This window comes from Panthera tigris, chromosome D2 (assembly GCF_018350195.1).
Source record: "Panthera tigris isolate Pti1 chromosome D2, P.tigris_Pti1_mat1.1, whole genome shotgun sequence".
NCBI classification, from domain to species: Eukaryota; Metazoa; Chordata; class Mammalia; order Carnivora; family Felidae; genus Panthera; species Panthera tigris.
In genome coordinates, this window is record NC_056670.1 from 61,309,049 (window position 1) to 61,453,227 (window position 144,179).

General features: G+C 42.7%; 2 protein-coding genes, 1 long non-coding RNA gene and 1 other non-coding gene across 6 annotated transcripts; 1 reads left to right on the plus strand and 3 right to left on the minus strand.

Annotated features, from left to right (window-relative positions):
* Window positions 1–11,296: 11,296 nt before the first annotated feature.
* Window positions 11,297–23,631, minus strand: LOC122232137. The gene is made up of 3 exons (XR_006209498.1): window positions 23,339–23,631; window positions 13,366–13,516; window positions 11,297–11,375 (listed from the first exon to the last, which is right to left on the minus strand). It is a non-coding gene; the product is annotated as an uncharacterized LOC122232137 (long non-coding RNA).
* A 6,641-nt stretch (window positions 23,632–30,272) lies between these two features.
* Window positions 30,273–86,469, plus strand: SLK (STE20 like kinase). Of its 3 annotated transcripts, XM_042959937.1 has the most exons (20): window positions 34,781–35,020; window positions 36,643–36,738; window positions 49,544–49,708; window positions 51,895–51,943; window positions 52,291–52,440; window positions 57,123–57,195; window positions 57,356–57,550; window positions 58,318–58,399; window positions 59,907–60,035; window positions 60,372–61,745; window positions 63,709–63,839; window positions 64,044–64,167; window positions 66,075–66,254; window positions 68,608–68,700; window positions 75,221–75,350; window positions 76,012–76,136; window positions 76,906–77,094; window positions 77,627–77,752; window positions 78,669–78,782; window positions 82,805–86,469. In XM_042959937.1, exons 3-20 carry the CDS (start codon window positions 49,622–49,624, stop codon window positions 82,949–82,951), a joined length of 3,498 nt encoding a protein of 1,165 aa, XP_042815871.1. In that variant the 5' UTR covers window positions 34,781–35,020; window positions 36,643–36,738; window positions 49,544–49,621; the 3' UTR covers window positions 82,952–86,469. The 3 variants fall into 3 exon arrangements, with proteins under 3 accessions (XP_015392216.1, XP_007080366.1, XP_042815871.1); XM_015536730.2 differs by lacking the exons at window positions 34,781–35,020; window positions 36,643–36,738 and adding an exon at window positions 30,273–30,651; XM_007080304.3 differs by lacking the exons at window positions 34,781–35,020; window positions 36,643–36,738; window positions 68,608–68,700 and adding an exon at window positions 30,276–30,651.
* A 1,943-nt stretch (window positions 86,470–88,412) lies between these two features.
* COL17A1 (collagen type XVII alpha 1 chain) lies at window positions 88,413–139,891 on the minus strand. The gene is given in 58 exon segments (XM_042960682.1): window positions 88,413–89,356; window positions 89,712–89,792; window positions 89,948–90,010; window positions 90,257–90,394; window positions 90,973–91,326; window positions 91,581–91,727; window positions 92,170–92,280; window positions 92,382–92,444; window positions 92,447–92,470; window positions 92,940–93,041; window positions 93,353–93,418; window positions 93,905–94,042; window positions 94,788–94,913; window positions 95,394–95,444; window positions 95,752–95,817; window positions 95,903–95,935; window positions 96,185–96,211; window positions 96,540–96,599; window positions 96,984–97,037; window positions 97,195–97,236; window positions 97,374–97,427; window positions 98,325–98,402; window positions 98,937–98,972; window positions 100,524–100,604; window positions 100,855–100,890; window positions 102,909–102,944; window positions 103,827–103,853; window positions 104,663–104,734; window positions 104,979–105,014; window positions 106,138–106,200; window positions 106,844–106,879; window positions 107,366–107,401; window positions 107,606–107,659; window positions 108,485–108,520; window positions 109,145–109,207; window positions 109,972–110,076; window positions 110,628–110,690; window positions 110,791–110,817; window positions 112,202–112,228; window positions 112,575–112,604; window positions 112,940–113,161; window positions 113,809–114,006; window positions 114,948–114,992; window positions 116,311–116,391; window positions 116,767–116,928; window positions 118,271–118,339; window positions 119,104–119,175; window positions 120,310–120,381; window positions 120,979–121,137; window positions 123,241–123,384; window positions 124,800–124,847; window positions 126,206–126,241; window positions 127,363–127,410; window positions 130,090–130,221; window positions 131,242–131,346; window positions 132,740–132,784; window positions 134,896–134,958; window positions 139,769–139,891. Coding segments are annotated over 57 exon segments (4,485 nt in total). The 5' UTR covers window positions 134,948–134,958; window positions 139,769–139,891; the 3' UTR covers window positions 88,413–89,303.
* A 2,295-nt stretch (window positions 139,892–142,186) lies between these two features.
* Window positions 142,187–142,293, minus strand: LOC122232186. The gene has a single exon (XR_006209532.1). It is a non-coding gene; the product is annotated as a U6 spliceosomal RNA (small nuclear RNA).
* Window positions 142,294–144,179: the final 1,886 nt, after the last annotated feature.

The following is a 144,179-nucleotide window of genomic DNA, read 5'->3' on the forward strand; positions in this document are numbered from 1 at the left end:
GGGTTCTGTGCAGACAGTTCGGAGCCTGGAACCTGCTTCAGATCCTGCGTCTCCCTCTTCCTGCCCCTCCCCTTCTTGCACTCTGTCTCTCTCTTTCTCAAAAATCATTAAACATTAAAACAATTTTTTTTAAGTCGAGAGGAATTAAAAAGTAAAAACTTATTAAATGTATAAGACCTCACATTTTGTGCTATTATCATGTGCAGAAGAAAACAGACCATTTTAAATGTTAATGTAATTCAAGAGATGAGCTATAGCATCATCTTGAATTTTTCCTAATTATTGGATATGTGCCTATAGGCTCTAGCAGCCATGACATTTCATAAGCATTAGCATAAAGCTGGCCATCTGAATAGAATTTTGTTTCTCTTATCATTTTATAATTCTCCCCAGGGCTACTTTCAATCAAGAAAAAATTGAACTCCCCAGTGATGTCAAAGACAGCATATTGCAGTGGTTAATTAACAAGTCACCCAGAGAAGATTGAATAGCCATTGTGCTGACACGTTCAAGGGCTAATCTGTTCTGATGATGTAATTTGCAATAGTGCTTGATGTATATTAGCCCGATGGGTGACAGCTGCTGTGAGCCCTGATGATTAAAGTGTGAAGCATTGGGGGCAGTGGGGGAAGGGGGCTTGCGGTGAGTACTTTCAAATGGAGAGAGACTTTTACAGAGCCAAGTGAATGCAATCTGGTCATGCTGGTTACCTTACCCAGAAAGCCTGCTCATCTCATCTTTATTTATACAGATTTTACCAGGCTTGACATAATCTCAGTTCTGGGCTCGCTTCATCCAAGACCGTTTCAGTCGAATTGACACTCCCTTCACTGGGCTCCTGAGTTCCTTACTGTCACCACTATACATTTTAGCACTTATTTCTTTACTAGTTATTTTGGGAATGTTTATTGTGTTCCCCGAATTTGACGATAAGCTACTTAAGGACATATTTTTTTCTGTATCTTTCACAGCACGGAACATAATGATAGGCACAAAAATTAAATAAAAAATAATGGGGGCAAAATGTTGGTAAGTGTCCGAGCAGAGTGATAGATATAGGTGGGTTTGTTCACTATTCATCTTACTTCTGTAGGTTTGAGAATTCCCTTGATAGCACTGTTGGCAGATTTAGCCAATAAAAATGCAGGATGCCCAGTTAAATTTGCATTTCAGATAAACACTGCATAATTTCTTATTATTCATAATTTCTATTTTATCATAATATCACCTATAATATTCCATACCATTTAATTTAATCATATAACTTATAACAATATTATTCATATATACTATTTATTATAACATTATGTTTATGCTATATTTTTATATTATTGTATATGTCCCCATGACACCTATTTATGCTAAAAAGTTATCGCTTATCTGAAATGCAAATTTAACCAGAAGTCCTGTATTTTACCTGACAACCTGACTTGCTAGAAACTTGAAAACATAGTTGGTGATTAATCAATGGGCTGAAAGAAAGTGGATGGTAGAAATAGTACAGTGTCTCTTAAGTGTGATCTAGTGTCACTTGCATAGAAACCCCCTATGAAGCCCATTAAAAAGGCAGGTCCTTATGGCCAAATCAGCACTTCTGCTGGTAAGATTCTGCATTTGCAATATTAAGAACCCTGGGTGATTCTGGTGCTATCACAGCTGACATGATGACCAGATGTCTATGATGTTTGTAGTTTTTCTGATATGATCTTTTTAAAAACTTGTTTTTCAATGTTTATTTTTTTGAGAGAGAGACAGAGACAGAGTGTGAGCAGAGCAAGGGCAGAGAGAGAGGGAGACAGAATCTGAAGCAGGCTCCAGGCTCTGAGCTGTCAGCACAAAGCCCGACGTGGGTCTCGAACCCGTGAACCATGAGATCATGCCCTGAGCCAAAGTCAGCTGCTTAACTGACTGAGCCACCCAGGCCCCCCTGATATGATCTTTTGTTTCCTTGTAGTGGCCTTATTTGAGCGACTTCAACTCTGTTTTTCTATCAGGGACCTGACATAAGAGATGCTAATATTCCTGTTCCATGATTGGCCCGCTGAAGATTATAAATCAAACACTGTCACAAATATTCTAACAGTTTTGTTGAGTTAAGCCACCCTTGATTATTCATTCAATGGCCCAGCATCTTAACCACCGATGTCTATCCTACAAATATACATTTATTGTTATAGAAAACATTGTAGTTGGCAAATTTGCAGCTTCTGTTAGTATTTTAAGGCCAGGGCTTCTAGGGTAGCCAAATGTCCTGGTTTGCTTAGGACTGGTCCAGTTTTAGCATGGATATTCCCATGTCCTGGGCTATCTCTTACTCCTGGTTGTCTCCAGTCATCCTATCAGAAGCAGATGTCACAGTATACCACCCAGATTCCCACTTCAGAACCAAGACACTTATTCATCAGGTGCTGGTGGTTTTGGCTCAGTCTTGAGACCCTACTCAGGAAACTGCCTCACTCAAAATTATGCCCTGTCCTCAGGAGCAGTAACTCATCGATACAGCCCCAGTCCTCAATTTAGGACACCTCTGGCCAGCCCAGCTCCAGAGCTGCCTGTGGGGTCAGCTGAGGCCTCTGCTCCAACTGCCCCACAAGTCAACCTGTCTTTATACCCAGTCCTGCTTCCCTCTCTTCCTCAGAGAAGCAGCTTCTGAAAGCATCCCTAATACACCCTACAGGCAAATCTCAGAGTCTGAGAGTGGGGAAGATACTGCCTTTCAATTGTTGGTACAGAGGTGGGGTGGTCTGCTTTAGAAGCAGATTCTAAAATAAGACTTTGGAGTTGGGTCACCTGCAGACTGGAGGTGTAATAACTTCTCACTGGTGGTAGGTGGAGTCCCTGATAAGGTAGCAGTATCATTGTAAAACTTTTAGCAGTGGTGAACTGGACTGGAATGCCAGTGGAAGGGAACAGAGGGTGCAGCATCTGAGGCATCCAGAGGTTCAGGGAAAGTAGTGATTTAAGGACATGGAATACGATGGCTGTTACTGGCCACTATCAGTGCATCGAAGAGAGACAAGAAAGGCTGAGAGTGATTAATCACGAATTTAAGAGACCAGACCTTCTGAGACTATGATCCAGAACTTAATTTATAAGGCAGCCGAACTCCAGAGAAAACTGAATTCTTAATCCTAGCAAGTCAGTTGTGCCAAAGTCATGACCTTAATTGAGAAGGAATGGGATCCTGAGATATGGGATGAGGACATATGGGTTGGTGTTCTTGTATCTTGACTCCCCACATTTCCTCTGAATCCTCTGTGCTGCAGAAGGGGTCCACTCTCCAGGTTAAAAATTAGCACTCCTCACTTTTGAAGTTGGTACAGAGATTTTTGCTGTATGGGAAAACACCTTTCTCCCCCTCAAAGGATCTTAACCCACTCCACAAGCCCTGCCCCACACCCCCAAACCAATAACAAGGGTTCAGTCACAACATTAATAATGGGCCTGCAAAAGGAGAAATGAGATGATGCCTCAAAGGATCAGCAGAAGTGGAAGAGTATGTATAGATCCTGAGTGTGCACAGTTAAGGAGGAGAGAACAGAAAGTCGAATAAGGAAGATTTCATTGGTAAGAGAGCATTCTCCTAAGATACAGGAGTTCACCCTGGCAAGGACCCCAGGAAATTGTGCCATCACATTGCTAAGATGACTCTTGGAAGCTTGGAGAAAACATCACCTCAAATTGGTCTGCTATGTCACTGATACCATATTAATCACACTAGGTGATCCAGAGTGCCTAAATTGAAGGCCTTGGTAAGATACTTGTGCTGCAGTTGGTAAAGATCCAGGGCTCTGCCACGTCAGTGAAATGTGTAGGGGTATAGAGGTTGGGCTATACTGAGATGTTCCCTCCAAGGTAAAGGACAGATTGTTGCATTTCATCCCTTCCATTACTAAGAAACAAGCATAGCTCCTGGTAGGCAATTAGTGTTCTGAGCTCTGCGGGCACCATTTTCCACACTCACACGTGCTGCTTCAGCCCTTTTGCTGGTGACTGAGAAGATCTCTAGCTTTGACTGGGTCTTTGGTGCAACTCCAGGATGTGGTGACAGCAGCCCTGCTACTTGGGTCTCGCTAACCAGCAACTCTGTACATCCGAAGTAATTTGCATTGCATGGAACCCCCCCCCCCCCCCCAACACGCCACAATCACTCCTCTGGAGCCTTGAGTGAAGAGATGGCAAGGTTTCATGTCCAGGTTCCTGTGTGACAAAATACAGGTTCCAATAATGGAAGCATAAAGCCCCAGGTAATGGAGAACCTAAATACCCTGAAAATCTTTTAAAAAACCAGGGAAATTGAGCCAGAGATGAAATGGGCAGGAAGGCCCCAGCAGACAAGGGGGTTGCACAACTGATTTATCATTCTACAAATTAGGAAGGTGGAGAGAGGTGGTTAAAATGAACCAAATAGGGGCGCCTGGGTGGCTCAGTCGGTTGAGCGCCGACTTCGGCTCAGGTCACGATCTCGCGGTCCGTGAGTTCGAGCCCTGCATCGGGCCCCTGTGCTGACAGCTCAGAGCCCGGAGCCTGTTTCAGATTCTGTGTCTCCCTCTCTCTGACCCTCCCCCGTTCATGCTCTGTCTCTCTCTGTCTCAAAAATAAATAAACGTTAAAAAAAAAAAAAAGATTTAAAAAAAAATGAACCAAATAAAGGGTGCCTGGGTGACTCAGTCAGTTAAACTTCTGATTCTTGCTTTCATCTCAGGTCATGATCTCACAGTTTCATGAGTTTGAGCCCCACATCCGGCTGTGTGTTGACAGCAGAGAGCCTGCTGGGTATTCTCTCTCTCCCTCTCTCTCTCTGACTCTCCCCCACTCGCTCTGTCTCTCTCAAAATAAATAAATAAATAATTTTTTAAGGGGAGCCTGCGTGGCTCAGTTGGTTGAGCATTCGACCTTGGCTCAGGTCATGATCTCATGGCTAGTGAATTTGAGCCCTGTGTTGGGCTCTGCGCTGACAACTCAGAGCCTGGAACCTGCTTTTGATTCTGTGTCTCCCTCTCTCTCTCTGTCCCTCCCCCACTCACACTCTGTCTCTCTCTCTCTCTCTCAAAAATAAATAAACATTAAACATTTTTTTAAAAAATGAGCCAAATGAGTTTTAAAAGGCACCAAAATATTAGTGCTTTGCACAGTTGTTCTTGAATAATTTGCCTAGAAAATATAGAGGTGCTTGCTAAAGTTTTAAGCCATGTTTCCTGGCTAGCCCAAAAAGGGGATCAAACTGGGATCCCAATATGAAATCGTGTTTCTCTGGCTCTTCCCCCAGATACCAGGTGGCTTTACCATTCTCCTCCTCTGGCTCTGCTCCAGCTCCCCAGGATTCTGTCTGTGTCTGAGGCAGCAGACGATGCCTGGGCCAAAAGTTCCCGATGGGGCTCTCAGCACCCCACAGAGAGCCCAGCCAAACTGCCTTCATGGACTTGACCTCCCTCCATCACAGACTTTCCCCAGGGCAAGAGCTGGGCTGGGGGACACCCTGGGTACCCACACTCACTTGTACTCAGCAGTAGCATATCTAGTGACTTCATACCCAGAGGGGATCATTTTTAAGTATCCTTCTGTATGACAAAATTATTTTCAGTAATAATCATGAAACAGAATGGTGACAATGGCCAGAAGTGAAAATTTCCTTCTTCTGAACTTTTATAATCATGCTGGTAAATAAATAAGAAAAGGGGAAAAGGACAGATTATAGTACAAAAAGAAAAAAATTAGTAATATTTGTTTTTAATTACATGAACATTTCCCCCCAATATTTTATAGTGAGTTTTTTCAAACATATAGCAAAGTTAGTGAATACTTATAGCCCCAGCACCAAGATTTCATCAATACTGTTTTACTGTATTTGCTTTGTCACATAATTACTCATCTATCTGTTCCTCTATCCACCAACTAATCTCATTTTTTAATATTTAAACCCTTTATTTTATTTTATTTTATTTTATTTTATTTTATTTTATTTTATTTTATTTTGTTAAAAGTTTACTAATTTTGGTGTAGGGGGCTGGGGAGAGGAGACAGAGGGAGAGAGAGAAATTCCAAGCAGGCTCCACACTGTTAGCGTGGAACCCAAGTGGGGCTTGAATTCACTAACCGGGAGATCATGACCTGAGCTGAAATCAGGAGTCGGAAGTTTAACGGACTAAGCCACACAGATGCTCCTAAACTTTTTATTTTATTTTATTTTATTTTATTTTACTAAATGTTTTAAACTTTTTTTAAATGTTTATTTATTTTTGAGAGAGAGACAGAGTGTGAGTGGAGGAGGGGAGAGAGAGAGGGAGACGCAGAATCCGAAGCAGGCTCCAGGCTCCGAGCTGTCAGCAGATTCTGATGTGGGGCTCGAACTCACGAACTGTGACATCATGACCTGAGCCAAAGTCAGATGCTTAACCAACTGAGCCACCCAGGTGCCCCCTAAACTTTTTATTTTAAAATAGTGTTAGATTTATAGAACAGTTGCAAAGATAGTACATAATGTTGCCTCATACACTGCACTCAGTTTCCTCTATTACTCCCATCTTAGATTAGTAAATAAATAGAAATTTAAAATCCTTGAAGAATGTAAAATAACTGCAGAGACTAATTGGCAGGGTGAGATCCTTGTATCTCTCTGGATTTAGCATCATCCTAGCTGCTGGGGGTGGGGTGGGGGGGAGACAAGTGACAGCGCAGCAGCATGAAAGGTGGCCGATATCCTGGTGACTTCCCTGTCAGGTAGGGAAATATCTGCGACTGAGGATCAGACACCTATACAAGGAACACAACACATAGGTAAATATGGGTATTTTTGTAAAACTAGATGAGAAAGCATTCTAAGAGTTTGAGGGAAATATTTATATTGAGGATTGGGCCTGGGAGTCATCTTGGACCTCTGACTCCCTCCATCTACATATCTATGAATCACTAGAATCCTATCAATTTAGCCACCAGAAGATATCTCAAATATCTAGACTTCCCTCTCCCAGGTCCATTTCCCAAGCCTCCACCAATCAATGTCCCAGACTGGCCTTCCCTAACCCATTCATGCTAAATTAGAATTCCTGGTCGTCTCTATTCTCTAGTCTCCTTCAGCAGTCCTTATTTTTCTTTTCATAATTCTTATCCATGTATGAGAATAGTTTCTGGTGTTTTTTTTTTTTTTCCTAATTGTCATAGTTGACATACAGTGTTATATTAGTTTCACATGTACAGCATAATGATTCTACAATTCTATGTATTACCCTATGCTCACCATGAACAATATAGTTACCATCTGTGACCATATAGCATGACATTATTACAGTATTATTGATTGTGTTTCCTATGCTGTACCGGTGTGCTTGTTTGATTAATGTCCACTTTCCTAGCTGGACTATATAAACTCTGGGAGGTCAAAGGCCATGTCTATTTTGCCAATCCCCATATCTCCAGTTCAACTATTTCTGTTGGATGAGTGAATGAACTAGATTATGGAACCCATTGGACAAACATAGCTGTATATTTAATGGGAATATTATTTTTTTTAATTTTTTTTTTACATTTATTTATTTCTTTTTGAGAGACAGAGAGAGACAGAGCACAAGCAGGGGAGGGGCAGAGAGAGGAGACACAGAATCCCAAGCAGGCTCCCATGTGCTGAGCTGTCAGCACAGAACATGATGAGGGACTCGAACTCACAAACTGCGAGATCATGACCTGAGCTGAAGTCAGACGCTCAACCGACTGAACCACCCAGACGCCGGTTTAATGGGAATGTTATTAAACTGCACTGAGGAGAATATAAGGAGATAAGTTTCCAGAAACAGCTGCATACTTGGTCATGGTGGGTGTTCTAGAAAACAGGCTAGGTCTTTTTGCTCTCTGACTTCCACAGGAGCCAGGCATTGAGAACTGTCAGTCCAGACGCTCCAAGGAGGCACAGGACTTCAACATTAGTAACTTGAACAATCCTCTTTTCCATTGGGAACTTGTCTCTGGTCTGCTTTTGTGTGGAAGACCAAAGAACTCACTTGAAGACACGAGGTCAAAGAAGACTGTATATATTATTCTAGCAGCTTTTCTCTAACAAGTCTCTGCAGGCTGAGTATGAATCGGGTGGAGTCTGCGGTGAAGTTTTACTTCAGGAATTTCCTGAAATAACTCTCCAGAAAAAATCGGCTCTCGTAACTAAAGATTACATTGACCTCAGGCACTGCTAGCACACAATTAAAAACTTTCTGGGAATCAAAACCATCATGAAGTGATTCAGTGATTGTGTTACCAGGTTATAATGGTCAGGAGCACTTTATACATGCATTTCTTCATGTTCCATTGTGATAATTGTAATGTATTGTAATAATTTGTTTATTATCTGCCTCTTTTAACTTTGGACTGTGCATTTCTCAAGGTCAAGAATATAATGGGAGCTCCATAAATATTTATTAAATAAATATGAATACAGTATCTGGATTTGATTCTTGAAAAAGTTTGTTAGAGACAATTCTGACCAATTCACAACTTACTAGCTCTGTAACCCTAGACAGATTGTTTCATCTTTCTTCATGTTCTTCCTTTTAAAAAATTAAAAAAATGTAAACTTATAAATATGAATAATACAATTCACATCTATCTACCAGCAAGTTTTATAAAATTTTCATACTTTTGTGAAATACAGTGGAGAGAATGCCATGTTTATCAAATTCTATTCCATTTTTTTCTTCTCAGGCACACAAAAGGATTTTGCACTTCCAGCCTCCTTTACAGTCAGATTGGTACCATGAGACTAGTTCTACCAATGGGCTCTAAGCAGACGTGGTGTGTGTTACTTCCAAGGTAAGCAGAGAAGAAGGATGACGATTCTTTGTGCTGTCTTCCCCTGCTGCAGGGACCATGGAAGCCATGCTTTAAAATCAGTATCTGAAGACTGGAGGAGTCTCCATCAATCTATATCCTTCGGTTACTCTGTGGATCAATGTTTGAGAATCTCTCTTGCTCTATATCCTAGTCAACCCTGAGTGCTGTCTGCTTCCAAAGCTTTTTTGCCAGTTTGATGGTGTGGGATCATTGTTTTAATTTGCAATTTGCTGATTATGAATGATGTTGAGCATCTTTCCGAATGCTTGTTTGTCATTGAGTTTTTCTTTTGTGAGTGCCTGTTCTTACCCTCTGCCCACCATGGTCGTAGCGTTCACTATCCTGGTGCTTTGTAGGATTACTTTATACATTTTGGAAATGAATATCTTATCAGTTACATTTCCTGCAATACTTTCTCCAAACCTGTAGCTTATCTTTTTTTCTTTGTTTAAATTATCTTTGTTATATGGAAGTTTAAATTTGTCAGTTTTGTTTTTCTGCTTGGTGTAAAAGTTCTTTCCTATCTCAAGGTCATAATGATATTTTTCTATATTTCCTTTTGAAATATTTAAATTTAAAAAATTTCAATGTTTAGTTATTTTTGAGAGAAGCAGAGACAGAGTGCAAGCGTCGGGGGGGGGGGTGGTGCAGAGAGAGAGGGAGACACAGAATCCGAAGCAGGCTCCAGGCTCTGAGCTGTCAGCACAGAGCCGGATATGGGGCTCAAACTCATTAACTGCAAGATCATGACCTGAACCGAAGTCAGATGCTTAACTGTCTGAGCCACCCAGGCACCCCTCCTTTTGAAAGACTGTTTTTTTTAAAGACTTGCTTTTTACTTTTTAAGTTTTTAATCCACCTGTAATAATGTGTGTGTGTGTCATGTAAGAACATTTTTTTTTTCCGTAAAAATAGCTGATTCCCCAAGACCATTTATTGAGTGGTTCGTCTTTTCCATTCCATTGATGGTAATACAATTTTGCCATGTATCAAGTGTCCATTTATGCAGGGGTCTCATTAACAGGCTCTTTAATCTGTTGCATTGGTTTATTTGTCTGTCCCTGGGTCAAGGCCATACTGTCTTAACTACTATAATGTTATAAGTCTTGATATCTGATAGTGTGAGTATCCCTCCATCTTGATCTTCATTATTATCTTATCTATTGTTATCCCTTTGTATTTCAATATGAACTTTAGGTTGATCTTATCAAATTCTACAAATAACTAAACCGGGATTTTTGGTTGAAATTGCGTTTGCTTATCGTTGTTTTTGTTATTGTGGTTGACAATGAGTTTTTTTACTACTACATTTTCTGGTTAGTACCAATGATGGAGAGAAATACTGTTGATTTTCACATGTTGATTATGTACCCAGAAATGTTCTTGTGCCCTCGTATTGTGTCTGTAGAATCCTTGGAATTTGTAGACAATCTATATAATAAGAACGGCTTTGGTTCTTCCTTTCCAATTCTTACATTGCTCTTACATGGTACTGCATGGAAATAGCTAAGCTTATTCTTAATTTTAGTGAAAATGCCTTTAAACACTCACCATTAGTATTTTGCTGTGTTTTGTTTCTATTTTTTAATGGATACATTTAAGCTAAAGAATTATATTCAATCTTTTTATGTTTTAGTCTCCTCTTTTGTAATATATTGATATCACCATCTGTTTTACCTATTTTGCCAAGCTATTGTGAAGACTAAATGAGATATCATCTTAAAAAAATCTTTGAAAATTGGGGTGCCTGGGTGGTTCAGTCGGTTGAACGTTCGACTTCAGCTCAGGTCATGATCTCACAGTTCGTGAATTCGAGCCCTGCATCGAGCTCTGTGCTGACAGCTCAAAGCCTGGAGCCTGCTTCAGAGTCTGCGTCTCCCTCTCTCTCTCTGCCCCTCCCCCGCTCATGCTCCTCTCTCTCAAAAATAAACATTTAAAAAAATAAATTAAAAAAATTTAAAAATCTTTGAAAACAGTAAAATGATATATTCAAATGTGTGTGTGTGTGTGTGTGTGTGTGTGTGTGTGTTCACTGCTGTGTCCTCAGTACCTAGAATATTTCTGGAACAAAGTTGTTGCTCAATAAATACATGTTGATCTTGAAGAAAGAATATTAATATCAAACATGTTTCCATGTAAAGTAATATTTTCTTACATCTTAGCAGAGATAACAATGAGGCCTGGCCACTGCTGTTCCCTGGGGAGCCCGCCAGTGGCGGCAGTCACTAATGATCTCAGAACTCTCCTTTTGAACTCCGACACTCAACCTCAGAATCCATTTCAACTCAGTATTTTAGGCAGCCATTTCCAATCTGTTGTAATTGGCATCTGAGAAAGAACTTATTTAGCAATAGTGTCTTAAAATATAACCAAACTTCCAGCATTAAATCTTTACTTGATTGGGCATATCATAATGCTATGAAAGAGGAATTTAGGAATCGAAGGTTTCTTGTTTCCAAAGGTAAATACTCAACAGGAGGGCTGCATAACCAACAGCACATGGAAAGGTCATTCTGTTTAATTGGTTTCTTCCACCAATGGTGAAAACGCTATGATATCTGCAAAGTAAAAAAGCTGCATTAGGCCTATACAAATTTCTCTTCTTTATTAGTAAATGCCTTGTTCATAAATTTATCTTTATTATTATATTGCTAGCTGGAAATGAGAACTGTGAGCACAATTTTAGTAATTGGATTAAAGGGCTTAATCTTTAAAAATCCATCCAGCAAAGCATGCTGAATCTTTTATTTCTGATGGCTAGAAATTGAGGTGAATCATAACCAAGTCACCCTTCCACAAACAAGAACAAATGAGCACCAAACTTAGAAAGTAATTGCAAAGTACTTCAGTGTATTTTGTATGCTTATATTGGTTCTTGTATTACATTTGCTATGTTCACATCTTCTCATGTTATTAACCTACAATTTCATGTAAAAAGGGATCTTACTGTTTTTCTTCCCAAACCTTTCCACCTGCCACTTTCCTCCTACCTCCACAAATCCCTGCCAATTTTTGCCTGAGAATGTACAAACTTTGGATATTAAAGATGGAAATGTAAGGCACATGTCATTGGACATATTCATTTACTGAGCACTAGATGATCAATTTAGTATCTTGTATCAAAAAACAAACATCTTATCCCTGGAAAGATTTTTAGTTTCACTGTGGTCCTTGATGCCTGTCACTTCCCACTCTTCAACTCTTTGGAGGAATGGACATGTTCCAACTTTGCACTCCCGCTGTCGGGCTTTTAGGAAATGTGTCATAACATCAAAAAAAATTCAGATGTTATTTTCTCCACAAACCAACTTTGCCAAAATGGAGCCTTGAGGCTCTTATAAAAGATTAAAATTTCAAAGCTAGTGCCTTGCTGTGAAGGGCACACATCATTATTTTGTTCTAATCTGCAAGCACCTGACAGACTCAAGAAGCAATCATGGAGAGGAACCCAAATCTCAAATAATGTAAAGTCATTGTTGCTTTTCAATTTTGATTTAGTCCATTCAAAAGCTATCAAGTAAGCGTATTTGCATGTTGTAAAATTATATGGAAAAGGGAGTTTATAACACTATGATTGATGTATGTGTATATTCATGTATGTGTATACATGACATTAGGCAAGTCAGCTAACATCTCTAAGTCTTAATTTTCTCTTCTGTAAAATGGAAATAATGATAGTATCTATCTCATAGGATTGTGGTGAATGTGAACTGAGATTACCTATGCAAACTACACAGCACAGTGCCTGGGAAGAAAGTGTACAATTGTAAATAGTTCAGGTAGCCTATATATTAATCCTAGTGTTTTGTAATAAGTCTGGATGGATATATACCTAAATCCTAACAGTGGTTATTTTGGTGGTGGTGGGATTATGGGTGATTGCTATTTTCTTTCCTTTGCTTTGGCAAGATTTCTAAATTTTCTCCCATGAGTCTGTATTATTTTTTTTAATTAAAAAAAAAACACGGAAGTTAGTCTCCATTGACTAAAAATATTCAGGTGGTTCTCACTCCCTAGAATAATGGGGGGGTGTATAAATGGGATGAGCAACATTAATGAAGTGTATAGATCTGCCTGTTGGAGGTCATTATAATGGCCCCTCGAGGAATCTCACTTCCTGACATCCATGCCCCTTTGCCATGTGACTTGGCTGCTCTTACCATCAATAAATGGAGTCTAATTTTCTACCACTTGAAACTGGGCTGGCTTTGTGACTTTCTTTGACTAACAGAATGTGACAGAAGCGATGCTGTGTGAATTTCACCACCTAGACCTTAAGAGACCTTGCAGCTTCTGCCTTTACCATCTTGAAATCCTGAGACGCTCTGCGCTGTGCAGAAGCCTGGTTTGGCCTACATGAAGGATGGCCATTGGGCCGCAACAGACAGCTAGCTCCAACTGCCAAACACGGGAGACCATCTTGCTCCAGACAAGGGGTCAGATGACTGCAGCCACATAAGTGACCCCAGCTGAGTCTGAAAAAGAGGACTCCCGATTGTCAACCCATAGGATTGTGAGACATAATATAACATCAATATTTTAAGTTACCATTTTTGGGAATGGTTTGTTACTAGGAATAGATATCTGAAACACTGTTCTTTATAGATGTTCTTCATAGAAGGCAGTTTCTTATGCTGCCCAGCTTTTACTTCGTAGAAGATGCAGAAAGAAGGGATTTGTCTCCAAACATGTTATCATCCTGTTAGTAGAGAGTAAAAAAATACTTTCTTTTATTTTTGCTTTGTGACCTACATTTAACCTCACGCTATTGTAAAACTATACGATTGTCACTTGATAGGTATGGAATTGAGGATTTCCTCATCTGCCTGCCCCAGGAGCACAAATGTTCATTGCTAGGAGTCCCGTATTTGAAACTTTTGAGAATCAACGTCTCACTCTCACTTCCTGTTGTATAACCCCCAATTTCTGGGGGTATGTTGGCTGGGATATCAAAGGATCAAATATTGATTTATTCATTTGTTTGTTAATCCATTCTTTAAATGTTTATTGAGCACATGCTATGTATGAGACTGGGCTAAGCAATGAAGGGGAAATAAAGACTTTAAGACAGTCACTGCTCTCCACAACAGGAAAATAAGATACGCAGATAATGTCAGTAGAAAGTAATCCATGCTCAAGTACTAAGTGAATTTACAGGCAACTCATAAACCATGGAGTTGAGAGGAAGGAGGTTTTATAACTAGAAGGGCCATTATAGGAAACCTCGGGTTTTAGGAAACCTGTCATTTTATTTTAGTCTTAAAGACTGAATTAAGGGGGCACCTGGGTGGCTCAGTCGGTTGAGCATCCCACTTTGGCTCAGATCATGATGTCACAGTTTGTGGGTTCGAGCCCCGCATCAGGTTCTGTGCTGACTGCTTGCTTGGAGCCTGCTTCAGATTCTGTGTCTCCTTCTCTCTCTGCCCATACCCCGCTCACACTTTGTCTCACTGTTTCTCAAAAATAAATAAATGTTAAAAAAAATTTTTTTTTGAAAAAGATTGAATTAAGAATTTAGTGGAGGTAAGATGGTGAGAGGCATTCTGGACAAGGGCATCTCCATGAGCAAAGGCCCCGAAAGAAACAAGACACACTTGAGAGGTGTCTAGGAGACAAATTTAACTGAAAAGGAGGGTTCATTTACTGATTTATTGATCTAACAAATACTTACTGTCTGTTAGGTGTCAGGCACTCTGCTAGTCTCTGCAAATACCAAGATAAATGACAATTGGCCCATCTCTAAGGAATAATAGGGTGCAGGCAGCAAACAAACCATTGTATGAATAGGATGTTTGTAGCTGTCAGCGAAGATAAATATGGAAAAGTAGGTTAAAGCCAAACTATGGAAGACCTTGAAGGCCAGGATTTTCCCCCAACCCCGTGGCTCAGGATAAGTTTCACTTAAAAAAAAAAAAAAAAAAAAAAAAAAGGACACTTGTTTCATATTAAGTTTTATTTGGAATCCCAGTATAAAAGACCTATTAAAGTGGAACTATTCTGGGGTGCCTGGGTGGCTCAGCTGGTTGAACATCTGACACTTGATTTCAGCTCAGGTCATGATCTCATGGTCTGGGGGGATCGAGCCCTGCGTTGGGTGTGGCTCCTTGTTTATAGTGTGGAGCCTACTTAGGATTCTCTCTCTGTCCCTCCCCTGCTCTCTTGCTTGCTCTGTCTCTCTCTCAAGATAAATAAATAAACTTAAAAAAAAAAAAACAAGTGGAACTATTCTGATTGAAGGTTCTAGAAGCCTTCCTGGCCTTAGCTCTCTCACATTCCTTTTCCCTCTGGCAGCCCCTGGGTGCCTCTACACTTCTAAGGAACACTTCCAAAATAACATTATTGTGCTGGCCAAAGGGAATCACCGAAGTTCGTTAGGTTAAATCAGGAGAGTCATATAATGTACGTATGACACTCAGTCAACATAGCTCACAATTGTTGAACACTGATTAATCACCAGGTGCCATATTGAGTGCTTTTCATATACTGTATCATTTAATCTTTACCACAACCCCATCAGGGAGGTACTATTATTGTTAGCCCCATTGTAGAGGTGAGGAGACTTAAGTTTCAGACAGGTAAAGCAAATTGTCCAAGCTGCACAGTTTGTAAGAGGCAGAGCAGAGGCCAGAATATAGTCAATGAGACCTCAGAATGTGTGCCACAGTTTAGGCACAGCTAGTGGGGGGGGGGGTCTCTAGGCTATACTGTCTTCTGAAATGCTCCCCATATACTAGGCACTGGTATCTGTTACCATTATCATTACTTCTAGTACTTTTAAAAGAGGACAAATATCTAGGAATTGCTTCGTACATTTGGATATACAACTGCAGTTGGGGCAGATGAGCTAATGGCCTGGAATGACTAAATGCAAACACAACTTGTTTCAATGCAGTATGTAAAATGCCAAATGATATTATCATGGACTATTCATCTGTGTTATTGGGGTATTACACAGATTCATGAGAATACTGCCTTACTGGATTTTCAGCTACTCAGAACAGCTCTTCATAAAGGAAAAATGAAAAACAAATGACCAATAAAAACACTGAGGGTTGTATGAGCTTGCCTCATAGTTAAAGAAATGCAATTTGAAACAATAAGTTTTCAGGGCTGCATGCACATTTGTTTGGCCTGAGCACTGTGCAAAGATGACTGGACAAGGAGGAGAGTGGGGTGAAAATGAAATTCTGAATGCCAAATTCCATCTTTTGGCATGGCCTCTGTCTACCTAGAAGGTTGTGGGGAGGGGGAAAGGTATTTTTAAAATTCATTCAACCGGTGGACACCTTTTTAAAGTTCACACAAAGGCATCTTATATGTTTATATTACTATGAAGTAATATTTCCTATCTATTGTTATTGGCAAAGATTAAAACATCTTGTTATGCCCACGGCTGATGAGGATGTGAGGAAAGAGGCATTCTTTTGCACTGATTTGAGGAATATTTGAAATTTAAATTGGGGTTGCTTTTTAGGGAAATGATTTGGCATATCTTAAAATTTTTTGTAGTTCTCACAGCATTGGATCTAGGAATTAATTCTACTTCTACACATTTACACTATAGATATACCACATAAATGGGGAGAGATAACATTCAAGGATGTTCCTTGCAAATATTATCTGTGAAAGGGGAAAAACAAAAACTACCTACCTACTCATGCAGGAAAGTTTGTTTAAAAAATAATGGTTTATCTGTATAATATAATACGGAACCACTCTGAAGAAATGTATACTGATACGGTAAGATAAGCAGAATATATTTAAATGAAACCAATCAGGTTGCATAAACCTTACATATTATACTCTCATTCATACAAAAAAGTGACATATATATGACATAGATATGGTTGTAGACTTAGAGGACATTTCTGGAAGGACATACAAGCAACAGTTAACAGTGGTCCTTGTAGGAAACTAAGGGAGTGGGGGGGGGGTGTGGGATTTTAATCTTCCACTTTATATCCCATTTTGTTGTTTATAATTTTAAAATAAGATGAAAATAAATAAAAGGGGTTTTGGCTCCCCTGTTCATTGCAGCATTATTCACAAGAGCCAAGATATGGAAACTACCTAAGTGTCTGTCAATGAATAAATGGATAAAGATGTGGCTATATATATATATATACACACAGACATATATATATATATATATATATATATATACACACACAGACATATATATATATATATATACACACACAGACATATATATATATATATACACACACAGACATATATATATATATACATACATATACATATAGTATATGTATACACATATAGTGTGTGTGGTATATATATGTGTGTATATATATGCAATGGGATATTATTCAGCTGTGAGAAAGAAAAAGATTCTGTGTTTGCAAGAACATGGATGGAACTTGAAGGCTAAGTGAAATAAATCAGAGAGAGACAACTACTGTATGATATCACTTATATGTGGAATCTAAAAGAGCTAAACCCATAGAAACAGACTAGAATGATGGCTACCAGGGGCTGCAGGGTAGGGGAAAAAGGGAGATGTTGGTCAAAGAATACAAGCTCTCGGGGGCACCTGGGTGGCTCAGTCAGTTGAGTGCCCAATTCTTGGTTTTGGCTCAGGTCGTGATCTCCCAGTTTCGTGGGATCGAGCCCCGTGTTGGGCTCTGTGCTGGTGGTGCTTTGGAGCCTGCTTGGGATTCTCTCTCTCTCCCTCTCTCATCCCCTCTCCCACTTGCACTGTCTCTGTCTCTCTCAAAATAAATAAATAAACTTAAAAACAAAACAAAACAATGATTTAAAAAAAAAGAATACAGGCTCCCAGATGAATAAGTCCTGGGGATCTAATGTGCAGCATTGTGATTATAGTTAATAGTACTGCATTATGCACTTGAAAGTTACTAAGAGAGTAGATCTAAAATGTTCTCACCACAAAGAAGAAATGGTAATTATGTGATATGATGGAGGTGTTAGCTAAAGGCTATAATAGCAGTCATTTTGCAGTATATAAGTCAACACGTTGTACCCCTCAAAATCACACAGTGTTATATGTCAGTTATGTCTCACTAAAAGCTGGGGGAGAAAGAGGGTTCTGGGGAAGCCAGCTCAGAGACAGAGATAAGTGTGCTATAAGTTTATTGCTTGGCAAACACTCTTGGGTTCAACATCTGTGGAAGGGAAGGAAGCAGGATCAGGTGGGAAGAAGGTAGACTGTGAAACAGTCTCAACAAAAGCCTCAGCTAAACCCATTGTGATTTCCAGGGTTGGGATGGCCCTTCAGAGCTGTCCTGCTGCGAGGTGGGAGGGCCAGGACTTGTGGCATCTGGCATTAACCAGTCAATGGCTGAGACTATCTCAGGAAGACCTTGTGGGCTGGGGAAAGGAAACTTTTTGGAGGAGTCAATTCTGTAGAGAACTGACCCCCCATTGCCTGAGGAAATAAACCCTTAGACCTGAAAGAGGAAACTGGGTAACACATTCAGTACCACATCTGTAGCAAAGCCTGTTTTTTGCAGGTCCAATGATGCTTCAAATTTGTCAGTAAAACTCCACACTGTTAGCCCTTTCAAAGATAGCTGATACAGCTAAGGATAGCACCTGTCTTTGGCTTTGGTCCTCAACTCTGGCTTCTCATATTAAAATATCGACCAGCATCATTTAACTGTGTGTCCTCTTGCACTCTTAACTCATGTTAAGCAAATTGTAAATGATGAAATGTCTTTTATATCAGAAACATTACTGTCCTTTCTTCTTCCCTTCCTTCCTTCTTTCCTTTCTTTCCTTCCTTCGTTCCTTCCTTCCTTCCTACCTTCTTTCCTTTCTTCCAAACCCTAATTCCATCCTCTCATTGCTTGACACTGTTACTGAAACAGTGTTAAATCCTCTGGTTAATTTACTACCTGCTCTGGTTGAGAGAATAGTGAATTTTTACTTCTGTGTAGCACATAAAGAGTTATGCGTTGACTACGCAGAAGCGCTCATTATTTTATAAAATTGATGTTTCATTGAAGCTGAAGAAGCATATCACCTTACAGTGCTTTTATATTAATAATCCAGCTAGCTTGTTTTGCCAGCTCAATAAAGGGGTGAGTAATTTGAAAATAATTCAGTTGGCCTGGTTTACGGGAGTATACCACGTTGTAAATGAGTTTATCTGGAGAATCTGGATGCTATCAAAACATAATGGAACATAACCTCCCTTTGGGAAAGTAAATCATGAGACTTGAGAGGAAGACAAGGAAAGCACTCTGAAAGAGCTAGTGCTTCTCAGTTTGTGGGTTTAGCTAGATCGGTGGGGCTGGAATTGGATGGCAGTAATACTTAGCTTCAAAGCAGTCTTTATCCTTTAATAATTCCCTAATCCTTGTTGTTATGTGAACCAGCAAACATTTGAAAGGCAAAGCTGTAGAACGGAATTAGGATGGTCTCCTGAGTGAGGCAGAAAGTTTCAATGAGAGCAAAGAACTTGCAGGTTTCCACTTGAAGCCTACATTTTGAGAAATTCAGTGAATACTGATTAGAAGCAAAATGTTCTACAAATCTCAGCATAATTATTGGTGCTAATCACAGGTATAAAAACCACCCAAGTGGCTTCTGTATTATAGGAAGGGTCACAAAAAGGGGGAAGTCTCTCCTAGTGGTGACCCAGAATTGTATGTGGTGATAGGGGGCTTATGGATAGTTTATTTGGAACTGGAGGCTCGAGGACTTACTTCCAAGCTTTATTTACATAGCACTTTATATACCATTCAGAAAAACTGTGTCTATAAAATATGTCCATTTCAAAGAATGGAAGGAATGGTTGTCAATGGGGATATTGGGGGTACCAAAGCCCACTCAGGTCATCCCTCCATTTGTCTTTTCTATGAAAATGGATTTTCAATTTTCAATTAGAGTGAAGGACCATTTCTTTTTTTTTTTTTTTTTTTAATTTTTTTTTTTATTTTTTTTATTTTTGGGACAGAGAGAGACAGAGCATGAACGGGGGAGGGTCAGAGAGAGAGGGAGACACAGAATCGGAAACAGGCTCCAGGCTCTGAGCCATCAGCCCAGAGCCCGACGCAGGGCTCGAACTCACGGACCGCGAGATCGTGACCTGGCTGAAGTCGGACGCTCAACCGACTGCGCCACCCAGGCGCCCCTGAAGGACCATTTCTTAATGTTTCACCTGGGGACTCTGAGTGTAAACTTTAGTTATGTGCATAGCCATAATGTAAACCTGGGTTTTTTATTATTATTAAGACAATATGAGTTGATTTGGAATAAGATACAAAGTCACAATAATTATTAATTGATTATAATTGTAATGATGCCTTGATTAGGTTATTATTTGATTAGATAGCATCATTAAAGTAAGTTTTTCAGTTTCATCAAGGTATAATTGGCACAATACATTGTATGTTTAAACTGTACAATTTGGTAGGTTTTGACATATATCTTCACCTGTGAATCTATCACCATAATCAAAATAAGGCGCATATTTACTGCTCCCCTCCAAGTTTCCATATGACTCTGTAATTTCTCTCTCACCTGCCTCCAGACAACCATCGATATCTATCTTTCATCACTATAGTTTAATTTGTATTCTAGTTTCCATTCACAGTACAAATGGAATGTACCCTTTTGTCACAGCTTCTTTCACTAGTACAATTTTTTCAGATTCATCCATTTCGTTGTATGCATCTAACAGTTCCAAGTAGTGTTATGTGGCATGGCGCCGTGTTAACTTTACGTATAAAGTCAACTGGGCTAAGTGACGCTGAGGTAGCTGGTAAAACCTTATTCCTGGGTGTGTCTGTGAGGGTGTTGTGGAAAGGCCAGCATCTAAATTGGCACAGTGAGCAAAGGAAGTCTGCCCTCGCCAAGGCAGGTGGACATCATTCACCTGCTGAGGGCCTGTATAGAGCAAAAAGGCAGAGGAAGAACGAATTAGCTCTCTGAGCTGGGACATCCATCTTCTCCTGTCCTCGGTGAGGTATTTACAACCTGTTACTATTATTTTAGATTTTTTCTCTGAAAAGAAAATGACCTGATTAAAAAGTGATCATAGTTTTCAACTATTTAAAAAAGTTATAATAGATGTCAGTGGATATAATAGATGTCAATTTTAAAGGATTTGCCTTTAAAATTTTAATTGGGTGTTTGGGCATCTTTAAAATAAGGTTGTTGTAAAAGGGGATGATGTCTGGGTGGGTCAGAAAGAGCTGAAAATTATACTGTAGCAGGGCATTAGATTAGATGACAGCCTGCCAGCCAGAGGGACAGAGCACTGGGTCCATAAGAAGAGGCAAGATAGCAAGCACAGAATACAGAATCATAGAACGTGAGGGCACAGAATTAGAAAGAACAGAATACAGAATCATAGAATGTGAGGGCCCAGAATTAGCAAGAACAGAATACAGAATCATAGAATGTGAGGGCACAGAATGTTTTACAAATCACTCAGTCAAATCTCTAATATTTAGTGGACATGTCTGATATAGTATAGAATGGGACAGAGCCTAAGGTAACAGAAAAGATAGGAAAAGAGAACATCCTGGCTGTTCAAATGACTACACGGAGACCTATGGTAGAAGCCAGCACAAACACTACTTTATAAATTATCTTTGTTAAATCCAGAAAAAGATGTCCTTTTGGGCTGACAGACTCCCAGACACTCAGCCTAGTTAATGAAAGGTAGGCTGGATTTCAGCCTTCTCCTGCCCTTTTGGTAGTGTGCTTCTGTGTGATGCACAAAAGCCAAACAAATGGTCTTTCTACAAGCCAAGGAGAAATCTAGAAACCAGAATTCCTAACTCAGTTGGTTTGGAAGTGAGGTGATTAGTGTCAGCACAATTTGAACGTGAAGGTTCATACAGAAAATAACTTTTCCAGCAATCAGGCATGGATCAGGGTGGTTAAGACTTGGTAGTAAGGCTCTGGGATGGAAAGCAGGGCACTGTAGATCCAGGGTAAGCATGGAATAAAAGACTGAGTGGAGAACTCTACCTCCAGAGGTCAGGCTCCAGCAGAGCATTTGAAAGGTTAAAGGGGAATGATGGCAAGGGGCTCCTGAAAAACTGGTCAGCATCCTAGCCTTCATAATGCTATACTTTAACACTGTTTTTTTTTAAAGTTGCTTATTTATTTATTTTGAGAGAGAGAGAAAGTATGAGCAAGGGAGGGCAAGAGAGAGAGGGGAGAGCAAGAATCCCAAGCAAGCTCCACACTGCCAGCACGGGTCTTGAACTCATGAACCGTGAGGTCATGATCTAAGCTGAAGTTGGACAATGAACTGAGCCACCCAGGTGCCCCTAACATTGTGTTTTTATTCCAAAGTTCCCTCATGCTGAAATGAAATGCCCGAGCTGAGATATGGAGGACATGGGGATTGGTCTTTGAGAAGAAAACAAAAAACACAACCTCCATTTAATTTTGGATGATGACAATGAAGAATAAACTTGAGCTCCACTAGCCATGAGCCAGGATATATTTCCTCAATTTATCCATTTCCATCCAGTGTTACTTTTTAAGGACAAGACAAACAGCCAAATTTCCAAAGGTATATTAGAAGTATGTTGTAGAGTTCAACTTAAGATCAAGTGAGAATTTAAAAAAACATGGAAAGCATTTTATAACATTCAGCATCAAGGTATACATTGCTACTATTATTTTCTAAGTAAAACATAATTCAGTGGCTTTTCTTTTTTAAATTTATGTAGCCATTGATTATGATCTCAGGGACTTTGAAATAACTATTGGTATGTCATCTAATCTTTTAAACTACCATTACAACTTTTCAAATAATTAGATAATTTTTCATTAGGCAAATTTAAGATTATTTCACCTTATTATCAGAATTAACTGCATTACAGATGAATTTTCCAGTTAAACTTATGCTGATATTAACTCTGAATTACGTAGCGTAATTTTCTTAAAATTACGTTAGCGTAGTTTTCTTAAAGTCTGATCCATTGAGCACCAATCCTGCAAGATGATGCCTGAAAATATAGATTCTGGGGTTAAAAATGTTTGAGAAACACTGGCTACTCTTGTACAGAAACACAAAACACATTAGCCCATTAAAAGTTCTACAGTAAGACAGACTTTATTTATTTGAGAGAGACAGTTTAGGCATACACACATGCAAGGGTGGGGCAGAGGGAGAGAGAATCCCAAGCATGGAGCTTGATCCCACGACTCTGGGATCATAACCTGAAGGAAATCAAGAGTCAGATGCTCAACCGACTGAGCCACCTAGGTGCCCCTACAGTAAGAAAGACTTTAAAACTGTATTTAACCAAGAATTTCCCAAAGCTATATGGCTATAGTTCTCCTTTCTAAAGTAAAATTTTGATTTACTTAACATTGTTCCAGTTACAGATTGTTGCTTAACAAACTTCCCTAAAACTTAATGGCTTAAATTAACAGCCATTACTTATTTAGTTCATGAATCTGCAATTTGGGCAAGGCTCAGTGGGGGAGGCTTAGGTTTCTCCACTTGATGTCAGCTGAGGTAGTTTGAGTAGAGGCTGGAAGACCAAGTTCAGGATGGTTTACTCACATTGCTGGCAAGTTGATGCTGGCTGTCAGGTTGAAGGTCAATCAGTTTTGAGGGCCTGGGGGTATCTCCACAAGGGCCTCTCCATGGATTGTTTGGGCTTCTGAGGAGCATGGTGGTTGGTACCCAAGAGTAAGCATCCCAAGTGACAGGAAGTAGAAACTGTCAATCTCCTAAGGTCTGGATCTGGAAGCTGGCACAGACCCTGCTATATTACATTGGTTAAGCAGTCACAGATATAAGGTTACAGGGCAGGGGACATAGACCCCTCACTCTTGTTGGAAAGAGTTTCAAAGAATGTAGTGGCTATACATGTTAAATTATACCTATGGAAAAACACACAAATCATAAAAACAGAGTTTAGTGGATTTTTGCATAATAAATCCACTCATGTAATCAGCATCCAGAAGCCTCCCTCACCTTAGGCCCTCTTCCAGCTACTACTCTCTTAAGGGTATCCAACATTCTGACTTCTAACATTAAAGATTAGTCCCAGGTTTCTCAATCTCAGCTGGATAGTTTTTTATTGGGGGTGGGGTGGAGGGCTGTCCCATACTGCCTATGTAGGATGTTTAGCAGCATTGCTGGCCTCTACTCACCAGATGTTAGCAGCACCCCTTCTCCCCAGTTGTGACAAGCAAAACTGCCCTCAGAAATTGCCAAATTTCTGGGGGGACAGATAAAATCACCCCTAGTTGAGCGCTGGACTAGAAGATAATATCTCTTATTATTACCCATCTACAATATAAATTCCAAGAGGTACAGATTTTTGTTAGTTTTTTTTTTTTTTTTTTTTTTTTTTTAATCTGTTTTGATTCTGATTCCCCAGTCGCTAGGATACTGCCTGGCATATAGCAGAAAATTGACACTGTTTGTTGAGGGAGGGAATGGATAAAAGGTGGCAATTCTAAATAGTTATTTGAAGAGTCAACTTTGGAATACATATTTTGTATTCAGCTGAACACTTAATCACAAATAATTGGTCTGTTTTTGTTAGAAATGGCTGTTTTATGAAGTTCACATGGATAAAAACTTGAGAATAAATATACTTCTAATAGGAGTCTATATTGGTTAATTTCCTCCTGTAGCAACATGCAAAACGAGCCACAGAAATAGAAAAGATTTTGTTTTCCAGACAAATGGCAGTGTCTCATGATTGTGTTAATAATATACTGCAATAAGCCACAAATTGCGGTTTGTAATTGCTGTGACAGCTTTGTGAAACAGGAATGCGTAGTAACAAAGTTTTCATTAAAGACCTGGGTGAGGTGCCAGGTTCTGGAAGATTAGAAGAGGAAATGAGGAAGAGTGGGAGACAGTGGTAAGGAGTTGGGACGTTATTTCTTAAGAGCAAAAACCTGAACATTTCTTCTGGAAGACAGGCGTTGACTTTACTCTGAAAATATCCCTCCCTCCCCTCACAATGCATATAGTGGGCTTTCCTTTCTCACTTGGTAAATTTCTTAAGGGTTATTTCAAGAATAATTTGCAGCGCAAACAGGATTCTCAGTGATTTTTTGATAGACATGCCCTTCTTTTTAAAATTCCAGCTGCATTTATTTACTCTTCAGTCACAATTATATCCTAAAAATGGACACAATTACTAATATATAACACAACTAAAGTTAGGGGCACAATGAAAACAGAATTTTATAGTTACAAGGGCTCTTAGAGATCATAAGATCATTTTAAAGAGGCAAATTACTACAATCTGAGCAGTTATCCTATTTTCTTGGTGATTCTGAATGGTTTCATTTCCCTGAAGCCACCTCTGTTAAAACTGAAACTCGTGCATAAGCCACAAAGTATTGAGGAGTGACTTGCCCATGGAGTCAGTTAATGACAGGACAAATAATTTTGAGCCAGTGCTCAGAAGTGTCACATCCAGCATATGTCTTATGAAACAAAGACAGAAGAAATATAATACATAACAGTATGAAGCAATAGAATAGCACAAAGGCTTTTATCAATCACAGGGGGTTCATTGCCTGGTGCTGTAGCTAGTTAATGTCTAAGTGAAATAAATTCAATATTGACCATCCAAGTCCTTAAAGTTCAAAAGATGTTAGTGTCTATCTGTACAGTTTTCATTTTTTATTTTCTCAAGATTTGAACATATTAAGACTTATCATTACACTGCCAAATGCTTATGATTCATTTCAGCAGAAGTAGCTAGGAATGAAGAGAGGGTGGGAGTGTGAGTGTAACGATTCTGTATGACGCAAAAAGGGAGATGAGGTAGAAAGGAGGATATTTTTAGAGTCCCCTTTTGAGACAAAAACAGCTTAAATCAGGTGATTTGTTTACTTTTAAAATAGGAAAAAAATAACCAAAAATCGGATTTGGAATTTCTGAATGACACACAATCCTATTTTAGGAGAATAATTGCTATAATTGCAGGTTACTTTCTTAAAAATACCTGAAAAAATGCTTCCTGAAAATAGAACTCCACAAGGAGAGAAAAATGTATTTATGCCACAGAGTACTTGTACACCAAAGGAATTTGCTATTTGCATGTAACCTACACAGTAGCATTTAAAGAATGTACTAGTAAATTTGCTGCCTAAATTAGAAATAAGGAAGGGGAAAGAAATTGACATGTGATTTACTTTCAGTAGGTATAAAGTTTTTTTGGTTTCATTCATTATTCAACAAAAATTATGGAATTGGAAGGCATCAGGTTTGATCAGGGGATGTAAGGATGGGCAAGAACCAGTCCCTGTCCTCAAATTGCCCTAGTCTGGAGAAAGAAACATACACATATCCTCATATACATCCCACATATACACATTTTCACATACAAACATACCCACACATACCCATATACACACATATTCACATACATATACGCACACATTCACACAATATATACACACATGATCATACACAAATATACATACACACATATATATTCACATATAAACATTAGACATATACACATATACACACTCACATACATACACGTTTCAGAGCTAACAAAGTGGAGACAATGAGTGGAGTATGATTTCAAGTTAAGAAGGGCAGGAGAAAGAAATCTCAGTGGCAACAATCCCATGAGATAGCTCAGTAAGGCTAAGGAGACAGGGGAGTTGCTAAATGCTAAGGAGTTTGGTTTACCAAGGTCTGGATTTAAGTTCAAATCTGCCATTTTTATCTCTGAGGCCATGACCATGCTATTTAACTGTCTCAGCTTTCCTTGCTTTTACATCAGGGTTACTATAGCGCCCACCTTGTAGGGTTGATGTGAGGTTTAAATGAGATGATGCATATAAACCACTGTGTTAATATGCCTGGCATGTAGGAAGCACTCAATACATATTCAATTTTTAATGATATCCTTATTGTTTTCAGTGAAGGTTAGTTATCTCATAAATTGTGAGGACAATTATCCCCTCACCAACTTTTTTTTTTTTTTTAGTACAAGAGAGAGAGATATCAAGCTGGGTAGCCAAAGAGGAAGAGGGAGAGAGAATCTTAAACAGGCTCCATGCTCAGTGCAGAGCCTGACTCGGGGCTTGATCTGAAGACCCTGAGATGATGACCCGAGCTGAAATCAAGAGTCGGTTGCTTAACCAACTGAACCACCCAGGTACCCCTGTCTTAAATTATTTTTAAGGTGAGTGGAGTCCAAAATGAATGAATGAATGTACTAAGTGAATACATACATGGCCACTGGTTAAACTTCACTTTTAATGGTTGAAAAACTCAAGGAACCCATATTACAATTTGTGAATAACACAGACATCTAGATATCATGGTCATTACTGGGAAAATGTGAATCTGTCAAAATGACATCTCCTCTGGTATTATTAAATAATTTCTGTGGCTATAACCTCATGTAAAAAATGCATAAGCTATAATTAACCCCATGATCATCTCATTAAAATACGTGAGGCTTCATCACTTCATTGATACGATGCTAATAATATCATTTGATATTATTCGTTGATATGATGAGTAAGAAATAAAAGTGGCTAATATACATATGGAAAGGTGTTACACCACTAGTAATCAGATAATTGTAAATTAGAGGTTATGTTGGGCTATCAAATTATTATACTTTTAATATGGGACAATACCTTGGTGCTATTGAAGGTGTGGTGAAATTGGCACTCTCATACATTGTTGGCAGGAGTACACATTGGCACAACCTTTCTAGAGGCCAATTTAGTAAACAAAAATTTTAATATTAATATAGTCTTTGACTCAGCAATTCTACTTGAATTTCGTCATAAGGAAATGTAATCAGAAAAATACAAAGATGCTTGTATATGCATGGTCACTGTAGTTTTGTTTATGATGACAAAAAATTAGAAACTACCTAAATGCCTACCAATAAAGAAATGCTTAATAAACTATGGTAGAGCTGTACACTGGGACTCTATGCACCCACTAAAAAGGATTAGATCTATTTGTGCTGTCATAGAAATATGTCCATGGTCCATATTGGATACCATTTTTATATTTAAAAAGTATATGCATAGAAAAAATATGGTTATATATCTTTATGGGTCTAACTTCTAAAAAGCAGCTTTACTGTGGTTTAATTTATATACCATAAAATTTCCCATTGTAAGTGTACAATCCAGTGATTTTCAGTGAATGTATATTTTCAGTTGTGCAATCATCACCATAATCCAGCTTTAGAATTTTTTTTGTTATCTCCCCCAAATGTTTCCTCATGCTCATAGGCTTAACATTTCACAGTGTATAGGGTGGGGGTAAAGCTGGGAAGGGGGAAAGCAAGAGGAGAGAATGACAGCTTCCTTGTTTATTATTTTTGTATTATTTGAATTAATTTGCAATAAGGATATACTGTCACTTAATTTGAGAAAACAGTAAGGTTTTTCTATTTTGAAAAGAGTCAAAAAAAAAAAAAAAAAAGAAAAGAAAAGAAAAGGAAACAGATTTATATCCTTTGACCCAACTCTACTTCTGGTAATTTATTCCACGGAAATAATCAAACATGTGGGAAAGGATTTGTAAACAAAGGCATTTTTCAGTGTTTTATCTAAAACAGAGAAAAGTTGTAATCTAAATATCTCACGATGGAAGAAAATAATTACTAATCATACTGGAATATGAAAAGTACAGGATGTAAACCTTTATATGCAGTATAATTTTATCCCTGTAAAAAAAGAAGTTAATGCACAGCCAAAAAAATCCTGTTTAGAAATACTGTATGTAAAATCTAACCAATGGTTGTCTCTGGATGGTGGAATTATAGTACTTTTTATTCTTTGTGCATTTCTTCATTTTCCATAATGAGTATGTTACCTTTACATCTAGTGCCACCTACATAAATGAATGGGTTATGGTATTTTCACAGGTGTATACATTTGTCAAAACACATAAAACTGTTGATTTAAAAATATGTACAACTTATTGTATACCAATTATACCTCCATACAACTATTAGAAAAACAAGGGGATCTTGAGAAAAAAAATCATCATAACCTTCTTACTGGAAGAGGGGTTTTGGTATGCCATTTTGGGGCTAGAGGCCCAAACGGTTAGGGAGGGGTATGTGATTATTTTATAGATAGTAACACAACTTTCCTCCAGATAACCTTCCTTCCTTCCTTCAAGGGATCTGCCTTCTCATTATGCGCCAGGAATGTTGCTAGGTTCTTGGATACCAAAACGAGCAACAAATCACTGTCCCGAAACAGCTCTCTTCTGCAGGAGGAGGGGAAGGTAGGTCATCAAGGGCGGATTCCAGCTAACGCCCACATCGCCACACTAGGCAGTCTGTCACTACTGTTGTCCAAGGGGGCCGGAACCAGGTCAGGAAGTGAAGTTCTTAGCTCAGATGGAGTCACGAAGGGTGGCACCAGGGTGGTTACGACTGTGGAAGTGGCCAGAAGGGAGTGTCCGTGGTCATAACTTGAGAAGCGGGTTTAAGCAATTTTTACGTATCTATGCCTCTCTTACCTGTACACTTGTACCAACAGCAAGAACTAAAAGTGAGCCCTTGCCTGTTCATGCAGCATGCCAAGGGCCTACATCTACTGCCTCATTTATTCCTCGCCACAAGTCCTCCAGGTAGAGACTATTAGGGTCTGCATCTCACCATGAAGAAACTAAGGCTCCGAGAGGTTACCTCCCCAAGGTCACAGAGCTGGTAAGCTCTGGCTTCAGAGTTCCCAACCACAACACATAGTGCCCTCTCACAGTACTTTGGGACCCGTTAGAGAGAGAAAAGATCCACTTTCGGGCCCCAAGCGGCAGCTCGGCTTTCACTCTACAAATTTTCCAGATCCAGAATGGGGGCAACATCCGCTAGCACAACCAAAAGGGTCGTGCCCACCGGGGAACTCCACCAGAGCGGTGGGCTGACAAGGATTTGGGGGCTTGCCGGAGCAAACCTAGAGCAACCGTCAAGGAGTGACGAGCACGGGCTCCCGCAACACACCCCACTCCCGGCGCCAGCTAGCCCCTGCCGGCCGCCAGCACACTGAGCTCAACGCGCGTGCGCGGGGCCAGAGGGGACGCCCCCGCGCGAGCGCGCAGTGAGCGGGGCGCGCGGCGGGAGCGCGGGCGCGCTGCGGCGTCGGCGTCTACGCGCGCTCCAGGCCGAGGCTGTGTGGGCTGGGGAGGGAGCCAGGCGGCGGCGGCGCCTCAGAACCGAAGGGACGCGCGGGCCTCGCGCCGCGGGAGCAGACGGCTGTGGAGGAGACCTTGGGCTCGCGTCCGGAGGCGAGAGAGCTCGGCCTGTCGACTGCCCGCTTCAGGGGCCGCCGGCCGCGTCCCTCGCCCGGAGTGGCCGCCGCCCCGGGAGACTCGCCGTGACACGGGCCTAAGCCGCGGCGGCCGCGGACGTCCGGACCTCTCGGACCGGGTCGGGTCGGGGCGAGCGTCCGGGCAGGTGCCGCCCCCTGAGGGCCGGCCGGGCGCGCGGCGCCTACCCGCGCGGCCCGCGGGCCGGGCTCGGCAGAGGGGCCGCCCGCGCAGCACCCCCCGCCCCCACCCCCTCCTGCCCGTGGGCCGGAGCCCGAGTAGCGCGCCCCGCCCTCCCCGGGCACGGCCCGGCCGGAGCGGCGGGAGCCGGGAAAGCCCGCGCCCGGCGCCGCCCGCCGGGCTCGCGCGGCGAGGAGGGAGGAGAAACTTTGCTTTTTATTGTTGCTTTTCGTGCTTAAGTGCGAGGAACTCTGCCGGGAGGAAAAATGTCCTTCTTCAATTTCCGTAAGATCTTCAAGTTGGGGAGCGAGAAGAAGAAGAAGCAGTACGAACATGTGAAGAGGGACCTGAACCCCGAGGAGTTTTGGGAAATTATAGGAGAACTGGGCGACGGAGCCTTTGGGAAAGTGTACAAGGTAAGAGGGAGAAAACGGGAAGTTGCACTTACTTGTAAGACAAAACAGCCACCGGTGCGGAGTGGCACGAGGAGTTCTCGCTCCCCTTGTCCCTTTCCTGCCTCTTGCCCCTTCTTTTTGCCTTCGTCAAGGTGCGTTAGAACTTTATTTGAGTTTATCATCCAAGGAGCAGCTAAGACAGTGGAGCGTAAGGTTGAACAAAATGGGGCCTGCATGTAGCTCAAAGAGAGATTGCTAAAGGGAGGCCGGGTTGCAGAGGCTACTCTGTCAAACTTTAAAGGAAGTGAGGTGTTCTTTAATTTCAAGGAGGGGTCTGCCGATAGCCCTCAAGTATTTTAAAATCAGACGCTCAATGTGCTTTTCGGTGGATTTATGTTTGTTTACGAGCTGTTTGCGTTCGTTTAGGTATGCTTGTGCCGAAGCAGTTCCCTCTTTAGCATCCAGGGCTTTTATCTGGTTTTATCTGTCGCTAGTACGTAACCCATCTTCTGAGATGAGAGCAAAGTGCTCCTTGCAGGCTAGTCTTCAGTTGGTTGCTTGACAACATGCTATAAAATGGAATGGAATTTCTGAATTTTCCAGAAGGAAACCTGCATCTGGTACTGGTTTCTGAACATAATTACAGCAAGCGTGGAGTAGAAGTCACTACCAGCGCTTAAAAAATTTAAAAAATACGTACACACCCATCTTTTAATATATATATATATTTATATATATACTTATATATAAATATATATATATAAATTTTTTATATAATAAATTTATATATAAATTATATATAAATATTTATATATAAATATATAATAAAAATATATTTATTATATATATATTTATTTCAGTAGAACGAGTTTTGATGTTTCAACGTGAAGGCATTGATGTTAACTGTTATTTCATAAGCAGTATATGAATGATGTCACTGGAATATTTTCATCCTGAAGGGTGAGGTTTTTCTGAGACACAGTTCAGGAGGAAGGACCCACAGGGTTGCCTAGAAGTGAAGCCATAAATAACTGACGTTTACACAGGACTTTGTAGTTTTCAAGGCACTTTCTCATAATTCGGCCCCCGCCAAAGGCCTGTGAGGTAGGCAGGTCAGTGGTATGTATCTACATTTCACAGATGCGGACACTGAAACTCAGAAATGTTTCTAAGTCACCCCAGTCAGTCTAGATTTGAACTCCAAATTCTGGCCCTGTGTTTACTGCTGTTTCTCACTTTAATGTCCACTGGTAGAAATGATAGTATTTTTCTCCTTTGTGAGCACCATCATACTTTTGCCTTTGCCCTGCCTCAAACGCATCTCACAGCTCCCAATCCTTCCCATTTTCCACCCAGGCTGAAATAGCCACTCCTCTCTCTGTGCTTTCAAAACACATTGTCACATGGCTGCTGTAGCATTTGTTACATATTATAGTTAATGATAAGAACAGGCCCAAGATGGTGATATACAGTTGGGTTCATCTGTTGCCGTAGCTCATAGTGCATCTCTCTGTATTAATTTGTTGAATTGAAAGAATGTATGTTACCTGCATGTGAGTTCTGTGGAAGCTATCATACTCTGGGAAACTTGGCGAAATAAACGTCCGGGTTTGTGTGGAGGGTAGAATACGGGCTGCAGCAAGAGCTTACAGCACAGTGTAAGATACTTAGAGTACAGTGTAAGAGCTTTTAGTGCTGTGGGAAGATCACTCTTGGGAGTCAGGAATTGGGTTGCAGTGCTGGCTGCCACAAACCAGCTTTGTGGTCTTGCACCTTCCTTTTCTTAGCTGGAGAATCATGGGTATCCCTAGATGTTTGTTTAGCTTCCTTCACTTCGTTAACATTACTGTGAGTATGCAGTTACCTAAGGCAAAAATAAATCCTCAAGGCACCTGGAATGCAGTAGTTAGAAGGTGGTAGGTGATTATGAACAGTATTCATGGTATAAATGTTTTATCAAATAGAAACAGTGTAGTATTAAGACCCTGGCTGTGGAGTTGGGCTGTATCTGGGCTCTGTCAGTAGCAGCCTGTGACCTTGGACAAGTTACTCAACCGTTCCATGTCTCACTTTTCTCATAAGACTTGCTCCTCAGTCTGTTGAGAATTAAAGGACTAAATGTAAGGCATATGGGAAGGGCTCAGCAAGTGGTAGGAATTACTATTATGTTTAGGACTCAGAAGCAAGATACGGTTTGGGACAGGAAAAGAGGCCTATGAAGATACTAAACCATTTTCTTGTTTTCCCAGGGCACAGATTGTGGGGACATACTCATAATGCTCAGTGATTTAATTCTTTAATGACACTTTCTGCAAAATGCAACACATCTTCCTATAATGAAACATCAATTGAAAATTTTCTGAAAAATAAGCAACTTACTCTATATAGTTGAACACTGTAAAATTGTGTCAAAGGTAATATTTGTGGGCTTGATGACTATTTTAGTGTGACATTGGAAGAACGTGAGTTCTTTGCATTTTACTTTTTTCATTTCACAATTCTATGCTTCTGAGGAATGAGCTCTGAGATTTTATTTTAAAAGAAAATTTAAAATTTAAACTTACCTGGCCTGTTGTGCAACTTTTTCCTAAAAACTTTTGTTTTCCAAGATCTCTAGAAATTCTAAATCTATATATTTCCTCTGTGTGGAGGAATAAGCTATCAAAGCTTTATATCATACGTACAGTAGTATGCGGTAGAAAACTTTCAAAAATTGATTCAAACTATCATTTGCTTGTAAAAATTAGTAACTGTCACCAAGATTAAATGGTAAATAGGTAATCATCTTGTGTATATAGTTTATTTGAAACATTTTTTTCTATCATATAGTTGTATTCCTTCCATTCAGTTCAGCACTATATAACTCTGTAGCAGTTACTTTCTTGTCTGAAAAATCGTCACTATTTTAAACTTATTTTTGCTTTTTAATGTGGTATTGACATATAAACAAAGTTATATAATATCACAATTTTTTATGTTTGGATTTTTGTTGCTTTTAACAGAAAAAAAAATGACATAAAGTTACGTATTAAATGGAAGCTGAATTCCTGACCGTGTGCTGGATGAGTGATTCTTTTTATGGCTCTGATGGGCAAGTGCCTTTTTAAAAAAATAGTGAGATACATATGTGCTGTTCATGTTTATCGCTTAGACCTGTAGTTTATTTCCATTCTCAGAAATAGAAGTAGAATTGGGTTATAGAGTAGCATATCTTTAATTTCACTAGTGATACCAAACTATATCAATTTACGTTCCCACTAGGAACGTATAAGAAGTTTCTTTCTTTGTATTTTTGCCTACAGTTGGTGTTGTCAGAATTTTTAATTTTTGACAATCCAATGTTATGTTTTTCATTATTGTTTTAATTCATCTTTCACTGACTATTAATAAGTAATTCTTTTCATAGGTTTATTGGTAATTTGGATTTCTTCTTTTGTGTTCAAGTTTTTTCATGTTCCTATCGGATATCCTTTTATTGTTTATTTGTAGTATATTCTGGATTTTAACCATTTGCTGGTTATGGTTATGGCAGATACATTCTTATTCTCTGGCTTGTCTTTTCAGTTTCTTTATGGTATCTTTTTATGAACAGGAAGTTCTTGATTTTAGTGTGGTGTAATTTGTCAATTTTTTTCTTTTCAGTTAATACTTTTTGTATTATGTTTAAGAAATTATTTCCTAACCTGAGATCATGAAGATAACCACTTGTATTATCTTCAAAAGGTTTGTAGTTTTGCCTTTGACAGTTAGGTATACAACCCACCTAGAATAGGTTTTTGTAAATGGTTTGAGGTAGGGGTCCAATTTCATTTTTTTCCTCATCTGAATACCTAGTTATCCCACAACCCATTATTGGGGGTAAACTATCTTCTTACTGCTCTACAAGGTCCTGTCTATTATATAATGTATCTGTCTCTATGATCTTGATTGTCTCCATTGATGTGTTTCTGTTCCCATACCAATATCTCACCATCTTAAGTAGGAAAGCATTAAAATAGATTTATGCTAGAGTACAGCTTCCTCATGTTCTTCATCAACAGTATCTAGTATATTGGCTCTTGGTGCTTGTATGGATATTGTAGACTTAGCTTAAGTTCCACAAAATTCTACTGTGGGTTTTTTTTTTTTTTTTTGAGGGATGATTTTGAAATCAATTTTGAAAAAATGAACATCTCTATGATATTGAGGCTTCCTATCTGTGCATATGTTTTCTCTCTAGGTCTTCTTCAGTATCTCTCAATAATAGGTTATAAATTTTCTCCCTAGAAGTCTTGGGAGCTCAAACTACTTCAAGAGTGTCTTAAATGTTTTATTTTTCCTATTGGAGTTTCCTCCTTGATTTGGTTGTATACAATCATCAGTAAGTCGTCTGAGAAAGGATCCACAAAAGGTACATTTTTTAAAATGTTGGATGTTTGAATATATCTTTATTATAATGTCATACTTGATGTATAGTTTGGTTATAGAATTCTAGTTCAAAAATAAGGGTTTTTTAGAATTTTAAGGACTTTTTCCATTCATTCCCGTTTATCTTCAAGCGCTGATGTTAAAAGTCCCATACCATTTTGTTTAGTGATTCTTTGCGATCTTTTTCTTTTCATCGTTTTTAAGATTCTCTTTTTATTCTGTTTATGGTGATGTACTTTGATATAGGTTCTTTTCCCCCTTTCATCTTGCTGGCCTCTTGGTTAGTTCTTTCAATCCAAAAACCTGTATTCTTTGATCCTGTGACTTTTTTTTTAATGTTTATTTTTGAGAGAGAGAGACAGACAGACAGACAGAACACAAATGGGGGAGGGGCAGAGAGAGAGGGAGACACAGAATCCAAAGCAGGCTCCAGGCTCCAAGCTGTCAGCACAGAGCCGAACGCGGAGCTTGAACTCATGGACTGTGAGATCATGACTTGAGCTGAAGTCAGAGGCTTAACTGACTGAGCCACCCAAGCGCCCTGAGTCCTGTGACATTTTTATGTGTAATTTATTTGAACCACCCCTCTAGGTAGTGGTTCTTGCTATGGTCTCAGGATTTCCGTTGTTTCTAAATTCATTAGGTACTTATATCATACTTGTATTCTCAGGGGCATTTGAGACACTTGACCAATTCTTTAAAAACCTCAACTTTTGGTTTTTAGATCACCATATTCTTGATATTTTTCCCACTTGTGTCTCTACTCCTCAGACGCTTTTGCTGGCTCTTCTTTCTCTTTCTGACTTTTAAGTGTTGGGATTTCACAGGACTTGGGTGTAGGTCCCCTTCTCTTTTTCTTTTCCTATGAGAATCCATCTTCTCCTATGGCTTCAATTACCATCTAAATGCAATTTATGTCTCTACCCCAAGGCCTCCCTTTTGAACTCCTGACCCATGCAGCCAAGTATCTGTTAGAGATTTCCGCTTAGATATCTCATAGTTTTCTTAAACAACAAGTCCAAAACATGAACTAATTGAACTCGTGATGTCAGCTCTGTATTTGCTTCTTTTATGTTTTCCATTCAGTAATTGGCATCTCTACCAGTTGCACAGACCAGAGACCTGAGGTCATTCTTAACACCTCCTTCTTCCTTACCTACCAAACCCAATTAATCACCAAGGCTTGTTAATTCTATCTATTAAATATTTCTTGGGGCGCCTGGGTGGCTCAGTCACTTGATGTGACTGACTCTTGTGTCTGACTCTTAATATTTGCTTAGGTCATGATTTCATGGTTATGAGATTGAGCCCCATGTCAGGCTAGTGCCTAGCATGGAACTGCTTGGAGTTCTCCCCCTCTCTCTGTACCCTAGCTGGCACGTGCTCTCTCTCTCAAAATAAATAAAATGAAAAAAATATTTTAAAATATTTCTTGAATCTGTCTCCTTTCTTCACTGTCATAATACTAGTCAAAACTGCCACTACCTAGACTTTTGCAAGTTATTGGTTTGTTTCAGGCTTCATATATATGTAATCATATATGTGTTCTCTTGTGTCTGGCTTCTTTTGCTCCACAGTTTCATTTTTTTTTTTTTTTTTGTATAGGTACCCATTTGTACCAGCACCATTTACTGAAAAGACCATCCTTTCCTTACTGCTTTGTGGTGCCTGCATCATATATCAAATGTTCATATATACATAGTATGTATTTCCATGATGTTTATTATTTCTTTAGGACAAATTCATAGAAGAATTGCTAGGGCAAAATAAATGATCATTTATCAATGGTTACTGTGAAATTATCCTAGAAAGGTTGTGCAAATTTATTTTTCAATTAATTTTTAATCACACAAAGAATTTCTATTTATTGTAAAAATTAACTTATTAGAAATAAAGTTAGTTTTCTTTGACCATTACTCCAATTATTGTTCCTTCTATTATCTCCCTAGTTGTACCTGTTATTATCTGTTTCATGTACATGTTTCCATATTTTTTTATGTACTTATGTATATGTACATAGGTTCTACCTACTTAGACAACCCAACAGTTGGTCTTTTTCTGTGCCTTTGTTCCTTAACTTGAATTCATTGTTAGCCCTTATCCTTTAAAAAAAAAGTATTTACTTTTTCAGTAGGCAAAAGAGTATCAGTTTATTTCATTTTCCAATTTTTTTTTATTTTACACATTTTTAAAATCTATCCATATTCTAATAGAGTTTGTTGATTTGTAAATATTTTTTATGTATTATGGAAATGAACACTTTATCATAGATGCTGCAGTGTATAGTTACCTTAGTTTATGGTACTTTTAAAAAAATTTTTTATATTTATTTATTTTTGAGAGTGCACGAGTGGGGAAAGGACACAGAGAGACAGACAGACTCAAGCAGGCTCCAAGCTCTGAGCTGTCAGAGCAGCACCCCATGCAGGGCTCAAACTCATGAACCATGAGATTATGACCTGAGCCAAAGTCAGATGCTAAACCAACTGATCCACCCAGGCACCCCTTTTTGATATAAAGACGTATTCTTTTCCTTATTCTACAAAACCTGTCAATATGATACTTTTTTTTCTTTTTGCTTTCATGCTTAGAAAAACCTTCCCTACCCAGAAATTAGATAAATGTTTATCTATATATTCTTCTAGACTTCTTGATAGTTCAGTTATAAGGAATTTTACTTTTTGGTTATCTGAAATTAATTTTCTCTGTGGATTGATATGAGGCTGTCTTTCTACCCAAAAAACTAATAATGTAATCATTTCCAGAAATTTAAATGCTATTATTTTGAAAATATAGCAAAGTATAAAAAATACATAAAAATAATTCTACCATCCAGATAACTTTTGTTAGCGATTTTTTAAAAACTCAAGAGGGCATTAATATGGTTAGATTTTTGAGCACTATAAAAAATGATAAAATTGAACAATAAAAGACTTCCCACCAGTTCTTTTTCCCAAATGCGAAAGAATTGTCAAATGGGTTTGTTACTGGTAGTTATATTCATATCATAATTCTGGAACTACTTTTGTATATATCATAGGAATATTATAGGATAGAGCAAATGAGTTATGTTGATTGTTTTGAAAATATTTATTTATTTTTGAAAGAGAGAGTGCAAGCAGGGGAGGAGCAGAGAGAAACAGAGGGGCAGAGAATCTGAGGCAGGCTTCAGGCCCTGAGCTCTGAAGCAGGCTCTGAGCTGTTAGTGCATGTGGGGCTTGAACTCATGAACCGTGAGATCATGACCTGAGCTGAAGTCAGATGCTTAACTGATCAAATCACCCACGTGCCCCAGTATATTGATGTTTTAGAAATTAGGGTTGAAATTCTGGGAAAAAGGAGTTAGAAACTTGGAAAGGAGAAAAGATAAGAAAGAACCCTGTGATATTGATTTTTGAATTGGAAGTTTCAGTTTGAACTTGAGATAGTACACACACACACACACACACACACACACACACACACACACACATTCCTGTTTTCCCTGAAATGGCCTAGAAATAATTATATTATAACTAGCATTCCCAGCTCTTGGCTTCTAAATACCATTCCACAGTAAGAAGAACCAGGGCTCATTGAAATGACTAATCCAGGTCTGGGGTAGGGAAGTACAGAAATAATTGAAAAGTGAAAGCTTTCCCACTAGTCCTTTTTTCCCAAAGGAGCCTGGAATATCTTATACCAGAAAGCATGGACATGCTCAAAAATTAACGGAGACATGCCAAATGTTCAGGGTAGTTTGAACAAATCTATCAATGATAAAATAACAACTTAATAGAATAATGGTAGTTAATATATAAAGATTGATAAGATTGGAAAAACCACTATTTTGCAACCATACTATAATAATTTAGGCAAAGATTATTGACAGATGCTAAGATCATTGTGTGAAAAGTTTTGGAGAGCAGGATTTATATACATGGTTTGAAATTATCACCCTTTAAAGGTACTTTTTACAGTAGAGAGATGTGATGGATACTGTCTTAAGTGATCACATCTAAGGTTAATCACCAGTAATAGGACAAAGTGTCATTACGTGTCTTCTAATGTAATTTGATGAGAAATATATAATCACCTAATGCAGTATTCTTGTCAAAAATAGTTAACTTGAATCTAATATGAAGAATAATCAGACAAATCCAGATAGTGGGACACTCTACAAATAAATGGTTTGGGTTTTTTAAATGTAAGCAATGAAAGATTTTTCAAAGACATTTGAGGAAATTTAAATATGGAGTATATATTAGGTATATCTATTAAATTCTTTTGGCATGATAATTGTAGTTATGTTGGAAAACGTCTTTGTTCTTGGTGGACACATGCTGAAGTTTTGGGAAGTGGAATGTAGCTTACTTCCAGATGGTGTAAGTAAAAAAGGAATGCCTGTATGTGTGTGCTTGTGTGTACATATCTATATGTAAAATGTATGTGTATGTATGCTTTGTGTGAGAATGAGAGTACCAAATGTGACAAAATGTTAACAATTGGTGACTCTTGGTGAGGTGTATAGGTATATGAATGTTTACTGTTCAGTTCATTCATTTTCTCTGTAGGTTTGAATTTTTTAAAATAAAGTGAGAGGTCATATTTTATCGTTTAAAAATTTTTAATTGACATACAACATTATATTAGTTTCAGGTGTACAACACAATCACTCTATATGTGTATATGTTGAAAGTAATCACAGTAAGTCTAGTTAAGATTTGTCACCTTACAGAGTTACAAAAAAAATTTCTTGTGATGAGAACTTTAAAAATATTTTTGTCATGTTTATTTGTTTTTTTAGAGAGAGAAAGGGAGGGAGGGAGGGCGGGCAAAGAGAGAGAATCCCAACCAGGCTTGTGCTGTCAGTGAGGAGCCAATGCAGGGCTCAAATCCACAAACCATGAGATCATGACCCAAGCTGAAATCAAGAGTCAGACGTTCAACCAGCTGAGCCACCCAGGTGCCCCAATGGTGTATTACATGTTTAAAAGTTGTTCTGTGCTGACAGCTCAGAGCCTGAAACCTGCTTCACATTGTGTGTCTCCCTCTCTCTCTCTCTGCCCCTCCCCCTCCCTCCCTCCCTCCCTCCCTCTCCCTCTCTCTCTCTCTCTCTCTCTCTCTCTCCCCCCCCCTTCAAAAAAATTTAATAAAAATGTTAAAAGTTGCTAAGAGACTAGATCTTAAAAGTTATCATCACAGGGGTGCCTGGGTGGCTCAGTTTGTTGAGCATCCCGACTCTTGGTTTCGGCTCGTGTCACAATGTCATGGTTTATGAGTTTGATCCCCGTGTCTTCTCTTTGTTGACAGCACGAGCCTGCTTGGGATCTCTCTCTCTCTCTCTCTCTCTCTCTCTCTCTCTCCCTCCCTCTCCCTCTCCCCCTCTCCCCCTCTCTCTCTCCCCCTCTCTCTCTCCCCCTCTCTCTCTCCCCCTCTCTCTCCCCCTCTCTCTCTCCCCCTCTCTCTCTCTCTCTCTCCCCCCCTTCCCCACTGAATGTTCACTCTTTCTGTCTCTCTGAAAATAAATAAGTAAACTTACAATACAGCATTGTTAATTCTAGTCACCATGCTGTACATTATATCCATGTAACTTATTATTTTATAACTGGTAATTTGGTACTTTTGACCTCCTTCCCCCATTTCTCCTACCCTTACCCCCTGCCTCTGGCAACCACCTGTCTGTTGTCTGTATCTGTGAGCTTGGTTTTTTGTTTGTGTTTTTAGATTCCACATATCAGTGAGATCATATGGTATTTGTCTTTATCTGACTTTTTTCACTTAGCGTAATGCCTTCAAGTTCCAACCATGTTGTTACAAATGGACCCACATAACCTGGGTCATACTTTTAAATACTCTTCTGCACCATTACTTTATTTCACTTAACAGTTTCCCTTTTCACATTTTTTTCTCCCTCCATATATTCATTTTTTCTCTCTCTTTTTCTATGAAAGGAGAAAGAAAGTCTCCTTTCAGTCAAGTAATTATTTTATGCTGTTAAAGTTATTTGGCATTTATTAAATATTATGCTTTCTACTCAATACCACATGAAGTCTAAATTCCTAGCACATAGACATTTATGTTTTAAAGAGGTAACTGAGACTTAGGATTGTAAAAATAACTTTAACATGCTGGCTTTTCTTTTTTCTTTCCTTGTAAAATTCATGGTGAGTTCCTTACCTTAACACCATGCATTTTAGTCCTTTATAATTTTAGATTTCAGAATATTTGTGTGGAAATTATCATCCCTAATATATAAAAACCTTTATTTTTCTTGAAATAAGTGAGAAGACTGTGTGATCTGAGAAGTGGTGAAACATTTTGGAAAGTACAGGTTTAGCCAATGTTATCTTATTATTGACATCATTTTGTTGGTGGTTATCTTGACCGATCAATGACTAAGTTTTGAATAAATAACCAGAACATGGGATGCTTGAGTGGCTCAGTCGGTTAAGCATCTGATTCTTGATTTCAGCTCAGGTCATGATCTCAAAGTTTGTGAGTTGGAGCCCCACATGGGGCTCTGTGCTGACACTGTGGAGTATCCTTGGTATCTCTCTCCCTTTCTCTCTGCCCCTCTCCTGCTTGCATGCATTTGCTTGCTCTCTCTCAAAATAAATGAATTAACTTTAAACAAAAATAACCAGAACAATATAAATAAAATGGTGTTTTGGAATATAAAGAGAATATAAGGTATATTCCTTTCACTTTTGCAGAATTGAGAAAATGACATTAAAATGGTTTTTTGAGAAAGGATTTCTGTAATATTTTACAGAAATTATGGAAAGCGCATGTACAGTCAGTACTCATTATTTGCAGATTCTCTATTTGTGAATTTGTCTGTTATTAAAATATATTTGTAGCCCCAAAGTCTGTACTCAGTGCTTTCAGTCATTTGCATGTATGTGCAGAGCTGCAGAGAGTGAGTGTGCACATTCCCAGCTGAGATGTAACAGAGTGACACTCTACCTTCTTGTTTCAGCTCTCACACAGCTTTGACCGGAAGATGAGAGACAGTAGAGGGCAGTGCAGTGTAGTGTAAGAAGTCTGGTTTTGGTCCCATTTGGATGGGATTTGAATTGTAACTGTACACCTATTTTGGGGCTGCCTCAAGCAAGGCACTTCTGAATCTTGTTTTCTCCTTTGTAAAATAAAGAGGATGGAATCTCCCAGGATGAATTATTTTTAGGATATAAGGTTATAATCTATATAGGATATGTTTGTTTGTGTACATATTTCTCCTAGGAGCAATGGGTCAGTATTTGCTAACAGTGTTCATGCCCATAACTACTTTACGTCTATAGCGACTTTAGAGAACATAACTACCACAAATAATGGAAATCAACTGGATGTCTTTACTAAGTGATGTTGAATAATTTTACTTATTTGACCCTTGTTCCTATCAAAATCTTACCAGGACTCTGAAGAGATCACTAGAAGTAGCATATAATCGAAACAGGTAGGAAACAGGTAGCAGTAGTATCAAGAGTCAAACCGTATGTTTTCTTCAGTGCTGTTTCCTCCCTTCTCACTTAACAGTTCTTTGGAACTCTAGATATTTATTACCTAGATACTTCATACTACTCTGTTCCTTCATTCTCTCGTCTGTCACCCTGATCATTTTAGAAGGATTATGCCAACTATTAAATTATTGTTTTTCAGCTCCAAACACACCCTTCTCTGCCCTGCTTTGTAATACTATTGTGAGATTCTGCAGAACTCATTTCTACCTTGCCAGATGCTCACTTTTAGGTTTCACAAGTACGGGGTGCTAGGGGGAGGCTGCAAGGTGGAGGAGGAAGAAGGGACTCGCGCCTTTCTCTCTGTTTCTTGAGGGCTCCCTGTCTGCTTTTCTGTTAGTGTGACCACCATTCTGGTGGACTTCATCCTAGCAACAGCAGTTTCTCTAGATAGCAGCAGTTGAATCCAGTTAATAGTTTTTCCGGTACTCAAGAGCTGGCCTCATCATAACCCTTCATAACACCAGCTGCAGTTGGCTAGCCCCCCTTCCTCAAAAGGTACCCCAGTCCCATAGGACCCCTCTTCCAAAATCAGAGAGGTTGACACCAGCTGAGCAGCACTCTCCTCAGGGATCTGAGTTTCAGCTGTTTAGAACCTTCCCTGCAAGCCTCTGGATTTTAATCATTCCAGTCTCTTACCTTGACTCTCTAGTCCTGTGGGTGGTAGCTTTTCCCTGTAGTTGTTACATCCCTCATTTTTCTCATTCTTTATCTTTTTAGTTGTCTACATATCAACATAATTAATAATGACATTGTCTCTATTAAAATATATTGATTTCTTCCTGTGGTGGGGCCTTTTCTGATACAAAGATTAAATAAGTTAATAAGTGGAGAGTGCAGAGAGCAATGTTTGGTGCAAGGTAACTACTCAGGGAATAATATCATCTAAAACTTAATGGATATTATTATATAGACTATCATACTTGGAAGAATTTGAGATATTTATAACCTGTTTCTTTGCAAAACACTAAAATTTCCAGTTTAACTACATAGCTCAAAAAACATAATCATTGAATTTATTAATCTTGATATGCTTGTCATCTTCTCGTGAGGTCTAACTTAACTACCCTATTTAAATTGTAACTTCTTCCCTGTGTACCTGCCCACTCAGCCATCTCCTCATCTTTCTTATTACCTTATTTTTTTCCATAGTATAATTACTAATATATTCTTTATTTACCTATTGACTATCCTCTCCCCACAGTTATAAGTATCTTGAGGGCAGAGAGATTTTTGTATATTCTTTATATTGTCCGTATCTGGAACAGTACCTGACACATGGAAGGCATTCAATAAGTATTTATTGAAAGAATGAATTGATTTTAGCAGATCAACTCTTGAGTACACTTTCAGTAGATCTTTATACTGTGTTTCTTTCCTACAACCGATGTTTGTGGAGTGTTTGTGTTTCTACAGCTCTGACTAGTGTCTTGTATGTAGTTGATGTTTATGAACTATAATTTTGATTGTTTGGTTTTTGTATTTTGTTGTGGTTGTGTATCTTTATACACTGGACAGTTAGGGTCTTACCTCTTGGTAGGAGGAGGAATAAATACCTTTGAACTCTCAGCCTTTAGATAAATCATCTAAATCAGTAAATCACTCTCAGTGATTATTGAAGTGATTGAATTAATTTCTCTCTCTTTTTATTTTTTGTCTTTTAGATTCTTTTTAATTAATTTGTTCATTTTTATTTTTTGGTCTTCCCCTTTTGATTGACTAACACTTTTGTGTTACTAAAAAAGTCATCTATATTTTCTGTGCTGGTGTTTCAGTTGCCAGCTGAGAATTGTATTGAAATATATTTCTCATTATATAAGTATGAAAGAGCTTTAGAAAATGTAGGAATATAGAAAGAAAATAAATGAAGGTTTAAAAATCACTTATATTCTTACCACCCAGGAAATAACCACTGTTAAAACAAGTATAATATAAGAGGATATAGTTTTTACCCTGCTTCTTTTAGAACATGCAACCAGTTCAGGAAACTCATTGTTTTCCCTGTAGTCACTTACTTGTTTATATAATGTAGCCAGGCTTTATTCATGATCCATGAAAATAAAAACATACTGATTTTTAAGTGATCATGACTGATCTTTGAAAACTTTTTATCAGAAGTTATATCTTATTTATCTGTTTATGAGAGAGGGGAGAGGGAGAGAGAGAGAGAGAGAGAGAGAGCGAGCCAGGGAGGGGCACAGAGAGAAGGAGAAAGAATCTCAAGGAGGATGTGGGGCTCGAACCCACGAACTGTGAGATCATGACCTGAGCTGAAATCAAGAGTTGGACACTTAACTGACCAAGCCACCCAGGCACCCCAGTTATATCTTCTTTAAATTAATATCTGGGTATTCGTTATTCCATTATTAACATTTGTTTAGTTATTACATTAAATCTTTATATGAAGAATTTTTGTGCTTTTAGTTAGGTGAAGCTGTTTCTTTTTTTAACATTTTATTTGTTCAAAGTATAGTTTCACACATTTACCAGTATTTATTTCAATTTTGATTTTCCGAGTTCTCTAGAATCAGATCCTGATGAGTAATCAAGTTATTTCCAAGCAATAATGTAAGAGACACTATATTTTCTTAAGTTTATTTATTTTGAGGGTGGGGGAGGGGCAGGGAGAGAGGGAGAGAGAACCCCAAGCAGGCTTGGCACTGACAATGCCCCACTGTGGGGCTCAAACTCAGGAACCATGAGATCATGACCCGAGCTGAAGTCAAACTCTTAACTGACTGAGCCACCGCAGGCACCCTGACACGCTTTATTTTCTAATGTTACTTTTATTTATTATTTATAGTAAACCAAGTGGTACCATTGTTGGCTTAATTTTATCCACAGGAATGGAATAATGAAATTTGTTACTATAAAGAAGTTTAGAGAGGCTCCTGGCTGGCTTAGTTGGAAGAACATGTGACCCTTGATCTTAGGATTGTGATTTCAAGCCCCAGGTTAGGTATAGAGGTTACTTAAAACTTTAAAAAATGTTATTTCTTAAAATAACTTTAAAGGTTATCTAGTGTTAATTATTTTTTCCATTCCACTTACAAGGCACATCTTTAAAATCTTAAAGGACATCAGTAGAAGCGTGCAGAAGCAGGATGACTTTTAACCCCACATGGTCTCCTAAGGGCTCATATATTATAGTGTTGCTGTTCAAGGACAGCTCCTCTGGTCTTTTTCCTCCCAAAGTATTACAGTAAAATAGTGAGAGAACGGCTTACCTCTCACTGGCTTGTTTCCTCTGGCTCAGAAGATGATGAATTCTAATTATCATTGGCTCCAGTGTAGTCTCTTTCTTTGAGAGACAGACTTGATACCATGTTTCGCTAGTTATGACAGACTTTTTTACTTTTTGACATCTTTGGAAGGGATATGTCTTTTATCCAAAGATGCCTTCATATTTTTGTTGGCCAAGGTGGAAGTCGTGCTCTCTTTGTCATTGCCTGTGCATTGTGAACTTAGTTGTATCCCTAGTGTCATGTAGTTGCAGCCCCTTGATGTTTCAATCAGTAAACTATTTAAGGGCCTTTGGAAGAAAGAATGTGAGGACTGATTGTTATCTAAAAATCTTGTAGCACCTGTGTTAAGATCAAGACAGTATCAGTATTATAATTGGAAAACGGGAGTCTATGGTTTCAAAGAAAATTTTGGTGACAGTAGTAGGGGAGCACTCTTTTAAGAAATGCTGCATCACCAAAGCTTTTAATGGCCAGAGAATGATGTCCTGTGGAAAAACACAGACATTAGATAACTGAGTGACAAAGTGTTTCAGAAGTGTTCAACTTAAATACCAAAAGGCGTTTAATTTCTTAAGTATGCACAAGGAGAATGGATACATATTAACCATCTTTGAATGTGTCCAAAAGAGCTCTTTAAAAAGGTATAAGAATTCAAAATGATAAAATCTTGTCATAGTTTAATTGGCAGATTTTCTTCCTTAGTGGAACATAAGATAGTGGTGCATCTTAAAAGGCATCCTAGATTTGACAAAATGTGGTAGATCAGACTTTTCTTCTAGAGTGGTAGTGATGACCAGTATAAAGTTCTTTTTTTATCCAAAACATATTTTCTGAACCCTGAGCCTTAGGGTTATTTAATTACTTAAGTAGTAATTAGTATTACTTTTTACTTTTGTTTTTTCTTAAGTAAAACATAGCAACAATCTACTTAGGAAAATTACCATATACAGGCTGATACCTGCTTTATCTTTTCATCATCATTTCCAAGGTTAGATAATAGATCCCTAAGAAATCTCCCATATACTGATACAATTTTTGGTACTTTATTGCATCTGTAAAAATAATCCATTCATTTAAAAAATTCAAACAGTATGAAAAATACAAAAAAAGTAAAAAATACTTGAAACTCCACCATTCTCACTGATGATGTCTCTCCAGATACTTCTTATGCAGCTATTTGTATGTGAAAGTGGATGTATACTTTCTGTAAAATTGCTTACCTCTCATGTTTAGCAAGTTGCCTTTGTTCCATTCAGTGTTATATTACAGCTATTGTTACATCTGAAATATTGATTGATTAGTTATTGATTTTAATGGCTGCATAATTTTCCATTGTAGAACTGTGCTGAATTATTTAAGCAGGTTCCTGTTAATGGACATTTATGGTCATTCAGTTTTCTTTAAATAGTGTGTTGATGAATATTTTTGTGTATGCATATTTTTTATTTTATAAAATTATCTCCTTATGATAAATTCTTAAAAGTAGGATTTGGACATTATATATTGAAATTTTTATTAGTAGCTTTTAAAAGTTTGGTATTTTTTTAAAGGGTAATAGATGCAGTTTTGCTGAAGCAGTGATAATATATAATATTGAAATGTCTTTTAAAAACCTACTTAGTATTTTAAGATCTGATTCCTAATTTTTAAACAAATGATCTTGGCTCCTGTAGCATACTTGGAAACCTTTCATTTATAATAAATGGAAGTGAAAAGTTACTCAACCAAAGAAAGAAAATGGAAGAGTTAAAGTACTAAGTACAAAGAAAAATATAGAAAATGGAAAGAAAGAAAGAAAGAAAGAAAAAATGGAAAAGTTAACGTACTAAGTATAAAGAAAAATAAACTGATGGAAAGATAGGAAAACTGGAAAGGGTAATAGAATGATTCAGATAAAGAAAGGGCTTTGGAAACAGACCTAGATTTGAATCCTGATTTTGCCTCTTACTGCATGACCTTGGGGAAGCTTTTTGATTTCTCCAAGTTTGTATGTCCCCCTCTAAGGATAATAACATACCACATAGTTGGTGTGAGGATTAAATAATAGGAATAATTATAGCTAACATTATTGAATTCTTACTATCTGTGGCAGGCATTTTATTAAATGTTTATATGTATTTTTTCACTTGGCTAATACTTATCTTAATTTTCACAAACTTGTGCGATGTTAATATGTTTTACTGATAAGGAAACTAAAACAGAGAGATTTTTTAAGTTGCCTCAGGCAACATAGTAAGTGGCAGAATCAGAATTTGAACTTTGTCTGACCAGTAGAGCCTGCAGTGTAAAACACTATTCTATGTGTATACAAAACACTTAGCACAGTGCATAGCATATGTGAGTTAATATACATGTTGAGGCTATCTTTTAAAAATAAGCATGTCAAGAGAATGAGAAGACAAGCCACTGACTGGGAGAAAATATTTGCAAAAACATATCTGATAAAGGATTATTACTCAAAATATATAAATAACTCTTAAAACTGAGCAATTAGAAAACCAACAATTTCATTAAAAACTGAGCCAAATATGGGGTCCCTGGGTGGCTCAGTCGGTTAAGTGTCCGACTTTGGCTCAGGTCATGATCTCATAGTTCATGAGTTTGAGCCCCGCATCATGCTACGTGCTGACAGCTAACACCTGGAGCCTGCTTCAGATTCTGTGTCTTCCTGTCTCTCTGTCCCTCCTTGCTCGCTCGCTCTCTCTCTCTCTCTCAAAAATAAATATTAAAAAAAATATTTTTTAAAAATGAGCCAAGTATCTGGACAGACACCTCACTAGAGAAGGTGGCCAGTAAGCATATGAAAGGATGCTTATATTATTATATATTAGGAAATTGCAAATTAAAAAAGGAGAAACCACTGCATACCTTTAGAATGACAAAAAATTCATACTGACAACACCAAGTGCAGGCGAGCATGTGTGGAGCAACAGGAACTCTTGTTCATTGCTGGTGGGAATGCAAAATGGTACAGTTTGGCAATTTCTTATAAAACTAAACAGAGTCTTACCATATGATCTAGAAATTGTGTTCCTTGGTGTTTACCCAAAGAAGTTGAAAACTTAGGTCCACACAAAAACCTGCACATGGATGTTTATAGCAGCTTTATTCATAATTGCTAACACTTGGAAATATCCAAGATGCTTTCAGTGGATGAATGGATAAACAAACTGGCACATCTATATGTAATGGACTATTTAGTCCTAAAAAGAAATGAACTATTAAACCATGATAAGACATGAAGGAAATTTAAATGCATGTTACTAAGTGAAGGAAGCCAATCTGAAAAGGCTACATACTGTATGATTCCAGTTATGTGATAATTCTAGAAAAGCTAAACTGTGGGTGCAGTGAAATGATCACTGGTTGATAGTGGTTAGGAAAAAGGGAGGGATGAATAACCTGAGCATAGAGGTTAGAGCAGTGAAACCATTCTGTATGATATAATGGTAGATACATATCATACATTTGTCAAAACCCATAGAGTACACACTAAGAGTGAATCCTAATGTAAACGTGGTCTTTGGGGATGATGTGTCAATGAAGGTTCATCAGTTGTAACAAATGTACTACTGTGGGGCAGGATGTTGATAATGGGAGAGGCTGTGCATTTGTAGGGGCTGGGACTACATGAGAACACTCCAACTTTGCTGTGAACCCGAAACTACTCTAAAAAGATAAAGTTTATTTTAAAAAGAAAATAAAATTTAAAAAGTCAAGTGTACATTGTAAGTGTGACACTTGTGATGCTTTCATTTTTAGGCTCAGAATAAAGAGACCAATGTTTTAGCTGCTGCAAAGGTGATTGACACGAAATCTGAAGAAGAACTTGAAGATTACATGGTTGAGATTGATATATTAGCATCTTGTGATCATCCAAATATAGTCAAACTTCTAGATGCCTTCTATTATGAGAACAATCTTTGGGTAACTATTTTCTATTGATATTATTATAAGAGCCAAAATGAGTTAATTGTCTGAAAGAGATTTCTAAGTTGTGGTAGTCTATTTTATGTATTATCTCTTCTGTTTTATTACTTATGTTACTTGAATGGGAGTTGATCTGATGAGAGGGTCATTAACAACATAATTATCCTAGCTTCAGCAGATGTTCAGATGAATATTTCAAATGTTTGTTTATTTCTGAGAGAGACAGAGAGACAGAGCACGATCAGGGGAGGGGCAGGAGAAAGGGAGACACAGAATCCTAAGCAGGCTCCAGGCTCTGAGCTATCAGCACAGAGCCTGACGTGGGGCTGGAACCCACGAACTGTGAGATCATGACCTGAGCCGAAGTTGGACGCTTAACCAGCTGAACCACCCAGGCGCCCCTCAAATGAATATTTCAGATTGTACAGTATTTCATGATTGTTTGACATTGGACCCAAACGGAGAAACTTGGTTAAGAATATTAAATTTTCTAAATTATGAAATTAAATGAGTTCTCTTGTTTGTAATTTAAATTTAGGCATTTAGGGGCACCTGGGTGGCTCAGTCGGTTAAGCGTCCGACTTCCGCTCAGGTCGCGATCTCGCAGTCTGTGAGTTCGAGCCCCGCGTCGGGCTCTGGGCTGATGGCTCAGAGCCTGGAGCCTGCTTCCGATTCTGTGTCTCCCTTTCTCTCTGCTCCTGCCCCGTTCATGCTCTGTCTCTCTCTGTCTCAAAAATAAATAAGACGTTAAAAAATAAATAAATAAATTTAGGCATTTAAATTTTTTGGAAATTTGTTTTCTTAGAAATTGTTTTAAATTTCTTATCCTAAACTTTTTGTAAATCATGTAATAAATTACAGAATACTTATTAGAAATATTAAATATTTATTTTCTATTCACCAGACTCACCTTTGAATAGTAGTAGCTAAGGCTGAATATATAAATTTTGTTCATTTTTAGAAAACATTAGGCACAAGTGCATATAGAAATAAAATATTTATTATAATAGCTGGTCAACCATTTGCTCCAAACTGACACTCATTTAATCAAGATGGCTTTCTGAAATGGAGTTTCTTTTCTCCTTGAAGGAAAGTGTTATGAGAGAAATGCTAGGAGTATGTAGTAGAAGTAATATCTGATTGGAAATCAAAAGCCCTATATTTTTTGATCCTGGTGTTGCTATGTTGAATAAGTCAGTTAACCTTTGAGTGTATTTACTCATCTATAAGATGAGTAATGCCCTATTTTTCAAATGATATAATGAATTTGAAAACCATCTGTAACTGGCAAACACCTGTAAAAAAATAAGAGTATTATTATACAAAGGGGAAAAAGCAGGAAGCTACACAGTTTGACAAGCTAAGTAATTAAAAAAACTATCTTATAATTATCATCAATGTGGTGTCCTCTAATATAGTTGTTCAGGGCTCTAGCAGAATGTTCCCGGAGATTCTAATGAAAATGAATTCCTAGATAATAACCAGATAAGATCTTTACTTGAGATTGTTGCAAAATAAAAAGTTGGACAACTGTGAGATATAGTCTAGTGGGAGAGATTGATATTAATTATCTATAATTAATAATTCAATGAATTATGATATATATAAAATTACAACTGTGATGGGATAAGAGAGAAATGTACATGGTGGTATATACCAGGGAGATCTGGGAAGGCCTCCCTCAGGATGTAATCATTGAACTATGATCTGAAGCTTTGTGTATGTCTGTGTGTGTGTGTGTGTGTGTATGTACGTGTGTCTGTGTGTATTTTAACTAAAAGAAGTCTCTTAAGTATTTTTAGGATTTATTCCTATTAGTAAAGTTAAAAAATAGATTTGATCACTTAAATCACAGTTACATTAAAAATGAGTATAATGAAATCTGTCGGTGGTAATGAGATGGATATATAATACTGTCCTGAATAAAAATTGTGTACCTAGTAATTTTAGAGAAGCAGGGACACTAAAAATGGTGATTTAAAAATGCACATGTGCCTACAATGTGTTCTCTTTGTGCTTTCTCAAAATGTATATCATTAAGACTCTTAACTCTTTAAACAAAAAAAAACCCTTTATGGTCAGTGTAATATTGTTTCCATAACCTAGTTATTTATCTTTTTGCTAAATTGAAGAAAAACTACTCACTGTCCTGTTAGACACGTGCTTTCTTTGTTTGCCTGCAGATCCTCATTGAATTTTGTGCAGGTGGAGCAGTGGACGCTGTGATGCTTGGTAAACATCTTTTTATTCTTTATTTTGTTTATTTTATATTTTAAGTTATTCTTAAAGGATTTAAAACATTTATACATATGTATCTTATTGAGTGAAGTTCAATAAATTAAGAAATCAGCTTAATTACATTTTATACTTTTAAATAATCGTTACAAAATTTCTAAAATGAAATGTTAAATATATGAGGAAAAGTAATCTTTGCAGGTATTTAGTTCTTCTAAAATGAATTCATTGTAAAAAAAATAAATTCACTATGTGCAATCTTTGACAGTGATGGTAAAGATATATATATTGCCGATGTGTTTTCACTAGATAACAATGCAGATTTGTTTACCCTTTCCTTACAGAACTTGAGAGACCATTAACTGAGTCCCAAATACAAGTAGTTTGTAAACAGACTCTAGAGGCTTTGAACTACTTACATGATAATAAAATCATCCACAGAGATCTGAAGGCTGGCAACATTCTTTTTACCTTAGACGGAGATATTAAGTTGGGTAAGTTTCTTCCCTTAAATAAAACATTTGAATTTGTGCTGAGACTTTGCTCTATATGTATGTGACTTAATACTGTTCAGTTATGGCTTAAATATGTAAAACATGGAGAGTTACTCCATGTTAATTTTTTAAATATTTAAATATAAATAAATAGTGGATAAATAATTATTCATTAACTCCCATAGTATAGACAACTAATGTAAAGATGCTTCAAAAAGAAAGGATGGATTTCATTTTCAAAAAGACAAGCTTTAAAAAGACTGGTTGGGGTGCCTGGGTGGCTCAGTTGGTTAAGCATCCAGCTCTTGATTTTGGCTCAGGTCTTGACCTTACCTTTCGTAGGATCTAGCCCTGCGTCAGGCTCCAGGCTGACAGTGTGGAGCCTGCTTGGGATTCTCTCTCTCTCTCTTTCTCTGCCTCTCCCCCACTCAATCTCGCTCTTTGTCTCTCTCTCAAAAAATAAATTAATTTAAAAAAAAAAAAGACTGGTTAATTATTTTTTACCGTAAATTTTTGTATGTAGAGTTAATACTTATAAATGTAATACATTTAGAATATGAGCAGATATGTCAGACTGCTAACTTAGTTTTATCTTCATTTCCAAAACTCTAGTGGGTTTCTTTTCCCATGTTTAGTTTTATACTCTATTTTATAAATATGGAATCTTAGCTAAGCTAACAAAGTAGATCTGAAATGGATGCCTAAAATAAGTATTGAGGACTAGAATTTTTAATTTTGTTTTTTACACTGAGGAAATAACTTCATAAGAAGAAATAGATGTAGATTTTAGATGGAAAACGGATTAATTTCGTATGTACACACATACAAATGGAAGATACAGCCCTCTTTAAGTGCCCCCAAGATATGACTTTTTAAAATTTTTTTAATGTTTATTATTTTGAGAGGGAGAGAGACAGAGCACAGCAGGCGAGGGGCAGTGAGAGAGGGAGATACAGAGCACAAAGCAGTCTCCAGGCTCTGAGCTGTCAGTACAGAGCCCAACACAGGGCTCGAACTCACAAACCATGAGATCATGACCTGAGCCGAAGTCGGGTACTTAACCAACTGAGCCACTCAGGCACCTTGTAGATACAAATTAAAAAATATATATATCTAGTGCTGAAGGGGCGCCTGGGTGGCTCAGTTGGTTGAGCATCTGACTCTGGATCTCAGCTCAGGTTATGATTTCATAGTTTGTGAGTTCAACCCCCATGTCTGGCTGTGTGCTGACAGTGCAGAGCCTGCTTGGAATTCTCTCTCTCCGTTCTGTCCTCCCTCTCTTTTTGCCCCTCCCTTGCTCATGCTCACTTGTTTGCTCTCTTTAAAAATAAATTAAAAAACTTAAAAAAGATAAGTAAAAATCTAGTGATGAAGTCTAAATTTGTGTAATTTGGAAGGACATGGAAAGGACAGAATATATTTAAAAGCCATCTTGATACCAGTGATCATAGTCATTTCACTTCACTTTTTTCATGACATCAAACAGGTATAATTTGATATACTAAATTTTAATCTTTTTATTATGAAATAAAGATACAGAAAACCACAAGAAATTGTGTAGCTTAGTGATTCTGTAGCATTGTAGATGATAGCTTTGTAACCACCACCTAGGTCAAGAAATAAAACTTTGTCAGGCACCCCAGCAGCTCTTCCATGTGTCCCATCTGAGTCACTGTCCCTGTCTTCTCCACAGGTAACCTTTATCCTGACTTCTATAGTAATTACTTCCTTGCCTTTCTCTATGGCTCTATCACCTAGTGCTCATCTCTCAAGTTTAGACGTGCTCATATTTGAAATCTGATTTTCTTTTTAAGTCTCTTAATTTATAGGTCTCCCCTACCGGCCATCTCTTTCTTTCCTGTACATTTTATTTATGGTGTGCATTCCCATGAGTGCCAAAATTGGTTCTTTGGGGGCAAAAAAGATCTTAGATATTACAGTGCTTAGTAACTCTGCAAAGGCCCACGCTACACAAACAGTATATCTGTGGTGTTAAAATTCCGTGGGGGATAAGAGGATTAGGAAAAAAATGTCTAAAAAGGCTCCTTAGGAGCATGATGATGAAAAAAAGGTTGAGAAACACTGATCTATGAGACCTAAGTGTTGGACCTGTAGAGTTTCCCTCAACCTGCATTTTGCTAATTGCATATTCATGATCATTTGTAGTAAGTTCCTCTGTGTATTTCCTTCAGATTTGCAGATAAATAAGGCCTCATCAGTCTCAAGTTTGTTTGGCAAGACTATATATAGGTGGTTTTGTGTCCTTTCATTGGGCGGCACATATGTTTTGCTTTTATTTTATTTTATTTTATTTTATTTTATTTTATTTTATTATTTTATTTTATTTATTTTATTTTATTTGCAGCTCTTGATGCATAATGCCTAGATCTGTTCTTTGAGTTGAAAAATGAATTGTCACTTTGTTTTCGTTTATTTTATTTAAAAAAAATTTTTTTTTTTAACGTTTATTTATTTTTGAGACAGAGAGAGACACAGCATGAACGGGGAGGGGCAGAGAGAGAGGGAGAGACAGAATCGGAAGCAAGCTCCAGGCTCTGAGCCATTAGCCCAGAGCCCGACGCAGGGCTCGAACTCGCAGACTGGGAGATCGTGACCTGAGCTGAAGTCGGACGCTTAACCGACTGAGCCACCCAGGCGCCCCTGTTTTCGTTTATTTTTTGATAATAATTTTGATAGAGTTATTCACCAATTATTTCATTATTTTTATTTATCCTTATTATAAAATTAGGAATAATTATGTGAAATGACACTTCCCTTCAACTGTTTGGTTATTCAGGAGTGTAGTTCATATGGACAAGACAGGAAAAATGCTTGATTCCTTCTTTTTATTTATGTAACTTGGAAGACCATGAATTGGTTCTCTCTCATCCTCAATTAGTGACCAGTATTTTAAAAAATATTAATTCATGAATTTAATTTATAGATTTCAAATCTATAATTTTTTTAATGTTTATTTATTAGAGAGCATACATGTGTGGGTGTAAATTGGGAAGGAAGGGAGGGAGGGAGGGAGGGAGAGAGGGAGAAAATTCCAAGCAGGCTTCATGCTTAGCACATAGCCTGACTTGGGGCTCGATCTTGCCATCATGAGATCATTACCTGAGCTGATAACAAGAGTTGGGTGCCCCCAGATCTATAATTTTTATCCTTATTGAAGCTTAACATTGTACCATCTTTGGTCAATGGGAGCCTCTTCATGTTGGTATATTAATCTTTTTGATATGACTTTAGTAGCCTTTGATAGCTTCGTTATCAATATCGTGTAACAGTCTAACCTGTTAGGTTGAGATGTTTCAGGCTTGTCTTCTATATTTCTTGCCTCCAACCTGTAATTAGCCATTTCTTTAAGAAGTCCTGGGTTTTTTTTAGTAGGATATGGTATTTCAAGATTATATCTGGGGTACTTGGGTGGCTCAGTCAGTTAAGCATCCGACTTTGGCTCAGGTCATGATCTCACAGCCTCTGAGTTCAAGCCCTGCATCAGGCTCTTTGCTGATAGCTCGGAGCCTGGACCCTGCTTCCAGTTCTGTGTCTCCCTCCCTCTCTCTCTCTCTCTCTCTCTCTCTATCTCTCTCCCTCTCTCTCCCCCTTCCTCCCTCCCTCCCTCTTCTGCTCACACTCTGTTTCTCTCTCAAAAATAAACATTAAAAGAAAAAAAAGACTGCCTCTGAATGTTAGAGGTACTTAACAGTTTATGGATTGGTCATCATTCTGGGCCTTTCTAGAAGACAAAGCTAGGCTGTCATATGCGTTTCTACATATTTTCTGATCAAATTTAGGATAAGATGTGTTTTATTTTCTTTTTAACCTAACCACTTCTGTATTACATGTATATCTCCTATCCTCAGAGTCCTGGTTCTTAAGGACATTGATGATAGATTTATAATATCCCATAATTACTCATTTTAGTCCTGTTTTCATACGTTTAATGCTCATCACTGGTCCTTAATGTTAGTATTCTCTGTGATCATGTTGGTTGTTTGAAGTTCATTCTCTGGTAGATAACTCTGGAAGGGCTCTCCAAGTTCTTATATAATAACGGTTCCACCCATATTTATACTTTGAAGGTCGGTTTTGCTGGATAGAAAATCCTTGGCTTACATTTTGTTCCTTGAATCTGAAATATCTTACTCTTATTTTTCTGTTCTAAGTGTTGTTGGAAAGTCTGATGATAATCTGATTTTATGTCTTTTTCAAGTTATGTGCTCTTTTTGCCTAGATGCCAAAGAATTTTTTTCTTCAAGGACTAATAATTTGACTATACTTTTCTCTAAATATGCTCTTATAATATTTATGCTTTTCACACTGTAGGAAAAATGTTTATGTCTGTTAATTGTAGTATGTAGTACTAGTTGTTTTGAAGTGGGTAGACTGGTTTATTTTAAAGTTACTTTTTTTTTTATCAGTTCTGAAGTATTCATGATCTGAAGATGTATAAAGGAGGTAGTAGTATATTAATGATGGGATATTTTATTTGACAGTTATTTTGGAGGGGGTTTGTCAAAATTAGGATGGTAGAGAAGTCACTACTCTTTCTGTTTTGTTTACCCTTTAATAAGAGTGGCCTTGTTAAAGACTTGAAATGCTTTTCCCTGTGTGAAATACAGTGAGCTTTGCTAAAAAACTATCATTAATACTTTTGTATCATTGCTTATTTCAAGCGGATTTTGGAGTATCAGCTAAAAACACAAGGACAATTCAAAGAAGAGATTCCTTTATCGGCACACCATATTGGTATGTATTCATCTTTATGGATGTACTACTGTATTAGTTATGTTAGAAGCTATTATCACTCATTAACTTATCTACATAATTGATTATACTGTCTTTTATGTGGCTTGCAATCAATATTCTTAAGCTAAACATCTTAACTTTCAATTCTCTGTCTGTACAGGATGGCTCCTGAAGTAGTCATGTGTGAAACATCTAAGGACAGACCCTATGACTACAAAGCTGATGTTTGGTCCCTGGGTATCACTCTAATAGAAATGGCTGAGATAGAACCACCTCATCATGAATTAAATCCAATGCGAGTGCTGCTAAAAATAGCAAAATCTGAGCCCCCTACATTAGCACAGCCATCAAAATGGTAAAATATTCTAAACAAAACCTTATACAAAGCAAAACTTGATGTTTTATTCTTCGACCTTTTCAAGGGTAGATTTAGTTACATGGTACAAAGACTGTATGAGTAGAAAACTTGATTTTTGGTATTTTTTTTTTAAGAGTTAAGGACCATAGTTGTGCCTGGGTGGCTCAGTTGGTTGAGCATCCAACTCTTGATTTCAGCTCAGGTCATGGTCTCACGATCATGGGATTGAGCCTTGCTAAGCATGGAGCCTGCTTGGAATTCTCTCTCCCTCTCCCTCTGCCCCTACCCTACTCATGTGCATGTACTCTCTCTCTCAAAATAAATAAATAATCATTTAAAAAAAAAAGAGTTAAGAACCATACAAACTCGTATAACTAACTCTTCTTATAAATTTGAAATCAGTGATTTGAGTTCTACACGAAACAACTGTATGTAGTATAGTATTTACTGTGAGAAAGTGAGGCATATATGTGGTTGATTTATATTTGTGGAATTTAATATAATAGAAGAGTTTGTGATTTTTGGCATATATGACTATATCACAGTGGCTAAAACTATGACTCTACTTATATTTAATTTTGTATTTACAGATGATACTCTAGTATTTATCTTAATATTATTTTGAAATCTTGGTATTCTCATTAACTACTTATGTTGAATTAATACAATTACATACATAAAATACAAGCATAACTTATCAGAATTTTGTTTGATTTTAATAACAAAGTAAAATAGAATGTCATTGTTAAAATTTCATTTTGAAGGTCTTCAAATTTTAAGGACTTTCTAAAGAAATGCTTGGAAAAGAATGTGGATTCCAGGTGGAATACATCTCAGCTACTGCAGGTAAGATCAGAGTAATATGACAACAGCAAACTGTAATTATTTTAATATCTCATTGAGAAGAGTACAATTTCAGATTCAATATATTCTCTTTTCACTGGAGTTTCCCTATGGAAACTCAGAATACATTGTAAAATATGTTGTACGCATACAATGTGTACAACATACTTGAATACAAGTAACCATTTGCTTTATAAACATATATGCTGCCTTTACTAAAAGGCATTTAGCTTATAAGTCATTCCTTTTGTGCTTTTTTGATTCAGTTGTGTTCTTTTTATTTTGTTAGTTATTCCACTTTGTTAGTTACTTGCAGTTTTTCTCTCCAGTTACTAGAAAGCAAGCCCCTTGGGCGCAGAGGTCATGAGCTTGTTGATTTTTTTAATATTTCTTTTTTTTTTTTTTTTTTTTTTTTTTAACATGTTTTATTTATTTTTGGGACAGAGAGAAACAGAGCATGAACGGGGGAGGGGCAGAGAGAGAGGGAGACACAGAATCGGAAACAGGCTCCAGGCTCCGAGCCATCAGCCCAGAGCCTGACGCGGGGCTCGAACTCACGGACCGCGAGATCGTGACCTGGTTGAAGTCGGACGCTTAACCGACTGCGCCACCCAGGCGCCCCTTTTTTAATATTTCTTACAGTGAGGATAATGTTCAGTAAATATTGCTGACTTTTTTAAAAAAAAGTGTTAAAGCGATTAGATAATTTTGTTTTATAGCAGGACCTATTTGTGATATTTGAAATAGGAATTTGTTACATAATATAGGTGCACAAACAAAATGACAAATCTTGAGGCAATTACTGTTAGGTTGAGTTACTGTATAATTCCTGCATTACAGTGTATTAAGTTGATCTGTTTATCTCAGGGGAAAAAAGCAGAAGAAATTGCCTTCTTCTGTGCAACAGTACATCCCTAGAACACACTTTCTCTTATTATTTTATTACCCTCACTTTAGAAGGTCTTAGTCTGTGACAGACACTGTTAAATGCTGCTGAGTATACAAAGGTGAATAAAATTTTTTCTTACTCTTAAGAGTGTTAGAACCATGTCCAAGAAAGCAGTTATTTGCAAGACTCTAAACAAAACTCTAAGGCTTTTTGTAAACATTTTATTAAGGATTATACAGGATTTAAACATACTGTTGTTACTTTTAAAGAACTAAAAATGTACCAGTTTGAAACTTTTAAAATTTAATTTAAATTTAATTTAATTTAAAATTTCAAACATGCAGAAACGTACATGTACCTGTTATCCAGATATGTGGTACCATTTTTGACCTATTTCCTTCAGATTCTTTAAAAAAGATGTATAGTTGTAGGCAGTCCCTATTCCTGCTCAATCCCCTTCTTCTTCCTTGCCCAGATGTAACATCATCTGAAGTTTTTTATATTTTTCTTACTCATGTGTTCATATTTTTACGGCATAATAATGTGTATTTTTTGTGTTTGAAATTTTATAAGCCAGCATTTCAGCTGTTAGTAAGTGTGTTCTTCTTAATGATCAAACAGCATCCTTTTGTTACGGTTGATTCCAACAAACCAATTCGAGAGCTGATTGCAGAGGCAAAGGCTGAAGTAACAGAAGAAGTTGAAGATGGCAAAGAGGAAGATGATGATGAGGAAACAGAAAATTCTTTGGTCAGTATTTAGAAGGGAAATGTCATTTACGTAATATTGAGAGTTGGGTTTTGAGGTGTGATTGCACCTGTATGTAAGGATTAATTGTAATCGATAGCAGTACAAAAGTGTTAATTTTAGGGGCGAAGATTAACAAGTTTGCTCCTTGCTCACCATTTTTGTCCTATTTATTATGTGAAGATTTGTCAGTTCTTTATTTTTATAACTTCATCAAATTTTAATTGAGATACTAAATCATGTATGTATGTTTTCAATATTTATTTATATACAAAATATAGTTTTGGTCACTATCTTGAACTTAGTTTTAACATTAAAAATGTACAAAATCTTTTTCAGCCAATACCTGCAAGTAAGCGTGCCTCTTCTGACCTTAGTATTGCCAGCTCTGAAGAAGATAAACTTTCACAAAATGCTTGTATTTTGGAATCTGTCTCTGAAAAAACAGAACGTAATACTTCTGAAGATAAATTTAACAGCAAAGTTCTTAATGAAAAACTTACCACAGATGAACCTGAAAAAGCTGCAGAGGATATTAATGAACATATTAATGATGCTCACTTAGAAGCTATGGCTGAACTTGATAATAGAACAATAGTAATCAAGGAAAATGGCAGAGAGGAGAAGAGACCCAAGCTTGAAAGTCTTCCTGATACAGAAGACCAAGAAACAATGGACATTAATTCAGTCAATGAAGGAAAAGAGAATAATATAATAACTTTAGAAACAGATATTGAACAGAGTCTGAAACCTGAGGAAGAAAGGGATCAAGAAAAGCAACAGATATTTGAAAATAAGATTATAAAATCTGAAGAAATTAAAGATACTGCTATTCAAACAATGGACTTAGTTTCTCAAGAGACTGGAGAAAAAGAGGCAGACATTCAGGCAGTTGAAAATGAAGTTGCACTTACAAAGGAAGACACCCAAGAGAAATTGGGAAAGAATGATGAAACTCCAGAAGAAGTGATCAGCCATATAAGCGATGTCATAGGAACAAATGAGGCAGGAGATGTTGCCCAGAAGGCAGTTGAAAACAATGCTGAGGATGCTCAGAGTAATGATGGGAATGAAGTGGTTGAAGTAGACCAGAAATTAGTAAGTAAGCCCACAGAGGGTCCTGAGGCTGGTGGTTCTGAGGAAGTTCCTTTTAAAGACATAGTGGAAACTAAGGAGATAGATCAGAAGTCTTTGGAAGATAAAGATGAAGAACAGTCACTCAGCAGTTTAGAGAACATAGTGAAAACCAGTGAGGAATCTGGCACAAATGAAGGTGAGGAAATTACTGAGTCCAGTAGCACTGAAGAAATAGAGGTCAGACATGCAGTAATTTATACTGACCAAGAGGCTTTAGGAAATGAAACTCCAGATGCTCATGAAGCTACTGCTCAGATAGATACAGAGCAAAAAGCAATTCCATGTGAAGTGCCAATTGAAAGAGAACCTCCCGTGACTTCCTCTTCACAGCCTAGTGAACCTCAGCCTGTTCCAATACCCAGTATTAATATCAACTCTGAAGATGCAGAAAATAAAGGGGAAATAGGTGCTTTATCAAAAACTGAAACCATGTTGCTTCCAGAATCTGAGAATCAAAAGGAAAATGATACTGATTCAGGCACTGGTTCCACTGCTGATAATAGCAGCATTGACTTAAATTTATCCATCTCTAGCTTCCTAAGCAAAACTAAAGACAGCGGATCAATATCTTTACAAGTAAGTGTACGTGGGCCCTTCTTTGTCATTTTGGCAATTTGCAGTTTATGTGAAGTATGTTTTGAAAATAAAACAGCACTAAATCAGTGTAGTACTGACCCTATAAGATTTGTAAGGCCTATGAAGGCAATCAACTAAAAAGCCAAGGAGAGAGATAGATACTGGATGTAATCATAAATTTTTTGGTAATATCTACCTGTTTTTGCCAACTTGATGTAAACAGTGTAAGTTACTTGGTGTGGTTGGATTTTTTTATTGCACATATTTAAATATATTTTAGCAAGAATCCATAATCTATGAAAAAATTGAGAAATTGAAAGAATGATCTCTTTAAGCACTTTTAGGATGTAAACAGCCCTCGATTTACCAGTGGTCCATAGGATTTTGCCATCTTGGTCATAGTCCTCACAGCTGCCATGAGAACCGATGTGGGAAAGCAAAAAAACAAAAAAATCAAAAACTAAAATGCAAAAACACTTGGAGCTTTTAGAGCCATTCTCAAATCTTAATGTGTTTAAGAGTTACCAGGGGTATGTATGATTAGGGATGTTGACTAGACTTATGGTGATCATTCAGCAATATATGCAAATATTGAATCATTATGTTCTGTACTTGAAACTAACATACTATTATATATCAAGTATACCTCAACATGAATAAATTATTTAAAAACAGAGTTTTAGAGGGAGCTATGTAGAGGTCTAGGGTGGAACCCAAGAATCAGTATTTGTAACATAAGATTCCATGGATTTCTGATACAGGTGAGTCATGTATTACTTAGAGACTCTGGGTTGACAGCAGAAAAGAGTAGAACAACTTAGGAAACTGACCTTAGGAACAGGACTCCAGGGCATAATTGCAGCAAATTACTACACATATTGCATAGATTGTCTTCAGTTTTCAGTTTATTTTGTTTCACTGACTGGAATTCCATTAATCTGAAATTTATTCACTGACTTAATAGCCTTTTAAAAAAATCCGAATACTTTTTTGAGAATTAAGGTGATATTGTGGATACTTTAGTAAGAACTGAAGAAATAGAAAGTTTAGATTTTCAGTGTGGTAGATAATATTTTGGGAGCATGCCCACTTTAGATTTTAGGGGAAGCCTGGATAGGGTATCATAGTCCAGGGCTTAGGAAGAGAAGCGTGAGGATACTAGCAGCCTGGAGAGTCGAATAATAAGAGGTTGCAGAACCATGCTTGGAAAGTGCCAGAGACAAACTAAAATCTAATGCATTTTGAATTTAGTATTTTCGCATTCCACTTTTGCTCCCTCTGCTTTTAAACCCCTTCTCCTATATCAAAACCAAGTAATTATCTGCTGTCAATACTTACATGTTTGCCAAACTGTGTTTTTTGGAGTGTCATACTTCTGTTATTTCTATGTGGATTTGAAAAGCATTTGGATGAGGAATGGAATTTGGTCTTGATAAAGAATTGTAGGCAATAGCTATCAGGCAGTAGACATTTTATCTTTCTAGTAACTCAAGAATCACACATTCATCTCTGTTCCTGAGGTGGAGGAGGGCTGTTGATAATATTGTTGCTGATAAAATGGATTTTGATTCCCAGTCCAGGCAGTGTTTAAAAATTACCTGGGGAGCCTTTTCAAAATGGAAATTCTCAGCCACCCTCAGACCTATTGATTTAGATTCTTTTAGGGATGAGCCCCAGGCATTCCTTTAAGTGTTTTGTTAGTGGTTCTAAAACTGAAAAGCCAGAGGTATCTGAGAAGTTACAAGATCAAAATAAGAAGAAAAATGATGAACATGTAAAAGTTATACTAATTAGTCATTTATATGAATTGTTCTTTATGATTTGTGCCTAATTATGATGTGGTATAAAAATTATATGTGTACAGTTCTGTGTTTTGTTCTTTTTTTTTTTTTTTTAAGAAGAAAATATTTTCTGTCTCCAGTATTTTCCATATAAAGCCTAACTAAAATAAAATCTCACTCAGGAAACAAGAAGACAAAAGAAAACATTGAAGAAGACCCGCAAATTTGTTGTTGATGGCGTAGAAGTGAGTGTAACCACGTCAAAGATAGTTACAGATAGTGATTCCAAAACTGAAGAGTTGAGGTTTCTTAGGTGAGTAGAGAACATAATTAAAATCGTTTTTGTGACTTCTTTTCAGTTTTTGCAAAGTGTAAGAATAGAAGCAAGAGTAAAGTCTTGGCTGATTATTCTTACTACTTTTCCATTTGAAAATAGTATTTTTTAAGTTTTTAAAAAAGTATTCAAAGGTGTAATTTTTTGCTGTTTTTCCCTGTTATTGATACTAAATTTTATCAGACGTCAGGAACTTCGGGAGTTAAGATTCCTTCAAAAAGAAGAGCAAAGAGCCCAACAGCAGCTCAATAGCAAACTGCAACAACAACGAGAACAAATTTTCCGGCGCTTTGAGCAAGAAATGATGGTAAAGTTTTAGATTTTGTATCCTTTTATTAACACTGAAATTTGATGCTTTAAAAAAATTCCACTAGCATGTTTTAGAACTTGTTCTTTGATTATTAGATTTTCTCTGGCTTTGTCAGTATTTCTGGCCTTTATTTCTTCAGTGTTCTAGATGCTCTTTTTTTCCTCCCTTTTGCCTGAAAGGATTTTCTATCTTAGGCTTCCTGTCACTGACTTATAGTGTGATAGGTGTCTTCCATTTTCCTTTGGTTAAAATTTGTTGTGAAAACCTGGAATCATGAAGCTGGTAGATGGTTTACAAAGTTCTTAGGTGGGCCTATTTCTGGATACTTTTTTAGTGTTATAATTTGACCTCTCAGATTTAGAATCCAAGAATTTTTTTCCAAATGTTTATTTTATTTTTGAGAGAGTGCACATGAGCAGGGGTGGGGCAGAGAGAGAGGGAGACAGAGGACCCGAAGCAGGCTCCATGCTGACAGCAGAGAGCCTGATGTGGGGCTCGAACTCATGAACCGGGAGATCATGACTTAAGCCGAAGTTGGAAGCTTAATTGGCTGAGCCACCCAAGCACCCCTAGAATCCAAGATTAATTTTTTTAAGTTTTTTTTTTTTTTTAACGTTTATTTATTTTTGAGACAGAGAGAGCACAAGTAGGGGAGGGGCAGAGAGAGAGAGGGAGACACAGAATCTGAAGTAGGCTCCAGGTCCGAGCTGTTAGCACAGAGTCTGATGCGAGGGCTCGAACTCACATACTGCGAGATCTTGACCTGAGCTGAAGTCGGATGCTCACCTGACTGAGCTACCCAGGCACCCCTAGAATCCAAGATTTTAAAGGCAGTCTAGAATAGTTGTCTTCAAACCTGGCTGAGTATTAGAAATACTTGGGGCTTTTTCAAAACACACTTCTCTGGCTCCTACAGGTAAGCTTCCACATCCCTATTCACAGCTGCTAGAGAAGTTGGTGCTGATTAGTCAAGGGTAATTGTCACTGAGTCTTTTAATTATTACCTTGTGTCCAGAGTTGGAAAAGGAATCAGTAATGTGATAGAAAATTCCAGTAATTTATTTAAACATCTAGCTTAGTGTAAGTTAGAAAACTGATTATTTCAAATGTTACTATATTCATGTTTTGAAAATAGTTCTTTTGCTTTTCTTGTAAGTGGTAAGAATTATTTTCTGTGAAGTGTGTTATTGTTGATTACATTTGTTGGATTGTGACAGAAAATTCTTAGGAAAATAATGAATTTTTGTTCTCACTGAGTATTTTTATAGTATTGAGCATTCTATTTTAAAGAACCTTATGAAAACTGCATCTCTTTCCCCAAAAAATATTTTCCAAAGTGTTTTGCTTTTTATTTTTTAAAATACCTTTTACAAATATTTAACTCCACCTATATCCAAAATTATATTATACTCAAGTATTATGTAAGCAGGAATCTTTTGTTGAAAGATTTATAATTTCAAAAGATTTGTTTCAATAAAAGGATGTTTAAGAATCTTAATGAGGAAGAGTAAATCTGAATATCACAAGCAATTGTACATTATTAAAGTAGACTTTGGATAACACTTTTGATTGATCAAAAGTTTATTGGATAAATACTGAAGTTTTTCTTTAGTACTTTAGCACTTTTAACACTTTCCTTTAGTACTTTAGTACTTTAGCAACTGGATATTCTTCTGGATGGTTTAAAAATTTTGAACATTCTATAATAGAAAAAACTATTTTTTGTGTAGAAAAAAATGAAATGCTCATATTTTTGAAAAATTCCATAATGTGTTTATAGCATTCCACTTGTGCAGTACTACAAAGGTTGTATGTCATATCACTACATTTAAATGCTGGTTATGTACTCTTCAATACGTGAGTGATAGACAAGTTAAATGATCCTGAGCCACATTATTTTACAGAGCAAAAAGCGTCAATATGATCAAGAGATTGAGAATCTAGAAAAACAGCAGAAACAGACTATTGAACGTCTAGAACAAGAACACACAAATCGCTTGCGAGATGAAGCCAAACGCATTAAAGCAGAACAAGAGAAAGAGTTGTCCAAATTTCAGAATATGTTAAAGAACCGAAAGAAGGAGGTAAGTGTAACTACTACTTTTAATTATTAAAGGTTGTTTTTTTTTTAATGTACACTTAAGACTAAAGAATTAGGAATAATACTTGAGAGTTACATAGCACCAATTTATTCTTTTTTTGTGGTCTTCCCAACAGTCATGTAGGGTAGTAGTAAGGTCAGGTGTTAATCTCATTTTACTACCAAGAAGACTGTAATAGAAGAGCTTTTTAATGGTCCCTTCAAGTTTACAGACTATCATTAAATGTCCAGCTAAGCCTTGAACCAAGTTTTCAAATTAAGTCTAATCCATTTTCCTTCCAATCTATCATTTTCCTTTATTAGCAACAGTTAAAGCCTCTGTAGAAATTTCTTCTTTCACGAAAGCTCACCATGTTGTGTTTGTAGGTGGCAACAATAATTCATCTATTTATTTGTAATATTTAATTCATGCTTAAAATTTTTTTTCTTGGTTAGCTTGATTGCCTTTCATGAATGTTGTATTAAAACAAAAGCTCAGTACCCTGAAATTGGAAATAATATCTGTAAGTTCAACAAGTTGAGAGCTACTTTGAAGAATCACGTGTGAAAAATACCTGTGTAAAGTCATTTTATTACAATGAATTTTTAAATTTTTCCTAAAACTGTTCCATATTGTTACAGGATCTGTGCTATTACTTACTATGAAAGATTGTCATTGATTCAGAAAGAGGATTTATATATTGTAATAGTGTCTTATTTGCCCCCAAATTAAAACAAAAGAGTTTTACATATTAGCAGAAGTGGTTTTATGATTTATTCTATACTTTTAGTGTAGGGGGAGAATTTACTTTTTCATGATATGAAAGACCCCAGGGATAATCATTATGATTAGTTCTATTAGGATTAGAATAAAAATCTCAACCAAACTAGTAAATGCATTTTCACTTTAGTTATACATCTAAAGCACCCAAGTTAATTGGCTTTAGCATTTAAATTGTGTATAAAACTGAACATCATATTGCTGAACTTGAGGATCTACTTTAAAAAGCATAGAATCGAACGTTAATATAGTACATTCTATAATTTCTTTAAGTAAATAATGAAATGGTCTATAATTTTATTTGATGTGACTACCATTTCTAAAAATTAGTTCTGTTACTGTTTAATATTTCACATAGTGTTGCTCTGTTTACCATGATATATGATGTTACTGAGGCTCCATATCAGTTTTCTTGAAACTAGGGGAAGTTTTTATTGAGAGCTTATTTTTTAATACCAGGTTAAATTTTAAAAAATTTACAGATAAATATATGATTTAATCTTAAATATATAAAAGTTTGTAGTTATTTTTACGGTTTTTGAGCTTGGAGAGTTTTAGCTAGTAGACATATTTGAGATCGCAATATGCATATTTTAAATAACTATATTATGTTTTTTTTTTCCTTATTGCTAAATTTCTTGCATTTGGGGAGTCTCTTCCTTTTAATGGTGATTTGGTTTCATGAGGGATTACTGATGGGGAATTTTAAATACACTCTCTTCAATCAAAATCAGTCTCTTTCACAGACGGTCAATAGCATGTGGTGATTTGGAATCTGATTGCTTTTGGTGCTTCTACTTGTGAACACATGATTGTTTTTCATAGTTGGATTACAGATCTATTTTTAGGTGGAATACGTATCTAGGATTTTGAAATAATTAAAAGAAGGAGCTCCAAATTATACTTCATTTTATAATATACTTTATTTGGTATAATAAATCATAGCATACTACACTGTTACTTTATGAGTACTTTATAATATTGATTTTAAAGTTGACAAGTTTGGCTTACATTGTCAGCAAAGGAGAATGTTATTCTAATGCAACACAAAATCATCAGACATGTTTGTTTTTATCACACCGTATATAAAATGGTGTGTTGGATGAAAAAAGAAAACATAGTATCCATTTATTTCTCCTTTTGTTTTCTTTTGGTCTCATTAAATGAACTTAATTTAGACTTATTTCTTTGGTTTTATCGAGCCAGTTACGAAATTTTGTACTTTTATAAATGGCATTGACTTTCCTTATTTTCAGCATTTCAAACAATGTCAGTAGATGTGTTCAGTGCTGCTAGTAATCCTTTACTGATTGTCTTTGGATCTTTAAGAGAGAATAATATGTAGGGATAATTAGGCATCTGATTAACCTTTATATGGTGTGATGTCCCTTTCTGCACCGAGATTCAGCATGTTCTATCCTTTCATTCTTTTTCACCAAACTAACACCTATACTATTGCATGTTGAAAGGAACTTTGTATCAGCTTTAATCTTTGACTTGTAGCTTGTCTGCTACATAAATGCTTGCTGTGGAGAAAGTATTATTTCCCCACCTCCTGCATGCTTATACACTGTAGGTTATAAATGAAGTGGAGAAAGCACCCAAAGAGCTGAGAAAAGAGCTCATGAAACGCAGGAAAGAGGAGCTTGCACAAAGCCAGCATGCTCAGGTAACAGCAGCAGCTTAATGCTACTAAAAACAGAAAGCAGCATTATTCTCGCAGCTTAATAAACCATGGTGGAAAGGGTAAACTCCTACTGTAGTTATTATATGATGTTGAATTCTCCTAATACAAAGGTTCCCAGGGCATTCTTTATGTAGAACTAAATTCACATGAGATGGTGACATTTCAGTTGCAAATATGAAATTAAGTGGAATGTTTGGAAAGCTGACTCCGGATGAAATAAACAAGGATGTTGATGTATAATTCACTGTATTCTTATTATAATCATGAGGGAAACTTATATACTTAAGTAGTAATGTCACTGTTTGATAGAAGACTTTTATGACAAAATATAGAGGTTGAGTGTGTAGGCTTTGTACACATGAAAAGAATGACTATTTAAAAGACCATTGTTGGGGCACCTGGGTGGCTCAGTTGGTTAAGCACCCAACTCTTGATTTCAGCTCAGGTCATGATCTCTCGGTTCGTGGGTTTGAGGCCCGTGTCAGACTCAACGCTCTCAGCGTGGAGCCTGCTTGGTAGTCTCTCTCTCCCTCTTTGCCTCCCCCTCCTTGGCTCATGCTTGCTCGCTCTCTCTCTCAAAATAAATAAACTTAAAAAAAAAATAAGGCCATTGTTTTTATAAAGTTGGGAGTTAAAAGAAAAACCATAAACGGTAATGTTAAATGGTAGATCAAACATTTATTTTACTATTAAACTCAACATAAGCAACTTAAAATCAGATTTTAAATACTAACTACATTGTTTTTCTTTTTGATTCAGAATCCAGCAGTTTAAAAAAATATTGCCTGTATAAACTTGATTCTAGGTTATGATAAGGATGAGCCAATTAAGATGGGTGAATTCTCTACAAAACTAGACAAGCTAGTACTTCAAACAGATTTTTTTTTAGCATTATCTCATGACTGTATGAGGTCTTTTTACTAGGAATCATTTTTCTTTTAATTAAGTTTGCATTCAATTTGGAAGCAGAGAGGTGAGCTCAGTTTGTAGTTATATATGTCAATTAAAGGAAGAAGAGACATGGATTATATGTTAACGGTTGCTTTAAATTACCAATTTAATGTGGTTTTATGTGATGTAAAAAGTGGTTCCCAAACTTTTACAGACCCATGTGAAAACATGGAAGAAACAAAAACCACTGGGGACCGACAAATGGAATGACATTTAAAATTTTTTTATTTTTGTCCAGAAGGATATTTTAAACTACTGTTTAAAAATTTAAAGGAAAGAATATCTTAACACCATGAAAAATAAGGGAAGTATTTTGGAATTTAAAATTTAACAAAACTAGCCTATCTGAATAAATTTCATGTTTTGGGGGGGGGTTGGTTTGAGGCAGTGAAAAATTTTGTCTTGGCCTAGTGTGGGGATTACTAAAGTGTTAAAGCAGACACAGCATTTACTGTGTCAAGTGCTGTTCTAAATGTTTCTCCTGCATGAACTCATTTAAACTCACAACATGTGAGGTAGTTACTCTTATTACCTCTATTCTACAGGGGAGGAAATGAAAGCTCCTCTGAACTACCACAGCGTACTGCCTCTCATGTTTAAACCGTTATTTCTGTGCTTAATCTGAACTCTTTATCAGCTTAGTCCAGTGGTTATTGGTCATGTTGTTAATAGGTGAAGAGGAAGTCCTTGCTTCACACATCTAATTGTGGATAATTTGGATTTCAAACAAGATAAGACCAATATGGTTTTTCCTTGTACAGGAATGTAGGCCTTTTAGATTCTAAAAGGTAATACATATTTCAGATGCTAGAGTTGACATTGAGAATTTAGTGTTGAAGGAGTTAAGTGATCCCATGCTTTAATAAAATTTTGTTGGTTTATTTTCATAAAATTTTGGGGGCTAGCCTGTATTTTCAACTAAAGCTGAAAGCAACAGTAAATTTCTTTCTGTAAATTTAATGAAAATTTAGTAATCTAACAAATTTAAAAGTATTTCTCTTTAGCTACTGCTTTACATGAAGGCGCTAAAATGATAACTTGGTACCGCATCTATTTTAAACATTTTGAGAATTTGTGAATAATAGTTATATAGTCATGGAGCCAGAAGTATTTGATTGTCTAGTCCAGTGGTTTTTAAACTGTTCTCCCAAGAGCTGTGGAGTCTGGAAGAAGCACCTCAGGGATCCTTCAAAAAGAGAGGACTGGGGGTTCTGGGTCCCTGCTTAGACTTTAAAGCAGCACTGCTTTTCATCTGTTTCGTACATTTTGTGGTACATTTTTTGAAAGAGGGTTTGACTGGTTTAAAAAACAACAGCATAAACTAGAGTTTGGAATCCACTGATCTCATTCAAAACCTTTTTACAGATGAGAAAGAGGCCTCTCTGTTAGGTACCTTGTTCGAGACCTCCTGAAACTCAACATTTGTGTAATTATTCTTTCCATTTACAAAAAGTCATCAGCTGTATTCTCACCTGGGAGGTGCACTGTACTCTGACCCGCAGGGTGTTGCTCAGGCCATGATCCGGTCTTTTCAGTTGTCCTCTTGCGCAGTCTCCAGTGCCCAGCTGCAGGATGTAAGTCCCACGCATCTGTGGGAGGATGCCTTCTCCCGTTTTATCTGCCTTTTCTTCAGCTCACATGTGCCTTTTCATTGTTCGCTTTATTTGTTAAAGCCTAGAAGATTGATAGATGATAATGTCAGTAATGACAGTAGTAATCTGAAATGAACTTGATAGTATAGTATTCTTCAAAGCGTTTTCACATTTGATTCTTACTGCCTCCACCCTAATATAGGGATGGAGTGTATCCATTTTATAGATAAGGAAATCGCAGCACAGAAGACTAAGCGGTCCACTTGAAGTCACAAACCATATTAATGGTAGAACTGGGATTAGAACACTCCGAACAGTGTTCTTTTTTTCTACCTCACCACAAATTTTGAGATTTTCATTTCCAAGAAGTAGCTTCCCAGGAGTATTTTATAAACTTTGCACATGTGAGAAATTGAATGCTGTGATTAGATTTTTATCTTTGTGTGAAGTGACATTTTGATTTTATATATGTTATATATATGTTTTAATTATGGATATGGTCAGAAAAGGCATATTAAATGTGATTATAGTTCCATTTAACTTTAGTTTTCACTATTCAAATTGTATAAGGAATAGTGAGTTGTTCTTCCCCTTGCTGTAGTTTTAAATTAAGTCTGGAATTCCAGGCTGTATTCTTTCTCACAGTTTCTGTGGGGAAGTGACTAGCTGACTTAATGCTATAATTTTTGTTTTTGATGTTTGATATACACAACTGGAGTAGATAGAATACAGCTTGATTTCACCCATTCCTTTCCCCTCTCCTGAAATTAGACTTATTTTTTTTATTATTATTGGCAGCTGTTGGACTCTGTAGTTTTCTAAAGAGTAAGCAAAACAATTTTTTTTTTAATGAGAGGGAGAAATTATGAATTAAGATCACTTTTCTGATCATTACCATTTTTATCCTTTGAATTAGAAATAAATTCTGTACAAATAGCCCAATATAACATAACCCTTTCTTATAGTTTTCTAGAATCCGAAGTTGTGTTTTTAATATTTATAGTTGTCTGATTAATATGACAAAATTCCTTATCAGCATTTAAACTTACACTTTTAAAGGGTGCATTTTATAGTTTCTGTGTTGATTTAAATTATTTGTTACTTTTATTGATCAAATCCATCTTTTTTTTTTTGGGTAAATTTGTTCAGTCTTTTTGGAATGTAAGATCACTTTTCTTTTAGATCTTAAGAATAATTTCCAATTACAAATTCCAATGTGAATGTGTTATACTTGGCTTTTGTAGTTAGGAAATTTAAAGAAAGCTCACTAATACAAAATTTTATTTCTTTTGAAGTAACAAAATATACGAATTAGTATGTGAGGGACCTGGACCTTTCAGGTAATTTTTACCTTTAATATAGAAGATTATTTGAGGTGCCTGGCTTGCTCAGTTGGGAGAACATATGACTCTTGATGTTGCGGTTGTGAGTTCCAGCCCCATTTTGGGGTAGGGATAAATAAATAAAAATAAATATAGAGATTAAAATAAATGAAGGAAGGAAGAAAAGAAGAAAATTGTTTGCATAGTATTCTTGACTATGTAACTATCCAGACTTTGCTTAATTATTTAAGTCCTTGACTCTGTAAGACAACTGGTGTCTTTGCTAATTCTCATTGTTGAAGGCACTTGCATACATAGCCTACCTTGACTCTTACCTGTCAACTCTTATTTTACTTTCTGGAGCAGCACAATGGTAGTTCTGCCTCCTTCTGTATAGCAGTCTTAGCTCTTATTTTCCCCTGATGGATTAGCTGCTTCAGGACAGGCTTCTGTAATTCTTTCCATTATTCATTGTGTGGCATGGTTTCTAGACCCTGTATTCACAGCTTCCTGTTTTCTGTGGTTTACTTTTGAACTTCTGAAAATGTGATACTAAGGGAAGAGACCCACTATTCTTTATGTGGGCATACAGAACCAATTTGGGATCACTAGAATGGAAGGCCCTTAAAGGCAGTACTGTCTTTTCTTAATTTTAGTAGCCCCTTTAGTGGTACAGTGCCTAGCATTAGTAAGTACTTAATAAAGATTTTCTTTGAACTGGACTGTCATCTTGCTTATCTAGACAAATATAGTAATATGACCAAGAATTGAACTCACAAGAAATTCCATTTACTTTTTTAGTGGCACTGGCATGTATTTACTCTTCTTAATTTTCACATAAATATTTATTCACCCTCATCTTGTACTTTTGCATTTATTTGAGTCTAAATGTGGTATTTATATTTATGGTAGTTAATTTGGGCCCATTGTTTCTGTCTACAGAGATATTTTTTAAAAGTCCTTTATACAAGTTAATGGTACAGATGTGAAAACCTTTTGCTATATCTGCAGGTTATATTAAGTTATAGATTATATATTAAGTATTGTACAAGTTTGTACATAGAAATTTTACTATGAAATTAGAGAAACAATTTAGTTTTTATTATGTGATATTTACTGTAGGAAAATGACCAGCTTGAACAACTTTCTTTGTTATAATTGCCTAAAAAATAGGCATGGAGATTTCGTATCTCTTTAAATAAAACTCAAAAGGCCTTATTCTAGATAGTTGAAATTAAATATTCATTGTGGCTTTTTTTCTGTGATAAAAACTTGGCTGTGGTGAAGCTCACAATTGTATTTTACAGAGGCAATTCATTAGTCTTTCTGCTAGTGTGTAATTGTATTTATGCTGAAGTACAAATTATGACAGATGAGACAGCAGTATCTATAACTCCGGATTACTTTAACAGGGCGTCATGAATGGTAAGACCTAATTCTCACCTCCAGACACATAGTAAGGCATGCACCTTAAGGAACACGGCTATACTCACTCTCAGTGCATTGCAGACCAGGCTGGTAGTGATCCAGATCCTGTCAGACTCTGTCAAAGGCACAAAGAGTAGATCCAAAATGGACCTTAAGTTTTATCTTCTCTTGGATGTGCAAGAGGAGGGATTATAGGTGGAGTGCCACTTCAGTCTTAAATTTCTAAATCCACACTCAAATTGATCAGAATATCCCTTGGGCTAATCATATATAGACTGCTGTAACTGCCAAAAGAGGGATGGAGAGCCGAACATTTACTGGCAAAATTTACATTTCTTCAATTTGGATATTGTTCCTTTTCTTCTGTGAATGTGCAATCTAGCATAAAGACCATAAGTCACTTTAATATTTCCTTTTCTTACACAGTTGTGGAAGGATTTTTTTTAAAGCATAAATTTTTGCATTTGGGCAAATAGTATGTACTCAGTAAATATTTGTTGAATGAATGAGTGAATCCCAAACATGTTGGCAGAAGTTTTTGACTATCAGGAGTGTGTGTGTGTGTGTGTGTGTGTGTGTGTGTGTGTGTGTGTGTGTATTTATTTATTTATTAAATGTAACTCACTTTATGAGTCCTAGATCACATTTCTCTAGCAATGCACTATTTCTCATTAAGTCCATAAACTGTTGTTCTTTTTAGGCACATGCTAGAGATACAGAAATTATTTCTCTGTTAGTGTTGCCATGGTATTACTTCCTAAGTCTTTATTTCTTGGAAAAATAGAGATATTAAATATTCTGATATGTGTTTTACTTATTTGCTCTTTATTCTCCTTTTCATAAAAGGCATTTTGTTTTTTCTTGTTTTATCCACACCATAATGTAATGAATGATCAGTTTTAGAAGCTCTAAATTTATTATTTTCCTAAAGATGTTCATATCATAGGACATTCTGAGTGGGTGACTTCTTTCATGTGTATTATTTTTAATACTGAGTTTAGAGTATTATGTATTCTAGTACTTTTTTCTGGGCTTGAATTGAGTGACTAATACATTTATATATTGCTATATAATTGGTGATTTTTAAATCCAGTTAACTTTAGAAACTTGGTTTAGAAATCTTGATAGCTACTAATGTATATGGTCATATAGATAAATGGATGTTTCACTCAGTAGATGCTTATTAACTCATGGTTAACTGTCTAATAGGAACAGGAATTTGTTCAGAAGCAACAACAAGAATTAGATGGCTCTCTGAAAAAGATCATCCAACAGCAGAAGGCAGAACTGGCCAATATTGAAAGAGAGTGCCTGAATAACAAACAGCAGCTCATGAGAGGTATGTGAAATTACACAGCATATGTGTATATATAAAATGGTATCTGAAGACCATTGCTAAGATACATGTATATATCTAGTATCCATAATATCGAATAATTGGAAATTATGTGAATGCTTTCCTTTGCTAAAGTAGAAAGATGAAGTTAATAAGAGGAAAAGGTTTATGTAAAATTTTAAGCATTTAAATTTTTAAAATTCTTTATAAAGTTAAATATTGTAAGACATAGAATGAATGCCTTCATGACAGAAGTGAACATAAACTACAATCCTTAAAACATCTCTATTGTGCAGATGATGCTAAAGCCTTACCTGAATAGTTTTGTATACTCATTATGCCTTACAATTGTTGGTATACTTAATGGCATCATGACAGAATGGGATTTTAACAAAAAGCTTAGATTTTTTTATTTTTCATTAAGATGATTAAAAGGAATTTTGGTATTGTGGGTGGGGCATTTTCTGTTTATAGAGCATCAGAACAGAATGGTAAATAGTGATAGATATTATCTGTCCATTGGTAATATTTCATTTATAGTTCACAATGTCAGTGTGCGTATAAGTTACTGTATATAGAACACATTTATGTAAATATTAAAATGAACTCCAAAGTACATTAGTAAAAAGAACAAAGTGACATTTTGAAAATTGCTTTCTTCTAGCTCGAGAAGCTGCAATTTGGGAGCTTGAAGAACGACACTTACAAGAAAAACACCAGCTGCTCAAACAGCAACTTAAAGATCAGTATTTCATGCAAAGACATCAGCTACTTAAGCGCCATGAGAAGGTTAATGAAAGGAAAATTGGTTTACTTTTTGTTCATTTGAAGTTTGCAGAGTTATTCATTTTTGAAACTTCTATTTCGTAGAGAATGAATTTTAGATTTCCTTTCTATTTTTATAATCCTAAAATTTCTTTGGTGAAGTTTGGAGTAATTAATTGTATCTTGATCATGATTGCAAACTTCTTTTCTATGAGTTTCATGGAAGGTGACTGATTTCAATGCTTAAGTCCTCTTCTACATTATAATCTTCATGCTGTCTCAAAGGTAGCTATTGTGGCCCCATTTATGGTTCAGATACCTTAAAAAATGTGGACTTTCTGACTTAGTAATGAGAATTTCAATATAAGACTCTTATATAAAGCTTACTAATGGCTTTATTTTTGTTATAAATTATATTTTGGCTAAAAGTTTGCTGGTTGATAATACAACAAGGGAGGGAGTGATTTTGGGAAACAATACAAGAACATGTTTGAGCATACATGTGGGTAGTGAGTATTAAATTATATTTAGGGGCACCTGCATGGTTCAGTCAGCTGAACGTCCAGCTATGGTTCAGGTCATAATTTCATGGTTTGTGGGTTCAAGCCTCACATTGGGCTCTGTGCTGATAGCTCAGAGCCTGGAGCCTGCTTTGGATTCTGTGTCTCCCTCTCTCTCTGCCTCTCCCTCGCATGCACTCTGTCTCTCTCTCTCTCTCTCTAAAATAAAAAAATAAATAATTAAAATTTTAAATTATATCTACATCACAAGATTGTGTTTGATACTTTCTTAGGAAACAGAACAAATGCAGCGTTATAATCAACGACTTATTGAGGAATTGAAAAACAGACAGACTCAAGAAAGAGCAAGACTGCCTAAGATTCAGCGCAGTGAAGCCAAGACTCGAATGGCCATGTTTAAGAAAAGCTTGAGAATTAACTCAACAGCCACACCAGATCAGGACCGTGACAAAATTAAGCAGGTAAATAAGCCAATTATTCTCTTCTTTTTTAAGTTTAAAAAACTGGAATGTCCTTTAGAAGTGTCACATAATTATGTCGTAAACATTTCGAGCCCCTTTGGGCTTGTTGGTATTTTCTTTGGCTCTGTGGACTGGGGCTGGTTATGTGGCATATACCACCTTAGTATTCCTAGGGTGGTGGCCACAGAGGGCCCCAGGCCCCACACCAGCTCTTGGGCCCTAAAACCAACCTTGGGAATTAGGTGACTTGCACAGCTTTTGAAGTTAAAATGTAGGGGCCTCACTGTGCTTCTGCAGTCTCAGGTACCCCACATAAATGAACTGTGGTCACTGATCAGGTAGGAGGGACAAGGTACCAGAAGTCCACCCCCCGTCCAAAGCCGTAATGTCGACTCCAGCTTGAGTCACAGTACGTTATTCATGCTTGCAGCTTTAGTTTATTGTATTTTAAGATTAAATTCCTTAATTATTCCTTTAGAAGATGCAGAAATTATATTGCTTGTTAACAGTATTTTCTTTTTCTTATTTATAGTTTGCTGCTCAAGAAGAAAAGAGGCAGAAAAATGAGAGGATGGCTCAGCATCAGAAACATGAAAATCAAATGCGGGATCTTCAGTTGCAGTGTGAAGCCAACGTCCGAGAGCTGCATCAGCTGCAGGTCAGATAGAGAAGCATGAGAACTGAGCTGGTGGGAGCAGGGCAGCACAAGTGGTGGTTTGGAGAAAACAGTAGCTAACTGGGATAAACTGTACTGTACTCATGGAAATGCTGGGATTGAGAGATTCGTTTTCTGTATAGACTCGAGTAAAGATCAGGCTAGTATCATAGGCACTTGTTGAGAGTTTATATAACCATGATTAATATAAACATGAAGCTAAATTGTAAACCTAAGAAGTTGAGTCTTTCAAAAGCAGTATTGAGTTATTTGTAGTCTCTTTTGCAAAGAAGATGACAAAGTTTTCAAAATGAGGTAGGTGGTTTTGTTGGCAGATTCTGCATTCAAAATTTCATTTAGGGGGAAATAGCTCATTTTCTTCTAGGTTTTTGAAAAAAGCGATGGACTAAATATATGAGAATTTTTCTCAAGACATTTAAAGGTTACCCTAGGGGGACTGTTTTGAGACCTTACCTGGAGTGTGCAGCCCACCCACTATATAGTCTAAAATGTTTAAGATTTCAGAATAGTGTGTACTTTATGGATACTCTTCATATTCTCTTAATTTACTAAAGTAGAATAGTCCTAATCCCACATTCTGGCACCAATGGTAAATGCATAAGAAGATGCCCTTTGAAGTGTCAGTTTTATGAGCAAACCTTCTTAGAAAGGAAAAGTAGGATCAAACTAATTCTATTTTAGTTCATTTCATATGGTAAGTAACAGATCTAACTTCTAAACTTGCAAAAATGAAGCTATGACTCATTTCATAGTTCTTGGCCCTGGGTTTTTAGAGGAGAATCTGAACCTCAGTAATAGTTTGATGTTTGATGAGTACTTTATTATTTTGAAAGGTAATTATATTTGTGAAAATTTGCTTAGTTGATTGGAAATTTTTTAACCCAAACTTTATTTTCAGAATGAAAAATGCCACCTATTGGTAGAGCATGAAACTCAGAAACTCAAGGAATTAGATGAGGAACACAGCCAAGAATTAAAGGAATGGAGAGAGAAATTGAGACCTAGGAAAAAGGTAATTTTAAAAGCTTTAGTTAAAATATGTTTATGTTCATCCATTCATCCACCCAGTTATTGGCTGTTTACATAATATATATCAGGTACAGTGTCAGGGACAGGAGATACAGAGATGAAGAGACAAAGCCCCTGTCCCTCAAATGTTCAGAATGTAGTGACACGCGATTACAGATGAATAGGATCATTGCTCTGAGGGAGGTATAGTATAGGAGATGGGACGGGAGCACAGTGTTCAGGCCAAAGAGGAAGAGTGCTTCAGTCTGGGAAGTTGGGGAGGCTTTACAGAGAAGATGCATTGTAAGCCAAGTGAGACTCAGGATGAGTAAGATCTTGCTAGGCATACAAACAGGTTGGGGTGTGATGGGCAGTCTAAGTACAATGGTGAGAATGGGTGAAAATGGTGTGTACAGGAATCGTAAGTAGCTCCCTGTCATTGGGGCGCTGGGGGAGTGTGCCTTTGTGTCGGCATTAAGGAGGGAGAGAAAGAAGGAAGTGATGACAACTCAATCTGGACAAGTTGGCTGGAGCCAGATTACAAGGCCCTCATATGACAGTAAATTGACAATCTAGTAAAATAGGGAAGGCTTCCCTCCTGCCATCTAGCTCTCAGCCATCTTCCTTTTTTGTACTTGCTTTTTGATTCCCTGCTGGCCTGGTCCAATTGGTCAACCATTTCAACTCTTTTTTTTTTTTTTTTCTGTCACTATGTGATCCTCTCCCTTTGCTAACTCTCAAACCTTTATTTTCTCTTGGGCTTCCTGCCTGCTACACCTTTTGACCATTCCTTTCTTCCATTTATCCAGTTGATTAAATATATGTAAGTAGCACCTACTATGTGCTAAATGTTTCTAGAAAAAGTGAAATGACCAAGTCAGTTAATAGTATGGCTTTTTTTTTTAATATTTAAATTTTTTTGTAGAGAGAGCACAAGTAGAGGAGAGGGGCAGAGAAGGGGAGAGAGAGAGAGAGTGAGGGAGTGTCTCAAGCAGGCTCCACGCTGAGCTGACATGGGGCTCCATCCCATGACCCTGGGATCATGACCTGAGCCAAAATCAACAGTTGGACACACAACCAACTGAGCCACCTAGGTGCCCCAGATAATCAGTATGGCTTTTTAATTTAAACTTTATTTATTGTTAAATTTTTGAATAGGTAATACATTCATGTGGATTGAAATTCTAAAAGTAGGGAAGGACCTTTCTCCAGTTTCTTTAACTCTTTGCAGTCTAGCTTTCACCTCAGACTCCCCAGTTGAACTCATTGACTGTGGTCATAAGTGAGTTGCTAACAGCCAAATCCTACGGTGTTATTGAACTGTTGTTAAAAATCTTCTTTCTTAAAATTCTCTTCTCTTCTCTTCTGACTTTTGTGACTCTCTTCTTTCTCTGTGCTCTTTATCACTTTTTCTCTGTCTTCTAGTTATCTGAAACATAGACATCTCCCATCTTTACACCCTTGATGACCCTGTGCCTAGTCATGGCTTCATCTATTGCGTATTTAAGGACAATTCCTGGGGCACCTGGGTGGCTCAGTCAGTTAAGTGTCTGACTGGTTCAGGTCATGATCTTACTGGTTATGAGTTCAAGCCCTCATCAGGCTGTATGCTGACAGCTCAGAGCCTGGAGCCTGCTTTGGATTCTCTTGTCTCCCTCTCTCTCTGCCCTCCCCTACTCGCATTCTGTCTCTCTCTCTCAAAAATAAAATAAATGTTAAAAAAAAAAATAAGGATAATTCCAGAACTTGGAGGGGTTCTAAAGTCCTGCAGATCTGGGTTCAAGGCTTAGTGCTGTCATGATTAATTCTGTCACTTAACATTCCTAAGCCTAGTTTTACTCATTAGTAAAACAAAGATGACATTACATACCTAATTGGGGTTAAGACAGTTGAAAGAAGTGATGTTCTTTCAAAGACAACACTTCCTAGTACCTGAGCTGTAGTTAGGGTTCAGTGAATGTCTGCTGTTGCTATTATTTAATTTATTTTGAGAGAGAGAGTGTGCACATATGTGGGTTAGGGGCAGAGAGAGAATCTGAAGCACGCTCTGTGCTATCAGCTTGGAGCCTGATGCAGGGCTCAATCTCATGAACTGTGAGGTCAAGACCTGAGACAAAATCAGGAGTCGGACGCCTGACTGACTGAGCCACCCAAGTGTCCCTGCTATTGCTATTGTTTATTGTCTTATTATTGGTTCATGTCCTAAGCACCCATTTTCCACCTGGATGTTCCATTCCTTCTTATATCATTCAGGCCTCTGTTCCAATATCTCGTCGAAGGTTTCTCTTTCTGATGACCATATATAAAATAGCCCCCATGCTCCCCTCAGACATTCCCTGTCCCCTCATCTTTGTTTTCCTTCATAACATTCTTCACCAGCAGACAGACACATTTGTTTATTGTTTGTCTTCTCCCACAAGAATGTATGCTCCTTGAAAGCAGGGACATTATCTCTTTGTTCACTGATACATATCTGCTTCTAGCACAGTTCCTGGAAAATTGTAATGATTAATACATACCTGTTGAGTGTTTACTGAAGATTGTGAACTCAGAGAAGATCAAACTGAACTCAGCAGCCTTTCTCCTTCATCTCCACCTCATTTTTCCCACGTTCAGTCCCACCCACCAATAGTGTTCTTTCCGATACCCCGTCTTCTTAATTACATCTAGTCTAGCAATGTGAATTATCTTTCATTTCCATCACATCCCATTTCAATGAGATGACAAATAACTTTGACTCTCTCTTTATAATATTTCTCTTTCCCATTGCTATCATTCTGCTTGCTTAAAATTGGCCTTCTGATCTCGAGTTCCTTTTCGTTTCTTCCTACTTGCCCGCTATCACCAGAGTATATTCAAGAATGTCTCTGACACTGGCATTGTGGTATTGATAAATCTACAGTTCCATCAGAATAAAATAGAAATGCTTCATTTTGACTTTGAAGCTGTCATAGTGCCATACATTGGCCACAGTCAATTTTTTTTTCTTTTTTTAATGTTTATTTTTGAGAGAGAGAGACAGAGTGTGAGTGAGGGAGGGACAGAGAGAGAGGGAGACACAGAATTTGAAGCAGGCTCCAGGCTCTGAGCTGTCAGCACAGAGCCAGATGCGGGGCCCAAATCCATGAACTGTGAGCTCATGACCTGAGCCGAAGTCAGACGCTCTACCAACTGAATCATCCAGGTGCCGCGGCCACAGTCAGACTTTCTAACTGCATCTTCCACAGGCCACTTTCTGCCTGTTCATATTCTGGTAATGAGTCTAATCACCATTACTCACACCAAGTCTGTGGTTTCCTGTCTGTGTGTGTTGTTTCAGTCCCCTCTGTCTGGCATGCCTTCCACATCCTGTCTATCAAATTTTTATCTTTCCTTCAAGGCTGAGCTCCTGTTTCACCTCTGAAAAACCTTCCTGTTTCTTTCCATTTTCTCCTAAACTTTGTGCCTCTACAGCAGCACTTATCCCTGAGTCATTTGTCCACAAAGTCATCGATACCTAGAGTATTTATCAAGTACTTACTACATTTGCTCTGTATTGTGTAAAGATGAATCCGCTTTAGGGCTTACCTTCAAATAGCTTATTGTCTAGTGTGGAAGAAAAGACCTGCACACCAAAAATCAAAATAAAAAACAGAAAACGGAAAGTGCCATGTGGGAGAGACAGGTAATAGTTAATAATAGATGCCAGCTTTTGAGTGCCTAGTATGTTTCACATTTAATCCTCACATAGCAACCCATGGAGGTAGGTGATATAGTGATATAGTCCCTATTTTACAACAGAAGAATAAAATGCATCTGTAATAGGGAGAAGGTAAGTAATTGACCCAAGTTATATACATTCACATGGGTGAGCCAGAGGCTTGAGTCTAGGGCTGTTCATAGCCTATTCTAAATGTTGAGCACTCTGGTCTTCCTTAAGATAGCATACAGAGAGAGTGTTTTGAGCAAATAGTTTTATTCTTGACTGTCAGAGTAAATTCTATTTGTAATACCAGCACATAATTTCTTTTTCCCTTCCTTTTTAAGACACTGGAAGAAGAGTTTGCCAGGAAACTGCAGGAACAGGAGGTGTTCTTTAAAATGACTGGGGAGTCTGAATGCCTTAACCCATCAGCACAGAGCCGGATTTCCAAGTTTTATCCTATCCCTAGCTTGCATTCCACAGGGTCGTAACAATAGGAAGCAGTCTGTGGTTCGGTTTGGCTTTTTAAATATGTCATTCTGTTCTCTTCATCTTCTGCCACAATCTATATCAGAGAGCTTATGAAGACAATCACCTGCCTCACCTTCTAGGTGTTTTTTGTTTATTTGTTTGTTTGTTTGTTTGTTTAGCAAAGATGAAGGGAAAGGAACCGTGACAGATGCTAGGCCATGTTGGCGAAGTGGCATCTTGCAGTAATTCCCTAAGGTGATTTTGTATATTAATCTTAAAAATTGTGTTCTTTAGACACTGTTAGGTGAAATACTTTAGAAATAAAATGTTTGAGGTGTTTTGTTTTTTTTTTTTAAAGCTGTTAGGTCACTGAGTATTAGTGAATATCTTTTTACCTGACCTAACTTCTCAGTGATGCCTAAATTCTGTAGTTGCAACTCTGCTGTAGAGAGTTGGAATAATTTTATTTTGGTGAATCTGCTCTCATGAAAAAGCTATGAGTTGCTCAAAATACCATATTGGTTGAGTAAATAAATCTATTTTATCTTTAAATAGCAACAAACTTTTTAAAAAGAAACATTATTTCAATAGTTTGTCTAAAATACTTACTTTCAGTCATGAGCTAAAAATTAAGGGTGCTAGTTTTATTAAAATAGTGCCTAAAACACTAAATTTCATTGGAGTCTAAAGTAGGATTTTCTCTTGATTCAACAGGGACAAACATCCTTAGCATTAAACATTATCGTATTTTAAGTCTTGCTCCTGTTACCATTTGATGAAATTTCCATCCTAAAATCTATGTTTTGCAAGGTTGGAAAGATGTAAAAAAAGTAGCTTTTAGATACTGAAATTCGGCACGTAACACTCACCAAATTGAAAGCATGGACTTAGCGTTCCAGCTCATTTCCTAAAAGAGTCTGTGAGCTGGGCAAGGGACCTCTTCCATCCTAGCACACTTCGTCCGTTGAAGACTCTGCAGGCTCTGCGTTAAATGTACTTTCTGAAATTAATCTTAAAAGAGGCATTTGTTCAGAATACTTTTTCAGAAAGCATTTAAATAAAATACTTAGGCAACGTCAGAAATGACTGTGTTGTTGAGAGAAAGTCATTTGTATTTTGGTTTTATTTAGTTCCATGTTTAAATTATTTGATTTGAATGGGAAAAGCCTGACACCTTTACCATCTGGTTGCTGATATGTGTAATTATTAATGAAATGTTCACTCTTGGTCCCTCTTGTGGCTTAGAATTCCAAGCCCGCGTCAGGTCAAGCAATATTATGAAATGTACTTGGGTCGGTGAGACGGCACATTTGTAAATCATGCTTGCTGCTTGCCACTTCCAGCCTGTTCTCTCCGAAGAGTACCAGGTACCAAGTTGTGGAAGTTTCATTTTTTAGTTACGTTTTGTTTGAGGCTGGTGAAAAATTCAAGTGTAATTTTGTGGGAACACTGATTCATGTTAAGAAAATGTAAATATGTGTAGTAGCACTTTCTTGCAGTTAATTTGAAAACTTTGAATGCTGAACCTTATTTTGTCAGTGGTTTAGATGATTTAAAAATGCATGTGTGATTTTAATTTTGTAATTGTTTTGACAAGCATAATTTCTTGGACAACTCTGTAGGTAGCCTTAACTTCTGGCCAAGTTTGTTTTTTATATAAGTATATATACATATATATATATACATATATATATATATATTATGTATGGTTGTAAATTCATACACTTATCACATTGAATGTGTTGCTGTATACAAAACTCTTTTAATGCTTTATTCTCAAATGCTGGGTTGAAAAATGTTTTGAAAGCCTTTTAAAGTATATATCTTTATAAAGTAATATTCAGGATGATGATGGAAATTGTTTATATTATTATGATAAAAATGACATTATAATGTTACCCAATGTATTTAATGATTTATTTGCAGAGGGAGAGAGGAGGAAGGTTCTTACTACTCTCTCCTTTGAAATTTTCAGTTTATTGGCTTTATAAAAAGAATTCAGGTAGTGGACATTTTTTCAGTATCTTTTAAAGGATATCCTGTGTGCTAAATAGCTTGTGGCACATAATCAATTTAGTCTGAATATTTGATTCTTTTTATTCTTTTCAACTTGTCGTGAGAGTATTGAATAAAGAAAAGAGGCTCAGAGTAGAATGGTTGACACTCTGGTAAATTTATTAGCAAATCTTGTAAAACCCTTAAAACTGCCCTTTGGATTCAGTGTCCTTGCTGGAGTTCTCTTTCATATATAACCATACTCATGTGGGTGCAGGACTGCAAAATGATACATACGTAGAGATGAACAATTCATTTTAACGCTTAAGTTACATAAATCTTTGCAAAAAGCATTTTGTTACAGAATATGCTGTTTTTACCCGTCCCCGCTCACTTCTTGTTAAGCCCTATATTCAAATAGATAATAGTGGTCATTTGTTCTTGCATGAAGTGTAGGTGGAGAACTGGGGACGGGCACAGACTTCTTTGAAGTCAAAGGGTACAGTCAGATCCATTCCGTTTTTGGTGGTGGTGTTGCTCTGGCAGGATGTGCTATGAAACACATCAAAGAGTCTGTGTGTGCCCCGACGCCAGCCTCCCTCTTCTCCCTGCGTGCTCTGAACACACCGCACGCCACACTTCTGCAGGCCTGGCTCCAGAGCCAGTTGCACCAGGTTGCCTTTCCTAGTCCTGTCCGTCTGTAGTTGAGTGTGAACTGCTGAGTTAGCTGCTATTCTTTATGGAGTCACAATTAAGCTTTTCTTACCCTTTCCAGTGGGCAGTCTGTGGGGAGCGGGGGGTAAAGAGGAAATTGAGAGTGCTTATACTTTGTTGAAAATATTAGAACTTTCCTGTGACAGGACATGGCAAATTGTAATTAAATATAAACCGAACCAGAGCTACCTCTAAGTAGTGTTTCCTCAAGCACAAAGCTCTCAGGCATATGAGACCCGCTGTAACGGAGGGTCTCTGATTTCTTGAGCATCAGCGAGTTCAGAAGTGACTGTCTTTTGTACTCTGTTAGTTCCCTGGTGACTACACGCTTTCTCCCATTCCACACTGTGCTTAAATGACAAAGACTCTTCTGAGAAGCCAAATTCTGTCCGAGATTAGCTATAGATATTGATTACAGGAGGGCTTAGAACTGGCGTGGAAGAGGAGTTACTTTAGCTCCAGTTCTGAGAATCTCCTGATGAAATACAGCACTTCTTTTCAAGGAGACGATCTTTTATAGGAAATGGGATATTTTAAATGCTTTTCTTGAAGGCTCAACAGTTAATGTCTCTATTGTTGCTAGTCTGTGGCTGACATGGTTTTGACATGGCTTTAAAATTTCTGCTGAGCTTGAGTAGAATGTTACACCAGTTTTAAATGTTGGCTGCAGCTTTTGGTGATCCTTTGCTGATTTTTTACAGTGTAATAACCTCATAAGCTGTTTTCAAAATGAGTTTTGTTTCTGATTATGCCTCTTGTCTATTTGGGAGCAACATGTCTTTTCAATCATGGGATTGACAACTGAAAAATAAAGTTATTTCTTAATCTACTCTGGCAAGTGGTCTTTTATTAAGAATCTTTGATACTGGCTTGTCCTGCATGAAAACGTTTGGCAGCATTTTTTGGTCCTAGTTACATCTTAAACCCTCACAGTCCTCCAAGCAGCTGGACCCTTCCAGACTTGCTAGTGTTCCCACCCGACTCATCACCACACACAAGAATGTAGTTTTTACTGCTAACTTGGAAAGGGAGGTTTTTAGCTTGGCTGGAGGGAGGCATAGCATGTCATTTTCTAATCCAGGAGCATCACACATTTTTGAGCTCATTCTTTTTTGTTGTGTTTTTTTTTTTTTTTAAGTGAAAACAGGCTCAGATCCATTGCCATCCAGCCGAAGATTTATCTCGTTATCTGTCCTTCCCTTTCTGGTTCTGTCCAGAGAAAGTAGCAGGTTTGGACCTTTCTCCTGTTTCGCTTGAGCATAGGACTCTATGAAGATTCTGGATAGCTTGGAAAGGTAAATCGAGTAAGGAAACACTCTAATCAAATCTGATTAATAAAGGTAAGAACGATCAAAGGGCGTGTAACACTTGAGCCTGTTGATTCAGCCTTTAAGCCTTAAGCTATTGAAAAGGTGTGATGTGGTCATTCATTAAACAGTTGTTGTTACATAGCAAAAAGTTTGAAATTCCGAGGGCCTTATGAACTCATTTTTTGGAATTCCTATGATGATTCCTAGCAGGTAGCTGTCAGATTGTGATAAAGGAGGCTGGCAGACCACGTAGAATGTGGCCTCACTGTGTGTTGCCGCTGGTTGTTCAATACAGAACTAAAGGGTCCGTCTTCCCAGGACAGTATGTGAGGTACTCAGAAGAGACCACATAGAAAGTAAACTATCCAGACTTTTTTAGAAGGTGGAGGTAGAGAAGTAGATTTATTTTAATCCCATTTTTATTTTTTAATTTTTTTTTTTTAATTTTTTTTTTTAATTTTTTTTTTTTCAACGTTTTTTTATTTTTATTTTTGGGACAGAGAGAGAGCATGAACGGGGGAGGGGCAGAGAGAGAGGGAGACACAGAATCGGAAACAGGCTCCAGGCTCCGAGCCATCAGCCCAGAGCCTGACGCGGGGCTCGAACTCACGGACCGCGAGATCGTGACCTGGCTGAAGTCGGACGCTTAACCGACTGTGCCACCCAGGCGCCCCTAATCCCATTTTTAATCTAGCAATTGAGAGTCATGGCTTGTAACATTTCACAAGTTGGCCAAGTGTAGCCTCTTCTGAAGTTGAGTGATTTTACTGTGCATTTCTGTGGGACATTTGATATTTGTGCAGTTTTCCTGTTAGTTTCGGGCTTCTGCAATCATAACTCCTTTGTGCTGGGATGAATTATTGCATTAATTGCAGATAATCTTGTCGCTCATCTGTTGCATAGGTGTTCATTTCAAATAATTTATGTTCAGGGAAAACCTTTAGATGCTTTGTAACCTGTCCACATTAATAGTTGTAGATCGAGGTCTGCCTATAAAAATCTTCATGATTAAACAAAATGCCAGAGGCTGTGTTCCAAGTACACCTAGTTTTGTTTTCTTGTGTTTATAGTAGTGTTATTAGCATAGGGCTCACACAGACTTTTTTTTTTTTTTTTACCTTTCTCTCCCCTTTTCTCTTTTCATCTCTCTCCCCTACTTTTTCATTCTATTTCCTTGCATCTCTTTCTCCCTCTCCCTCTCTTCACATCTGCTTTTCTCTTCCTCTTTTTATCTCTCTTCCCTCTCTCTCTTGCTTTGTCTCTTTCCTCTTTCCCTTTTTCATTTTTATTCCCTTTCTTTCCTGTTCTTTCTTGTCTCTATTTCCCTCTTTTTCTCCCCACCTGGCCCCCAGTTTTTCTCTCCCCATTTCCCTTCCCTGCTTTGTCTCTCTCTCTCCCCAACCCCGTATCACCACCTTCCCTCTTCCCTTCTCTTTTTCATTCTGTCGCTTTCTCTCACTTTGATTAGATGGATCACAGTAAACATAATATTTAGAAAAACTCTTTAATTGGAAATTTTGTATCTGAAATGACTTTTCATCTAACAGACCACATACATATTTTAGGTACTGAAAAGTGCTTAAAAACCAACCATGCCCAGTGCCCCATGCCATTTCCCATGTGCAGAACAGAGTGACATCTTTCCTAGCATCGAGTTTCCTATTTTCCCTCCTTCCCCGTTGCCCTTCTCCTCCCCCTTACTGTGATCAAGTTCAGTAGAACCCATCTCTAAAGGCCAGCATGGTGCCGCGGAAACCACAGCTACAATCAGTCAGACGATCTAAGCAAGTGGGAACGAGGTCTGTGGCCAGAAAGGACTATTAGAAACCCCGTCACCATCTTCAGCGGAAGTGAGTGTCTTAATTTTTTCAGTTACAAGAGTTGCTTCTTAGCCAAGTCTTTTCTATGACTAGAGAATGCGAAATGAACGGAGGAAGGAGCAGACGGTGCAGCCTTGCAGCGACAGAACCAGAACACTCCCCATTCCCGTCCTCCCTTTTCTGGTCATTCTCAGGCAAAGCTCAAGGACTCCTGAGCCCGCAAGTATGCACCTGGCTTTCCTGGGTTGCAGCTAGATCTAAGAGCTAAGGAAACCAAGGAGCTCAGGTTGAGCCAGTAGCCAGTCTCGCTCGCCAGCGGAGCGGGTTCAGGTTGGGGGCCTTTGGATACTATATCTATATAGAGAGATGTAGATCTATATAGAGACTGTTCCAGACTAAAACAGGGGTTCTATTTGGCTGTGCTGGCTCGGTAGGAAGTGAGCCTCCAGCTTCTGCCCTCTGGAGAGAGTTTGACAGGAGCATCATAAGCCATCGCATGAACTGGTGCCAGGGGCTGTTTCGCCAAGGGGAGCTCACGGCTTGATGGCGATGCTTCTCTTTCTCCGCCTGCCATAGACTTGGTCACCTAGAAGTTAGAGGAGGAAGTTAAACCTCCGGTGGCCTGTGGGCCTTTAGGTCAGCCAATTATAGCGACTGTTACAACTGCAGAATGGGCTTGTGAAATAAACTCGCTTGTAAGACTCAGTTTCTTGACATGGTTTACCCTATTTCATCAGAGCGGTCCTCTTGTTCTCCACACACGGGCAGTCTTTCTCCCTAGCGGCTCATTGCACTGCCATGCCAACGGTGGTTGGGGCAGCATCTGCCTTCAGTAATTGGCATTCGCCTTCAGTTTTCAGGGTTGCCCCGGAACAAATCCCCTACTTCTCTGAGCATCAGCCAGCCTCCCAGCCCTGCCTGAACTGGCAGCCACGGCTTACCTGGGTCTCCTTTCTCTCCCTTGTGCCCTTGAGGGCCGGGTGGCCCAGGCCGACCTGGTGGTCCTGCAGGGCCCCTCTCACCTGGGAGGACAGAGTGGGGTGTGCTCAGTCAAGTGGGAGCGCAGGACCCGGAGGAGCCACACGGGTCCCTGGATAGCATTGTCAAGGGGTGGCTTCCCAGCCAGAGGGGGTAGTCACAACAGGATCCCGGTAGCTGTCTCCCTGCCACCACTTACCTTTGGGTCCTGGGGTGCCCACCTCTCCTTTCTGCCCTGGGGGACCTGGAATGGTTCCATAAGCTGCAGGGAGACAAGAGTGGTCTCAGACAAGAGGTCACCCTGGAGTTTGGGAGGTAAAGGGCTTTGTTCAGAGAAGCACAGAAGGGAGAGGTACAGCTGGGACCCACAGGAAGAAAACAGAGTTCAGAATTTATCAGACTGTCAGCCTTTCAAGTGTTAATAACTGAAGTTTTTCAGGAGACTTTCTCCCACTTGAGACCAGGCTGCAAGGTAAGTGTTGGGAAAGCGATCACGGGCTGCCCTTACTTCGGAAAAAGTCCATGAGGTCCTCGGTCACATTGCTGTAGGCGGAGAAGACCTTGCTGATGCCGGGGGGACCCTGCGGCCCTGGCCGGCCTGGCGGGCCCTGGATGGTGTAGGCCATCCCCTGCAGCAGACCCTGACCTGTGAAGCACCAGATTGTGGGCACAGGAAGCAGGGTCTCTCGGCCCCTCTTTGCAGGACAAGAGCCCTCGGGTTGCTGAACTCCCGTGCCGTTAACCTAGATGAGGCAGCAGCAAGGGAGAAACCCTGCTGGCTTCCTGTGTCCCTCCCTGCGGACTGGCCCAGGCCTCTGCTGCCGTGGCCTTTCCTCAGAGGCTTTCTGGCGGCAGAGCTGTGCTGGTAGCTACCGGGAGAAAGGACTTCTTAACCAACCTCCCCTCCCCCCCACCAGTAACCATCATCATCATCAAAACTTCTCACAAGACCAGGGAGCAGGAGTAGCAAAAGTCCAAAGACCAACACGCCCTGTTCCCGGCCGCACTGATCCCGTTCTGACTGGGGCTTCTGAACTAAGCTGGCTGAGAGAACTCGCCCTGGACCACCTGCCTTCCTTCCCCCCACCGCCATCTGATGCCCGAAGTGCCGTCCCCGTAGCCTGGGTGCTCCGTAAATGAGAGGGGGAGTTTCTGGAGCTTGAAATTCAAGCCGCACAAGGGCTCCCACCCAACCTCCCGGCTGCGCTAAGGGTCATGACTTACGCTGCAAGCTCTCAGACACCCGAACAGCCAGCTCGTTGTAGTCCAGACTTCCGGCAAAGCCAGCCCCGAATGGTCCACCTTCACCACCATACATGCCACCTTCTGCCCCATAGCCTCGGCCCAGGCCCATGTCCATACCAAAGGCCCCCCCTTCGCCCAGGGAGCCTCCGCTGGCTCCTCCTACGCCCATGGAAGAGCTGTAGGAGGTGCCCCGACTGACTGATGAGCTGTGAGAGGAGGAGCCGCTGCTCCGACTGTAGGAGCCGTCCATGGACACCAGGCGGCTGTCTCCCGGTGGCCCTTGTGGCCCTGGAGGGCCCGGTGGGCCCACGATGAAGCTGCGTACATCCGGGCCTGTGGGGAGGAGGCCGCGTTAGGTGGAGCTCAGGTTTGGGGGTGAGAGAAAGGGAGTCTTGAGGCCTCTCCCAGGGTCTCACGGCCCCAAAAACAGAACGCAAATGTCAAGGCACTTGCACGGGAGCAGGCGTGCCGGCTGGGAAGAAGCTGGGCTCTCCTCGCTGGAGCTCACACATTTGGCCTCCCGGTGCCCTCCAAGCACCAGCTGCCCTCTCACAGGGAGGAGCAAGGTCTGGAAAAGGGGCACCTACTGGTGAGGTAGCTGATCAGTTCGCTCCGGAAGCTGTCGCTGTTTTCGGCAGCATAAGTCGCCAGGGCTCCGGAGACACCTGGGGGCCCTCGAGGGCCTGGGGGACCAGGAGGGCCTGGAGGGCCAGGGATGGATGACAGGCCGGCAGCTGGAGGGGAAGCCAGAGAGAGGTCAGGGATTGCCCTGCTGGCGCACTGAATTCCCAGCCTGCGCTCAGGGGTGCGGTTCCTGGGAAGGAGGGGGGTAGGGGAGGAGGGGATACTGGGAGCCCAGCTCCTGCCATCACTCCAGAGCCACTGCTCTGCCTGCCCTCACTCGGTCCAAATCCTGTCCCTTCCCCTGCGCCCTCCTGCCACACGATCATGCACTGCTTGTGAACTTCTCTAAGGGCTGCACTTGGGATCACCGTCTCTCCCACCAGTCCCCCTGTCACGGCTGAAAGCACCTCAAAAGCAAGCGTGTTCCTCTCCAGGCTCAGCCCGGTGTGTGCATCGGGAGGACTGCATTTAACTCTCCATGGCTGCCCTTGCTAAACCATGGGGGCCCCGGAGGCCAGGCTCTGGTCCCCTGCTCTCCTCCCTGAGCCTTACTGTGCAGGTAAGAGGAGAGGTCCTCCACGCTGATGCTGGACCACGCATTGCCTGGGATCCCTGGAGGCCCAGGGGGACCTGGGGGCCCAACGATGCCTCTGTATTCAGACCCTGAGACAGCAAAGGAGCACGGAGTCAGTGGAGGGGCCTGGGCCAAGGCCTGTGCCTTCTACCCCAGGCCACGTGGACCAGTGGCCCCTGTCCAGCCTTACCTTGGAGCAAGGAGAGGAGTTCCTCATAGGATGTTCCTGGCAAGCCGGGAGGCCCCGGGGGCCAGGAAGCCCAATGCTGATTCCAGAGCCTGAGGAACAAAAGCCCAAGCTGTGATGGATTCTGATCAGACAGGGCAAAGCAGAGGGAAATGCCTTGTCAGAGAGGAAGCCAGGCACAGGAGTGATTTGGACAGAAGTGGGATCCCAGCAGGGGAAGAGGGGCAGCAGGAAGAAACAGGCCGAAAGAGGAACTCAGACTACGGTTGCCGTCGACACTGAGGAGCTAGGGCTGTAGGTCCTGGGACAAGTGCAGGTCAGCGTGCAGGGGTGTGTTGGAGGTTTGCATGGGCACAAGTGGGGTGTGTGCAAACTGCCTGTGGCACGGCATCCCAGACACTCCTGGCTTCCCGGGCCAGGCTCGGGGCCTGCTCTTTCCCACAGACCAGGCCCTCTGGACTTGGTCTCTGGACTCTGGACACAGCTCAGCGCCCACCTCCTCCCTGGACCACCCCACTGACCGCCTGCCACAGCGGACAAGCTGGAAGGGTGGGCACTCACTGGACATGTAGCTGAGGATACGAGTGCTCAGCTCGGTGTAGTCCAGAGACTGCAGGGACCAATCCGTCAGGTACTGCCGCAGGGACTGTCTCACGTCCTCCCCTGGAAGGACAGGCTGTGCTGGTGTGGGCCCCACCCCGGGCTCCTGCACACCCACAGGCTGGCCCCGAGCTGTGGGTTCTCAGTCCCCCGGGAAGCGGCAAGCCTGCAGGTCCCCAACAAGGCACCCGCGTGGTTACCCGGCACTGGGGACCCTGAGACTTCCGCCCCCTCCCCAGTCAGTGCCGACCCACGGAGGCTCAGAGGCTGGGAGCGAGGAGGAGCAGCACCCCGCCCGCAGCTCTCTCGGAGCTCAGGTGGGGGCGAGCTGGGCCTGCAGAGCTCCCGCCCTCCTGCCCGGGACGGCCACTCACGCTGCAGGGCCGCCAGGATGTCCGCAGAGGAGATGGAGGCCGAGGAGCTGATGCCGGCCCCCGAGGCTGTCGGGAAGGAAACCTCAGGTTACCTGCTTCCTAGCAAAACCGAAGCAACACCCTCGTTGCTCCAGAACCCCGAAGACCCGGCCAGCTAGCTGTTCCATTTGGGGAAAATGAACGAACGGCAGCATTAGGAGGCTGTTGTGAATGCACGCGAAAGTCAACAGTGGGGCTGTGTTTGTGTTCGTTCGGTAAGAAATGCCGTTTGTTTTCCAGAGTAGGCTTTAGCCTCACTCCTCCCAGATCCTGCCAGTCTCGATCCCTCTTCACATACTCAGGACACTTCTGTCAACCGCAAGAAGTCTTGCTACACGTGGCTGTGCAGGTGGCCTCTGTTCTCGAAGCCGGATCCCAGTGGCCGAGAGCCCCGAGTTCCGAACTGAGCTTCACATCCCGAAGGGCGAAGCAAACAGCAAAGTAAGCAAGGAGGCTCTGGAGCAAAGTGACCACGGGAGGAGGGGGTCCTTGTGGGGGTGGGGACGGGCTTACTCTGTAAGTAGCTCCCGACACGGCTTGCCAGCTCCGAGTAGTCGAAAGTCTCCCCGGCAATGGTGGTGACAGGTCCTGGGGGACCAGGTGGGCCTGGGGGACCCTGAACTCCAGACAGGTAAGACCTAATGCTGTCGCCTGCCAACAAAGAAAGCAAAGTCGTGCCTGTCCCCAAGAGGGCATGACTTCCCCCCCCAGAGATGGCCGGAAGCACCTCACCCCATCCATGGCCCAAGGTGGGGCCAGCAGGGAGCCTAGACTCTTAGTTACAGAGAAAAGTTGAGGCCAAGGCCTGTGCTGGATCAGATGCTACTTGAAGACTGAGGACCCACGAGGCTCCAGTCGGCCGCCATTTGACAAAGTCTGTACGCACATTCTTAGAAATCACACCCAGACGTGCAGCGGGAGTATGGGATGGGGGGTGCACACTTGTGTGAAAGTGTGTGTGTGGCTGTGTTCCTATGGATGAGTGTGTGGGTGAGGACGCACCTGTGTGGGCTGCCATGAGAAGGTGGGTGTTGAGGGAGTCCATGGACATGTGGTCCTGGCTCCCGGGGTGGGTTTCTGACCTAGGCCTGGCCCACAGGCTGCTGTATCCCGCCGTGCGTGCACACACGCGCGCACGCACACAGGCAAGCACACACGCGTGTGCACACACAAGCACACCTCTTTGGTAGCCTCCTGGCTCCCACCCACTCCCAGAGCCTCCCCCGCCTTGCCACACTGGTACGGGCAATGGGATCTGTCATGTCTATTCACCTGGGGGGGAGGAGACCGGAGGCTTCCCGAAATAGCCAGGCTCCACAGAGCACCGGAGATGCCCGGCCGAGCAGACACGTCGGCACACGCACCCACACAAACTCACTCAGATCCCGGGACTCACTCTGCATGTACTCAGCGATGTACTGCTGGACCTCCCGGCCCGAGCTGCTGATAGAGCCTGGAGGCCCCGGCGGGCCTGGCGGGCCTGGCGGACCCGGCACGAACATGGTGCCCGACGACGATCCCCCTGTAGGAGAGAAAGCCTTCCGAGTCTGCCAGGAAAAGCCCACCTTAGGATCAAAGAAGGGCCCAGACACAGCTTCCACAGCACGAGGAGGGAGAAATAGATGGTGGCAAAGAGAAGGAAAGGAGGAGGGGAGTGCCTATAAGCAGCCACTGTCTGGAAAGGGCACAGAGTTGGGATTTCGCTGGACCGGACCCTCCCTTCAGCACCCCACTTCAGCAACTCAGCCCCAGAGGCCTCCTCAACTCCAAACGCCCCTAGCTCCCAGGTCGGTCCTGTTCATCATTCGGCATCGCCAGCCACCTTCACTGTACTGTCCTTCCCTCCCATCTCCACCAACTTGTAACCTCCTTAAAGGCAGTGCAGAGGCCCTAGCACATGGAGACGCGACCTGATCAACACCGAATCATGGGTGTGGGAGGTGGACAGGTGAATGAATCAGCGTCCTTGCTTGAGGAAGGGGAGAAGACCTTTGGTTCTTACCTTGAGAGAGACCACCAGGAATGCCAGGAGCCCCTGGGATACCAGGATCGCCTAGAATCCAACACAAGAAGACCTGTTTGTATCACCTGCTCTAGCAAGCCTTCCCTGGTTGGGCCCAACCAAGTTTATCAGCATGTGACTCAACAACTGTCCCAGGTCTCTCAGTCTTATTTCTGCAACGCTACCACAAGCCCCCTTCAGGCAGAGACTGGACTCACGTCCTCATCCCTCTCTCCCTCCAGCCTCTCCTTCCTCCCAAGCCTTTAACACCAGTGAGTACTCGCTGCCTTCTATTCAGACTCTGCGGACCATCCTTGCTCTCACGCCCCCTGCCTTCTTGGCTGCTCCCCTCACTGACCTTTGTCACCCTTGGGTCCCCGAGGGCCAGGCGGTCCCTGCAGGTTGAGTCCAAGAGAGCTGGAGCCTGGGAACCAACAACACAGTACAGTCACCCAGGGCTGAGGGGCTCTGGACAGAGCCAGCGGCGGGGGTGGGGGCTCAGCACTTACCTGAGGCTGAGAACCCTGGGAGGCCTTGCTCGCCTGAGGGACACACCCAAGGGGGGACAGTCAGTGGCGCGCTCCTCCCTAGGCCCAGCCCAATGCCACCTCCCTCCCGAGCCTCCCCAGCCCTTACACACACACACATTCCCAACCCTTCCCAGAGACACCCACTCGGATCCACCCTCATTCATTTGTATCAAACTCATTCATGGGAAGCTCAAGGCTTGGAAGGTCAGCCTTGGCCACCTCACCCCACCCCACATTTTGTTTGATGTCAGCTCTACTGACCTTGGTGTCCTCGAGGGCCTGGGGGGCCTGATGGAAGGAGGCAGACACAGTTGTGAGATGCATACCTACCAGGTGCTGTGGCTGCAAGGGGCCCGTAGGGGAAGAGATGGGGCTCCTGCCGGAGTGTGGGGTCGAGCCACGGCCTGGGGTGCCAGCAGGCCAGCACAGCGGTGGGGAGTCTTTCTGGAGCTTCTAGCCACTGTGCCTCCCGCCATGCTCCAGACCGCCAGGTTCCTCCCGGGGTACGGCAGGAGGATGCACAGATGCCCCGGGTGACCCAACCTCGTCCAGACTCTCCTGGCCACCCCGAGCAAGCAGGGGCACACGGGCTTCTGTGCCCCAAGACGCTACTCACCTTGGTCTCCCTTGGGGCCCGGGGGTCCAGGGGGGCCTGGGGGGCCAGAGAAGAAGGTCTCTGCAGAGGAGAGAAGGACTTCTGAGTGTGAGCACAGTGGTATTTGTAAGGGAGCAGCTGCTAGCATGGAGCCTGGCATCCTGCGGGTGCTCAATTGGTATGTGGCAGATGGGTGGATCGATGGATGGGTGGATAGTGGGAAGGTTGGACCGAAGGATAAAGGAAATAACAAATGGTGGATGGATAAATACATGGGTGGGTGGGTGGATCTTCCACAAGGGACAAGTTTTCCCGTTCTACGGAGTCTATGCAAACACACCCTGGCGGCAGGGCTGAAGGAGGAACATGGTGAGTCTGTCAGGAAGACCGCAAGCCTGTGACCACGGCGTGTCCCGGAGCTAGGGCTGCGGTGGAGAGCGAGGGGACTGGACTCTGTAACATTACCTGAGTTGGTCAGGAAAGATCCTGGTGGGCCTGGTGGGCCTGGCAGGCCTTCCCCTAATAGGAGAACCACCAAGACTTAGTAAAGCCAAGCTATGGGCCATGAACCCTCTGCCCAGGAGAAGTGGCCAGGCAGCCCTTTCCTGAGAGCCAGCCCAGAAGAGGCCGTGGGCGCCATGGTCTCGTATCTCTCACCAGGGAGCTCAGCTCTCACCTGCTGGGCCTCGGGGTCCTGGTGGGCCTGGAATGGAAGGGCCTGCAGAAAAGAGTGAGCAAGAGGCCATGCTGAACTCAGGGAGCTGATCCTGCCCCTGTGATGAGGACGCTGGCTTCCTCACTAAGTGCCCTGTCCCCCACGATTCCCCACCTTCCAGTGATCCCTGAGATGCTCACCTGGAGGCCCAGGTGGGCCAGGTGGGCCGGGGGGACCCCGTAAATCAAGACCTTCTGTGGAGAGAAAAAAACCAGAAATGAGCAAAAGCTCTCATGAAGCTGTTCCCCACCAGCCCTCATTAGGCTCATCAGCGCCAGGCGCCCAGGCTACACCCACACCCCAGAGGCCAGCTCTGCGTCACGGCACAGGGCCCTCCGGGACCCCCTCTGCTAGGGGTGCTCCTCGCTCACAGGCGAGGCAGGACAGAGCTGCCATCAAATGCCCTGATGGCCAAGTACGTGGCTTTGTGTCAGCCCGAGTTCACAATCCTGCTCTGCTACTTCTGGCTGGTGACCGGGCAAGCTCTTGATTTCTTTCGGCCTCAGCTCACTCTACTCTAAACCGCAAGTCTAAGACCTATGTCCCAGGAGCACTGTGAAGTCCCAGAGAGGTCCCAGGACAGAATGTCTAGCACACGGCAGCTGCTGGGCCACGGCTGACTGCTGTCTTTGCCGTCAGGTGTCTAAGTGGGAGACCCAGTGGCATGTCTGCTTGGGCTCCTTAAAGGACTCTGGAAACAGAAAAACCCAGAAGTCACCCTCCCAGGCCGGGGCTGTAGCTGAGAACCCGTGGACCCTCGTCACTGCTCCCCGTGGGGGAGGCAGTTCTCTTGCCAGTCATTCTCCCAGCGCCCAGCTCCCTTCAGAGGCCCCACTTGACCCCGGTCCTCCGAGAATCCCAAGAACCTCTCCAACAGCTGCCCCATCCCTGTGACTCACCCCCCCAGGGCCGACAAAAGGCCTGCTGTTCCTTGGAGGCTGGCATGGCCTTTCAGAGGAACCAGTCACCCTTGCTCACATGAGGGCTCAGGATGACTCACTGGTCCAGCTGCTACAGGCCCCAAATGTGCTGCCATCTGTCCCGCTCCTGCCCCAGTGTCACCTCGCCCCAGAGAACATGGGCGCACTCACGGGCAGAGAGGACCTCAGAGATGGAGCTGCTGCTGCCCATGAACGATTCACCGGCAAGTCCTCGCTCCCCGCGGGGGCCTGTGTAAAAGACACGAGTTCAGGGGGGCTCCACCTGCAGCAACCCCTCTTCCTCCCCCATGCTTTCTTCTATAGGGCCTGGGAGGGTCCCGGTGGGTGGGGCAGGGTGGGGCGGAGCGCCAGGAGTGGGCGGGGTCTGGAGCATCAGGAGTGAACATTCCTGTCTGCAGGCCCAACAGCCCAGGGGAAACTGGACCATTTTTTCCTAAGGCTGTTTTCTGGTGTTTGGATAAATCACTGGAAAGCAGCACAATTATCAGGATCTGGGCACAAGAGCCTTGATGCCTATGAAATAGCCAAGCTTGACCCTGACCAGCATACCACAGAGCCCCAAACCCCTGTCCAGAGGACCCCTATCTTCTCAGAAACCCAAGAAGAAGGGCCCTGCAAGGCCCTTGGTGAAGCACCGGGTCACCCCGTGACCTCTCTTCCCAAAATGCAGGTCTCCCACTTAAAGGCGGGGTCCCAAGTCCAGCCGGGAAAGGAAGCCTTCGCCCCCTGAGCCCAGAGTCCTGTGCTTCAGGACTGACGTACCTTGCTGTCCAGGGAGACCAGCTGGGCCCACGGGACCTAGAGATGGAGTTGGGAAGAAAAGGCTTTACCACATCTCTAGGGTCACAGTTCTAGAAGGAACTGAAAACAGGGCATGTCCAAACACACCTAGCTTGCTTACTTGAGAGCAATAAGCAATTTGAGACCAGACCTGTGGTCCATCCCATGAGAATCATGAGAATTCCTCTGCCAAAACCCGGGCTCTGGGACAGACAGAGCTGCCCTCTCTGTTCCCAGTGTTTAAGAAACTTCTCAGCGCCCCTGTATTCTCCCTCTTACTGGAGCTTAGCAGAAGGGAAGGCTGATCCGTACTTGTGTTGGTTGTGTTAAGTCACCTACTTTGTTTACACATATTATGTTTTAAATTAAAAAAAAAAAACACAGATAAGGGCATGTGGCTGGCTCAGTCAGAGAAGAGCATGAGACTCTCGATGTCTCAGGGTCGTGAGTTCAAGCCTTACGTTGGGTGTCAAGATTAAATTAAAAAATTTAAAAAAATAGATATAACAAAATCACAGGTATTTTGGAAAAATATAAAAAAGTATCACCTATAATCCTTTAACCTGTAAACATCTCATTTCCTTACAGCATGTTTTCTTTCCTTCTTTTTTTTTTTAATGTTTATTCTTGAGAGAGAGAGTGAGAGCAAGGGATGGGCTGAGAAAGAGGAGACACAGAATCCAAAGCAGGCTCCAGGCCCTGAGCTGTCAGCACAGAGCCCAACGCGGGGCTCGAGCCCACAAACCGTGAGATCATGACCTGAACCAAAGTCAGACACTTAATGGACTAAGCCACCCAGGCGCCTCCAGCATCTTTTATTTTCATCTTGTAAAAGTACAGTTGCAACCTCAGAGCCACACTACTGAGTATCCTGTACTTTTAAAAACCAGGATGAGGGGCGCCTGGGTGGCTCAGTCGGTTGAGCGTCCGACTTCGGCTCAGGTCACGATCTCGCGGTTCGTGAGTTCGAGCCCCGCGTCGGGCTCTGGGCTGATGGCTCAGAGCCTGGAGCCTGCTTCCGATTCTGTGTCTCCCTCTCTCTCTGCCCCTCCCCCGTTCATGCTCTGTCTCTCTCTGTCTGAAAAATAAAATTAAAAAAAAAACGTTAAAAAAAAAAAAAAACCAGGATGATCTTCTAGGCTCTAAGTCTTTGTGATTTGTAGGGATGTCACTGTGGTTGGACAATGTGGAGATAGTTTCTCCAAACAGATTCCTAGTAATTTTGTTGCCCTTGATGCATTTTACTCAATTGTTTTCCAAAGGGAAATCAACTGAAGTCACACCCAGGCTCCAGAGGCAGAACCACCTGGGCCCATTCCTGATTCTGCTACTTCTTCGCCCGGTGGCCTTAGGCGAGTCATTTACCTGCTGAACCTCCAAGGGTGCCGTGGGGCTTTGTGAAGGGTGCCTGCAGGGTGCTTGGTTGCTCGCTGGGGTGGGATGAGGGCTTGCTAGGCTGGGTGGAGGGGGCTCCTTACTCTTCCTGGGGTTCCTCCCTGGGGCTCAGGATTTGAGCAAACACTGCTGTACTTAAATGCAACCGAACGGCAAAGCAAGAAAGCAACTGACCTGGGGCACCCGGAGGTCCTGGTGGTCCCATGGCTCCAGGAGGGCCCGGGGGCCCTGGGACAGTGATCGTCGATGACCCCTCTGGAAACAGAAGACACATGGAACAGGGACCCTCACTCTTCTTGCTTAGAGGTGCTGGGACCCAGGCCATACTGTGGGCAGGTCAGGCTAGCACCTCCTGCTGTCATTACCTCTGACCAGAGAGCCCTTCTCTGCCTGCCCTCCAAAGCCCAGACGAGTGCTGCTTGGAGGGCGCTAAGGCAGAGCCAGGGAGGATGTCCAGGACATGGGAGAAAGTCACAGGAAGAAGACCCCTCCTGGGCCTGCCTACCTGAGGTCACAATTCTGCCTGGAGATCCAGTTTCACCTGGGAGGGGAGGAAAAGGAAAACAGTCATTCCCAGGTTCAGCTGGTGGCTCCATAAATCACTTCCAAGGCTACTGATGGAGTTTGAGAGCCACTCCTGTGGCTCCAACCTGGGGCTAAAGGCATTTTAATGAGCTGAAGGGGAGCACACAGGATGCATTAAGCACCAGTCTCTCTGCCAGAGACCCTGAGGCCACATCAAGCTTCCTGGTCCACATTAGCTTTAGGAAAAGCCAGGACTCTGCAGAGGACCGTCCTTGCAGGATGTGGGAATCTGCCTCTCCGCAAGGCCAGAAGGAGGCTGACCTACAGTCAGCCACGCTCCCACACTGGGCCTCTCGGGCTCTTGCTGGGATTTGCCTTAGATGGAAAACTCCCAAGAGGTCAAAGGACAGAGGCAGTAAGTCTGAGGGGTAGAGCCTGGTCTCCAGAGTGCCCCTCAGGATGCCAGTTCCAGGACTGTAATGGGGGTTGTGCAGAGTCGAGGGAGGGTGTGAGTTACACAAAGTTTGACAGGTTTCTCTTCTGCCTGAGTCTGAGAGGGTCGAAAATGCAAACGTGGGTGGAGGACTTCCAACAAGGGGATTTCAGGCTCACACTTCCCCAAACTTTACAGACCACTGGATGCTGCCTCCATAAAGCATCTCTTGGGACTGTAAATGCACAGACTCTGGGGAACTGAGTGAGCAGAGTGGAGGACAGAAAAGCCCTCCCCCGGGGATTCCTCGGGGGCCTCTTCCATAATTTCCCATGGTCTGTGGGCAATTCCATCACTCACACACTGAGGGAGAGTACGAACCTCCTTGGAGGAAGTAGAGGGTGGTCTCTGCTTGCTATGGGCCAGTCCCTGGGGTCAAGGCCAAGAGGAGAAAGCACTGGCGTTTGGCCTGTGTTCCACCACAATCCAGTGTTGGGTGAAATGTCCACCTCTTGTGCACACTGCCCAAGGAGGGTCTACAATCCCTCTTGGACAAGAAGGCACAGGCCCTTGGGAAAGACAGCGTGTCTGGTTTCCTCAGGGTGTCTGGTTTCCCCAAACCTAGTGGTCTCTTACTAAAGGTGCAGTCAATCCATGAGCAGATCTATGGACCCAGAGGTATGCCTGCCAGGGAGGTAGGAACTCAGTTGTGATTATTTTGGAATTACATTTATTTATCCCAGAAGAACTCCCTGGCCCAGTTAGTCACTGGAAATAGTTTCTAGAAAGTAGTAATTTTATTCCTAGGGTCTCCCCAAGATGATAGTGACTGCTCAAGACAGCACAGCTCCGCAGGATGTCAGGACTTGGGAATGTGGAGTCACAGGGACGGGTGGAGAAAGACTGTTTATCCCTGGACTGGCTCAGGGTTGGTATCTAATGGTTACAGAACTGGACAATGGCAGAGGAGAACAGGAGGAGAGCATCTCCCTGCATGTAGGGTTAGCACGCTGGCCCTGGGCAGACCCCTCCCCTGAAGAAGACTTTCCCTCTTAGGACTCAGGCTTTGCCCTCTAAGGGCCATCTGAGGTACTCCTCCCTGCCTGCATCAAAGCCTCCTGAGAAAAGGACGTGGGGCCCCAGCCACACTGAGGCCCCAGTGAATGGAAAGGATGAAGGTGGTCCCTATTCCAGGGAAGGGTCATGCTAGGTGTGGGGGTGGGGGACCAATCCTGAGCCAGGGAGACAGAGAACAGATGCGGACATTTTAGAGGAGATGGAAAGGCTTTGAGGGGCTGCATGCTTCCAGATCCTCCTCCAACAATGGCCTGGAGACATCTGGTACCAGGGAGGGCTCAGGACTCTGGGGTCAGGAGGTGTGGGGGGGGGGGCAGGCTGGAGGGAGGGTGAGAGGATTCAGGACTAGTGATCCAAACAAATCCCTGGCTCCCTAGCTTCCCGGCTTTCTGCTAAAGCCACTAGATGCCACTGTTGATCCAGGCTCTGGCCAGAGAGGGGCTCCCTCCTGCCAGCCTCTCCCCTCCTGCAAAAAAATGGCTAGTTTTGAAAAGAAAGAATATCTGCTTTGGAAAATCACTTACCTTTAGCTCCTGGTCGGCCAGGGGTTCCAGGAAGTCCTGATGTGATTGAAAACAAGTCAGTCCAGGTGATTAAGGCCAGGAGATTCCAGACCCCTCTGGTAGTAACTGCGCTCTGTCACTGGGCACAGCCTTAAGCGCTGCTGAAACATGGCTCTGCCTTCTGCTTTAGCCTGGGGGCCCCTCAGAGGAGCCCCTTGCTCTGAGCCCTTCCCCCTCTCTGGGAAATGGAGTGACCGCTGGGCTTGAGGACATGGGCTCAGCTTTGGGGGATCCCAGGGAGTCTGGATTATGAGCCCCTTATAGCCTGCCACTCAGCCATGGTCCCCTCCCTCTGCGGCTGGTGGTGTGCCAAGCTCTACCAGGAGCGCGTGAAGGAGGTCCCTGTGCACTCAGCTTTTGTGGGGAGATCCGTTGCTTGGTGTCATTTTACATCTTTGCCTAATTTCTTTTAGGAGTTGGGGCTGGGCATGGTGACAATCTCTCAAACCCAAATGTCAACACCAGTGCAATCATAAGACAGACTCTGACACTGAAGCTGTCCCAGAGATACTGGGCCTCACATGAGGTGCACTCCCCTCTCCTGCCCCACCATTGCAGAGACCAGGCCTCTGGGAGCCCAGCAGGGCTCCTGTGCCTGAAGCCTCCTCTCCCGGGGTCCTGCACCAGTGACTGGGCAGACAGAATCGGCACATGATTTGGCCTGGTTTCTCCAGAATGGCTTTCTAGATTGTTCTCTGCGTATTTTTCCGTCCTAATATGTTTCTTATGACTCACAGTGAAAGAACCTGAACTAGTTTTTTCCAGGGGAGTGCAGGGAGGAGAGGAAACTCTAAGGTGACTGGAAAGGCATTTGCGGAAAGCTGGAAGCAGGAGGCTGGGCAGGTGGCATCTGGAGGTGGGAAGGGCCTGATGACTCACCCTGAGGTCCCTGAGGTCCTGTGAGACCTGCGGAAAAGAGAACACATGACAGAGACAGAGAGAGAGAGAGATATGAAGGGCTGAGGAGCCACACCCTCGGCTGCGGGAGGACAAACTCAGGATGCTCCCCACACTGGACAAAGAGCTGTTCTTTGGGCTTTGCAAGGAAGTGACCACTGCTCCATCAGGCAATGGTTCTTAGCCTGCTTGGAGTCCTAGACTCTCTGGCATCTGAGAGCGATGAACCCAGAAAGCTCATACAGTCATGGATCCCCAATGCTGCCCCCCAAATCCCCTCCCTTGGTGCTCCCCATCTGTGCACCCACCAAAGGAGCCAGGACGCACCCCTGTTCTAGCAGCCCCCTTGTCGAATGTTGCCTTGCCTCACAGCTCTCTGGCTTGCTTTGGTCTGACCCTCCCGTAGCCCTGCGGCTCTGGCTCCTGCTGGGCCTTCAGGTGGAAACCCTAACAGTGGGCTCTCTACTCAGACTGGTGTTGGTGAGTGTCCAGGTATGGCCAGAGAGGAGGTGGGTGGAGGGGACGGGCTCAGAGGAGCAAGGCATGGAAATGGCCTTAAACTGCAATTTTTAAGAGATTCCTTGCTCCTTTCTAGAACTCCCAGCTTTCTGTTAATTTCTGCTAATTAACTGTGAACCTCTCTCTTCCAAGTTGCCAGAGTTGGTGACCCAGTGGTGTCAGAACCCAGTCACCGAACATAGTACCAGCCAGCTGGTGTGGCCGCTCCCTGCTGAAATGCTGGAGGAAAATGGCTAAGGCACACACATTCACGTGTACACACACACACAGGCCGTAGCTCCCCTTTGCCACTCTGTTACCTGGCTTTCCTGGGTCTCCAGAAGGCCCTGGTGGGCCACGGGTTCCAGGCATCCCTGTCAGACCCTGTTCACCTAGAGAGAGCATGAGATAAAGAAGGGTTTTCCTTTTAGGAAAGCTGAGCCAGCCGGCACATCTGAGCCTATGGTTTCTGGGGTTTTACTAATTTGCTGGCAGGTGGAAAGGAGAAGGGGAGTAAGACCTGGGCCTCATGGGGGTCCTGCTGCCTTATGATTAAGGGGACTGGGGACTGCATGCTGGGATGTGGGCAGGGCAGGGCCAGGCAGTGAGCACGAGGAGAGCAGATCTGCAACCCACCTCTTGGGCCTTGGTGTCCATCAGGGCCAGCGGGTCCTAGGAAAGCAGAACCACATATCACCAGTTACCCCAAGAGCTACTTTTGGGCCTCCCTCCCTCGATGACCCCACAGGCTTTAGCCAGTTGTCTCCCAGGCGGGAGCCCATGCAGCCCTTCCCACAGCTGCCGACCACGGATGCCACTTTCTCCCTGGCCTCTTCCCCTAAACCAGGGATTGTGTATTTTCCTGCAGAGAACTAACGGGTCAGCAACTCCCCATTGCATCCCCAGGGCCTACTGCAGACTCAGCATGCACCAGATACTCAATAAATGTCTGCCTCGTTTACTCAAGGTCCTGGAAGTCAAGGTCCTCCAAGTTCTCTCCTCTGCTCTGGGTGTTATGCTAACCTTTGTCCAAAGTGGCGTCCTTCAGGGACCGTATCTTGCTTTCTCCCACCCCTTTGTCTCTCCTCACTTGTGTTGTCTCTGCAGAGACTTTTCCAAAATGACCATGACGAAATCTTCCTTGCTTTATAAGGCCACGTGAAATGCCTCCTCCTTCATTTCTAGTAGGAAGGAATCTCTCTCTGCCATACCCTCATAGCACTCCGTGCCTTTCAGGGCACCTGTCCCTTCTACAAGCTTTATCTCCCCTTGTGGGAGGTAAAGCATTTTACTTGCCCCACATGGCATCCTGCCTACAGTCAGAGCCTCCTCGTTGTGTTACATGAACAGGAAACTGAACATACCACATCCCCACTGGTGGAGCTTAAACCCTTTTGGGACTTGGTGCTAAACGCTCCGCCCTCTGAGGGTTGTTGGTCAGCTTCCAAGTCCTGGCTGACAAGCACCTTGCTAAGGGTCAGCAAAATGGTTAAACCCTGGATCTGGCTGTGACACCAGCTCTGGAGTACCAGGGTTATGCCGGGAACAGTGTGGGTCCTAAGGGACCTCAATGCTTATCTGTCCTCCCCAGGGGCCCAAGTGGCCTTGAGGCAGGGACCAGGCTGGATGGGCCACCAACCTCCAGCAGTGACAAACCCAGAGACAGAAACAGCCTGCACATGGGCCCTCAGACAAACCGGAGAACAGGACACGCAGCTCTAGAAGCAGGCTCTCGGCTCTCTGACCTCGACTGGAAGGGGCAAACCCACTGCATCCGTTCCTTTGGGACACTCACCCATTGCCCCTTTAGCTCCAGGCTCACCCACGGCGCCAGGCAAACCTCTCAAGCCGGGCTCGCCTGCAAAGGAAACAGGCTTGCTGACTGGGACTTCCACGATACGCGTGTTCCCCACCCCCAAGACTGCCACCTCCCCAACCAGAGGAGCTGGAGGTAACAAACAGAGGCTGCGGACACAGCCCCTGCTTAGATTCTATGGTCAGGGTCCCCGGGCAGCAGACACAGGCAGGTCCGGAGCCACGTCCGGTCTGAAGGGATGTGCAGATGAATCATTTCCCTGGCAGCACAGAGCTGCCCCTGTAGCCAAAGCACCATTTCTACGGATTTCTTTTTTAGGCATTCGAGCTGGCAGAAGGTTAAGCAGATGAGAGGCTTGCAAGTAGTGTCAACTCTCTGCTGCTCTGGGAAGGGCCTAATTCCCCCAACTGGATCCCCCCGAAATAATCCAAGACGATCATAAACTCCCTTTCCTGCTCCAAACATTTACCGTCTGGACTATACGTACATTTTGATGCTGGTTCCTACTCCGTTCACTGTTTTTTATTTTATCCTGTCTTGTGATTTTTCCCTAGATTACAAGTTTTCCGAAGGTTTTTAGACAGAGCTTCTGCCTCATATTTGTGTATTTCTTTCCACCTCCAGTGCCCGCTGGGTTTACAAGAAGTCTTTAGTGGATGAAATCAGATTCCTGTGCAAGACTGACCTGTGAGGCCTCGGGGTCCTTTCTCCCCCTGGTCACCTGAAACAGACATGGGGCAGGGTGGGGTGGCAGGAAGCAGCAGTCGGAGCAAGGAAAACACCCTCACTCAGTGAGAGGGACCCTGGCTACAAACAGTTCTCACTATGCCCTTGAGTTGCTGCCAGCAGAATGTCAGTGAGACCCAGGCACTGCTGAGGCCAAGGAGCTCGCTCTCCCCCAGGGTCAGCACCATCACCCCCAAACTACCCCAGCCCCTGCTGTTGCACAGTGAGTGCCATGAGTGCAAGGAGAGCCAGACGAGAGAGGATGTGCCTCAACACTGCATCCTGACCACCCTGCGGGCCACCCGACCACAGTGCTTGTGACATAGGTGCTCGGTTTCCCCTCTTCCTGTCTTAGTTTCCCTATCTGAGAGGCTGGGCTAGAATGAGCTCTCAGGTCCAATCCTGGACCCTGAGACAGGTTCCCATCGGGGCTCCCAGGAGTCAGGCGGACTATGGGGATGTCTGAGCAGTGACAACGTACCTTTGGGTCCCGGTGATCCCATGGGACCTTTGTCACCTGAAAAGGTAAGGGACAACTCTGTGTAAGGAGCCCCAGAGGGGATGACCAAAAAAGGGCGGTGTCTGTGTGCAGACAGGCTCTCTGCCATCCTGACCTGCCCTCTGCTTACGTACCTGCCAGCCCGTATAGCTGCCCCACCGCCCAGACCTCCTTCTTGAGTGAGTGGCATCTACAGGGTGGCATCCCCTTCCCCAAGCTCACCTTTGACACCAGGGAGTCCAACTTCACCTCGGAGCCCTTGGGGACCTACAGAGCCTGCAAGCAAAGACAACCATGAAGCTAGGTGAGTGGCCTGATGGACCGATGGACATGGACACAGGCACAGACATGCACACGCACACACACACACAGGTGCATGCACAGCCTGGGGTAAAGTCAAGGGCTGCTCTCCACAGACTCCTCCCCACAACCCTGCTACATCATCCCAGCCCAGTTCCTTGCCCTAGTGTCACAGGCCCTGATGTAAGGACACCTCATGGGGCCGTGGCAGAAACACTGGTCCGCATTACAGTGTGGGCTACAGCTCAAGATTCCCAAGACAGCAGAAGGGCTCTGGCCCACAGGGAGGAGGTGGCCACAGGGACTTTGCTCAGGTGCAAGCAGGACAGTAAGTGCCTGCTGCTGAGGCTACCGGAGGGCCATGCGCCCTGAGCCAGGTCAGCACGGATCTCCCCGAAACCACTGGGAACCTGACCTCAGCTTCAGGGGACACATGTATGGACGGGAGTTTTGGACCTCTGGAAGGCTCCATATAATTGCTTCTTTTGCTTTAAAAATGTGTTTCTTGGGGCACCTGGGTGGCTCAGTCAGTTAAGCGTACGACTTCGGCTCAGGTCACGATCTCACGGTATGTGAGTTCGAGCCCCGCGTCGGGCTCTGTGCTGACTGCTCAGAGCCTGGAGCCTGAGCTTCAGATTCTGTGTCTCCCTTTCTCTCTGACCCTCCCCCATTCATGCTCTGTCTCTGTCTCAAAAACAAATAAATGTTAAAAAAAAAAAAATTTTTAAAAAATGTGTTTCTTTTTAGTATCCCTTTCTTTTCCCCAGAAACAGCATCTATTTTTATAAGCAGCACACTGACCTGGGGGACCCCGTGGGCCAGGAGAACCACTGGAACCTGAGAAGAAAGACAAGACCACAATCATCAGGGGCGAGCCACAGGCCAGGGACACGTGACCCCACAGTGAGGGGCAGGTAGGGGCTCACTTCCAAGTGAGGGCTGTGTGTGTGTGAGCATTGCCCACACAGTGTGGGTTCGTGCCCAGACCCCAAGTCAGTGGGTCTGAGAGGGACCCCAGTGCAAAGTTCTCCTGAGGGAGGACACTACAGCTGGTGGGATCGAGAGACCCCTGCTCCTTCCCGGTCAGAGTAGAACATGTGGGCCCGGGCAGCAGCAGGGAGGGGAGATGGGCATCAAACTGAGAAGGCCCCGTTCTCCCTGAGCCGTCCAGACATAATGCTTTTGAAGGAGTGCAATTGGGCAGCTGTCGGGTGAGGAACTCATCTGACTTGGGACTTCCTGACCCATCCACACACTTAGGGGCCACATAACAGGGCCACTGAAGAGAGACAGAAGCATGGTCCCAAAAATTCCAGCCCTGGGGTCAGTTCCAGCCCTGACCCCCCAGGCACTCCTTTGTGGGGGGGGCTCTCTGGGCCCATTGTCCCTGCAGCAGGTTAGGGCTGTCAGGATCCACTTCCTGGACCTCTGTGATCCGTGCCATCCTGGCACTTGACTTACCTTTGGGACCCACAGAACCTGGGACACCAGGTGGGCCCTGAACACCAGGTTCACCAGCAGCCCCTGGGGAGAAAGCAGAGGATGCTCAGTTTGCTCGCCCACCCAGCCTGGCAGTGTCATTTGTGGGCAATACTTCCCAACTGCTGGTGGTCTCTGATCCATCAGATACCTCCTTGAGGCCACAAAGCTGCAAAACACCTTCAGTTTCTACCCCCAGAGCCTTTATAGCCCATGAGGTCTGGCCCACAGGAGCCACTCAATAAATATTTGTTGCCTGGTTGAACAATATTTTTAAGACAAAGAGGAGCTAAAAATAAAGCTCTTGCTCATGCTCTTTTGGCATTATGAGAATTTCTAGCGTCTGTGCTTGGTTTCACCTGATGAAAGCTGACTCCTGGTTAAGAATCTAGTTGTAAAATCTTCCCAGCCTCCTCCAGGGCTGGGCCTGTGTCTAGGTCTTTCTATTTCTCCTTCCCTGCCTATTTCCAGCCATGAAGGTTTGAGGGCCTACCACCCTTCTCCACCTTTGGTCAGGCTCTGCCCCGAGCCTCTTACCTCAGACCTGACTCTGCACTGCCTACGTGGGACGACCCTTTCTCCTTGTGACCACCTTCTGCGTGGATTCCGAACACTGCAGGGTTCTTAGATTCAGACCCAAACCCACAGCCCAGCCCACACCCCCGTTAGAGTGTGGTCTTCACAGGGCCTGGCACAGAGCCTGGCTCGAGGTAACTGCTCAGTAAAGGCCATTGAAAGAAGGAGGGAGAAAGATGTGAGAAGGAAGCATGGATATAGCTAACCCTGCTGGTAAAGGAAGAGCCTCTTACCTCTGTCCCCTTTCTCTCCAAACCCAGGAGGCCCTGCTTCACCACGAGGTCCCATGGGGCCCTCTCGTCCTCTCTGGCCCATGGGACCCTCCATGCCAGGCTCTCCTGAAGAAAGGAACCTCAGAGTTAGGAGCCAGTGCCCATGGCTAAGGGCTCCATTGGCAGCATCTCACATGATCAAGAGGCCCTCTGCTCCTCCGTCTGGACACTCGGGCTTCTGGTGGGCTCTAGCCCGGCCCCCACTGCCTCTTTCTCACTGCTCCTGGGCCACAGCACACCCTTGCCCCAGGGCCCACGGCTGCTCCCTCTGCCTAGAGCATTCCCCCCCCCCCCATCTCCCCATGCCTGGCTCACTCACCATCTTCAAGTCTGTTCAAATGGCACCTTCTCAGTGAGGCCTTATTCAAATTTACCCCCTCAGTGCGCAGTGCCGTGTGTGGCTCTGTCTTTCCCGTTTCATGATCTACCTCCTACCCTGCTCTGTACTTCACTAATTTATCATGTCTTTCTCCCCAACCCAAAGATAAGCAGCGATTTCTGTTTTGTTCACCAATGTCTCCCCGGCTCCTAAAACAGGGTCTGGCACAGAGCAGGCACTTAATGAAATGTTTATTGAATGAATAAGGGAATAAGAGAATGGAAAAAGCGGCTCTTACCCACACTGCCTTTTTGTCCCTTTGGTCCTTCTGGACCTGGGTGGCCCAAGAGCCCAGGGATGCCTGTGGACACACAACAACACCTGAGCCCTGTTTCCCCCTAGAACCCGGAAGCCAGGGACAAGCAGCCCGCAATACCAGCACGCCATCAGAGGTTACATACCTGGAGTCCCCGGGAGTCCCCGATCTCCTGTGGGGGCAGAGATAAAAGAAGTCAGACAGAGGACTTGTGCCTGTTGCCTAAAGGAACCACCAGGAGAACATAGGACTGCCACATTTAGTAATTATATGGGATGCTTAGTTCAGTTTGCATTGCAGATAAATACTGAGTAAATTTCTAAGGTAAGTATGTTTAATGTGATATTTGGGACACACAGTGAAAAATTATTTATCTGCAATTCAAATTTAACGTCTTGTATTTTATGGCAACCACATAGTCAGGGACTCCAGGACTAATGGTCCTCCTCACCATCGTGGTCAGGAGGGGTGTGTGGCCTGCAAGCTGGAGCCTTGGGGAAGGGGGCTGATGTAGTTACCCAGGCTGGGGTGGGGCGGCAGGGAATCCCCAAGAGAAGTGGATGGCCATCAAGCAGACGAACCCCCAATTCCTGCACGGAGATCTCTCGGGAAGGGAGGTAAAGGTGGGGATAGAGGGACGACTCTGTCTCTTGAACCGTGGCTCTCAGCATGGACTCTGCACCACCAGCCTCAGAACCACCTGGGGCGATCAAGACCCTAGACTCCAGGCCCCACATCTACCGAATCAGAGGCTCTGGGAGTGGGGCCCAGAGTCTTCTGGCAACCCTCCTACCCACTGAAGTTTGAGAACCCCCCTCAGCTAGAACAAGGGGTGCTGCTGTGGTCATTGGGATTGGAAACCTCTTCCACCCGTGGGCCTGTCCCACTGACTGTCAAACCACTTTTCTAAGGAAAGAGATCAATTTCCTACAGCATTATCAATGAGTGTCACACAAGTTAGCACACGATTGTCCCTCAACTAACACTGTGGGGCACCTTTTCCTGTGTATATGTCCTGTCTCCCTGCCAGACTGCCCACCCCTGCAGGTAGGTGGCACTACCCCAACTGGAGTCCCCCCCCCAAGGAGCCCCCCTCCTAAGACCCCTGGGAGTAGGCTCCTCAGCTGCAATGGTGGTTCCTGACCTGCCTCATCAGAATTAACCTAGGGGGAGGAGGATCCAGTCCCAGAGGATCTGATTCCTGGCAGGACCCAGGAATCTGTATTTCTAGAAATCCCCCCAAGTATTGTGTATAGTAGCAGGTCCTCAGGCTGCCCTTTGTTGCTGAGGGAGATGCAGATCCTTGATGCAGATCCCTTGTCCTTGTCTGGGAAGTCCCTAGAACCCTGAGAAGGGACAAGGGACAGTGCTGCCCCAGAGACATAGAGCCCTGCTCTGTCACTAAGCCCTCTGACCTCAAAAGCCCAAGGGTCTGCAAGTCCTACATGGAGAGGAGCTGGCCCGGAAGACTGGGTGTGGGGGAATCAGACGCAGGCTGCTCATTTTAAACCAGCCCTTACTGATACTTTAGGTTAAAATCTCCACATTTGATTTACCTTTAGGTCCTTGACTTCCCATGTCACCTAAAATCAGAAACACACGAAAACTATGAGGTGGGGTGAGAACCCAAGAGCCACTCTCTCCTGGTGTTTTCGGACCCACAAACATCACTGCGGTGTGGGCGGGCACGCAGCTTGGTGCCCTTCAGTCTCCGACCACGTCACTGGGGCACGTGGCTGGGCCTCTCTTCAGTGATGCCCAAGGTCTTGTTCTAAGATATCCTGACTGTAAAGCCAATTCTCAACCCTCCCGACAGACACCTTAAGATCTTTCTACTGCTCATCCTTCAATTTGGAAAATTTCCACCCAGAAAACCTGTTCCACAGGCAGGAAATGAGAGCAGCGTGAGGGCTCAGTCCACCCCAGTACCTTTAGGGCCGGGGCTTCCTCGGAGATTTCCTACGAGAGAAGGTAACATGGAGTTAGCTGCACAGCTTGTACGTGTGTGTCTCACACACACACACACACACACACACACACACACACACACGTGTGCATACACACGACGGGGTGGGGGGGCACCACGGTCTGGGGGAAGACACAGAAGCTGGGACTAGGAACCAGATTCCAAGGGGTGGTAGTTGTGTGATCTTGGGCAATTCTCCTTCACAGACCTCAGTTTTCCCAGCAGTCAGATGGGATCACAATGCTGGTCCCCCCTCCCAGGATCCCGCACAGGATGGAGAGAGCACAGGAGCCCGGAAGGCCTTCGCCCTGCCCTGCGCCGTACTCACCGCTCTCCTGTTCCGCCATCAGCTTGCCCTTCAAGAACAGCCAGAGCGCCTCCTGCCCGTGGCCGTCAAGCCCCAGTTTCCCCAGGTCGGCCCCGACGCCGGGCGCAGCGCCCTGCAGCCGGTCCTTGTTGCTCCGCTCCACCTTCTCGTCGTAGAGCAGCACCCCGCTCCGGCTCTGCTCCAGCTCGGCCACCCGTGCCTTCAGTGCCCTCACCTCCTCCGCTGAGACAGGCGGACAGAGGCCGGTCAGCCAGGCGGGGCCTCCCAGCCGGCGGCACCCTCCCAGCCTGCAGCACACCCCGAGGTGGGCCTGATGTGGGGCTCTGGGGACCTTTGGCCGGAATCTGTACAGAGACCACGTGTCGTGACCACCAGTGGGGGCAGCTGCTCAAAATGGTAACCACGCCCTGAAGAAACCGGGCCTGGGACTCTTCTCACAGGAGGAGGCCACAGAGCAGTCCCCCATCCTCCCTGGGGGCTGCTGTGCGAGAGCCGACAGAGACCCACAGGGGTGCTTGGAAAAGTTGAAAATCAAAAAGGCCCTGAGCACGCACGGCCTGATGATTACGGGCAGCCAAATGCGTAGCAGGCTGTGACAGGGATGGAGGGCCCTGGGCTGGGAGCCACACCAGAACCCCAGTTCTGCCACCAAGTGGCCGTGGGACCTGGACCGAGTGCCTCCAGTCCTGCCACTGAGTGGCCGTGGGACCCGGACCGAGTACCTCTGGAGCCTGGCTCCCCGCCTGCAGTAATGAGGGGTCCTCCCCGATTGCCTCTGGCCCCTGGATCTCTGACACGCGGGACACTTGCCGACTCCTGCCCTCCAGATGGGCAGTGAGGCCTGGTGTCCTGCCACTGTCCTCACGTACCCAGAGCAATGAGGCCGAACAGCAGCCCCAGGAGCAGCAGCCAGGTGAGCAGCAGGCCCAGCAGCCACTTCCACCAGCTGCAGCAGGAGCCACAGGGGCACCAGGCTGGCGCCGCCCCCCACGGGCCCCCTCCGCCGCCACCTTTGCCGCCACCTCCGCCTCTACCGCTGCCCCCGCGGTGATTGTAGCTGTGAACATCTGTGGAAGACAAAGGAGGGGTAAGGGGAATGCAGTAGGCTCCTGCCCTCTTCCCTCCAAATTCTGGGGTTTTCGGTGACTTCCTGGGGGCCTGAGTGAATGCTAGTCGGGGCCGGCAGCTCCAAGGCGGGCAAGGCTGGCTCCTGGAACACACACAGGGCCACAGCTGGGGAAGAGCACACATGGGACAAGCCTGGGCTAGAGGCGTATGACCCAGTGGAGGTCCCTTCACCTGTTGCCTTTCTCATAAAGTGGAGTTAAAAGATTCCCCACTTCATAGAATGCTTGCTGATGAAAGGAGGTAAGGCAGGTACGGGCATTAGCAGAGGATGCAGCCCAAAGCACTCAGTTTAAAAATCTTGATGATGAGCATGGATTTTGCTACAATTTCCTGAATTTGGTTATGGCCAAACCCAAAGCGTTCCCATCTCCCTCCACACCTGCATTCCCTTGGGGCCCTCAGCTCCTGTGTAATCCCTGCAGTGCCCGAAATTACACTCAGCACTTAAGGGATGGCTGGGAAGCTGCTGCTGCTGCTTTTTTTTAGTGAAAAGGATTTTTAGTGTCTAAAACAGACTGATAACCCTTGGTCTGTTTCCCTCACAAGACTGTGTAACCAAGTGAGAAAAGTCTAAAGGGCTAGAGATGTGCGTGGTCTTAGAGGCACCCTGAAGTCCAGGCGGGGGGCTCTGGAAGACGCAGCAGTGGCTCCTCTGTATTGGGAGACCCTGGACCCTGGAACCTTCTGCAGCCCTGCCCCAGCCCCCTGCCAGCCCCCTCCACTGCCCTCCACCCTGCCTCCTCAGGCCTTCAGGGAAACCCTTTAGAGGTGCAGGGCTCATGTGTGCCCTGGTTCCAGGTGAGGGAGTGGTCATCTGTTCTGTTCATTACAACCAGCCCTCTCAGCTCCTGTCACTGCAGGATCTCCTGTGGCTACCTACCTGCGGAGGTGACCTTGCCCTTTGTGGACACAGTCTTCACGTCCCCTGGAAGGCAAACACCAAGAACACAGGTTTTGATCTGAGCTTTTAAATTTTTGTTAACATTTACTCATTTTTTGAGAGACAGAGAGAGCACGAGCAGGGGAGGGGTAGAGAGAGGAGGAGGCACGGAATCCGAAGCAGGCTCCAGGCTCTGAGCTATCAGCACAGAGCCTGATGCGGGGCTTGAACTCACGAACCGTGAGATCATGACCTGAGCTGAAGTCGGACGTTTAACCAACTGAGCCACCCAGGCACCCCTGACCTGGGCTTTTAAGCTGCGGAACCACAGGACAGCCTGTGAGTTGACTTTGGGCAAAACTTGAGGTACATGTGCCATCCAAGCACCTTGAGGAATAGCACCGTATGGGAACGCTCATGGACCCAGTCCTCGCTGATATGATATTTGTGACCGTTATATCATTGAAGACATGGCTGGGCCAGCAATTAATGGTGGGTAAAAAGCAGGATCTTAACTCTCTTGTGACCTAAACCTTTCAAGCCCAAGACATTTTTGGAGTTCCATGTTAGGGGTGACATTTGCACTCAACGATAAATATGTTTATGAGAAATGACTCTCGATTTCTTGGTTAAAGGACTTTGCGTTCCTCACCAGGGGTGGAGGGGCAGAGGGCTAGTTCACCAGTCCCTGATGCTATTTGACCACTGAGTGTTTGTGGGCACAGAAGGAATTCTCTGAGAAAACTGTTTACACATTTCATCAGATTCTGTAAAGGGTCTTTTGGTTCCATAGCCCCACCTCCACCCCTAAAATGTAAGTCTTCAAAGTAGGTACTTCCTCAGAGTCGGGCCTGGTGAAGATCATAAGGGATTTCATTTGCATTTTGCAAAGATGTTCTAAGACCCAACTTTTCAGGGAGGTCAGTAAACGAAGAGAAATCAGTGATCTGGAAAGAGTACACAGGACCTTGAGCATGTGAAGAAATGCAGTTATCTGGGAGAGAATCCAAATATTTGGGAAGGAAAGAAATAAGTGTAGCAAGTGCTTTGCAAAGCGTTTTCTAGTAGCTCTGGAAATTATGGAACAGAGGGAAAAAAACCCACTGTAGACAGCAGGCGTGCCATGGGAAGGCTTCTGCTGCACTAACATGCATAGGAGACGGCTGCAGAGCTGGTTAAAACACAGCCTCTGACTCAGCAGGTCTGGGCCAGGGCCTGGCAGCCTTCATTTCTAACACACTCCCAGGTGGGGCCGATACTGCGGGTCTAGAGACCCAACTTTGAGTAGCCAGGTCTCAGAAGATGAATAAATAACAAGCAGACAGACTAAAGTCAAGGGAACAGTGACCAGATTTCCTCTTACCATTAGCGTCTGATATCAGACAGGTGTCAGCAGTGTAGGCAGCTTGCTTTTCTTTTTTCAGGGTGTCATCTGAAAAAGAAGCTGTGCATACAACCTATGATCACCCAGGATACTCCATCCTCAGTCCCCTCTCTGCCCCAGGGCCTCTCCTGCTTGGATACCCCAGTAGGAAGAGAGCTCAGCTTCCCTGAGTCAATCTCCCGGATCTGTGCTTGTGGTTAGGAGACTTCCCATTGCCCCAAGACCTCTCTGGGTGTGTTTTGCCAGAATGTTCCTGAATGTTTATCTACATTCAAGGCAGACCCTGGAGCACCCTATTCAGGCAGGTAAATTTCATTTGAATGGGGCAACTCCGGTTTTCTTATTAAAATGTCTCAATCCACCTTGCTAGGACATTCTGTCTCCTATACCATCTGCCTCTCTCCTGAAACCTGCATGGCGTGGGCTCCCTCGTACTTGCGGCGATGGTGGCCGGGGAGGCGGTAAAGACCTTCCCACTGTCCTTGGTCATGATCAGCAGCTCCATCTCCTTCTTGGCTGGTGTGTTGTCTTTCTCCAGGATCAGGAATTTACAGTCCTTGTGCAAGAGTTCATCATTCTGGACGTTTGTGGTGGAGGCTGGGGAGGAAAGGAGCAGGCAAGGAGAAGGACAAGGGAGAGGGAAGAAATGACCAGAACAAGAAAAAGGAAGAAAGGCGGGGGGCGGGGGGGAGGGAAAGAGAGAGATCAGCAGCTGCATCTGAGGGTCTCCTGCTCTCACTGACAGTGTTTACTAAGAAGCATCCTGGGGAACAAAGCCACCCTCCCCTGCCTGGCTGAGCCTGGCCACCAGGAGTGGGTCAATGTGGGAAGCACCAGGTGGCTGGCCTACGGTACTGTCCCCTCACCTGGACACTACAGGATCTTTAGCCAAAGGGTCAAAGTCCCCTTGTCAGTCATGCCCTTTTTTAACTGATGTGGTGGGTTCATTGCTATCCCTCAGTCTCAAGTGTTACCATCCTGGAGGCACTTTTCCTGACCAGCTGGTCTAACATGAACCCCTGCCCCATCTCTACTACCTCATCTATTTCTTCTAAGTAGGTATGATTTTCTGTCATCGTTTCCTGTCATTTGTCTATTTGTCCATCTGCCTCCTCTCCGGCTGCAATGGTCAGCCTGGTGAAGGCAGGAGTCTAGTCTGTCCTGTTCACGTTCATACTCCGAGCACTTAGAACAGCATCTGTCTCATACAGAGCAGGTCCTCAGTAAATCTTTTCTGAATGAAGGAATTGTTGAATGGAAGGGAACAACAGGATCACAGCAATGGAAGAAATAACCCACTGGGTGAGGAGAGCCCAAGTTGATAAAGATCCTATTGAAAGTGTGTATGGTGTGGGGCACCTGGCTGGCTTAGTTGACAGAGCATGTGACTACTGACCTCAGGGTTATGAGTTCGAGCCCCACACTGGGCATGGAGCCAAGAAAGAAAGGAAAAGGAAAAGGAAAAGGAAAAGGAAAAGGAAAGAAAGAAAGAAAGAAAGAAAGAAAGAAAGACAGACAAAGGAAGAAAGACAGACAAAGGAAGGAAGGAAGGAAGGAAGGAAGGAAGGAAGGAAGGAAGGAAGGAAGGAAGGAGGAGTGTGTGGTTGGGGTGGCAGCTTCTGAAGGGCTCCCGGGTTCTTGCAATGGGTGACACATAACAGGAGCAGGCCAGGGGCTTCCAGACAACAGTAGGGACTGGGGTATGAATACCTGACCCTAAGCTCCCTGCCCCACCCCTTGGCCCTTGAAGGCCAAGGTAAGGCTGGGGGCACACTTATCTCTGCTCTGTCATGGGAACCAGGAGGCCTTTGGGGTGAGTCGTATTTGCAGACCTCAGACCACCAATAGGTTATACCTCCCCCTCCCATACGCCACGTGTCACTGCAGAGCACTTGTCCCCCACACGTGGTTGCCATCGGCAGCTGGCAGTAGCACTCACCTGCGGAGGTGGACACGCCTGCGCTCACAGTGGCAGGGCCCTGGGGCAGGTTTTTCTTCACACCATATGCTACAAGAAAGGAACCACGGAGTCAGCAGGGCCAGTGTGGGAGAGTGGCTCCACAAAGCCTAGAATAGCCTGAGCAGTCCCAGCAGGGGGCAGGCTCCCCAGGTGACAGGAAGAGCTTAGTGGCAACTAAATAAAATGAATTATAACAACAAAGGCAACTGTCTCCAGCCACAGGGGCGGCAATGAGTTTAGATGACACTTTCTTTGGTCTAACCCTCATTCTTTTAGGATTGTTCCAAAATTCTACCTCCTCCCTGAAGTTCTCCTAAGACTCCTTCCCTTCAGAACTCCTAACACCTGCTCTGCACAACAGGATTCATGTTGTCGTATAGGACACCTGGTTGTTTCACGTGCATTAGACTTTCTACTCCAAGTAAACCATAAACAAGCTGAGGGCAAAGGCTAAGGTTCACCCCTCTCCTGTTCCACCTCCCCGGGTTTGCACAGGGGTACACCATAAAATCAGCTAGATGATCGAGGTACAGTGACAGGGGACCATCAGGAACGGCAGTGAGACACAGGGGTACACAGATGACACTCCACAGCAAGGGCTCCCCTGTGGTTTCCCTCACATCCCAGCCAGCAAATGATCGAAGTTGACATCTTTAGGTTGGGAGGTGGGGGGGCTGTTTCTTTGTTGGGAAAGGTTGGTTTTTAGGGAAATCTGGTCCCTCTGATTCAGTTACTGGAAAGGGATATTGTGAGTTACAGCTGCAACAAGGCATTACTTCCCAGACCCTAAGCTCCAAACCTTGGCTACTGACCTGTGGAGGTGGTGGCCGCGCCATGGGACAGGGTGGACGAGCTGGGGGCCAGGTTGTTCTGCATGCCAAACACTGGGAGAGGAATGGAGGGCAGGTGAGCACAGGTGGAGAGGGGGCCCCTTGGCTTGAGGCAGCCCCTGGAGCACCCCAAAGCACTTCCATGATAAAGATCTTGGCACAGGCCAGAGATTCCCCAGATTTCTCAGTTCTCACATTCTCAGTGACACGGTGAGCTCTTCAGGCCCCACCCCCCACTACTGGCCAAAAGCTACCAGCAGTTTCATATATTGGGTAGTTAGGGCCACATAGCTGAATAACAGTAATCTGCACAGGGTCTGACAGATGCCACTGTATTTAAAAATATCCCAGGGGTGGGGAGCCTGGGTGGCCTGGTTGGTTAAGCATCCGACTCCGGATTTTAGCTCAGCATTGGGCTCTGCGCTGAGAGGGCAGAGCCTACTTGGGATTCTCTCTCTGCCTCTCTCTCTCTCTGCCCCTCCCCTGTTCGTGCTGTCAAAAATAAATAAAACATTAAGAAAATGGTCATATGCTTGCACTGGAAGCCAGGCAGTGACACTGAGCCCCCAGTGAACTACAGTGTTTATAAAAAGATCTAAAGTAAGATCCTTCAGGAGCACCTGGGTGGCTCAGTCTGTTGGGCATCCAACTCTTGATTTCAGCTCAGGTCATGATCTGAGGGTCGTGGGATGGAGCCCCGTGTTGGGCTCTGTGCTGACAGTGGGGAGCCTGCTAGGGATACTTTCTCTTTTCTCTCTCTGCCCCTCCCTTGCTCTCTCTCCCTCTCTCTCAAGATAAAATAAAATAAACATAAAAAACTAAAGTAATATCCTTCTAACATAAAAGTACTTTGCACCTGAAAACGTCCACAGTGCCGACTCTGCCCCTTTACTTCCATTTCTCCACCGCTCACAGAAAAGAGACCAGAACAGAACAAGTAGGTTCTGGACACCCCAAGCACCCTCCCTCAGGCCTTGTCCTTGGGGGCTGATCTCCACCTAGGACTGAGGGCAGGCACCCCTTGGGCCCTGTTTCTGCATCCCGTGTGCAATGAGGAAAGTCTTCACGCTCATGGGCAGAAAGAACATCTTCTGTGGAAACCCCTCTGTTTTCCTCAGCAGTAGGGAGCATCACTAACTTGTAAAGCAAACATGCTAAAAAGGGCGACGCAAGCTGGCAAGCACTGACCTGAGGAGCAGGTGCTGACCCCGGGGTGCAGTGTGGGAGAGCAGGATGCCATGTTGTTTGGGACTCCAAAGACTGCAGGGGAGGAGGAGGAGGAGGAAGGCTGGTGAGCGGGACCTCCAGCCCAGAGCAGGGGAAACCACAGAGGCACCAGAAGAAGTGCCAGGATTAAATTTTTCTATTTTGTTACATTTCTGGTTTTAGGGAAATCTTGAGCTCTTGCCTTGCAGCCGAGGACCAAATTGTCCATGGTGTGCCTTGAGTCATAGCCAAGGAATGGTCATAAGGTGGCCAGGCCTCGCGTGGACCCTGGGTCACCCTTTTGCAGAAAAGGCATTTGAAGCCCAGAGAAGTTAACCAACTCTCAAGGTCACAGTTAATCCATGTGGAATGAAACTAGGTTCCCTATACACATTTTCATGTTCTTTCCCATTACATTTTTTTTCCTGATACACTGTGCTATATAGTCCTTTTTATAGGGGACCCACCAAAAGAAACACCTTAGAGACTGAATTGAGCTGGGGTTATCAATGGGAAAATCTTGGGATGCTAGGCCACAGAAGACCCCTAGAGAAAGCCTCCGGGGAAGGTAAACAGCAGAGGGGTCGTTCAGCTCCAGGTAAAATTGCAAAGGGTTCAGGGGTGGGAGGGGAAGTGCACTGTACCACGTACCCGATCCTGCAGAATAGGCATTGGTGTTGAGGAGGGATGAGCTCTGGGTGGTCACATTGTTGTGATAGGACCCCATGGAGGACCCCGCCGGCAAGGTGGAAGACCACATATGGGAGGGAAGGTTGGCGTCCAAGATGGTTGTATCATAGGTGCCGGACACTGGAAACAGACAGGCACACCCACACCCCAGTGAGAGACAAAAGCAGCACCCAGTCAGATCGGTGTGCTGGCACATTCTCGGGTTTAGCCCTGAAGGTCCCATGTCCCGGGACCTCCCTCTGTCCAGGGAAGTTGGTCAGTCCACTTTCATCTGAAACTTCGGAGCTGGTGAAAACTTGATCTCTTGTATTAAAGATTCTTGTTGTGGCTAACAGACACATGAAAAGATGCTCAACATCACTCATCATCATGGAAATATGAATCAAAACTATGATGAGATACACTGCACACCTGTCAGAATGGCTAAAATGAACAACACAGGAAACAACAGGTGTCGGCAAGGATGTGGAGAAAGGGAACCCTCTTGCACTGTTGGTGGGAATGCCAACTGGTGCAGCCACCCTGGAAAACAGTTTGCAGATTCCTCACAAAGTTGAAAATAGAACTGCCCTCCAACCCAGCAATTGCATTACTAGGTATTTACCCAAGGAATACAAAAATACTAATTCAAAGGGATACCTGCACCTCGATGTTTATAGCACCATTATCTACAACAACCAAATTATGGAAGCAGCCCAAGTGTCCATCAATTGATGACTGGATAAAGAAGTGGTGTATATATACAACAGAATATTACTCAGCCATAAAAAAAGAATGAAATCTTGCCATTTGCAACAACATTTTTGCTAAGTGAAATAAGTCAGAGGAAGACAAATACCGTCTCATATGTGGAATTTAAGGAACAAAATTGATGAACATATGGGGTTGGGGGGAAAGGGAAACAAACCATAAGAGATTCATAGCAATAGAGATCAAACCAAGAGTCGATGGAGGGAAGTGGGTGGCGGATGGGCTAGATAGGCATGGCAATTAAGGAGGGCACTTGTGATGAGCACTGGGTATTGTATGTAAGCTATGGATCACTGAAATCTACTCCTGAAACCAATAATGCACTGTATGTTAACTAACTCAAATTTAAATAAAAATTTGAAGAGAAAAAAAAAATTCTTGCTGACTCCTGGTGAAATCTGAAGTAGGTCAGTTTTGCTCTGGGGTCTGCCCATTTTTCCAAGATCCCCTTCCCACCTCCTGGTGTGCTGTCCCCTCCACTGGGACATCCATCGTTGCTGATTCCGCCACTGGTGCCAGGGGGCCACAAATCCCACACAGAATTCCAGGCATGAGGCAGGTGCAGATAGCAAAGCCCCTGGTCCGAGACCATCCCGCACGGAGGGCAGTCTTCTCTGGTTAAACGCTCCTTAAACCTTCCTATGTGCCAACCAGACCCAAGGGGCACTCTGCCCCCAAGAGAGGGGACTTTGGTGCTTCTTCAAATCTGAAGCCAATTCTGCCTCTTCACTATACAAGGGGGAACTAGCCATACAAGTCATAAAACCTGCCCTGAGGTTTGGTTTTATATTTAAAAATAAGAGAAATATCACAATCTCAAGGGTTGTTGTTGTGTTTTGTTATTGTTTTTTTTTTCTTCAGGAGTAAGGGACAGAAAGCTTCACAACATAGCAGAACTGGCTTCTCTCCTCCTCTCTGTCCAAGGATCTGCTTATTCATCTTTCTGCCTCCCACAGAACCCACCTTGCACTTGGTAGGCATGTGATCCCGGAGTGCTCAACAATGTCCATCCTACTTGACTATGACCCCCTGGTTATCTGTTTGACTTCCCCCAGAGGCCCTCACCTCCACGAGTGGCCATGTCTCTCCTGTTCCTTGCTTCTCCTCAGTGCCTGCTACTTGGCACAGAGGAAGCACATAATAAATATTCACTGAATGAATGAATGAAAATACAGTTGTCCCCACTATTCTTCATTCGGGGAACCTGGTCAACACATTCCCAAAAGATGTCAAGAATGTCCTGGGAGAGAGTCTCTGGGATTGAGAGCCCAACTACACGCTCGTGGGATGGTGGACCAGACAGGGTGCAGCCCACATGCTCACACAGCATGAAGAGCAGACTCTTGGTAAGTACTCTGTGAAGTCTCTGCCACAACCTTGGAGGCCTGTCGGGGCACTGCTGAATTCTGGGGCCAGGACAACTCTGCCACCTCGTTCCCTTCCCTCCATGGAAGCTGGAGCCCCGGGGCTTACCTGACTGGGAGCTTGCCGTGACCATTTTGGTCTCCACCGTGCCTTTCTTGGGGATGGGGAGTGTATTGGAGCAATTTCGGGTGGGGCTCACGCTTGCAGATCGACTCCCCTTGAGCAAACGTTTAACATCATCCAATTCCGTCCCTGTAAAATAAACCCCCAATTTTCCAATAGGCCCTGGATTCTTTCCTGAGTCCAGCTGCAGTGGAAAAACATATATGGCATTCTGAATGAGGCGGGGGTGGGGGGAATGACATTTGCTTCACACGCTGGGACATTTTTGGTCAGCCTTGTAATTTTTGTATTTTGTCAATTTATAGCATCTATCAACCTGGCCCTTTGTAATATTAATGGCCTCATAAATACAGGGCCTCCACAGGGAGGTCCTCAGTATGTATTTCCTAATTAGACCTCATCAGACAGCACAGGGATAATTCTATGGCTGGAAGACCTGGTTGTCCTAGATCAGGGGGCTGGGAGATTTACACACAGGGCAGTGAAAGAACCAGATCTCTTGAAACAAATGATTCAACAGTGGTCTCATCCCCCACCAGGACACATTGAATGTCAAGTGCCTGACCTTGTATGCTCTGGAGTGTCAAAAGGAATTTGTGGCTCATAACTCCTAAACATTATGCTGCTTTTGTGTGGGTTTGGGGTCCATTTGGCCACTATTATTTGTAGCTAGGTCACCTAGAGGTGTTAGCTCCCTGTGCCTCCCAACGTGGCAAGGAGGAGAGGAAGGAGACATCATAGGAGGGTAGCACATAAGAGGTCTACAGGCATCGTGTCCTAGAAGACTGCCCAGGCACCCCCTTCCCTGAAAGCTCCATCCTTTGGCTCAGCCCTGCCAAGCCTGGAAGGACTCTGGTGAGATAGCCTCAGACCCCATGGCGCAGGGCCCTGAGCTCTTTGCGCCAGCCCCAATCTCTGATTCCTGGGCCAAGTGGCCTCTTTCTCCTCCTGCTCTTTATACTTGGCTCTCACCCTATTGGTTGGGCTCTTTTCAAAATGTCAAATAACTTCTAACAAGAACAATAGGAGTGAAACAAAGTCAACAGACTAGGGAATCCCTGACATTTGAAATAAAGTTCAAATTCTCACACTCGACTTGCTTCTGACTCTTCTCCAATCTTAAGTATTCTATCGTGTCCCCTCTTTCTCCTTTTCCTTTGGCCACACTGAACATTCCTCCAACGTGTGGGCATATGTTCCTCAAATGTGTCATGCCAGCGTATCCCACAGAGCCTAAATGACCCATCCTTCGGTCCCCCTTCAAGGGACATGGACCCGAGAAGGCTTCTTTGACTCCCTGCTCCTTCAGCTCCCTGAGATGTCATGGTTGGTTGGTTTACGATCTCCCTGTTAGCAGCAAGGAACGTGACTTACTCAGCTCCTCATCCCCAGCACCTCGCCAAGGGTCCCTCTCACAGAAGGCCCTTCAAGACGTTTTATGATTGAGTGACCACACACACAGACACATACACACACACACATACACACACTGGTGACCCTGGACTCCTGGATCCTTTATTTTCAGACAGACAGTGACCACTTACATCGGGTAGATGGGGATGCACTCTGTAGTCGAACTCGGATTTCGCTCTCTGTCAGGGAAGAGATGGAGAAAGTGTGAATGAAGGAGCTTGGATCACAGTGCCTGACACTGAGCTCTGAGCAGCAGAAAAGATTTTGGGCTGTGTCCTAAGAACAGGAGGCCTAAGTGTGCCCAGAACAAGTGCTATTTAAAGGAGAGGTCCTTGGGGCGCCCGGGTGGCTCAGTCAGTTGAGCGTCCGACTTCAGCTCAGGTCACGATCTCGCGGTCCGTGAGTTTGAGCCCCGCATCGGGCTCTGGGCTGACAGCTCGGAGCCTGGAGCCTGCTTCCGATTCTGTGTCTCCCTCTCTCTCTCTGCCCCTCCCCCGTTCATGCTCTGTCTCTCTCTGTCTCAAAAAAATAAATAAACGTTAAAAAAAAAATTTAATTTAAAGGAGAGGTCCTCTCCCCACATCCCAACCTGCCCACTGTACACATCCCAGTGCCTGGGGATGCCCTGATGAAATCACAGGCTGAGCCGGGAGGCTCCATCACTATCAGCATTGACCGAACCCCTTCCCAGTGCCTGTCTCCCAACTGCCCAAACCAAGCTGCTGTCTTGCCTCCTGGGTCTCTGGGTCATGAGAGAGAGAGACTTCTAAAACCCATACCATTTACTTAGCCACTTGGGCCTCCTTTGGGCAGGAAATGGATGGTTTCACGTTATTAGTTAGCTTCAGGTAGGCCATTGACATCTTTCAACTATTAGCCTAAAGTTGGTAGCTGGTATGTTCCTAACTTTGAAGTTACTGATGCAAAAAGGCGCTGGGAAGTCTAGACTGATCAGTGAGAGCTACAGCAGCCCAGCCCATGAGGAGCCCTGCCTTCAGCAAGGCCCTGACACGCCGCTCCTCCCCACCCCCACCAGATCCATTGGGGCCGCTTTCCCCAGGACCACATTTCCCTCCTAGAGCCTTCTCCACAGGCAGACGTGGACAGTGCAAAACTGTCACGCAGCCCTCCGTGCCCTGGAATAATTTGAAAAAGAAGGGCTTTTGCTCATTTCTCGATGCATCACGGTAATTACAGCGGCTCTAGTTAGTCAGCCAGGAGACTACAAGTGAAGTCAGATGTGGCGCCAGCATCATCAGCTAATCCGCAGCAGGACAAGCTGCTCCCCAGCTGGCTACCATGTGATTTTAGCCTTGCTTCCACTTGCATGCTACGTCACCGCCAGAATCTACCCCTCCCATCCTGATGGGGCCGGCAAAAGGTTCCCAGGAAGCTGTAAGCTCCTCGGACGCAGAAACCACGCCTTATTTATTCTTCTCTGCTTCTCATATTTTCTGGCTCAAGGCTGGGCACCCGTGTTAGATGCTCAGAAAAAACTTGGTGAATGAACTGAAATGAACCCAGCAACAGAGCTCACCTCGTGTTTGGCTCCTTCCTCTGGTTGAAGAAGATGCTGAGGAACAAAGACAAGTAATCTTAGGCATATGTAAGAGGTGGCATGCTAAATAATTTTCACCTGGAAGTAGGTCTGTTTGAGTGGGGGGTGGGGAAGAGACGGTTTTCAGTGTGCATTTATATCCAGATGGGCACCTTTCTCTTTGTTTCTACTAATGTGTCTTTGTAAAGTCTTTGCAAACTGAGTGTCCTGCCCTTCTTCCCTGAGCTCAAGTCCTGTGCATCCCAGTTCCTACTTGGTGCCCCCACCGGGAAGCTGAACCACCAGCTCTGCTTCAGGATGAAATGACTGAACACATCAGTCCATGTGGAGGCCTCCACCTGGCTCCCCTATTTCAATCACTGGCCCCACAGTGAACCCAACCACCTGGGGTCGGCAGTGGGTGCTTAATAAATGATGGCCACATAGCCAAAGGGCAGAGAAAGTTTTGCACGGCTCCAATGCATTTAGGGTGTTAGCTAAATGAATGTTAGATTAGCTCACACTTAGAGTGTTAACTAAGGTAATCATTTGGAAGCAAGGTCATTAGGGCTGGCTGTCTACACAGATGAAATATATTTAAAACAAACAAACAGCCAGATCTCTTTAGCTTTTTGTTAGAGACTGCCTTGGACTTCCAGCCATAAGCAAATAAATAAAATTATAATCACTGTACAATCACCATATCAATTCAGACGCACAGTGAGAATCCAAGAACATGGACCAAAAGGTTAAGGCCAAATGAAGACAGATCCTTGGGTTTCACTTGGCATAAAGTATGCCCCTTTGCAGCCAATCATGGTGGAGGTGATGAGATGTGTGGCATTTGTGCGTTCAACCCCCTGCTCCTCTTTGCTGGGAGGTCTTTGTGTGTCCTGTGGAAGGAAAAATCCTGTAATTGTTGCTTGGCCTTAGGGGCTTCTCTGTCCAAGCCTGAGCCCTGTGTGAATAACTTGCCACTTCAGTAGTACCAGGAGCAATGGCGAATGCCAGCAAGTTAATGTGGAGGTCAGTCGCCTTAAGATGCTTCAGGATAAGGAAGCGAGGGGTCAAACTCCTTTAGAAGAATCCATTTGACTCCAGGCATTTCCCCAGTGCCTCATTTGACCATTTCTTCAGAAAGTAAGGAAAGGACATACCAAATTCCTTCCGAGGGTACTCCGGAGAAGAGTTGCCGCTGGAGCTCCCTGCAGAGGGAGAAAACAGCACACAGAGCCAGTCCTCCCAGAGAAAACACTCAGCACACACATGCCCGGCCCTCCCAGAGCTGCCCAGGGGAGAAGGTGCACTGGGCACCCCCTACTGAACCTCCCGGCCCAGCGCCCTGGACGGCAAGTGCTCTACAGCAGGCTTGCTGTGGAAATAGGACACACCTCCAGGACGCAGCCGGGGCATTTCGCTGTGACCACTGATCTATTTCACGTGGCGAAGGGTTAGAACAAAGGAAAGCAGGACGTTTTCATTTTTTTTTGTTTTTACGTCCTTGACTGAGTGTGCCCTATGCCAGTGTTGGTGCAGGTGACCTGTCCCTGGTCATACAAATACCGGCAGTGTCACTGACCTTGTGAAGCCAGTCCCAAATGTGGACCCTGTTACAATGAAGGCGCCAGCCCCCAGGAAGGCCTAACATCAGAAAGCGCTGTGGTGACACCCTGCCTGGCCTGGATTTTGGCTCCCCACCCCCACCCCTGCCATATGCCAGCTCTGGGTCTTAACTCACTGGGGAACTCAAACCCTCAATCCTGCTTCTCCACCACCACTACCCGTCTCCATTCAGTATCAGAGCCACTTGCTGCCTGGCTGGTCTGTTTCCCACCAAACCTGCTTCTGCAGATGACCAGGCACTGCAGTGACCTGAGGGGCAGGACCCAAACGTCTTCCTCCCGCCTCCTGCTTCTTGACCCTGAGCACCTCCCTGCCTCACTTCCATGTCTCTGCCTGGTCCTGCTCTCCCCAGCCGCTCACACTCTTCCTCCTCCTCTGTCTTCTAACTCTTCGTTCCCTTTCATCCCCAATGTTCTCTTTCTTTGCCCCTTTCTGCTCTCATGCTCCCTTCCTTGGCCAGTTCCTGAGGTTTCCATCTTCTACTAACTAACATCTCTTCATAAATGCCGCCAAGCTGGGTATCCTGCCCGACTTCTCCCTGAGCTCAAGTCCTGCGCACCCCTCTCCCTGCTCAGTAGCCCCACCGGGAGCTGTGCGGCAGCTCCGCTTCAGGGCACATCCCCGAGCTCGTCAGCATGGGGGCCTCCACCTGGCTGCCCTCTTTCAATCACGGGCACCACCATGGCCCCAACCACCTGCGCTTCAATCTCAGACTCTTTCTCCCCCCCTTCCTTAGTACTTAATCAATTGTCAAACATCAATTCTGTCTGCAATGCATCTCACCTCTGCTCCTCTTTTCCACTCCAAATGCTGCCACCCTAGTCCCAGCCAAGTTTTCCCTTCCTTGACCATAGAGCACCTTCTAACTTGTCACCACGTTCTGCCTCTTTCCTCCCCATTCTTCCTGCACATGGCTTCCAGAGTTCTAGTCCTAGACCTCAAAGATGATTGACTTTTTATTCAAAAATCCCGGGGGCTTCTCACTGTGACAGAACAGAATCCAAACATCGTACGCCAGCCCTGAATCTGAGCCCCTCCAGCTCTCTTCACGTCAGCACCTGCTTGCTAGTGAGCCCTGACTGCTGCCTGTGTGTGGCCCCTGCAGGCTGGAGCGACCCACCTCTCCACCAGGCGTCACACATCACACATGAAGGCCCATCTCAAATGCTACCTCCACAAAGAGTCTTCCCTGAAGACTCAGCTGGAAACCATAATCCCCTTCTACTTTATATCATAGTTTTTAACTTATCATCTTAGCTTATCCAGTAGACTACAGGCAACTTGAAGCAAGATCCACATCTAAGTCATTTCAGTATCATTAGGGAGGAAGCATTTCCTCTACCCTTCAAGATCCTTCTAGCTGGACCAAGAAGCAAATTGACATGAGACAGATTAACAGGAGAAAAATCAAATTTAGCTTCTGAATCCACACAGACATGGAAATTCCAGAGACTGGCAACATGATGCTCATTTGAGCTGAGGAGAGGGGTAGGGGCTTGAGCATACAAAGGAGAGAAAGACCCTTAGCAGGAAGGTGAGAGGAGATGGTTGGAAAACAAAGGTTGCCTTATTATGTAAGTAAATTTCCTAAGTAGAGGAGTTTCTATTAATAGCTCTCTTCTTGGTACAAGCAAGCAACTGAGGGGGAGGTAAAGAGCTTTTCCTGAACCTGCTGGGTTTTGATTGCTCTTAACTCAAAATACCTTTCATGCCAAAGTGACCCATTTGGGGGCAGCCTGCCCTTGGCCCCTAGAGCGTCCACTAAAACATTCCAAAAGGTGTTAAATACATGGTAGATGCATGATAAAATGCTAAATGAAGGAATGAATTAAGGGGGTGGGTAAATCAATGAAATCTCTAAGTAGCATGAGTCTGTGAAAGAAACGAAAGAAGAGTGAAGACACGGCAGAAACAGGTAAATAAGGGTGGCCAATAATTTCACCCTCAAAAGATGAGCGAAGTATGGGGCGCCTGGGTGGCTCAGTCGGTTAAGCCGTCCGACTTCAGCTCAGGTCAGGATCTCGCAGTCCGTGAGTTCGAGCCCCGCGTCGGGCTCTGGGCTGATGGCTCAGAGCCTGGAGCCTGCTTCCAGTTCTGTGTCTCCCTCTCTCTCTGCCCCTCCCCCGTTCATGCTCTGTCTCTCTCTGTCCCAAAAATAAATAAACGTTAAAAAAAAAAAAAATTAAAAAAAAAAAAAAAAGGATGAGCGAAGTTATCTGGGGAAGAGAGCAGCGCTCTTGTAAAATCTGTGGGACCAATACCTTCGTATGTTCCGTGGCGGGTGATGTGAGTCTTCCTCTCAAACGTGGAGCCTGGTGAGTTGGGCAGAGTGGAGGCGGGGGAGTGAGCCCTCCTGTAACTGGAGGTGGAGGCATTGCCCCGTGTGCTTCCACCTGCAAGCGGGGGAAAAGCGTAAAGTCTCCCAGGGCTCCAGCAGACCGGCATGTGGTCACACTAAGTACACTCAGGCTGCTCAAAATAAAAAAGGGCCCCGTGGAAGGCCAGAGGACTTCTGGAGAACATTGCTGGAAGGGTTCACCTTGGCATTCCAATGGCCACTCAGAAATGGGAGATGGAATCATGGCTGCTGCCCTTCCCCAGCTGACCATGGCAGGAAGGCAGGGGGCCCCTCTGTGGATGTGGTTACACGTGGCAGCTGAGAGGCTTTGGCAGGATTTTTCTTGAGACGTGGCACTTCACTGTAGCTCACTACTAGATGGACCAGAGTATAACTGGACATGGGAGTGTTCCTTGAAAGCAAACAGCGACCACTCCTCTTGGTCAACCCAGTGTTTTGTGTGTTTTGGGTCTTCTTTTTCAGTGTCAGTCCAAGACTTTTTAAATGGCTTCAGGGGTTAATGTGTGTTTGTGTTTTATTTGGTTTGGTTTTCCTTGCTTTGTTTTGTTTTGCCTTGCTTTGTTTTGTTTCAGTTTGAAAGCTACCCTGAAAGAGTCTTTCACTGGGAACAATAGGCCTGTGTTGGATGCTTGCCCAGTGGAAACTCCGTGTGGGATTGTATGTCACTAGATTCCCTAACAGAGTAATCCAGTCCTAAATTTCTTTTGTTGTTGTTGTTAATTGAAATTATAAACCCTCATGCGTGCACACCCTTCCCTAAAAGAAATGGCTTAAAGAGAGTGATTCAGTGGGGAAAGAGCTACCTCCCTATGAAGCATTCTCGATTACTGTTATTTATACTGGGAACTTAATGAAAATGGATCCCACTGTAAGTAGGCTTCGAATGTGGCCGATTTGAAAGTGTCACAGTGGCTGGGACATGTGTCAGTTACATAGTAATTTTGGGCATTTGGAATGGATGACAAGCAGTTGTGACCCTTCCTCTCCTTGTAGGACTCCCTCTCTCCCTGTCCATCTGTTCTCCCCCCAACCCCATTCACCCCCAGGCACTTACTTGAGTTTATGTAGCCACTGCTGCCATGTGTCAGGCTGTGTTTCTCCAGACGGCTCCCTCCACTAAGAGAGCCTGTTTTAGCATAGCCGTTGCTGGTTCCCCCTTCTGCAGAAACAAGAAGCAGGTGACAATTTATGGGTGGAGTCAGGCCAGGGGATCCCCTCCTTCTCTGCTTGCAGAGATCACCCTTGGCTTATCGCCCATGACCCTCTGGTCCCTTTGCAAGTGCAAGTTGCCATACTGTCATTTTTGATAGAAATATTGAGAACAAATATTCCACCCAATTTAAAAGCAAAGTCTTCTGGGCAGAGCATAGCAAGTTGCTCATTAGGAAAATTTAAATATTAGAAAAGGTAGTTGAGTGAGGAAAAGTTCTGCGAGTCCAGGGCATGGGTTGGGCTGGCGTTTTTGAAATTGCCTGGTCAGTGCCACAGACATGCCAGCCACTAGACTCGCTGAAAGGGTGAGTGACAGCTCTGTGTTGCTGGTGTTCCATGTGGCAGCCCATGGTGCTCTGACCTCTTGTTCCCACCCTCTGTGAGCGAGGCTCCCTGGGGAGCAGGGGTAGCTTTAGGGCTGCATCTCCATTATAGAATCCACTAAACCTGAAGACCTCCTCAGGATAAAAAGTGGATTCAGAGGCCTGACTGGTAGTTCCCTCCTCCCACCCTGTGCTCAGGCTGGATAAGGTTTCTGCCAGGAGTGTCCAGATCAGGTCAATCTATACAGAGAGTAGACTTGTAGTTCTCAGGGGAGAGGGGAGAGGGGCAGGAGAATGGGGAGTGACTGCTTATGGTCATGAAGTTTCCTTTTGGGGTGATGGAATCTTTTAAAATTAGATTGTTGCAATGCCTGCACAACTCTGTAAACATACTGAGAACATTAATAAAAGGAAAGGTCACTAAAGTGAATTGATGCTAAGGGGAGGCTGAAGGGGAAGCCATGCCACTTAATGTCAATTTCAGGAAGCACCTGTCAATTGCAGACCCAGCTGAAGAATCCTCAGAGGGAAAGTATCCTCAATTACAGGCCCCAACAGGAAAAGATATAGGTTGCATGCCTGCAGGAAATCTACGCCTGCAACTCAGCCAATAAGAAGCCATCCATCACCCTGAACTCTTGCTTTTCTCCAACTACTTTAAAACAACACCTCCCAGCTTCTTCCTTCTCCATAAAATAGTCTTCCTTTCCTTTGTTTGTTGCTCTTGCTTGTGGTTCTGCCTTAGTTTGTTCCAGTTTGCAATTTCCCAAATAAACCTGCTTTGCTGGTAAAATGACTGGCAGTTTTATTTTTAACATTAACAGTACTAACAACCATTGAATTATATACTTCAAACTGGTGTGTTTGGTGATTCATAAATTAATGTCAATATAGCTGTTAAAAAAGAGATTTCAGATCTTTTGGATTTGCTCAGCTGAAAAGTACATAGAGAAAAGGTTACATGTGGAGTCCTTCATACATGCCTTACTGAGAAGGAAGCTCTTGGTAGTCACTTACTTGGTGGTAAGGATGTAAGTCTTGTAGTTACTGTTTCCGTAATAACTAGAAAAAGACAATAAAAAGATAAGATCTTATATAACACACTGAATTCCCTGTATGAGGTCTAACATCTCTCATAGGCTCAGCATCTTAAATTAGGTTCAACATAGATTTTTGTATACTTGTGCTTTAAGGTATGTGATCTGACCCACTGTCCATGAAAATATGTGCAATAACAATGGGGTTTAATTTACCTGGAAAATAAGTTAAATCCTTTTGGAACCAAAAGTAGTTACCTGCTGGTTTGAGGGATGACATACTTACCTTGACGTCTATGGCTCTCATTTAACAATTAGATCCAGTCCAGGCCTGGATTCACCTTTGAAGGAGGACCAGGGCCTCAAATCACTCTGAAGTGTGCCAAGTCACACTCTGTCTGCACTACCTTTTCCATATGGTCACCCCATCCGGCTGGGGCCAACACATTATCCTGGCTGATTTCACTGTGAAGCGGATAATTATTTTATACTTCTTTATCAACTGGGGGTGTCCCAAGGACATAATTCATTCCCAAATCATCAGGGCCATTCCTGAGAGTAAGGAGGTGTATGTAGGAAGGCGGGGGTCAGTAAGTCACACTTGGAGCTGGGTGAAATTGGGGATAGATGAACATCAAAGTCAGACTTGAAGAACCAGTCCCTTTGCCTCCCCAAATTGAGTTTCTCTAGATTCCAAGTCATGGTGAGTCTATGGAGGTAACAAAAGCTTCCAGTATGCTTTTTGTTTGTTTTTTGTTTTTTGAGAGAAGAGATAGAGAGTGAGCAGGGAGAGAGGCAGACAGAAAGTCCCAAGCTGGCTCCATGGTGTCAGCACAGAGCTAGCACCGAACTCAGGAGACCATGACCCCATCAGAAACCAGGAGTCAGATGCTCAAGCCACCCAGGCGCCCCACCTTCCAGTATGTCTTAAACACCAGTTAGAAGACCTGTTGCCTTTCTGAATCTCTCTCTCCCCTGCAGCAACATGGGGAGGTGGGTGGATTCCTAGAACCAAAGTGGGGCCAATGTTGTTCTCTGACAGTGACCATCACTGCCTCCTCCCTCTGTGTGGCATATAAAGGAGTACCGATATAGCTGAGATCACGGGTCTTTAACAGCACACTTCTGGGGTGCATGTGTGTGTGTGACGTGTGCGCACATGCCCGGGTATATGTGTGTGTGCATGGTGTACATGTGTGTGTGCATGTTGGAAGAGGTGGTGAAAGGGGAAAAGGTGGAATTTCCTTTGTGCCACTTTAGGCTCTCCTGCTGGCTACTGCTCCATCCCACACCAGTTTTGCTGCCCCAACCCCCTTCCTTTTTCACACTGTATTTTCCTAACTGATTTCTTGTCCTAGCAGGAACCACATTCCATGCATAACAGGAAATGGTTTTTTAGACTAAAATGGCAGCTTGATTTGAATAATAGTCCTTGAGCTTTCACTAGACCTCTCACTGTGTGGACCTTTGGGATTATTGGACACATAAAAATAAATTATTTCTTAACCTAAAGTTCCAAGTCTGTGAAGCCAGAATATTTTCATTAGAGATATATGAAAGTCACAGGATAAATGAAAGAGTTAGAACTGTTTAGGGGACAGTTTAAATGTCTCTGAATTTATCATTTGGGCAGTTTCACAAAAGAAATGTGTCTGTTTTCAATTTCACTGTCGACTGCAACTGTGACACTGGTGTTACTCTAACTCTGTCCCTGCAGTAACTGGGATGTTATTCTTTTGGATTCCTGCTGCCCTGTATTCTAAATAAAGAAATGGTTAAACAACTTATGACAAATTCATTCAACAGAATATTATACAGCTACGGAAAATGCTAATTATGAAAACTGTACATCAAAATGGTAATTTTCATTTTTGAAGAAAAAGCAGAACACGGTTTGATTATAAGTAGGTTAAAATAAAAATCAACAAAAGCCATCTTATGGGAAGGAATAAAGTCTACTTAGGAAACATTTTAAATGATACATTGAAAAAAAAAGCAAAAAAAAAAAAAACCCAAAGAAAACTAAAAATAAATAATTTAGAAGTGATATAGAAGTTGTGATGGAATTAGGAATGAATTATTTACTCTTTCCAATTTTTTTATTACTTTCATAAGGATAATATATTGTTCTCTTACTTCTTTCAGTGACTTCGGTGCCATCGCGCTTGTTTTTCTTGGTTACATCCATACCATAGCCACCTGCAGAAAAGCCAGAAACCACGATCAGCCATGACTCTGACCATCACTTAGGAAGGATAGGTCCCTACTATGCAAGCTGAGAACCAAAAACACTTGATCACTAGAATTCAAGGCATAATTCTTTCATGTACATATTGTTTACAAGTCATTTCCACTTCTTGATTCAGTTCTAAGAAGGAATAATTTAATAGTTCCACTTTGGATTCTATTCTTTTGTGTGGAAAGCTTATTTTTCAGGATCTCATTGACCAGGCTGCCCCCTGATGAGCATTAAAGGGATTACATGGAAGATGTGGTGTCCTGACCTTTGACTATAAAACCTCCATTTTTTGCCAAAGTAACAAACAGCTGAAGGATATCTGTCAGGGCACTTGCTGCTTTTAACAAACTCATTTTGATGTATCCCATAATTTTCAGTGTTCTATTGGAATTCTATGACTATAAGACATTCATGCTTCATTATTCACAGTTTAGATGGGAGAATGATGTTGGAAGGATTTAAATTAGGGGGAAAATCATTGTGTCGTTGGTACTTGTATGGAACTTAGTACTTTTCACAGTATGAAATTTTCCCTTTGTAACAAGCTAGCCCATGATGCTTATTTGCAGACATGAGTAGGAAAAATATATGAAGAAAATGTGTAAAATCTACAGAAGTACATAGGAAAAGACATATCTGTGTGTTATCTATGTTGCCCCTTCACTCACTGCTTCTGGAAGGGAAAATCATTGAGATCTTGTCCACTGTGTCCTGAAACATAGATGGGCTGAGGCCACTTGACAGCAAGAAGCTGGGTGGGGGTTCAGGTTTAAACACACAGGAGACACAACAGGGTTCCCCACCCACCTGGGTTCTCGTTGCTGTGCTTCTCAGTCCCATGTTCTGGGAGGACGTGAAGTCTGGCTTTTCCTGTGGTTCTCTCTCCTCCCTCTAACCTTCCCTTCCTCTTTTGGATGCAGTTCAAATTGGATTCTAGAATTCTGGGCAAGCCACTCTGCCCAGGATTCCCCTTGCTTGAAGATTTCTCCTTTCAGTCTTTTTTACCTGCCCAGTGATTGTAGGGTCAACTTATCCATTAGGCATAGAAGGCACAGTGCCCAATCCTGTCATACTTTTAGGCACCTACAAAAGTGTTTCAATTTCTTTTTAAAAATCAGAAGAGAAATGAACACAATCCAACCTGGTTCATATTCTTTCAATGCAGTTATAAAATATAACTTTTAAGATGTTTTGTTTTGTTTTGTTTTGTTTTTAATGGATGAAGGGGTCCACAAAATAACAAGCATCTAGGGCCCATGAACGTCAGAATGCAGGCCTGGGTGACTTCCCCACTGAAAACCAAGACCACAGGAAGGAGACAAGCTAGCTGCTCAGCTATCCTGTGGAATGAACCAAGATCAGCACAGGTAGCCTCAGGGCCTGGGTGAATGTGCCAACTTCTTGCTCACTGGAGTTTCTTAAACAGAGCTCTAGGCAAAGAATGAGGCATCATGGAAAAATTCCTGGCTGGATCTGAGAAGCCACAGAAAGTCTTTGCAGGTATGTTTCCTAGAGCCAAAAAGGAGGGGCTCCATAAATAATTTCACAAGGGAGACCAGCGTCATTAGAAGGCCAAACCTGGCCTATGTCTGTGTCTGCCTTCTGGCTATAACTTATATGACTATTGTCATGCAAACATACATGTAACCATACATTGTCTTTGAAATCTTTTGTTTAAGCAGTAATTGCCTTTGGTACCTCTGAAGCCTGCTCCACCTTTTTTTTTTTTTTTTTTTGATTGGTCATTACCTGTGGACCAGGAGACATTTTGGAGATTAAACATTCAAATGGACCTGGCTGCCAGTAGAGAGCCACTGAGGGGGACACCTGAATTGGTATGAAATGTTATCCTGAAAGGAAGTGTTTATAACAATCCAGGGAAGCTTTTACTTCCTGCAAGTTATTGCTTATTTTAATCTGTTAAAGCAAGCTGCTGTCAGCAGCTATACATATGGGTTTGGCTAGGTTTATTTTACTTGCAGCCATCAAGGCAGACTGATGATAGCTCCAAGTGATCAGGGTCTCGGTGTCCAGGCAGCAAACCCAAGGAGTGTTTTGTTGTTCTTTCTGTAACCAGGAAAATAACCCACTTTCCTAGGCACACTCATCTTGTTCTTAAGTTCCAAAGATGGAGCCTTGAGATGTGCTGCAAAATGTAAAGGGTTCCTCAGCTCCCGAAAGGCACAAGGACATCACCTGCTAAGAAATCAGATACCCTCCTCCAGGGCCTGGGGGATCCTTACTAGAAGGTACTCTGGGAAAGAATGTGCCCAAGGTAGGTGCAGGTGGATGGACCCCTGCTTCTTGGCCTGAGGCCCCTCAGATGGCTGTGTCCCATGGCCATACAGAATGATTTCTTAGGCCTGGAATACAGAGGATGGAGTTCTGATGACTGTCTCAAAATCTGAGACAGACTTTGAGCTGACTCCCAGACTGATAGTCTGAAGTGGTAGGGATGTGCTAGGAGACAGATTCCTTTAGACCAAAAACTTAAGATGAAATTTTTTTAAGTGATTTATCAAATGGAAAGCAATGGGTCGAGGCACAAACCTTGACTGGGATGGTCCCATGGGATCTACAGCATTCCCAAAGGACTTCCTTTTCAAACATTTTCAGTGCAGATAGTTTTAAGAGGTGCAACACTGGGGAAAGGAGACTGGCAGGCCCGGGCATGTGCGGAGGCTGCCTCTTCTGGGCGTGCTCACCCACTGTGCTTTTCTCCAAAACACTACTTAATGGAAGCACTGTCAAGTCACATAATTTTTAACTCCTTAATTTTAACTTCTTTGATGTTTGGGCCATTTCACTAGAATCAAGGAAGGGCAGATCACTAGGTTCTCAATTCCAAAACTATGCTAATTTCCATCCATAGTTCTAAGGGGCTGCTTTGTGATTATTTCATAGTTAATGATCTTTTGAAGATGTTTCTTTTTTCTACTTTTTTGAATTTTCTTTTCTTTCCACTTCATTTAAATGTCACATTCACCTAAAACTATTCCCAGGATGACGTGGAGAAAGACCCGCACACACAAGGACAAACTGCTATCAGGGGTAGTAAACTATCACACTGACCTTATTCTAATGACCCATGAGACCCTTGGTCTTTAGTAAGGAAGGGAACGGAGAAGCTAAGTGTTCTTATTTTAGGAATTAATCTTTCTATAGTCTGCTAAGGAATCGCAAGTAATTTTTACAGCTTCTATTACTCCATTCTCTGTACACTTCAAATTTTAAAACAAAGCAACAAAATGGTCCAAATGTGAGAAAACCATCCACTAGCTATGATCTGTTAGCACAGAAGGAGCGAGCAGCGTGATGGCCAGGAAAACCAATGTCCTAGGGTTGATGGTCTCAGCGGTTTTTATCTCTGCAACATCTCGGCAATGGGTGTGCCACCTTTGCTACATTTGGCATCCTTGATTTTTATCACTTGAGGTTGGGGGATTTGGGGCACCAGCTTTGTGATCATGCCTCTTGGTTACAGCCACATTTCGTTAAGTCCGGAGGCCGTTAACAATAGCAGAAAAGCCCAAACCACGTAGACATAGACTCCTTTTGGCCAGACCTAATCTAAGAATGGGGTTAGTTCTTAGGTGGGATCAGTTTCATGAATCGGAGTTTCCATCCAAGATTGAAGCAAGACTCTTTAACTGCCCCCCATGTAAACTCTGATTGGATTTGTGTGGGTGTTTGAAGGGGCTCAGAGTACAGCTGGACACTCTGATTCTCTGAGGGGCATACATCAGGGGCCGGATGTCCTCTCTAGTCTAGTTCTGACTTAGATCTGTGACTTAACTCCAAGAGAGAGCAGATAGGGGTGAGAATAAACAATTTTGCTTTTCAAATGGCTATCTCTTAAAAATAGCACTATATTTTATGGATATTAGCAAATTCAACTATTTGCTACTCAAACAAAGTGATGTGCCAGAGGCTTTGCCTATCCTTCAGAAAGCAAAGTGGCAATTTGTCTTTGAGAAGTTAGTGCAGTCCAGTGAGATACTGAAGTTGGTAAATTCTCACACCAAAATGATTTAGGGGTGGGGACAAATTAACCAGTAAAAGTGTGTGCACAGACAAAATTTTCTCTCTCTCTTTTTTTTCTTGTTCTAAGTTTGACACCAGGAAATTCCTGGATTAATCATATCATTTCAGATATTACACTTTACTTTAGATTAGCGGCAGTAGTATTTTGAAAGTGTGGTAAACAACAATGTCCATCCATACTTTCGAGTTTAATCGGAACCTGCCAGCACAGAGGTCCCCTGGCAGCCCCTCACCTCTCAGAGCTGAGGGGCTGCTTTGAGAAGCTCCCACTTACCGACTCTTTAACTTCCCCCTCTGAGCTGTTGTCTGCTGTTGAGGGAAGAGAAGGAAACAGAGGTAGCAGGAGAGTGAGAGGCTGAGATTGAAGGAATTACCAACTCTGTCATAATCTAAATGAAACAACTCAACACAAGCCATTTGCAATACTGAAAATACCAAAAAAAGAAAAACAAACTGGCCACTAGAGTCCAAGTTATCTAAATTGGCCTTTCTCTCCTTCCCGCTGATGAATCTTTCTTCTCGTTCCTTTGAAAGACCTGCCCCGAGCAGAGCAGAACGCAGAAACCAAAGTAACCATTTGTGATCAATTAATCACTTCAAGCACAACACTTGAACCTTAACAACTCACTCTTATTTTCTCCCAACAAATACTTGAGTTCTAAACAGCCAATGTCAAACCAAAGTCCCAGAAGAAGGGAGAAAGGGCAGATACCTCCTGTTACTTACCTCCTTTGAGATTTGGAAGGAACTGGAAACAACTTTGAATCAACCCCTCTCTCTCTTTCTCCTCCTGGTGTTTTCTCCAAGATGTTTGCAGGCCCCACTTTTTTTATCCAGACCCAGCTCAGGTGTGTTAGAGCTGAGTGATCTTTCAAAAATGTTCACTTCTCCTGCTCTACCCCTTGTTCCTTTCAATTCTTTGCTCCCTAACAAGTCCTGACAAAGGTGTGTCGGGATTTACAGTGACTCCACCCTTCCAATTATCTGACACTTGCTGCATTTAAAAAAGATCTGCCTCCAGGAACCAAACTTCACAGGAGGCAGAAAGTTTCTCCTACAGGGGTAGGCCCATTAACCATTTATGGGTCCATGGGGAAAAGGGAACAAAGGTAAAGGAAATGCCCTTTATTACTTCTCCTTATCTTCCATAGCCAGAGAACTGCCACAATTTGGTTTTCCCTTTCCTCTCTGCCACAGAATAGTAAAAATCCCAAAATGCATGACTCATGGTGTGGCCAAGCTTCTGGGGGGCCTGTGGTCAACGGGCCCGAGCCCGGAAAACCTATTAAGTTGGCATGGTTTATATTCAAGACCTGTTTCTCCTGTAGATGCCTCTGCCCTCTTCCCTGCATTCTGACCCAAGCAGGGTCAAGCCCACCTGGAGGAAATGGGCCAACTCATTCAGAATAAGATGTTAGTGAATGCAAATATGGCACAGTTGGTGGCATAGGGATTCATTTTTTTTTTTTAAAGGGGCAGCCAGGTAGAGTGGTGTTTACTCCAAAGAGTGACATATTAGTGACAGGACTTTAGGCATTTAGCTACTAAATAATGGATAGATACTGTTGAGGATGGTGAAGGACCTTCTTGCCACTCAAATCAGGCAAACAGTCTCCAGATACCCAAAGACAAGGGTGGATGCCTAGAAACTCTGTGGCCTCAGCTACGTTCCATGGACCCATTAGACTTCCCTAAAGGGTCAATTTATACCAATCTATATACTTCTCTTGAAAGCCTGCTGAGCATCTGGCTTTTCAGGACCCCTAAAGACTAACTTGAGATTCTTGGTATTGGTAATATGGGAGGTCTGAACCTGGGACTCGCTTAGGTGGTATTCCCAGTCCTGAGGAGAGCCGTAGGATTCCTGGAGTATAGCACTAATGCATGTCTGTGCCCTGCCACTGTGGGCACTCACACCACTAGAAGGGTAGCAGGCCACCGAGTACCACCTGCAGCCATCTCATTCCTAAGCTCCCAATATTCTGTGCTGGAATAACCCATTTCAGAATCCTTTCAATGACCTAGAATGTGACACTACTGGGTTCTTGTATCTGGGATGTTCCTACTTACCCCAAATAAATACTTACTCAACGTGTCTGCCCTAGATCTCATGGGAAAAGAGCACTGGAGAATCTGGAAGATGGAGAGCTTTCAGCATAAAATTGACATAAGCCTGCATCATTCATTCATTTATTCATTAATTCATGAGTTAAACGAAAACATGTTGGCTCCTGCTTAGAGCCAGACATTATTTGTTGAGAGTTCAGTGGTGAAATGTAGACATATTCTCTGTCCTTATGGAGTTCACAGTCTGGTGGAACAAGATAGGTCTTAAACAACATATTACTCTACTAAGTCTGCCGGAACAAAATTCTGGTGGCTTACACAACAGAGATTCATTCTCTCACAGTTCTGGAGGCTGGAAGTCCAAGACCAGATGTGGGCAGCTTGGGTTTCTCCTGAGGCCTCTCCCTTGGCTTGCAGAGGGCTGTCTTCCTGCTGTGTTCTCACTTGGCCTTTCTGTGTGTGTGTGTGTGTGTGTGTGTGTGTGTGTGTGCGCGCGCGCGCTCAGCATCCCAGCTGTCTCTCTCTTGCTACATATCCTAATCTCCTCTTACAGGGACACCAGTCAGATTGGATTAAAGCCCATCCTAACAGCCTCATATTAACTACTTCATTAAAAGCCATATCTCCAGGGGTGCCTGGGTGGCTCATTAGATTAAGCTTCTGACTCTTGATTTCAGCTCAGGTCATGATCTGAAGGTTTGTGGGATCGAGCCCTGCATCAGGCTCTACATTGACAGCGCAAAGCCTGCTTGGGATTCTCTGTCTCTGTCTCTCTGCCCTTCCCCTACTCATGCTTACTTGCTCGCTATTTTTCTCCCTCTCTCAAAAATAAATAAACATTAAAAAAAAAGCCATATCTACAGATTGTGGTCACATTATAAAGTAAGGGGGGTTAAATTTCACCATCTAAATTTGGGGGTGGGAGACACAATTTTTTTTTTATTTTATATATAAAATTTTATTGCTTAAAAAAAATCAAGTACTGCCAATTAGCATCATATCCATTCATACGTTATTTAAAACAGATGGAAAATTTTGTGGATTTTTTTTAATGATAGAGTATTATACCATAAAAAAAAAAATATGGAACGCTTCACGAATTTGCGTGTCATCCTTGCGCAGGGGCCATGCTAATCTTCTCTGTATCGTTCCAATTTTAGTATATGTGCTGCCGAAGCGAGCACGGGAGACACAATTTATAACAGATGGTGTGCATACCCCAAACAATTCAGCGCAAATAAAGAAAGAATTCTGGATACTACCAGAGAAGAGAAGAGGAGAGATCATTCAGAGGAGAGGTGGAAGGACAAGTCCTGCTCAGAAGGTAACATTCAGACTGACAGAGGAAGGTTAAACAGAGGTCATACAGGTGAAAGGAGGGATTGAGAATGTTCTAGAATCTAGACAGGGAAGAAAATATTTGAGAAGGCTATGAAGTAGAAGAAGCATGATGAATTTGAGGAAAAGTGATGCCAATCTATTTAACTGTACCAAATGAAGGTAGGTGGCAGTGGGAGGGAAGCTACAGGGAGAACAGGGCCTCATTAGTCAGGGGAGGGAGGTGTTTTAAGGTACATGGAAAATGTTCTTAAATGGACATCAGGAAGCAACTCTACACTGGTACTGTATCAGTATTTGGATTATTAAGAAAGAAGAGAGACTGGAATTAGTGTTTTCTAAGGTCTATTGTGTGCCAGATATTTTACATATGGTATTTTATTTAATCCCTATAGAAACTCTAAGAGTTGCTCTCATTTTATAGCCGAGAAAAGTGAAACTCAGGGAGGTCGAATAATGAGGCCAAAGATTTTACACTTAATAAGTGGCCCTAAATGGAGTTGATGATTGATCATAACTACCTGATAAAGCCTCCATACAAAACCAACAGTATGGGGTTCACAGAGCTTCCAGGTTGGTGAACATATCTGCGTACCAGGAGGGTGACACATCCCAGGTCCACACGGACAGAAGCTCAGGTGCTCAGGAATGTCCGAGACCTCACCCAATGCATCTCTTAGTCTGGTTGTTCATCTATATCCTTTATCATGTCCTTTAATAAACTGATAAACATAAATAAGTGTTTCCTTAAGTTCTGTGAGCTGCTCTGGCAAATAAGTGAATCCAAGGGGGAGGAGGTCACAGGAACCTCTGATTTGTAGCCAAGTTGGACAGAAGTTGTGGGTAACCTGGGGACCTATGACTTACAACTGGCATCTGAAGTGGGGGGCAGTCTTGTAGCACCAAGCCCTTACCCTGTGGGATCTGACTCTATTTCCAAGCAGACAGTGTCTGAATTGAGTTAAATTTTAGGACACACAACTGGTGTTGCAGAGTTGTCTGAGGAGGGAACCCCCCTCCCCCCACTGACTTTTGGTGACCTAAGCATCCAAAGTGTTGCAGGCTTGGTAGTGATGTGAGAGTAAAGGAAGACACAGGAGGAGGAGTGGGTTTGTTTTTTGTTTGTTTGTTTTTTTTTACACAGTGGCAGAGCCTATATTCCTCCAACCCTCATTACCCATTGCCTTGTGTATCATTAAAATTTAAATATGCCCATGGCTTTGGGATGAAAGAAAGTAAGCAATATCAAAATAGATCAGGCCTGAGAGCAAATGACAACTTAAATCAGAGCAAAAACCATCTGAATAGTGGGGATATTTGCAGTCAAGAGCATTATGGTGTTGGTATAGTTTATTGATGCTTTTAGATAAAAATCTGTCTATTAGGACTTGGCAATCATGGACCAAACAGTTATTTAACTATAACCAAATATATAAATATAAAACCAAACATGCTACCCAACCATTGGAATCAGCATGGCTTTTTTTTTCCCTCTCCCCTTGGGGTCCTATAATAACATTGGTACTCTCCAGGGACAATGGAAAAGTCAGACCCAAAATAGATAAACCCTAAAGTAATTCATCCAAGATCCTCTAAGCTAACTCAATAGCTAATAAGCCTGTGTGCGTGTGTGTGTGTGTGTGTGTGCGCGCTATTTACACAGTCCTGTACTAGGCACTTTGGGAAAGAAGGAAATTAAAAGAATTCAAGTGTTTATATTCTACTCAACGTT

Coding starts and splice junctions, on each gene's coding strand:
- SLK (XM_015536730.2), top strand. CDS start 30,502: ATGTCCTTCTTCAATTTCCGTAAGATCTTCAAGTTGGGGAGCGAGAAG. Junction 49,709..51,894: donor ATTATGAGAACAATCTTTGG/GTAACTATTTTC, acceptor GTTTGCCTGCAG/ATCCTCATTGAATTTTGTGC. Junction 58,400..59,906: donor ATACATCTCAGCTACTGCAG/GTAAGATCAGAG, acceptor ATGATCAAACAG/CATCCTTTTGTTACGGTTGA.